This window comes from Micropterus salmoides, unplaced genomic scaffold (assembly GCF_014851395.1).
Source record: "Micropterus salmoides isolate LMB-PRFRI ecotype aquatic unplaced genomic scaffold, ASM1485139v1 Ms_hic_scaffold_14, whole genome shotgun sequence".
NCBI classification, from domain to species: domain Eukaryota; kingdom Metazoa; phylum Chordata; class Actinopteri; order Centrarchiformes; family Centrarchidae; genus Micropterus; species Micropterus salmoides.
Genome location: NW_024040485.1, coordinates 5,191,607 through 5,315,797, shown reverse-complemented (window position 1 = coordinate 5,315,797; position 124,191 = coordinate 5,191,607). Strand labels below are relative to the sequence as shown.

The following is a 124,191-nucleotide window of genomic DNA, read 5'->3' as shown; positions in this document are numbered from 1 at the left end:
CCAGCTGATTGCAATCAGTAAAACTGAAATATGCAAACAAAAGTTTCAATACAACAGCATAACTCAGATTCAGACTCAGACTCAGAGAATACATAACTCTTGCTTAGAGTAAAATTCTTATATATGATCACAGAGTGTGTGCAGTGCTGAATAACCCCAGGAATAATCACTTACATCTTATTTTACATTATTATGGTATTTGTGTAATCAGCAGTTTTGATTCCTGAATGAATGACTCCTCATAGAGATCACCAAGCCACTTTGGAAAAAAATAATGAACCACATTTTTAACCTTATAAAAGCAAAAAAAAAAAGAGAAATGAACATGTGAGTAGTACAAAGTCTAAAGGAAGTCCAGAGAGAGTTGCAGACAACATTATATTTGAACAAACCTGCTGAGCTCCCTGAGTACGGACAGGACTGTCTGTAAATGTTGCAGCACTGGTTTGAGAAGCCCTAAAACAACAGTGAAACAACTAACATGTTAACATGAACATCCACCTGTCAGATATGACATTCGTGTTTGGCAAAGCATCATATCTGAATCAGTAGCGACATCTTGTGGTGAACAGTGGACAGTTTGAGTGGGATTTAAACCTCTTGGCTAGGATTTCCAACCCTCATTTAACACAACCTTCTCACAAAGAGTAGATGAGATTTAGTGTATAACTGCTTCTTATTCAATTTAATCATAAACAGTTTAAGTACTTAAGTTCTTTGTGTGGATGGTTTTGGGACGAGACCTTGGCAACCCGTCATTGTAAATAAGAATCTGGTATTAATTCAATTGCCTGGTAAAATAAATAAAACTAAAAGACACAACAAACATGTTGGCTATCTGAGCCAGGAACCCTGAGGGACAACAGCCTAAAAAAATGGCTACAAAAGTCCTTGGACACATTATCTGCAGCCTCCTACACGCTACATGCTCTGAGACACGAACATTTACTGCAGACATTTTAATGTTGATGTTTTAATCTCGGAAGTCATACTACAAGAAATGCAGCAGTCAGATCATTATATCCTCACAGCTGCTTTGTGCGGAATTATCTCTTGAGCTGACCCATAACATCAGTTTGTTGGCAATGAAAATGGAAAGTTATGGAAGCTTGACCTCTGAGAAATTTTTATCTTCAACTTGCCTGAAAGGACTGTGAAATTAAACAAATTAGGCCAGTTAAGCTGCAACAGCCACAACGGACGCCAAATACCTCTTTGATGGTATTATCAGCATGTAATTGTGTTACGCGTTCATCCCAGCCTAATTTTGTGCTAAAGAGCTGTCTGGCCCCAGTCATATTTGGCTCCCTGCTGTCAGGCCTTTGTGCCCCCTGAGGGTCCCCCTTCTGCTGCTGGTACTCGACCATCTGGAGCCTCCATCCTCTAACTACAGGACAGGCCAAGGAGATAAAGGAGGAGGGAAGGAGGAGGAAGAAGGAGGATGAGGAAGATGCGGAAGAAACTGTAGGACAAACGACCAGAGAATAGAAGGAGAAATGGGAAACAACATGAAAAATGATATTGCTGATTTTTCTTTATTGTATTTCTGGATGGGTTTTCTTTTTCTTAAAGGTAGATAATGATACACTTAGAGGGACATTTGTCTCTACATATATCTAAAACTGCTATAAATTCGATCATTTTTAAATGTACAAAATACTGCAACCTGTGTATATTATACTCTTGCACTTTACATAAACACAGCACTCAAAAAACACCTCATTCAGTTCTGGTGCTTGCTGAATTAGGTGCTTTTTCGTCCCACTGTGGAAGATTAAAGGAGGGACTCGGCCATGCAGAGCAGTGCCCTTTGATAACAGCAGGGGCAGTGTTTGAACAGTACGACCTCTCCTGGCACGCAGGAGGACAGATGGTGGCTCCTGGGTCAGCAGGAGTCTGATATACAGAACAGAATCTACAGCACACCCACAGTACTGTACACACCTTTGTATCAGAATGAAATGGGACATAGAAAGCATTACATTAGAAAAACATTTGGAATATTTTGTTACATGTATGTAATGTAGTTTTAAAATCACAACATAGTCATCTTGGATCTCTTCTGGAACTTGAAATTGACTTCCTTTTTTTTATTCAGTGATGCTGATGAGGATGTCAGCTGGCATTTACCGGTTAAAGACTAGATGACACAAACCTTCCCTCAACAACTCTACTTTTGCAAGCTCTTTTAATATAGAAACTTTACTATATATTTTCTAAGGGTAAAAATCAAGGAATTTAGTATTGGTTTGTTACCCACAGAGACATTCTTTAAAACGCTGTAGTGTTCAAGGATATCAAGCATTCTTCAGGAGTAAATCCAGATCCAGGACTCTTTCATTGTCAAGTATTACAAATATGCATGTGGAAGTAGATAATACTTTATTTTCAGAATGGGGTGTGGTGTTAGTTAGCCTATGAACTTTGCACTCGTTGCTGCTGGTAATGTCATTGAGACTGATATATAGGCTTATTCTACTTACACACTTGTTCCTGTTTAAAATGCTTAAAACAAAATGTAACATTGCTCTGAACGTTAGGATAAATTGATGCTGTCTGCTATGTAGGTGTTATTGTTTGTTTCAGCCAGTAGATGGCATCATTACTCTGGTCTGTAAACATATGGCTGACCACAGTAAAACACTGAAACATGTCCAAAATTGCTAGTTTAATGACATAGTTGGATAATGTTTCACTGTTTAAACTGTTGAAATTAAGCTATAAAATGTCCCACCTTTAGTTTTATACACATGCTATACAACATTGTTGTTGTTGTTGTTGTTTTAACATTATTTAACGTAATATCGCTTAGGCTAATATTCATAGCTCTATTTTTCTGTCCCACAGAAATCTGAATTAAGTCATTTTTAGCGATAAGCATACATGTTGCTGAGTTTAACTTTATTTAGTTTAACGACTCCATGACTAGGGCTATAGGCTATTTAATCAATGTGGTTTGGTCCAAAACAGAGTAGCTACCAGGGCAGTAAGGCCTCCATTTCAAACCATTTCCATATACAGCAAACGTTTGTGCCGGAAAACATTGAGCAGGAAACGTCTGACTTATTGTCCATTTAAAATACTAAGAAGGAGACACTGGCCTCTGGTCGTGCATTCCTCGCATAGCGAACACGGAAGTAGGTATGAGTGAATCCTCTTGCTCCACCCAGAGACTCTTCGACGTTAAACTGACTCGTCGGTCGACATTTTCGGCACAGCATCATCAGCGCTGACGTGAAACTACGTGAGCGAAGGCACAGGCCGTCCACCCATTCTAAATTAGTGACGAGTCAGACTACGTAAAACTTCGGTAAGTCACTGCAAAGCTGTCACATTTTTGCTGAGCACCATGCGGGCTGAGTCGAAGGACAATGTGCAAACACGTCTGCGGTGCGAAACTTTCCATTAAAACTTTGCTTTGGTACAAGGCAAATAATTACCCGATCAACACCGAGGAAAAAAAAAAAATTCTCAGTCGGCTCTGCTGGCAGCAGTTCCTTTCTGCCGACAGAGGTTTGTGTTACAGCGGTGCGTCAAGTGTGAAGGAGTTAGATGGATATCGGAAGTTGAGCGAAAGATGTCTCTTCAAAATACAATATACCAAAACTTTCACTTGAATATGAAATGATGAAATATTTCAATGCTTCCACTTTTTATGCCAAGTTGCTCTGTATATTTTTTTCTTTATATCTGGGTTGTATCGATAAAAGGATACACTCTTCAAAAATGTTAATATATGCTACTGAGGCAGTTACAGTACAACTTATTTTCAATTTGTATTATTAAAAAAGGGAAGTCATATTTGCCCTCTTGAAATTATTTGAGTAGTTTGTTAAACTTGATCATTTAAAGCGCAGTAGTACGTTATGTTACTTGAAAGACGCCACTAATAAAAAAAAAAGAAGTGGAAACTGCATTTACAAGTTGGTGTTTTACATTTAGAGAAGTTGAAAATGATTGCACATTGCCTTCTGCTTTGACACCTTTGCAGAAATTCTTGTTAAAATTGGGACTGGGTGATTTCCAGGGCCTCCTTGAATTATGCTTCTATTTAGTTTTCTCTTTGATTTGATATTTGCATTAGGAGAACACTTTCTAAACAGAGGTTTCACTCGTTCAGTAGTAGATAGTAGACAACACTAACTTGAGATAATATACTTGGAACACATCTTTTGAAACAAGGGGCCCAGTGGTTGTACGTGCGGGTGGCTGATGTGAACATTTTTGAACTATTAGAACTACAATCTGCATTCTGGCTTATAACTGTGATCACAGGTCTTTGTTATTGTCAGCCTTCAACCTCAATGATATCTCTTGTTCGTCATTTCTGGTTGGTGCCAGTATCTGAAGACGTGTATATTAAATTTTTTGTCCAATCCAGATCTTTATGGCTTTTCTTTGTTGTTACTTTGCACCTTTCTTTGCTAAATAGAATGAAAATCCAATGAAATGATATTTGAGTTTCTTGCAGTCTCTATTCTTGAGTGTGAAAATGTGCCTGCAGTTCAGTCTGCCGTTTCCACCCGGTGGTTGCCACACACTGAGCGTAAGAAATGGATGTTATGCAATACAAATTTGTCATAAGCTGGATAAACAATCACCAGAGCTGTTCAGACAGATCATTTTGACTCAAAAGAAATCCGGCAGATAAATCAAAACATGGGGATTACAGTACAAATGGAGGATACTAAATTTAAAGTGTGTTCATTGTCAGTCTTAAAACATATTTTCATGGAGTTTTTCATTCACCTACATTAGTTTTGTCTTTTTCATTGTGTCACACTCAGAGTTTAAAAAGTGACAACTTTTCAGTACGCAACATTCAGTAAAAGTCCTAATTTAAAACATGCATCACTAAATACTTTGCAAAGTAAAGAAAGTTTATTGCAGGTATTAAAAGGTTTATCATGCAGCTATCAACGGTCTGGAAAATCCTCCTAATCAGAGGTGGGCAAGATCTATTCTGTTTAACAAAAGGCAAATACTGTGACTCATTAGTCCTGGGAAAGGTAAATTTGGTATCACATGAAAAGACAATTATTTGTTTGATCTCTGATAATGGTATCGGAGAAGAAAATATAAGGGAGGCCTTTGTCAGTATAATAATCTGCTTGTCTGTCTGTCTAGGCGACTGACTATGGATACCTCAGTCTCGCCTCAGCTGGACAGCAGTTTAAACGACTCAGTGACAGATGGAGAGGAGAACCACAGTGGAGCTAGTCTATCTCCTGCAGACCCTTCTCAGGTACTTTGTTATGAAGTGTTCAGTGATATATAAACTGACAGAGAATGTACAGCAGGGCATCAGTGTCAACACTTGGCTTGATTTGTACCTGCAGGTATCTGTGGCAGCAGACTCTCCTGGTGTGACTGTTGTCCAGCTGTCTGACGGTCAAACGGTGCAGGTCCAAGGGGTCATCCAGGCCCCTCAGACCTCTGTCATACAGTCACCGGTCCAGACTGTCCAGGTGAGAGCACGCCTCTGCCATGCTCTGTACTTATATTAAGCTTGAGCTTCTTTTTCTAAAACCGAGAACAGGTTGGTCTGTAAGTCCATGCCAAGTCCCCAACGTGTCAGAGCGAGCCATTGGAGTCAAGTCCAGGTCAAGTATCGAGTCTTCCAAGTCAATTCAAGTCAAATCTGTCAGAGCAAGTCTCAAGTTGAGTCTCAAGTCCTTAAGGTCAAGTTTAAGTCAAGTCACTAGACAACTCCAAGTCAAATCTGTTGTTGCAAGTTTCCAGGCAAGTCTCTAGGAATGAAATCAAGTTCAAGTCAAGTCTCTAGTCAGAGCAAGTCTCAAGCATAAGTCCACATGAAATGTCGAGTCCTCTATTTGGTATCTTAAGTCAAATTTAAGTCCAAGTCTCAAGTCAAGCTTTGATATCACTGTTGTCAACAAAAGAGGAACAGGAAAAAACTGTCCGCAGTGTGTGTTGTAGAATAATTTACATGTTACGATGTCGGATCCTTAAATATGCATCACGCAGTGCATGATGCATATTTAACGCAATGAGATGACTCCGTATCTGAGTGTCCGTAAACAGGACTTGCCCTCAATTTTATGCAAACAAGCCCGTCCAGCGCAACGTACCATGGCTCCTGAAACTCAGATGAAACTGTAAAAACTAGGCAGTGCTGATCAAATATGAATCAAGGTTCTGTAACTGCATTGCCTATATCCCACCTTAAATGTTTTCAGAAAGTGAAGTCCTGTACAGTACTGTTTTAGCTGTAATATGAGAACTTCGTCATACACCAGCCGGAGCGTTCATTGGTCCGGTGTACCCAGATGCGTCCTCGCTGGCTTCCGTGTCTCTGCACAAGTGTGTTAGTGAATAAGGATTTAGGTGCCATGTGTAGGAGGTACTCTGGAATGCTTGTGGTCTTATGCAGTGCATCTGTTAATAGGATTGATGTGCGCAGCAGGAGCTGAGGTTTAAGCTCATCAGTCTAACCTTCACATTCAGGAGATGTTGTTGCTGTCGTCGTGTCTGGGCAGGAGGACAACTCCACATACTGTAGACACATCAGACAACACTGACCTGTGGGCTGAAGCTGTGTGACGCTGGCCAAAAGTCCTAATGTGATTGTTTCACTGATTAACGTGGACACACCGATGTTTCAGTATTTTCAGCACAAAACAGTTTGTGGTTAAGAAATGAAAGAACACTCCTCTCAGATGTTGTCAGTTAATATCTTGCAGATGTTCATGAACATGTGCAGCGTACATTTGCAAAGCGCAGGTTACTCTGTAATTTCACGAACAGTATCTGTACAAGGAAACGGGTCAGGACAGAGATCAAATCTGTGAACTGCAGCAGATGTAAACCACAGGGTATTTTTCTTCGCTGATTTCAACGTACTCGACTTCATCGTGATATTGGCTTAACTTAACACAGTAATAATTACGCTGTCATAGAAATGAATATCCTGTGTCACTGACTGTGAAAGCACAAATCTGACTATGGCAGTTTATTAAACGTTATATATTTGCTTCTTCAAACATCTGGAGCCAGATACTTGACGAGCGGTGCAGATTCAAGCCTAAAAACTTGTGCCAGCAGCAATAACAAATGCAGTCATTGTGTTACTTTTATCAACCTCTGCTTCGAAAGCATAAACCTAAAAACCATAGGCCTAACTTCCACTTCCATAATTAACAATAAATAGGCATGGACACGCCTCTGTTTAACCTGCCATTAATCAGACTTGTCTGAATACCTTTGTCTGGGACAGACATTGTCCTCTAACAGTGCCAAAGCAGCCTTTCGTGCTACTAACACGCAACCAATACACACACCAGTGTGAGTCATAAAAGCTTACTGACTGATGTTAGTAACCAGGTCAAAATGTATGTTTGTTATTATTCCAACAGTGTGATTCGGGTGACAAAATGGGAACCTGTTGGTTCATGCTGCAGTAAAACTGTTGAAGGAAAGAGGGCGTTAACCCACATATTCACAACTAATTACACAATATAGTAGAACTCTGTGAAGGCTCTGTTGAGACCTGTGCTGGCTTGAAAGGAATAAATGCTCAAAATGAAGGTCTTCTCAAATTCCTTCTTTGACAGCATCCTTCTCTTTCTCCTTCATTTGCTGTATCAAACACATCCCAGTTTACTTTACCAAAGGCTGTGTACAGAATGCAAGACCCCCACAGTAAATAACATTTAACACCAACATTTGAATATCAATATTGCTGATTACTTACCGCTTTTAAATACTGCTTGTTTTCTACAGGTTGCCACTGAAGCAGAGCTGGAGGATGACGAGTCAGTCAATGACACCCAGAAAAGACGAGAGATTCTCTCCAGGCGTCCATCTTATCGGTGAGGAGACGTCAGCAGTAAACAACAGCATGATAAACCAAATATGGTGTTTAAAGAGGTCATATTATGCTTTTTGGCTTTTCCCCTCTCCTTTATGGAGTTATATATCTTTTTTGTGCATGTAACAGGTTTACAAAGTGAAAAAGCCCAAAGTCCAGCCCAAAGGGAGTTCCCATCTCCCACAGAAAACTCTGCTCTGAACTGCCTGAAAACAGCTCGTTTGTAGTCCAGTCTTTTCCTTTTGTTCTCTGTGACGACACAGCACAATGTGCGTCATACCGCTCGCCAAGCGGCTACTCCGACACGCCCTCAAAAACACCAGAGGAACTCACCACTCTGAAACTCTCGCTCCAGTCCATGTTCCTAAGCTGGTAAGGGGAACATGTACAGCTGAACCGAAGCCGTGTTTACCGGCTTCTCACGACCCGCCCTACTCTGCTTCTGATTGGCTGGTAGTCCTTAACTAGGAACTGCGCATGTGCAACTCCCAACAAAGATCTTGTAGAGGTAAGATGCAACCATGTAAAGCTGTTCTGGTACAACCCCTAAATAAGATTTTGAACTTGAAAATGAGCATAATATGACCTCTTTAAAGTGTAAAGTCTGAGAATGTTGAACTCTTTGTGTGGAATCGCTTCATGGAATTGTCTTCTCCTGTAGAAAAATATTCAATGAGCTTTCATCGGATTCGCCAGCAGTTCCTAAAATCGACGAAGAGAAGACGGAGGAGGAGGTGCCGGTCTCCACTGCAGCCTCAGCATCAGTGCCGACCTCCATCTACCAGACCAGCTCAGGACAATATAGTCAGTACACACATTGAACAGAGATATTAGCTGATCTTGAACCAGCCGCAACTCACATTACCCACTTACCTACTACCTTCTCAGTCTATTGCTCTAAAAGTGCTGTTTTATTTTTATTTTTACATCAGTTTATTGTGTCCACTTCAATATTGTGGGGTTGATGGTGCAGTGGATAACACATCCACCAATGTGTCCCTGAGCAAGACCCTTAACCCCATAGTAGCTCCAGAGGCGTGCGCCCTCTGACATATCTAGCAATTGTTTTTTTTTTTCATGTTTAATGTTTGATAGAACAACACAGCAGACTCCTGGGTAATCTAACAATACTAGAAACCCATTTGTTGTTGAATATTCAACTTTTTTCATATAAATCATGAGTCATCAGTTAAGTGTGATAAATGGCTTGAAATTCAACCGCACCCACTTGCTGCAATGCTCCTTGGGAGTCGTGGTTGACTTCTCACATTAAGCGTTTATGTACTGCTGACTTTTTGTAAAACAAACAAGTGATCCAACTATCAGTCACCTTCTATGTGGAAAAATGTTTACTTTACAAACGCCTACACTTGACATAACAAAACTCCATTTCGCTAATCCACTTAGATTGTAGCCTTGTTATGACTGAACTTTGACTCCGCACAGTTGCGATCTCTGATGGGAGAACCATCCAGTTGACCACCTCTGGAGCTGAAGCACTTCAGGGGGCCCAGACTCTGACGGTGACCAGCTCTCCCACCCCGCAGCCTGGAACCACATTCTTGCAGTGTGCAGCTCAGCCTGAAGACTCCCCACAGCAATTCTACATTCAGGGAGGACACGTGGTCATCCAAGGTAGGGTTCCAACTGGTTTTGTTGAAATGTAATGTGTATGTGTCTAGAAAATTTGGAATTGTGTGCCAAAAGAACGTGCCTTTAAAATGCCTTTAACCTGTTTTATTACAACATGTACTGAATCAGTTAGATTTAATTGATGCCGTTTGTAACACCATCACAGAAACAATTGGAGACACGGCATACAATCTATGCTCATTTCTCACCATCAACACCATCAGAGTGCATGTGAGGACTGCGAAACAGTTATGGACTAGTGGGCGGCCTGTTAGACTATATGATTACAGGGCAGCATTTCAAGGAAATTATGGATAGTATGAAGCCCAAAAACTAAACAAAATCACTTCATTAGCCAGTTTACATAATTTCCATCTTGCCACAGACCATGCGTAGTGTGAAGAGGAAAGGATAGGGTTTCAGTCTGTGCCTTTTTGGTTTGGGGATGCTTTCTCTAATAATTAACCCTTCTTGCTGAGAATTTATTGGTTCTTAATTATCCCTAAAAGTTTAAAATGCTTAACATAAACATAAAGACAATGTCAGAATGGATATCATTTGAGCTCCGTGAATACTGAAAAAGCAGAACAAAAATATACAAAATCCTGGAATTTAGGGGTCTCCCCGAATAGTCGAAGATTCGATGAATTGATAAGATTAGCCTAGAACTTTCCCCAATAAGTTCACATACAGCCTATTATGATATCAACGTATAATGCTATAAACAGAAGTGTGAAAATAAAGAAGCTTTTAATAAATCTTTTTAAAGTGTGTGAATAAATCCAAAATTGTAACCTTGACCTTTTAATGAAGGTCATCATTATCAGCATTGACCTCACAAAGAATATTATCTATATTATTTAATATTAGTACTTGGATTAGACCCGCAAGGAACCGCTACGTGCATGCAGTTCTCGGCGGGTATGCGAAACTCGGCACAAGACCGGTGAATGGCAGGTGAGCAGAGCAGAGACAAAAGGGTCAACAATAAGCCTCAGTTTAGCTGGAAATGTACAGTGTGAGTTACAGTGAGTAATGAATAGAGACTGCAGCTCTGCACTCATGATTCGACTATCTAAATCTGAAGTCGGGGACGGCCCTACTGGAATTATGATCACACAGGAAATGTGAATGCTTTGGCAATATTGTTGTTACACATTCATGCCAATAAAACTAATTTGAATGTGAACAAATTAGTGTGCAATATAAATACCATAAATCCAGAAGTACACCCTGAGCAGCTGACAATTTTCCTTGTCTCTTTATTGGATAACATTTCCCCATGCACTCGTTTCATTTAGTAAAGTAACAAAAAGAAATGCTTTGGAAAAACAGGAAAAGAAATGTCCCACTTGCAAATGGAACTTTGGGCTGGTCTTTCTACTCACACTTCCACATTGTTGCATGAAAGGGTATCGATAGTTTTGAAGAATGGTGCTCTGTGCTATAACCTTAATCTAATTGGGCACTTTAGTGTTTGGCAGCCTACATCTGGCATAGAGAGGCTGTGTGAATGTGGCCTGGACTCTGTGAGAGTCCTGGTTTTAGAGATGCAGCTGTGGATTTTTTCCTGATCCCCTTCATCCGAAAGGCTTTTAATACAGCTCATACAGTAGCTGGGGCCACAACAAATAGTCGCTGGATCCTTCAGCGAAGAATTTCTGTGTCCAAATGAATTCCTTGCTCTGCCATTTGTAATGAAAAGTGAATGTGAGATCACTTCACTCAACAAACGTTTTTTCTCATATGCAAATTGAACTAATTAGTGTACAATATGATGTTGGTGATCATCTGTGAATGGGCTTGTCTGCTCTTGCACTTTGCTCTTATGTTATATACACCCACCCTTTAACTGGCAGATCTCAGAAATGGGTGGGAACAAAGAAACGTTTGAGCAAAATGTAAGTTGGTCTACCTGAGAGACAAGAAAGACTAGGCAGTAAAGCTTTGATCATAGTAAGAAGCAGTGTGTGCTCAGCATCTGTTTACATTATGAACACAGCACTATGCCAACACTGAAGCTAATTAAATACATAAAACTGCTGAGATACAGTTTTAACTGTTCAAGTTGGCTAAGGAGGAGCAGCTAACAGCTTCTGAATTGAGGCCCTGGATATTGGAGTTTTCTTGAAGCATACTAAAATGCCAAATCACAGTGTCAATGCATATGTACATGCAAGCACTCGAGCAAGCTTCAGCACTGTGCAAGTTTTTGTTTCTTTCTTTCCTTTTGCATGGTGACAAAATGAACAAAATTAGTGGTTGCTTGAAATGTAGACAAAAGGCATTAAAACGTAAAGTAAAAAAAGTATGGAATGAAATAAAGGACAGCTGATAGCTATCTTAAGCATGCTTCAGTCTAAAGTGGATATAGTGTAAACCCAATTTTAAACATTGAATTTTCCCTGCGGACTCACCTGAGTTTTGCTCTCATTTAGAGCCAATTATTGTAATAAAGAAAAAAGTATGCACAAAAAAAGAAACCCTTCAACAGGTGCAGGATTGACAGGACATTCTGAGAGATGTATACAGTATTTAATGTAATGTTTGTTAGTTTTATTAGTGCCTGAAGAATATTTGATTGATTGAAATGTTACACAGTAAGAGTAAATAAATAAAAATATAGTGGGAGCAGAAAGTGTGGAATCGAATGAAGCCATGAATTTTAACAAAACAATATTTAAAATGCTTAATAGCCATCAGGTTTAATTATAGACATGCATTTGTAATCAGATGGGAATAAAAGATGGTGTATAGAATTGACAACAAGCTAACATCTAAACGCAGTTCAGTACAGTAATGCCTTATGAGACTTTTTTTAAGAAGCATTGTTTTAATGCTACAAATTTGAAACATTTTAAGCATCAACATTTCACTTTTACGTGTGACAATTGCTCTCAAAACCTCAGAAACCGTTTTCTGTGGAAGTGAAACAGAAATTTGATTTGTTTGCTTTCATGATAATAACATCAAAGTAACACTAAAATGTTATCTGTTCATCAAAGCATCTAATATTTTTATCACCTTTACTGTCTGTACCTCTGTGTGTATATTGTGTAGGCTGCCTTCCCCCCCCCCAAACCGTTCGAGGCAGATGGCCGCCCACCCTGAGCCATGGTTCTGCTCGAGGTTTCTGCCTCTTAAAAGGAAGTTTTTCCTTGCCTCTGTCACCTAGTGCTTGCTCTTGGTGGGAACTGTTAGGCTTCTGTAAATTAGAGTATGGTCTAGACCTGCTCTTTTATGAAAAGCGCTGTGAGATAACTGTTGTTGTGATTTGGCGCTATATAAATAAAATTGAATTGAATTGAATCAGATTTGACGTTGACTCATTGATGACTAATTAATAATGCAGAAGTTTTCATCTTAGATGTGGTTTTGCCTTTTATACTGTTTCTTTAGGTAGAATAAATTTTGTTTTCAGCTATTGCAGGTCTCACGCACCCCACTATTTAACCAGTCTTTTGCCTATTTATTCCAAAGAAACTGTGTTGTTACCACAAAAAAGCATCACTTCCTGTGTTGCAGAGCATTTTCTCAGCAAAGACATGTTTGAAACAGCAATGTAATCTTTTTTTCACTGGCTCTGGTAAAATAACTGTTATGCTGTAGAATTCAGCAACATGAGTGGAAGAGGACATGTTGTGATTACTTTAAACTAAGGATTTAAAACCTTAATTATCGTCCCTCCTCAAGCCTTTTAAGGCACAAACACACACACACACATAACAGCTCCATTCAGGGTGCTCAACAGTTTGCACGGCAGCCGCTTGGGACACAATATCCTCTTGTTTGTCGAGCGTCTCTCTAGTTGCGTCACAAGTGCTATAAATACAACCCCGCTACCACCCCCCTGCTTCAGCTTCCCCTCCCTCCCCTCCCTGCCTACCCAGCTCACATTGTGTTTCTCTACTTCAGTGTCTGATCCGCGGGGGGGTGGGAGGAGGGGGAGGAACTCTAATCCAGGGTGTTTTACTGACTTCAGCGGGCAGGAGTGATGTCATTGTGATGTCAATGCCTGTAATTGTAATCGGGCTGTAAAGTTGACGAGTGACCACTCTGATTCAGAGAGCGCTGAGAGGGAAAAGAGAGAAGGAGGAGGTTCTCAAGAAGGCGAACAGAATAAGGTAGAAGCGTTTTTTTTGTGCTGAGGTGTTTGCTACCGTGGTGCTGGATTATTGGAACCAAGCGATGGCTGTGACTGGGGATGAGACTGAGTCAGGTAGAGTTTCTCTATACATATTTGTTATGTGAAGTCTGCATCTTGCCTCTTGCTGGCTTTTAGTGTGATATGTTTGCATGTATTGCATATGTTATCAACAATGTTTTCCAATAAAGATTGAAAGTATTGCTAAAGTTACCTGCAAAGTAAAAAGAATTCGTTTTTTTGTGGTGTTTGGAGGTTCTTTTTCCAACTGCAAGAGCAAATCATTTATTTATTGATCTGTGAGAACATTATTTCTCTGACCGAGAAAATATATAGATATTTATGTTATTCTGACTGCATGTGTTGTGAAATTGAGGAGGAAACATGCCACAGATTGGACAGCTGTCTGTCCCATTTCAACACATGAAAAGCACAAAGCACTGTGAGAGTTCATGGTTGTGTAGGGAGAAACAGCAGGTCAACAAGTGTGTTTAGTTAGTTTGCTCAACTCTGTTCCTGTCTCTCTGTAACCTGCTGTTGCACACACTCACACACAGTGTGCTCCCTGAACCACTCCAGTGGTTGTCAGGCAGAAAGGCAGGGAGGGGGGTAAGACGTAAAGAGGCGGGTGGCAGAGGGGGAGGTGGGGTGAGGTGGGGGGTTAAGATAGTCGTCGGTTTGACGTCACTCCAGTTTCCTGGAACAGAGGCCAGGCAGGGAAGAGAGAATGCAAAACGGGCGAGGGAGACGCACACACTTACGTCAGCACAGCCCGACTCACTCTGTTATCACTGAGAGAGAAAGAGAGAGACTCTGTGTGTGTGTGTGTGTGTGTGTGTGTGTGTGTGTGTGTGTTTGTGTGTGTTTGTACACCTGCTGTGTGTGTGTGTGGACTGGAGAGAGGGGGAGAAGACAGAAACTAGAAACTTCTCAGGAACAAAGTGAAAAAGAAAAACTGAAATGGTGAGAGACAGCAGGCAGATCAGTTAACACTTGAGTCATCAAATTGATGACTCAACTCAAACAGCACATCAACCACATCCAGTAAGCAGCTTTTTGCTGCCTTCTCCAGAATCACTATCAGTTTGAACGCAAAAATACAATCTACCAGTTATCAGAAAAACACTGTCACATTGTTGTAAACACAACACCAACACACCAGCAAAATGACCTATTGAGACTGAATTGAGAATTGAATTTGTACACACAAAACGTTGATTGCTTCTTTTGAGTTAATAATAATATAATCGCATGAATTAACAGAACATAATGTCAACCGTTTAAGGAAAGTCAAAGATAACAAAATGTAGCTTAACAGGTTAAGTCCTGCATTAAACCCAAGCAGGGCTGCAACTAACGACTATTTTGATATTAATTAATCTATTGATAATTGAAACAAATAATCAACTATTCGGATTATGAATTGCAAAATTACACAATGCGTCTTATTTAGCTATCAGCTTTTAAATTAAACTTGAGGTTGTTTTAGGCGTGTACTAATTAACAGTCACGACAATAAAATAAATACTGCTTTGAAAAATGCATCTTTTAATGAACGTTTCTGTTGCAGCAACAGAAAGTTCCTCTGAAATCAAGTCCTGATCTGCTGTTTAGTGACTGAGCAGTTTACACGCCAGTACTGCAACACACCGGGACAAACTGACACCATATACAAAGAAAGGAATAACGTCATGCATTACATTTGCAGAATTTACAGGGGGGTCAATAAATATTATAATAATTATTACTTAACGATTTTGTAGTAGACAGCTTTTCGCAACTGTTATATATTTTTCCCTAATGCAACAACTCATATAACTCTGATTTTTAAAAATTTTTTGGCAACGAATTTAATAATCGATTAGTTGTTGCACCCCTAAACCCAAGCGGCTCATTTAGATTAGCTGATGACTAACTCTTTATTTTGCACTGTATTGGGCTTCACAGGTGTATTTGTACACATAACTGATAACTGAACACAGCTGCTAGTCTGCTGCTAACACTGGAGCTCTTCCCTAACTGACCAGAGCAGTTACAGCCACTTGACACTAATCCTACAGCATTAATTACTAATTTGTGTGCACAAATTAAGTCATTCAGGAGCAGAAATGACTCATTTGTGCACAGACAATACTCCTGACACATGCTCTGCTGCGTAAAGATTTTACCATGGCTTTGTATTTCAAAAGAGAAATTTTGGGTCTCTGGGTTTTTATTTGTTTCATTTTGTTTTTGAGCCAGCATCTAGTGGCCATTAGAGGAACTGCAGCAGAAGTCATTTAAGATTTAAAAAGTTTTGCTTCTTGCTTGCTTTTGTACGGAAGCGCATTGCATTCACCAAAGAAAAAACAATTGGAAGCCTTATCTCATAATTATGAGATCAGGATGTCGGAATTACGAGAAAAGATGTCATAATAACGAGATAATGATGAGATCAGGATCTCGTAATTATGAGAAAAGATCTCGAAATTAGAGATGACTGGAAAGGTGCCATTTATTACTGAGTTCAGTAAAGTTGGAAATAGATTCACAGATTTGAGCTTCTGGGATCAATAACTTGTAAGCAAAACATGTTTAAAACACAAACGACACCTCTTTATTAACGAGCTACAAGTACATTTTCACATAAATCCTTCCTAGGAGTAGAACAAATGACATTGGTCTCTACGTGCAGCAGGCTGTGAGACGAGTGCAACACCGAAAACACATTCTGCAGAGATATTCAATAACTTCACACTTACAGAATATAGTGCCCCCCAAATCACCTTACACATTAATGATATACTGCTGGTTATACTACAACACTTTGTTTAGGGTAAAAAAGACTTTTGCATACCTAATATTAGGTACGTCTCTTTTCGATATTCAATAACTTCACTGTTCAGGCTTCAGTGATCTCATGCTGATGACACTACAACACTTAGTTTGTAGAAATATTGTTTTGCATAATTTTGGAGGATTTCTATCTTCAATAACTTTACTGTTATAAGCTGTATTGTCTCCAAAATCACCCTATATGTCAGTGATCTAATGCTTGTGATACTACAACACTTAGGCTTGCATAATTTTGGGGTATTGTCTTCAAAATCACCCCAATCATCAATGGTCTCATGTTGAGAATAGGTGCCACCAATAAGGCAGACGGAAAACTTCCCCTGGACACCTCTGGAGCAACTAGGGGTTAAGTGTCTTGCTCAGGGACACAATGGTGTCTCAAAGTGGATTTGAACCCGGGTCTCTCACATCAAAGGCATTTGTCTTAGCCACTGCCCCATCACCACCCCTTAGCAATACCAGTAAAGTTATTGAATATTATTGAATATTAAAATTCCCCAAATTATGCAAAACTATATTTCTACAAACTAAGTGTTGTAGTATCATCAGCATAAGATCACTGATACCTGGTGTGATTTTGGAGACACTACAGCCTTTAACAGTGAAGTTATTGAATATTGAAAAGAGACGTACCTAATATTAGGTATGCAAAAGTCTTTTTTACCCTAAACAAAGTGTTGTAGTATAACCAGCAGTATATCATTAATGTGTAAGGTGATTTGGGGGGCACTATATTCTGTAAGTGTGAAGTTATTGAATATCTCTGCAGAATGTGTTTTCGGTCCCTGTGCACTCGTCTCACAGCCTGCTGCACGTAGAGACCAATGTCATTTGTTCTGCTCCTAGGAAGACTCATTTATGTGAAAATGTACTTGTAGCTCGTTGTCTACTTAACTACGATAATAAAGAGGTGTCGTTTGTGTTTTAAACATGTTTTGCTTACGAGTTATTGATATTATTGAAGCTCAAATCTGTAAATCTATTTCCAACTTTACTGAACTCAGTAATAAATGGCACCTTTCCAGTCATCTCTAATTACAAGATCTTTTCTCGTAATTACGAGATCCGGATCTCATAATTATGACATCTTATCTCGTTATTATGACATCTTTTCTCGTAATTACGACATCCTGATCTCGTAATTATAAGATAAGGCTTCCAATTTTTTTTTCTTTGGTGAATGCAATGCGCTTCCGTACTTTTGAATAAAGTAAAAAGAAACAAATTCAAATGAATCCCTGATCGGTGTACATTTCACAGACTCTGCCTTGCGCTTCTGAATTACAGAATTTTCTCCAAAGGTCTTAATTGCTCTCCTGCAACAAGCTGCATAAGGTACAAAATCAGGTCACAAACAAAAAGACGTGCTTTTTTTTTTCAACAAGTCGGGTCATTTAAGAACAAATACCTGTTCATAAGGACAGTCATGGTCAGAGGAAATTCATCTTTTAAAGCAGGAAGGATATCGAATAAGCGCTCTTGGCTGCAGTTGCTGTCTAACTTCCTCTGTCAAAATACTTACATGTTTACTGTATTTTTAAGGGGGAAATGTGAAGAAACAGGCCGTGTGACCTGAAAATCTGAAGATTTGCATGGATCACATTTTATTGTAAATGAACAACGTTGCAGGACATGGACCTAATCTTTTGTCCGTCTTCCCCCATAGCTGCCACAGGAGACATACCAGCCTACCAGCTGCGTTCACCCAACTCGGGATTGGCTCAGAGCATCGTAATGGCAGCATCCCCAGGCACCATGCAGAGCCCCTCATCACAGCACTCTGAAGAGATCACCCGCAAGAGGGAGGTCCGACTGATGAAAAACAGGTAGGATGGTGACAGGGCTGTAGGATCTGGAGGCTTCTAGACATCAATGTTGAGATTTCTGCCAGTACTGACTCTATACTTTCTTATACACGGTTACACACAGGCCAGTGGCCTTTCTACCCAGTCACTCTGCATGAGCATATTTCTCCAAATGGTGAATCTCACGTTGGGCTGAAAATCTTTTGTGCTGCTGCTAACTAGGGTTAAAAGATACTGCAAAATAACATTTACAGTCATGTTTAAAATGATTTCTAAATTCATGCACTGAAATGAAAAGACTCAACCAGGGAATTGGAAACTTTGATAGTCTGGAGGTTGATTTTCACACTTTTTTGGTTGCCAAGGCGACAAGTTACAAGTAGTCCAAAGGTCAAAGCTGCAGCACAGTGCTTTTATAGATGTGCAAATGTTCCTCTGCCACTTGATTGTTGATGATTGACAGGGCAAAGTGCAACAGGTAAATGAATGGTTGTCTGGGAAAATATGGACATAGGAAGCAGTTTACTAACGAAACCTGAGCTTGACAGCCTTAGAAACATCTGCTCTCTCGGATTGTGCATGGCTTGCATTTTGAGCACGGTACTCAAAAATTTCCCCCCTCTTTCCTCTCCAGGGAGGCAGCACGTGAGTGTCGCAGGAAAAAGAAAGAGTACGTCAAATGTCTGGAAAATCGTGTGGCAGTGTTGGAAAACCAAAACAAGACCCTGATTGAAGAGCTGAAAGCACTAAAAGACATCTACTGCCACAAAGCAGAGTAGCGGCCGCTGTTTGTGGTCAGGAGCTGAAGACAGTGCCGTTTACAAACTGCTACAGCAAAAAACTCTGGAACAAAAACTACTTTGAACGTCTTTGTTTCTCTGCTCACTCAGGCCTGGTTTACACTGAATTCAGAAGTGAACCTGGACATTCAAACAGCTTGAGCTTGCCAGTTTCGCTCCTGTTGTTATCTTTTATGTGCTCTTTGCATGTGAAGACTTAAGTGTCGTACACACTATGCTTGCTGTTGCTTTTGTGCACGGGCGAAGCCAGACAATGAGAGCCAGCTGAAGAAGAGGAAGAGGAAATACAGGTGCTTCCTGAAAATGTACCGCTCTAGTACAGAGATTACGAAAAAACCTTGGTGGGTCAGCCAGGTCTCGCTACCAGCAAGTTTCTCTGAGGTCAGACGAGGTGCACACAATGCTACTCAGATCCACCAGCAGCTGCAACAACGCGACTCAGCCATGTTTATCTGATATGTCATCTGTGTCATTTACGCTGCCGTTCTTGATTGTTTCCTGCATTCCTTTATTTGAAAACACAATTAAGGAGAAATATCTTAAAAAGCATTTTGTCAGTGAAGTGATCTCCTGTATTTCACCAACTTGTCTTCAGTTTGTATAGTTCTTGATTTGATCAAAAAGGTTTTTCAAGTAAGTGAACTAGAAGAAGTCAAGATGAAGATCCTCTTATGTTTGGCAGTTTATATACAGAGTTTCAAAATATATTTTAAGCCGATGTAGAGGGGCATTATCCAAGTCCAAGAGAATATTTATTTTTACTCACTGAAGTGAGTTGATTGTAGTAATTGAAATGACAGAGCTCAACTGCTTTTTAGTCAAAGCACAGAAAGTACCAAAGCGTCATCATGGATGTTATCAGAATTTATATTCTATTAAATTTATTAGAATAATTCACTCCACAAATTTATATATTCTACAAAGCAAATGTAATATATTAAGTAGTTGTTCAACATGTTAAAAATGTAATTGTTTACTCTGCCCGGAAAACCTAAATTTTCTATTTAAGATGACTCGTTGTTCAAAAAATAACTGTTGTGCTGTCATGTAAGCGTCAGTTTTGTTTTTCAAATTATGGATATCCATCGTGGTATAAAACTGTATTTGATTATGGCTAGATATTAAAATGCTCTGTTTAAAGGGTGATGCCAATTTCTTTTCTCTTTTATTTTTTTTTATGTAACGACATTTTATTTGAATTATAATAGCTTGTGTTAATGTTTATGGTGATTTTGAAAACTGCTTGCTTTTTCTGTTTATGTAGTTGTATGGAGAAAATAGAAAGAGCACTTCTTAATGTAACAGACCGTTTCTTATGGCTGCCAAAGCTCAATAACAGTGAGGTATTTAACTACTATTTAGAGCAATGACAATATTGTGAATCATCCTGTGGCAGTGTTTGTTGTGTACCAACCCAACGACCGTCGCGGTTTGTATTCTCAGAGGGATGCCCGTCCTGTTCAATTCTACAAAAAAGGCAGGTGATAATAAAATTCAGGTTTTTGTTTGATATCAACTGAGATGAAATTCCCTGCATGTTTTTTGCTGTTTCCAGTGACCAGGTTTTCTCTTCTCAGTGTTTGAATTGTAAAAACAAAACCGTTTTTGTTTGTCTAATAAAATATTCAATTGTGAAATGGACCGTTGCTTATTGCTCACCCAGCACTCACACGTCTTCCTCCTCTTCAGGGTTCAAGACAGCTTTTCATGTAGGTGCAGCTAAAGGTGCATAAAACACAGATGCACAGTGCTGACTCTGTTTGGTAGCGAGAGGTACCTAAATACTGTCACTAAATAAATCAACTGTGTTATTTTGATAGGACAGAATGTTCTCCTGCATCGAAGCCTCAGTAAGTGATTTAGGGTGAAAAACACTTTTTGCATTTTCATTCAAGGATTATTATTATTTATCATTATCTAATCGTAATTACAATACAATGCAATACAGCTTTATTGTCACATAAAGTGGAAATAAGTCTTTGATAACACCTTCACAGAGAAGCAACATTAAGACATGCACAGCAGAGATTTAATCAGGAACATATGCAGTGGGGAGATATTTGACTTCTCGTTTCATTTATTGTCACTTCATTCCGTCCATCACTTTCTCACTCAGTCAGTCAGAGTGAGTCTCACAACTCCCCTGACTGTCAATCTGTGGTGATTTTATACCAGAAATGCATTGATTAAAGGGTAACCTGATCATGTTCTGTCATGTTTTGGCATGACTACCAAACTATCACACAGTCTACATGAAGTTTCAAAAGTTCAGTGATAAATGACACTTCTTTGAACTATATTGTTTTTTGTTGGTGTTTGTGTCCATTGTGGCTCAAGGTGATGGAAGGGGTTGTTTGTCCGTAACTTGTTGAGTTATGTTTAATTTCCCTCTAGTTCCTAACGGTCCTAACGGACCCAACTAACTAGAGTCCAACTGAAAAGTGCCACAAACTTTGGTTTTTAATTTGGTACTCTGCCAATAATGGTTAGCTTCCCTTTGCTTTAAATATCTTTGGTTGCTTCATATCTCACTAAATGAAATATGAAAGGTCATGCTACCAAGGCAGATAGTATTCATATTACAAGTCCCTATGGTGTGTTTATAACACCAAAAACCTCAGTTCAAAATGTGTTTTGCCCAGCTTTCTTGATACAAAAAAAAATATATTGTTTTGTGTTAAAAAACAATAAAACAGCGTGGACTGAAAGAAAGTGAAAATAACTAAATTAGAAGGATGTAAAACTTTAGAAGCCATTTAATGAAGTTACTTTTATGTCGTTTCCATAGCAACCCCTGGTGACATAGTATTGACCTCCTTGATGGTGATGAAAGTGGAGTTAATTCTATTCCTTTCTTTATTAAAGTGGGATTGGTCTTTACGCCCCATGTGTTTCTCCCTCTCAAACAAAACTTATCATGCCGTCTCAGATACACACACACACACACACACACACACACACACACACACGAATAGATAGTTGAAAGGGTGAACAATGCTTCTGAGGGAAACCTTGAAACTGCTGTTTGTGAACAGAAAACCTTGCAGCTGGTTCTCTCGCAATGTTACATAAATTCCTCGATTCAGATGACATCTAAAATGATTGGATTACATATTGTGTGCATGGTTGAACTTGCATGAGTCAACTGGGATCTTTTGACTTTACTGGGATCATTACATTCACAGTTAATGTATTCAAGCGAATATGAAAATTCCAAATACATAATAAGGATTTCACTCTGTTTTTTGGATTTGTCAATATTAAGTCAATTGCTGTTCAAAACAGGCACAATTTTATATTCAAAAGAATTTATCCAACCTCTAAATATACTGCATTCACTAGATTTCCCCTCTGCTTACGCTAAAAACGAACCAGAGCTTAAAAGCTGCAGCGTGGGAGGCTCTTTAATATTTCATTTAGTTGTCTTTCAAACGTGGTTGTGGCCTTTGGTCCAGTGTGGCCAGAGTGGAAATTTCCACCTAGAGACTAATGCCTACCAAGTTTACTACCATGATGATGTAAACAGTGCTTCACTATTGCAGCAAGAAGGACCTCTGCTGTTCAACACACACTACTGCAAGAGAAAGTTCAACTTCTGTAAATAAACAAAACAATATCACACACACATATACACTCACCTAAAGGATTATTAGGAACACCATACTAATACTGTGTTTGACCCCCTTTCGCCTTCAGAACTGCCTTAATTCTACGTGGCATTGATTCAACAAGGTGCTGAAAGCATTCTTTAGAAATGTTGGCCCATATTGATGGATAGCATCTTGCAGTTGATGGAGATTTGTGGGATGCACATCCAGGGCACGAAGCTCCCGTTCCACCACATGCCAAAGATGCTCTATTGGGTTGAGATCTGGTGTCTGTGGGGCCATTTTAGTACAGTGAACTCATTGTCATGTTCAAGAAACCAACTTGAAATGATTGGAGCTTTGTGACATGGTGCATTATCCTGCTGGAAGTAGCCATCAGAGGATGGGTACATGGTGGCCATAAAGGGATGGACATGGTCAAAAACAATGCTAAGGTAGGCCGTTTCAACTGGCTATTCCGCCAGTGTATGAATGAGTGTGAATGCTAGTTTCTGTTTGAGCACTTAGACTCAGTGTATGAATGTGTATGACTGGTGAATGCAGATGTAGTGTAAAAGCGCTTTGAGTGGTCGAAAAGACTAGAAAGGCGCTATACAAGTACGGAGCATTTGAATCAGTCGGCCCATTCTCCTCTGACCTCTAGCATCAACGAGGCATTTTCGCCCACAGGACTGCCGCATACTGGATGTTTTTCCCTTTTCACACCATTCTTTGTAAACCCTGAAATGGTTGTGCGTAAAAATCCCAGTAACTGAGCAGATTGTGAAATACTCAGACCGGCCCGTCTGGCACCAACAACCATGCCACGCTCAAAATTGCTTAAATCACCTTTCTTTCCCATTCTGACATTCAGTTTGGAGTTCAGGAGATTGTCTTGACCAGGACCACACCCCTAAATGCATGAAGCAACTGCCATGTGATTGGTTGATTAGATAATTGCATTAATGAGAAATTGAACAGGTGTTCCTAATAATCCTTTAGGTGAGTGTATATATATAGTGAGGCAAGTCCACTGGCAGGACATAGTCATGACATAATCTAAGTAGCACAGCTGCAGCTGACACATGCAGGGAGACAGAAAATCCCCAACTGTGTGAATGCATAAATGAACAGGTGTTGTCGCAAACAGGTGTGGCGTTTCCACATTAAAAGACTCGGGGCACTGAAGAAGAGGTTGTCCCACCTCCCTTTTAAGAACATCTTGTCACTTCAAAAATGAGATTAATTTCCTTAACGCACTCAAAAGTGTTCCAAAGATTGTTGTAAATTAACTTAGCAATTCATAGCAATGAAACGAAAGATCCATTCATGCCACAAAATTTGTGGCCCAGGGCCCAGGTGTGAGGGCGTGTAAAAGTTAGACAGCTTTTGATCTTTACTCGCAAGCGCCGTTTTTCATTCCATTTAGCCTACAGCTGTCACATGCACTCTGTTCACCCAAGCACAAGTCCATAACTATCTCCAAGGACAGGCTGTCCAAGAGTGTCATGGTCCTTCTATGACCCGTTGCTTCGGGACTATGCAAACATGCAAAAGTCACACAATTTAAGAAGGCTGTGGACTTGCAGCCATGAGGAGGCTTTGACAGTTGTGACCATTTGAAATAAGTGTAGTCTACACACTTTTGCCTTTTAACATGATAAGATGACACATCATTTGTGGCACTACCTCATATAACCCGTGTAGTTTGAAGCATACTTAACCACTTCAGAGTGCTGATTTGCTTGCTCATAAGTGTGCGTTTGCATGCACGTACCGTGATCTGCCTCCTGGTGGATATATGATACAGTTGCAGAGCATGTGCAGCAGATTCATGTCTTTGCAATGTGTAGGTAAAAAAGAAATTTTATCACGAGGCTTACATGTATTGGGAACATGTCACACTGTTTTTGAGTTGCTTGTCCGTATGTTTTAAATGAGAGTAATAGAAATCAGTTGAAAAGTCAGTTTTTGTGATTTTTAACTTAATTACTTTTATCAAGACATGACATTTATACCCTCCATTACAGGGTCTTGCATTTAAAAAATCATTCAAATGCATTACAGGTGGCATCGTTTTAACTATATCAAGTGCTTTGAAGGATTTTTCACATTGCGTTGTTTTCAGCACAGATAATTCAGCATGACCTGGAAATGATATAAATAAGCAAAGCAGACAAAACAATAAGATTTTATTGGGCTTTAACCAAAATACAGTTAATTTTGGGATTATTTTGTGTAGACACTTAGTTTATTGATCGGCCCCAGAAGTTTGATCTCTTGTTTTTCAGATTTGGGTCACCACACAAGGCCTAAATCTAGATCTAGGTGAGCTAGGTGACAAGCTAAATAATCTAAAAATTGCTAAAAATTGTGAAATCCACAAAGTAAAGGAAAGAACTGCCATTTATATGTTTATTTACTTATTATTAAAATACTTGACCTCGAACTTGACCTCTTTGTTTACCCCACCCACTAAAAGTTGACTAATGAAATATAATCCCTACAGCAGCTCTTGAGGCACTTTTGAAAACGTTCTGACAAACATAAATAAGGACATAAATGAATTAACTCTATAAAACCCTGACAAACCCTAATCCTGAGTTTAATATAGGCTTTAATATGGACTGTGGGGCCATCTGACTCTCAAACTGAACACACACACACACACACACACACACACACACACACTATTATGACAAATACAAATTCGTTTGAATGTGATTCAAGTTTATTCACTTAGCATGGGGAAAACTGTATATAGCTACCGTTAACCCATCTACTGACAGAATAGACAGATATACGTGGACTACTCTATATTATCGGCATATAATAAATTAATGTAGCCTGCATCAGCTTTATCAGCAATAAAACATTAAATCAGCCCTGACACCCGTCCTCTCGTTTGTAACCACCCACTTGAACCGGAACCTTTAGTCAGGATTTGCAGCCCTCCCTCTCGGTCTATCGCCCTGACATCCAGCCACAACATCGATCCACACGCCGCTGCGCGCCCGTCGCCTGTCATCTCAGCCCGGGAGCTGGATGCGTCCTGTTTTACGATGCGCGGGAGAGCGGCGGCAGGATACATCGGCTACTACCGGTGGAAGTGACATATCCATCCTCTGTGACAGCCTCTCCGTGGACACCGACGACTGACAGGATCCATGGGCACTGCGATACGGATGCACCCTATGCGCTCCGGTGATCTGTGGTGACCGGCTCGCCTCGGTGGGGTTGGTGACCCATAGCTTCAAGCTTTCATTTCAGCGGAAAGGACAGTTAACACATCCCCTACTTCCGGGGTCGATAAAGGGGGACGATGGGGAGCACGACCTCTTGCTGCGTGTCTGCAAGCCCCAAGCTCCGCAGAAATGCCCACTCCAGGCTGGAGTCGTACCACCAGGAGTCGGAGCTGAGCAGGGAGGAGACGGGATGCAACCTGCAGCACATCAGCGACAGGGAGAACGTCGACGGTAAAAATCACGAGTGTTTAACGTTAGAATTCACCATGTTATGTGACGATAATAAGAAAGCAAACCCTGTGATAAAGTTATGTAGTAATCATGTAATTGACTTTGGGACGGCGTGCAGCGCTTATAGAAGGAAAAATATAGAACGATATTGTACTTTTTCTACAGCAGATGAAAAATCCAACTAGCTCAACAATATCATTAAACAGAATCACTATAATATAACCCAGCCATAGAGGCTACTGCAAGTCAAAATATTGCAGTATTTGAGACTAAAGGAAACACCACAGAAATATTATAGGGATTGATAGTGATGCTGAATTGTTTTCTAAATACCATATGTAGGGGAGAGCGGGGTGATTTGAGCCTGTGGGGAAGTTGAGAATTGGTCACTTGGTCATGTGAATACACATTTTTGAAGAGTCATCCATTTTCCTCACCCTGTGATGAAGAGAAGCCCATGGAATAAGTGATAAGCACATTTAAGATTAAAAAACTGTTGCCGTTTGTTATGTTCGAGGAGTCCTGATTCTTGTGTCTGAACAATTACAGAAAGGTTTGAAAAAATCTTACGTTTGTGTTAGTGCTTTAGGAAGTTACAATATGAGGCTATACTGCATGACGTTACCCTTAAACTGCTGGATGGCTCAATTTTGTTAAAATGGCAGGGATTGGGTAATTTGAGCCAAAAGACCTGGGGGAAGTTGAGCCAGCTATTTAACTGTAATTTTACGTTGCATTCTTATGCATCACCGAAATGATGTGACATTATGCCTTTTAGACCAGAAATGATCATGACATGCTTCTATGAATGGAAGACAGACAGGCTTCAAATCCTCTTGCGGATTTGGACAGAGTAGTGGGAGAGGTGCACAAATGGGAAGTCATTACATTAGGTGGCACGGGACATGACCATCAACAGGATGACTTTAAAGCGATACATTCATATGAAACAATTAGGAAACATAGCTGCAATGTTTGCAATTAAATGTTGGGAACTGGCATTTGAGTTTGCACGATGAAATGACGCGATGTCCCCGAGCCCCATGTGGCTCAATTTACCATATGGGGCAAGTCCAAGAGTCCACTTTTCTTTGGGAAAGGCATATTCTGAAAACAGTTTATTTTAGTCCTATGAGAATATTAAAGAACTATAGCCAGCATATTGGAACCTGGATTACACTGTATACTAGGGTCAGATAATATTATTCCTAATAGGGCCACAATGTACTTCAAAATAAAATATTACAGTCATATTTTAATCTTGGATGATCACTCTTGACCTCTTCTGTGATCCTAACAAAATAGCCGCTGCCTCATTTCACACTTGCCTCCCTGTAACATTGAGTGACGGCACATGGAAGAGTCATGTGTGTGCATTTTCACTCTCATGTGTCCTTGCGAAGCGATATGGAGCTGCAGACAACATCCTGTTCATGAGGGCAGACTGCTTTGTGCTGGTCTTTGTTTTCAGTCTGTGCATGAAAGAAACTGCAACTATGGAACGAAGCCCCCCCCCCCTCCACTGACACATGCTAATATGCATTACAATTGACCCATTCACGCTGGAAAGTGTCTACTAAATGGCATGCCTATTTTTCAGCCAGCAGCCAAACCATTACACATAAATGGGTTTTCTCAGAAACTGTATAAGACCCCCCCCCCCCAGCATGATTTGAAATGTTGCTTTGCATAATACACAATCAGAAAGTCTACCTATATATCAGGGCAATGCTTACTAGACACATACTGTATTTTGTAACTGTAATTTGTAATTTTGAAAACTTACACATGAACTGTATCAATATATCCCCTAATTTTGTCGTAGATCTTAGGTCCTGAGGGTGTATGCTGCCATAATACTAGAAAACATCTGTAGGCTTAAATATATGTTCATCCTGTCTGTAAGGAGTTGGATGTAAGGCTGCACTTTTTTAAGGTCTGCTAACCAGGTGACTAATACCTGCACTGTGGATAGTGAGATATGTAAAACATTGTCAGATCTATTTATTCTGCTGTAGTTGCTGTTAAGAAATCCCAGTATTACTACCTATCTTATGTGACAGCATGGTGGCATAGATAAACAGATAAAATAAGTCCCTTTAGTCAGATAGTCAGCAAATGATCAACTAGTCTACCATTCTGCACTAATCCTCGTTCAAACCGGGCATATTTGGTGTAGTTATTTACTCTTGAAATGAACTAGGCCGTACGACGTGTTCTCTGACTACATCTAAAGGCAAAAGTGTTAATACCTTTTCTAAAAGTCCGAATGGGTGGACCACTTCTGAACACTTTTTCCACTCAAACACTCATGGTTTTGCTCTTGCGAGACACAAGTAAAGCGACTCAGTGAATGTTTGAAAAATGAAAAAAAGAAAGCTTGAGAGAGAAGTTCAAACCCAGCCTACCTGCACACCTCCAAACAGCTGTCCAGTCACGTAAAGTGGATGTAACTGTCGTTGGGTGGAAAAACAAAGTCTGGCCCAGTCACAAACAGAAGGTTTCGTGATGACTTTTTGGAACAAAAACGCTAGACACTGTCTTGCTGTCCTTCTGTGCCAATTACACATGAATTAAAATAATTAGGACTCATGGTAGTTGGTGCACTTTGCTATAGGACGCCTTCCAGTCTTCACTGTGTATTGCCAAAATGAGTGAATCCCTTGAATTGCGCTGTCAGCATGGTGAAAGACCCGCTTTTTATTGATCTGTGATGTAATTTCCTCTTAAAATTGAGGAGTGTATGCCACTTACATACTGTATACCGTTTGTGATTGCTATTAACTGGAGTGCTTTGTATTATTATTATTGGTCATTTATATTGTTATTATGGCTATGGAAGCCCTGCTATGGCTGGTGACATCATTAGAAACATAGCATAGCAGAGTGGAAATTGCTCTCTAATAAATGTTTTGGATCGTTACCTTAATAGGTTGTGTATATTGCTGGAGCGTTGAGACCGATGCTTTCCTAACAGAGTAGAAAAAGTGCCATGAAGATGAAGACGGATGATTGACAGTCGACCAACGCTTTTTGATGGGGATAAAGACGACTCGTGCTGAGACGCCGTCTGTCCCAGTGGTGCTGTGATTGAAACCGGAGCGTGTCTAATGTGCTGGCTCTATTACGAGTTCAGACAGTATGGTGGAGATTAGTGGGCTTCATTACGATCAGCACCAGCAGAAAGAACTCTTCACCCCCCCCCCAAAGAAAAGCCCAGAGAGGCAGCTGTGAGACTGTCAGAGCCGATAGGAGAATCCACCAGGGACAGACCATTGCCAAGAATTAACGCCTCATTTTAGAGTGTGACACGCTGCTTTCTAAGCCATCATCTGTTCCTAATTGAATGGGCGGGCTATTGTGCATTAAAAAGTTAGTAATACTTAAGTTGGAGTGCACTGTGATGCAGTACACTTAGATTTTTTTTTGAATTTTGCGCATACCTGGAATGGGTGCTCTACATTTAACCCATTTAGTGGCAGCCGATTTTGTCCACAGAAGTCGAGTAGACCCCATGTGAACACAAAGGGAGGTATGTTTCAATTTGTTTGCTAATAACATTATAAAATCCCAGGCGACCTCTTCGGGTAGCTTGTCCTTTCTGAACAACATTACAAAACAGAAAACAGCAGCAAATACTCACACTTGCAAAGCTGGAAATCTTTGGTCTGTTTGCTCGATAAATACCTCAAAAATTTATTTGAGTTGCTAAAAAAACAAACTAACAAGAAAAGCAGAGAGAGAGGTGATTTAAGATGTCGAAGCAAGAAAGGGTATCTCTGCTGTAGTGCCAATACTAATAAAGCTGCTTAGTGAATTATTATTTCTTGTTTGCTGTCATTGTAGTTTTCCATGCCTGGAAATGTCATCAGAGAAAAGGTTTTTCAAAGGTTTTGGTACTTCATATTTAATAATTATAACAGACATATTAACCAAAGCTGACTGAAAAAAGTAAGCAAATTGTATATCGTGTGGCATTGGTATTTGTTGTTTATGGAAGGACACTATCACTGCAATATTACCCTCAAACAGTCAGTTCGACTAAAACATTCTGTACCTTGACAGTTGTGGCTATTATGTCATTTGAGGGATTTTAGTCTTGGAGTCCTAAAATGACCCAGCACCTTCTGTTTTTAAGAAGAGATAATCACTTCTATTCCCTACATAACACCATCATTTCACTGGCCCGGGTGCCTTGAAACCTATCCAGAGCTAAACCGCTGGATGGAGTTTCAGAAAAGAGCTTAGTTTGGGAGAATGAAGGTTTTTGCTGTTTTGCATGGCTCATATTTTCGTTGAGAGGTGAAGTTATTTTAGAGAGAGATTTTGTCAGCATGTGTAATCATCCTTTTATATTGGGAATTAAGAACCTTGGTCTCATAGAAATAAGCATTCTGTTTTACACGTCCCAAATGGTCACAGACTCTCTTGCTTTCCTTTGAGCGACTGCAACAAATATTGGGGCAGACGCTTAAAAAGTCTCTTAGTACAATGACTCACACCAGACAGCAACAAAACATGTTTTACTGCATCACATCAGCAAAATAACTTGAAAGGTTCTGTTTATATCAGAAGTATCACTAATCATCTGACAGTTACAGAATGTAACATGCTACAAATTCTGTGTAAAAGTAGAAATATCTAAAGAAGAACCTTCAAGCCAGGGAACTGACTCATTAAGGTCAGTTACACAGCAACACAGCCATCTAAAGTTTGCTAAAATTCAGTGTGAAAATTCATTCACATTTGCAAACGTTTGCTAACATTAGCCAAGATAAGCTACTAGTCATACCAGACTAAATACAGCTGTTGCAGCAAAACCCCTCTGTGTTGAGCAAGCGTGGCTTTTATTGTTTAGAAATTTTATTTTATTTTGTAAGATGATGAATGTGTTATTCCTTATTTCAGAGGTGCAAGAACACAGCAATGTATATGGTAGTGTTTTTACTTGTTATCTATACTTTCATTGACTAATTGTATAAACAAGTCCTTGTTGGACTTGGAGTCCTTGCCATGTTATTCATAATTATTATATGATGACGTATTGATCCAGGATAATTGCACATTGCACCATGGCTTCCTGTGGGTGAACACAGAGGGTGATACTGAGATAAAGCTGTTGGAAACTGGAAATTCAAATGTTGACAAGTTGACATACACAGTAGGCTGTGGACACCAACACAACTGGTGAGACAGAGAGAGACAGAGAGAGAGAGAGAGAGATCATATGAGCTGCCTTTCTATAACAAAGCCCCACTGTGTTTCTCTCTTAAGATGACTGGTGTTTCTGTGGGGCATCATGCATCAGCTGATGCTCTTATATTTGGGTGCAGTGTATGGTTGTGTTGTGATAGTTACTTAGTAATGTGGACTGGATTGAGAGCTGGTAAATGTCAAAGGCATTACTTCTTTTAAAACTAATACATGTGTGTGTGTTGGCTTGTTTTGCTCCCTAAATGGCCCATTTAATTTATCAGTAAATATGTCAAGCAACAGGTTCTCGGCTTTCAGAGGGGTATAGTTTTGTCTGCTAAAAGCTGTTGTTACTGACAGCCCTTTCCAATGCTAAACATTTGTTCTAACATTATTTTACCAGTGTGCTGGCGCATGTACTTTGATGTTTGAACTTAAGCCTCTGTTGATTCCTCTTTTCATAGGGTTGAGTGTACTGAAGTAATAGTGTGATATCTACAATCACAGAGTTTATGTTTGAACTTTGCATACTTGGTAAAGAGTGGTGGGGCTGTGCACCAAACACTGGAAATGTAAAAATGATAACCTGTAGTTATCCACCTCTGTGTTCTCACATTCTTGTTTTCTCACAACCTCTGGTTGGTTGCTCGTACTCTTTGCAATGCCTCAGTGTGAAATGATACTAATGTGAAAACAGTCCTCAGTAATCTGTCACTTGCATAACTGAAATCTCAGAATCTCAGATAGATCTTTTACCCACTGGCTAAAATCACTGGGCAACTGGGTTGAAGATACTTTCTTTTCTCCTCTCATCCAAGAGGCTTCTTCGGTTCAGAAGTACAGCGCTGCAATTAGTGTGTAGGGGAATTACGTTCAAATGAAGATGAAAATGATGAAACCATGAGAAGTAATTGGGTCAGGTGATGAGCTGAAGCCTGGATCTCAGGTGTGGGCACTTGTGGAACGAACAGAACTTAATGTCAGAGGACAGGAGTGATGGGGACGAAGCAGATGTTGTCACAACAGGCGAAACCCATGATCACTCTTAAAAAGTACATAAACACACATGCGTGAGATATTTTCAGTAGGTGTCTCATTAACACCCTACAGTACGCCACCCCTGCCTCCATTTTATTTATTTATTAATTTTTAATCAGCTGCTCCTCATCTGCACAACACGTTTTGTCCTGTGCGTTTATCTTTCCATCAAGATCACAACAAGAGGACCCAGAATACATTTGGATTAACATTTTATGTGCATGGCAGAAGACACCAGTGTGCCATCAGTAAACTGCCAATAGGAAGGAATGTGCAGTATTTTAGTGCTTTTAACAATACACTTTTGAAAGCAACAAAGTGCATAAAGAGATGAAAACAAGTCAATGACTTAGAGATTAGTTTCCCTGGTTTGGTTTTCTCCTTTTTCCTTTTCAAAAAACAAACACATATTTGTTCTTGAAAATTGACCTCAAATGAACTTAAAAAAAACAACTAATCACATTGCTGTTTCCAACAGTGTGGTTTCTTGGCCATGATAGCCATTTGAAAGTTTGGTCCACGGGGGAATAAAGTAATATAGCACAGTTTTGCTGAAGTAGCACTATACAGCCAATTCTTTCCACTGTAGAAGCCACATCAGGCCCCATTACTATTTTTACAGCAGCAGCCGCCATGTGTTTCACAAGGGGCAGATGACTTACTCAGCACACCCATGGGGGCGAAGAGGAAACAACTCTTTTAAAGATTAGAGTTGGAAATAGGGTGAAAAACACCCAAAAATCAAGGGCCAGAAAAAGAAAATAGAGACTTATTTCTTTCTTGTCTCTTTGTTGGTGGTTAATTATTCCTTTCAGGATCAGGGTATTCACATGAGAGGGTCCTTGTTTGATTTATTGACTAATAATGAGAGAGTAATTCACTCCCCAGACCACACCAGGACCACCTCATCTTACTAATTACCACTTCAGAAAGGCATGTTGCCTTGGAGCTGTCGAGGCAGAGAATACTTAAAAGACAATCTGATTTACATTAACAAGGACTAGATCTTACAGGAGACTGTCAGTTCTGATTACAGAAACCATCAAAACCAAAACCACTTTCAGACTGACACGGCTGAATATACATCATCTGACCTGGCCTTATGTAATCATAGGAAGGAAGTTTAAATTTGTAACAATGTGGTTGATTTTCATTAGGCTGAGGATACTACTCTCATGATGCATTTGCTCTTAAACATAATCGATCAGCGGTACACTTGGTATAATGTAGACTTTCCCAGCAGGGAGATAGAATACTTGCAATGTAGCTGATCAATTTGTTTGCTTCAGGATTAGAAAGGAGCTATTTCATGCTTTAGTCTTCGGGGTCTAGAGGGATAACAGCAATGTGAGATCACCATTATCATTATTAGCGATAACCCATACAATCATGGTTTGCAGTTTGATGTGTTCACCGTATGTTTTACGAAGTTGGAATTAAAAATTGTGGCCACACAAACATCCAAATTTTAGTCTTTGGCTTAAAATGTTGCTGTAAAAAGGTTTTTAAGGTTCACTATTCCTGCTTTTAAAAATGTTTTTAAAGGTTTCAGTGCTAAATGCAAATAATAGAATCTTTAAATAAAATGTAAAATAAAGCAGCTTTTTTATAAACATGATTTTTTATCAGCTCCACAATGTTTATTGTCAAATTTTTGTTTTGCAATACAATATATCGTTGTATACGCTATATTACATCGCTAATCATTACTCATTATTACTTCTTTCATTACAAGAAGTAATAATGAAGTAAAAGTAAAAGTAAATGTTGTTGCTTTGACGATGGTTACGGTTATAGTATTATACTGCATGTGTGGTGGTAAACAGCAGTGTTAACAGCAGTAGTCATAGTAGTGGCAATAATGGAAGTAATAGTGGTAATGGCAGCGGTAGGTAGTAAGTAGTTGTGTTAGCAGTAAAATAATAGTTGTAGCAACTATAGGATTACAAGCATGTTAGACTGACAACAGTTGTAGCGGTGTGATTGTGTATGTGATCAGTGCTCTCCCCAGAGAACTCTTCCTCTCTCCCAGGAATATGGGCCATGTGCATGTGTAAGCAGGCCCATTCTGTTTGATTAAAGAAGCTGTAAGGGACATTCACTGCAACTAAATGACTAACAATTAAATAGTAGAGCATCAGCATCTCAGACCACCAAAACAACCCTACACTAGGGCTCACCAGACTCCACTGAGAAAAACTCACAGATGACAACACACAGAGAGGTTGTTACGTCATTCCCTGCTCAGGACGCCATCACTCCACTGTATCTTTACATAGCAAATAGTTGTTTTCTGCCATATTCATTTTCAGAATCTCATATACAGAACCTTTAAGCTGGGTGTGTTATCAATCAAGGCCAGGTCATTGTGTGTGAGTCTGAGTGTGTGTGTGTGTGTGTGTGTGTGTTGAAACAGTATAAGGGGGATTAGGATATCATCCCATTCTTTTTTGACGGGTGACATGATAATGAAGATGGAACAAACGTGCAACACTAGAAGTAGGGCTGAACAATCAGCCAGATTTTTTTTTAAACTGCCGTTATTAATCTCTCACTGACCTAAATGTTTTTAAATGACAGTATTCAGTACATAAATTGTCTGAATCCAAACAAAACACTTGGTATTCATGTTGGCGGACAATGTAGATGTAACCCAAACTGTTTTCAGAGGCAGACCTGCTCTTGAGGTGAAATCAACCCAGAAGGTGAAGCCTAAGAATTACAATACAAAAGAGAAGCATAACTAGATTTTTTATTTAAAAATACATTGCACAGATTTTTATTTGTAATTATAATAGCAATTTTACTCATAAAGTTAGGCTTGCTTGTAGACAACTGGGATAGCTAACGCAGGGGTTGAACACAAGATGTTATGGCTAATATTCTAGCTAACAGTTACTTTCACATCTGGCACACATAGCACTTTGTGGTGTGTTTCAGTACACCATAAGGAATGCTTGGCCAGTATTTACTCTCCTTAGCTCTGTTTCCCGAGAAAAAATATCTTAGCTAATAGCTTTTATATTGGAGAACTGTGAAACTAAACAATACATTCAACATCATATACTCACTACACATAGACTGTATGTGTAGCTGGGGGACCAACAGAATGAGCTAAAAGAGGCATATTTAGTAGAAAAATCAAAGCATTGTTAAAGTTGTACTTGTTAGGAACTTGAAAAATGTATTTGGCCCTGGAAGCTTCTGCACCCCCCCTCCCCTACCCAAGAGAGCTACAGTGCCTGAGACAGGACATGACAGATGTCATCTATGAGATAGCCAGTCAAGAAATTAGGTTTCATTTAGATATATTAAGAAATTATATAAATTATGTAAAGCCAAATATTTTTTGGAATATTATTGTCATTAATAAACAACAGCCACATAAAGAAATGAAGTGCTACATGATGTCTCATACTCGTGTAATACATTATTTTACATCCTGGGAGGGTTGGCTCATCTGGACTAACATAGAAGAAAATGAAAATGAAGAAATTCTCAAGAACTATCACATCTAGTGCATCCAGTATGACCACTGACAGATACCAGGACAATGTAAGCCTCACTGTTTCTGCATTACAGCCCATTATAAACCACATAATACATGACGTTTACAAAGGCATTGGCTGGGGAGGATCAAGGCTCCTCTCACTTTGCTTAATTAGATAACCATGCAAATATTACCAAAATGTCTTTTTAATTTTTTGAAGTACAACAGACACACAAAGTAGTACTGACAGCCATAATTTCAGCGTGTGGTAAAACGGTGCAACGTTTTCATGGACATTTAGCATGTGAAATTACAAATTACATATTTGTGTGCACAGTGGGAAGCACTATCCAATAACATTTCTTTAATGCAAATTCGGAAAGTATTTATTATTGGTCACTTGATAGGCACACGGTCTTGTTATATATCACCATTAGCAGTAAAAAGAAATGCATGTTTTCCACCAGGGCAGTAAAATGTGAAGTTTAGCTGCTGATCTGAGCTTCTCTGCTGTTACCGTTTCATTACCAATAATATTCATCAGCTGTTTGTCTCAGGAAGGTAACGGCACATTTCTGCCCACGTAAAGCCATAACAGAGCGCTGGAGAAGAACTACATGAAATTACAATCCAACTACATATTTTTTCTACCAGCGCAGTAAAAGTTTAGCTGGCTGATCTGAGCTGCAATGCTGGAAGCTGCTGTTTTATTGCCAATTAGCGATCAGCTGATTCTCACAAAGGTAACATACAAAGCCAAAAACAGAGCGCTGGAGAGAGAGAGAGTCACTACATGAAATTAATCCAACTAACATAACACCACAAGCCAAAGCACAGCGCTGGAGAATAAACTAAAAATAAATGTTTTTCTACCAGTCGGTAAAAGTTTAGCTGGCTGATGCTTCATGTCAAGTCTCTCGTGATTATGGTCAGCTAATAGCTAAAGCTATCAACCAACAGTTTTCTTTTGCATTGCTAAAGTCTGACAAACAGTTAATAACCTGTCCAGCAGAAAACAAACAACTTCAGCTCCGCTTTGAAAACATCTGTCACACATTAACATTATAGCCTTCCATCTAGGAAAATCAACAAAATCCGTTATTTCTGGCTCAGCTGTCTGTCCCGACTCCGTCTGGCTGTCGGCTCTCGTGCTAAATAACACGTGTGCTCCTTCAGTTGTCCAAATGTCACTTCTTTCTTACTTCTAATAAACCAGAAGACTACTCAGAGACTGTATATTACTATTATTATTAGTCCCTCTTCTTCTTTGTACGTATTCAATGTAGTGACGGGCGTCTACACTACCGGAATTACACAAGCAGAAGAAGAACGCCATGATGACAAAACGCGCTCTGTAGCGCTGTTTGTTCGTTGACGGCTACGGTAGAAACATGACGACAAAATACAGCGAGCTCCACAGCAGGGGGTGCCCGTGGTTATGTAGATATAAATGTTTCATTCTAAGGTTATAAAAACATAACGGTTCATTATGTAAGGTCTTTATACACCACTGAAAACACAGATATGGATCTTATATTGCATTTCTGTCAATAGAGCCTCAGAAATATTACACACTGGACCTTTAAGGACAGAAACAAATAAATACAATATCAGAAACACTGTAGTGCAATTATGGATAGAGCCGATAAGAGCAGGATGCGCCTGTTGTTTATTCATTATGTAAGAGCAGTAAGGCAGACAGGTTGGCTTGTCAGCTGACAGGTTAGCTGAGCTTCTCCTGTTTCACTGTGCAGATGCTGACCGCGAGTCTTTGTTAAAGTTTACTTGAGGTGGTGAATATCACATATCAGCACTCGACACCAGCTGCTGTACACTCTGGGATTTCCATTTGGGAGGCCCAGTAGTTAAACTCCAATCAGATTTATTCAGAAATGCTTGCATCAGTCCAATTCATCAAAAATGGCTGATGATTAAAAACTCTGATAATAAGTGGTTTATTTTTTGCAAACTGTTTTTGCATTATCACATGGCTACTACTTACCAAATACCATCTTTTGAAAGGAAGAGATGTCTTAATATTTTCAGTTTTTTTACAAAGTTAAAGGTACTGTATGTAAGAATATGACGCAATATATATTAATATTTATATTGCCAATGTGTGAACAGATTGTAATGTAACTTAAAAAAATGTGACCTTCCCTCTGCTGTCCTATAACAGCATGTGGATTGATTTTTATGTGAAGGACTCAGGACAGTTTTTCTGGGAAAATCCAAAGAATGTGATGTTTATGCACGCTCCTGAGTGCCACGTCAAAGCTAATATTACTGCAAAGCAAGTGAAATATTGGAAAATTGTGTTTTTAGCTGGCAAATGTTAGCTAAAGTTAGCTGGCTTGCTAACGCAGACAAATTGATGGCTAGTTAATGTAGCAAAATACTATCTTGAGTGAGTTACATCAGCTAATTCATCCAGAATCTCTTGGCTGATCTCGCTGGTAGATTGGCTGGCTGGCTTGCTGAATTCAGTGTTCATTACAGCGTTCAGTTTGGTATATGTCATGTGTTTAGCCAATACTCGCTCAAGCCTACGGAGTGCGAGCGCAAGCAACAGGATGCTGACTGCAGATCAGTTAACAGGCGTCAAGCGTTTTCAGAAAGTTACTCATAAGACCTTTTATCTGTATAAAACATACATTCAGCATGTTCGTAACCATTGACACAGCTGTAGCTGTATAGTGTAAATATAAGTTGTAAAATATGTGACCACAGTGAAATAAAACAAATCCACTAAATAGCTGATTTTAGCAATCAGTATATTTAAGTTGCATTACGATTCGGTTAAAGAGTTCCATGATAACATGTGGAATAGTACATGTCATGTAAAATATTAGACCAGAGTGCTTTATCGGTCAGGCAATTTGAAATCCTTTATGTTTACAACATCCCAACAGGGCAAGTGATCTCACACACAAACAAAAAGAGAACACCAGCTCATTTACTTTTTAAGCTCAAATATGTGAATGTGTTGAAATCGGCCGGACGCAGTGATACTCCTGACTACTGTTGCATAAGGCGCTAAACCGACACAAGTCTAATCCAAGCTGAGTCCATTCAGCCTGGTGGGCTGCTGAGTCTTTGAGACAGGACTAATCAGACTGAAAATAGCAAGATGTGTAACTGTGTTCGGATTCTGTTGGGAGACTAAGGGGCATTTGGGTTCAAATGAGTTTAGCAAGTACACAGTGTAACGGTCACTCAGCTTGAGGATTGAGTTTATTTTATAATCTTTTGCCAATCAATCAATTTATCACCAGCAGGCTTGTCAACTAGCTACCTCTGGTACAGGTTTCTTCAGAGTTGGTTCACTCATAGTCTCACAGGGCCACTTCTTAATATTAAGTACACACACTCACTTTATATCTCCCATAATTCCAATCTACATACAAGCATATTATTCTACTCGTTCTTAACAAGTGTTGTCAAATGCTGTACCGGTGTGCACACACACACCCATTACATCCATCATTCCCACAGCCTGTGCCATGCAAGCACAGGATAAGATTAATATTTCCATTAACAACATGTCTGACAGCAGAATATCTCTCTGCAGAATATCTTTCTGCTAGAAAGAGAAGACTGTTTGAAAGAGTAAAATTTTGTGGATAGGAATGTTGCCACTCTTCTGTTAGCTAACAGCAGTGATGTTCTTATTTTAATTCCCCAACAGTCAGTCGTCCCACAGCAGCTGCTGTCACACAGACAGATGATCGGCCGCGCTACTCTCTCCTTAATCTTGGTGTGTGACAGTCGTATTATGGGAGTCCGTTTGGCATTGCAGATGGCATGCTGGGAATTTTTATATTCTGATACCACCAAAGCAACCCCTTTGAATGCATCTCATTTAATGGAGAGCACTACAGGATTTAATTTTCCAAACATTCAGGCTATGGGTGCAAAATACTAATGCTGCTCTCCTGTTGTTTTATAATTATGCAGCCTTTTCTGCAAGTTCTCAGAGGAAAAACTGTCTTCATGCTGTACATCAGATTTTTGAACACTAGCATGTTTTGTTTTGAGTGACAGGGTGTTGGTTGTGAAAAGAGCCGCTCAATAAGGAAAGAACGTAGCATTTTCACTTCAGATTAACCACCGTTTTCTGTTTTATTAAAGTAGCTACTGTTATCTAGAAGGATAAGGCAACAAAGAATTTTTGCATGGATGATGAGGGCACATATTTTGAGTGCTTCCCTGTTTTATAAGGTGCACACACAGACGGGTCGGTGGCTCATGCCCTCCGGCTATGATGCAGTCCAGATTAGTTTTGGATAGGAACATGAATCACGCCTGGATGTGTTTATGAGTGCAGAGGAACAATACATACTCATCCAGCCCTACAAAAGCAAACACATGGAACAAAAGTCTTTACAGAGATTGTTGTTGTTTGTGATGGCAAAAACATTGTAGGAGTGTGTTTGAAGTTAAAATGCATCATTTATGACTCATTATTAGCTTTCTTATTTTATTTTATTACATGTCATGTATAAGAGAAGAGTCTACAGCCACGCTAGCAGCTCTGCGAGGTTGAGCTAAATGCTAACATCAGCATGCTAACATGCTTGCTATGATAATGCTAACATGCTGTTGTTCAGCAGGTATGTCACCATCTTAGTTTAGCATGTCAGTGTTTGCTAATTAGCATTAAACACAAAGCTGAGGTGAATGGGAATGGCATTAGTTTTGTAGGTATTTGGTCATAAGTCAAAGGAAGTTGTTCATGCTCTGGGAGGTTTGTTATCCACCTTTTATGGTAATTCATCCAATATGTGTGGAAATATTCCATCCCCGACCAAAGAGGTGGACCGAGTGATTGACTGATCAACATTGCCAACCCCAGAGTCCTGCTGTTACTGTGGCAAGAAATGTTTTGTTTCACTTAATCATTTGTGTGTTTTTTTTTATTATATCTGATGAAACTGTTTTGTTGCAAATCACTAATGAGCCAGAAAGTATGTTTTGAAATCTTGAAGTTGAGGAAATTGTTGAGCCATTGGTATTGAATGACAATCCTTCCAACCATCTCCAGACTTAACATGGTCATTTGGCGTGATGATGAGGCAGGAAAATTTGTACATCACTGCCCTCTAATACAGAAAACAATGTATGTTGCTGTACTTGCATTGAAGGAACATGAAAGATGAATTCAATAGTGTGTCTCTGGTCATGGTTGCCATTTCACAAAGTAACATATGCTTTGTGTTTTCACAGAGTTGAATATGGAATACAATCCATCGGACCATCCGCGGGCCAGCACCATATTCCTCAGCAAATCTCAGAACGATGGTGAGTAGGTCCGTTTCATATAGAATTTGACTGATTTATCAGGTTTGAAATTGTCCTTTTAATGCATACTAGATTTAAACTCTTCAGCGTCACCATACAAGACCGTCTGAGTAAAACACATTAAAACACAATCAAGATAATGAGGCTCTGGAAAAAAAAAGGTCTGTGATTTCCCATGGAGAAATACCATACTGTATGTAGGAGCTCTGATCTCAGAGCAGTTTCTTTGTGGCTAGCCGCGGTCTGCTAATTTATGCAGTTGCCCAGAGGCATCTGACTGAAAGCTTCAGCATCCTGTGGGGGGGGTCGGTCAGACAGTGACAGAGGAAATATTAACATGTTTCTTAGAGCCATAAACACCACAGCATGAGATCATGAGGCCTGGGGAATAAACAGCCAGACAATGATGTTTTGTGAAGTAGATGAAAACTGAATCTGATAAATGCTCTTTCCTATTCCTGATATTGACTCTTTTTGTTCACGGGCAACTAAATAAAGAAGGAATGAAACGTTGTCTAACAGGGACAAATGAAAGAGCATTACATTTTCTATCAGATGAAAAGCAATGATTATCATTGCTTGTAATTTGCAATATTTAATCTTGTCTTGATAAAAGGTGTTGGTTGTCTGTATAGTCACATCTTGAGATGTCTTGTGCCATTGAGCTGCATTTATTGAAAAAAAAAAGTCTTGTCAATATGAATAAGAAGAGTCTGCAGGTTGTTTTTTGGTCTTTTCACTGTATTTATTGAAAACACCAGCCTTATCTTTTAATTCACTGGGTTTCCAACCTTTTTAGCTCGTGACCCGTTTTACTACCCCTCATCAAGGTAAAAGGTACAAGGTAAATTAATGTCATAGTACAACAGGGTTGTAAAATGAGATGCAGTTTGTAGTTCCCTTTATGCTACAACGCCAACAATATAAAATTATTTGTATTTGTATGGTAAAGTGCTGAGGATGATTTTAAAAGTCTCATAGCCTGTGGGAAGAAGCTGCTCTGCAGTCTGGTGGTGTGACAGCTGATACTTCTGTATCTCTAGCCAGACAGCAGCAGAGTGAACGTGCTATGGCTGTGGTGGGTACTGTCTTTTAGTATCATTTGACAGGTTGCATATCAATGACCTGTGTGCAGTTCAAACAAAGACTAATGTTCCCTTTTCAAGTTGAAAGGTATTCTGCTGATGTCACTTTATCAGTGACTGCTGCAAATGGAATAAGTTTTTTGGTTCCTCTTTTTTTCAGAGATGCCCTACAGGAATGGTGAGTAATCCCAAGTGAGACTTTGTCTCCCTCTAGTGGTGTAACAGCACCTTTTCTTCCCTTAATTGAAGCTCTAGTTTATCTCCTTATCTCATTGTTTAACTGTGACCTCTCAACACTTACAAACAGTTTTTGTTCTCTGTTAAAATGAACTTATTAAAGTGTATTAACTCTTTGTTGTGTTTTACTTCTTGTGGTAACAGCGTGTGTTGCTGGTTGATAACTGCTGGGTTTTGTATCTGTCGTCTTTCTTTCTGTAGCGCGAGAAAAACGAAAAAGCCTCTTTGTCAGTAATGTAAGTGTGCAATTGTTTTCAGTTTCTCTCAACAAATCTAAACTGTTATTTCACAATCTTGTCACTTCTTATTTAAATAGCCTATAAAACATCACATTTACCAGTGAACTCAGCTTGTCTTTGTGTTACTTAGAATGAACTAAATGCTAGATACAAAGGAAGCTGAAAATGTAAACCGTCACATTCTTAGGTTGCATGTCGGTGATTCTCATTCGCTCTGTGCATGACACCCTAGCATGCTTTATGTGGGTCAGACAAAAACATGTTCACTCTAATAACAGTCACTGTGTGTGTGTGTGTGCGTGTGTGTGTTTGTGTTTGTAGCATGGAACATCGAGGCGGAAATACAGCTCCTGCTCCACCATCTTCCTAGATGACAACACAGTCAGCCAGCCCAACCTCAAATATACCATAAAATGGTAAAAACACGATAGAAATGATCTATTACATAGGAAGAGATGTATTATTCGTTATCTACAAATATGTTATATTTCAGTATCTCACAAAAGTGAGTACACCCCTCACAGTTTTGTAAATATTTGATTATATCTTTTCATGGGACAACACTGAAGAAATGACACCTTGCTACAATGTAAAGCAGTGAGTGTACAGCTGTGTAAATTTGCTGTCCCCTCAAAATAACACATCACACAGCCATGTTGTCACATGAAAAGATATAACCAAATATTTGCAAACATGTGAGGGGTGCACTCTTTTTGAGATACTGTAAACCTAATAACATGTGTATTATTTTTCCCTATACAGTGTAGCACTGGCGATTTACTACCATATAAAAAACAGGTGGGGATCCTCACAGTCATTTTCAATACTTACAGTGCAAACGGTATTCTCTGTAAATTCCAAAACTAACTTAAGCCTTGTTTCATTGTTAAGATTTTAATAATTTCACTGAATCAACCATGTAACTGATTTTTCTCATGCCAGGGACACCGAAGGAGGAATGCTGTTAGATATATTTGATGAGAAGCTTCATCCTCTTTCAGTAAGCCTTCATCAGTTTGTATAAGTATCTTTGCTTTGCACATCCTGTTAAATTTGCCTCCATTCTTAAAAGTTAGTATTGGGTCAGATTTTGTTTTGTCTTGTGTCAGTGTATTAATTGTTCTTTTAAATCTCCTCCTTTATGTCGTTTCCTTGACCCTGCCTGTTTCCCTCCTTCCCTCTTTACACCCATATCTTCCCCTCCGCTCTTCACCTCTTTCTTCCATTGCTTCTTCCCTGCCCTCCGACCTTCTTTCAGAAATCAGAGGTGCCGCTGGACTATGACCAGCACGACCCGGAGCAGAAGCAGATCTACCGGTTCGTCCGGACGTTGTTCAGCGCCGCTCAGCTCACTTCTGAGTGTGCCATCGTCACACTGGTAAGATTTTATAACCTAACCCTAAAATGTTTATACCACACATACGCATACCCAAATGTGCATCCTGGGTGGCTTGTCTGATAGAACAAACAAACAGACAAGACAAATTTCTTCAAAAAGCTTTCCCACGAAGGTATGGTGCAACCCGCCTTAAACTGTGCCCACACAAACACACACAGTTTCTGTTTAGGCCCCAGGGGACATTGCACCCTGATGTGTTGAGACAAGCCAGGGATGTGTGTAAATTGGTGATGAGACGGTGCATCCAAAATCCCATGGCGTCGATGTGTGTCAGTGAGACCAGTGATGAATGTGAGATGCCATACAGGAAAGAATGAATGTATACCTCCTGACAGCATTGAGTTAGAACAGATCATCCACCATTTTGAGACCTCATTAGGTCATGATGGAAGTTCCAGGCTTGTAACTATTGTGTTTTTCACACCATTTGAAAAGGCTTTTGTTATTTTTTGTCAAATCATCAATTCGTTTAAATCATTTCCTTTTGCCTTACTTCCAGGCCCAGTTTTCAGTGATGTCTCCCTGTTCCCTGTTGTTGTGCAGGTGTACCTGGAGAGGCTGCTGACCTACGCAGAGATTGACATCTGTCCGGGAAACTGGAAGAGGATCGTTCTGGGTGCTATCCTGCTGGCCTCGAAGGTCTGGGATGACCAGGCCGTATGGAATGTCGACTACTGCCAGATCCTCAAGGATATCACCGTGGAGGACATGTGAGTGTATTTCGTGTTAAGAAAAGGGATTGTTTTTATGTTCGGGACATTGGTTCAGAATTAAGTTAAATATTAGGATTAGCTCAGAACTGGGACAAAAAGGACGAGGGAGATGAATCCCTCAAAATATGGTACAAGGGTCAAGAGCAGACTGCTCGCTCTGAGAAACTCCCTGACGTGTGCTGCTTTCTTAGCTTTTTGCCATTTTTTGGTAGGTAGTGAGTTAATTATTTGACTTTCCATTAAAACCTCGCAGTTAGTTACCAGGACTGTTGCCAGGACATGAACACACATTGTTTGTGGGGATAAAAGGCATGGACTTGTATTGATATTCTGTATATTTTACATGCAAGGAGGCAGATGTTTATTACAGAAAGCCGCAGTCATGTTAGGTGATGCAGAGAGTCTTTCATGAGTCAACGTCCAGCTCCTCCCTCTCAAATAGGAATGAGTTGGAGCGCCAGTTTCTGGAGCTGCTGCAGTTCAACATCAACGTGCCGTCCAGTGTCTACGCCAAGTATTACTTTGACCTGCGATCGCTTTCAGAGTCCAACAATCTCAGCTTCCCCCTGGAACCGCTCAGCAGAGAAAAGGCACAGAAACTAGAGGTGAGACGCTTTCATTCTGCTGTCCATTCACACGCTGTTCATTGTTTTCTGTCTTTTTGTCATTATGTTGCTTTTCATTTCATTTGCTTTCTATTTGTTCTTATTATTTCCTGTTATTCAGTCAATTGCCAATAAAATGTAAAACCACTGTGAAAAATTTGAAGATGTCTTACTTGGGCACCCCCAGTGGTAGTATTCTGTAGTAGAGAAGCAATGCACGCTGCTCTTTCCTACTACTACAGTCTTTGCAGATCAGTGGTGGAAATTGCAAAACAAAGGGACTACAGAGCTCTCTGATTTTCATCAGAATGGTCAAATTTTACTTAACACAAATGTGTCATCAGAAGATTTTTTAAAGTTGCTATATGTTCATAAGCATTCAACAAATAGTGGCTTTACTAATCTAATCTAAGATTATGCAAATAGACTGAAAGGGAAACATTTCTTTAAAAGACATGATTTCTTTCACCTCCTTCATTAAAACCCTTTGCATGTCCTCTCTTCAGGCTATTTCCAGGCTATGTGATGACAAGTACAAGGATGTACGGAGAGCAGCAAGGAAGCGCTCGGCCAGCATGGACAATCTATGTGGGATCAGATGGGTTCCTGCAATCCTCTCCTAACCACTATTAATCTCCCTGTACTTAAAGCTGGCACCAGGCTGGTTGAGAAAACTCTCAAGGCCCACATTAGTGGAGACAGACCAACATGGTTCTGTGTCCGAAAACTTCACTTTGGATACCCAGATAATACCAACATGTGGAATTTGGTGGAGTGATTGAAACCCGAAGTCACCCTCTGGACCTCACAGCTTCAAGCGGGAGGCAAGAAAGTGAAACCACATCTGGAGTAGTTTCTGGTGGTGAGGGGCTTGCCAGAGAGGTTTCAGACTTAACCTAATGCCTTCACAGTGCCTCAACTTCTGCCTCAACTTCTGTTCATGAAAGAGAGAAGGACGTTCCAGGTTGTTATGTCATCTGTGGAGAAAATTCAAGTATTGGACCAACCAACAGCGTCCTGCACAAGACAGATGTGAGCGCTAGGACATGGACCTGTGAAGCTGTCTTAAAGTATGGCACTCAATTCAGTTTTCTGACTAATCTGTGTCTGGCCTAATTTGTAAGATTTGACATAACCTGCCTTTGAGATGGTCCTGCAACTTCACAATGAAGCATATTATTTATTTTACCTGATTATGTGAACTAATGTGAATAGTTACAGCTGCCTGAACCCATAGTACCTGTAGAGTTTCAAAAACGGTAGTGTAGCACTGGAATTTCTACCGGTTATTTATTATAACAATAATACAAGTGTTAGCAAGTTTTCTCCTCGGGAAATCTTTATATTCAAGTTTTACAGTATTTCTAGTGTATTTCTCAATACTCAGGTAGTCTGTTTAATCTTTCGATTTATTGTGATGCAAATAGAAGGAGCCAGAATGAATAACAAGTTGTGACAACATTCCCACATATGTCACTGACGCATTCTGACATACTTATGGACATAATCAAACAATCATTAAGAGGTTCCAGTATTCATCAGATTTTGGTTACATCTCAACATGACTTGGTCAAGATGTTTTAGCAGCAGCCCCATGGAAGCTTTGAGTGGATTAAGCAGACCTCTCTGCTGACATCTAGTGGACATTTGTTGGAAATTCTTCATTGGGAATGACCCCTTGAGATGCACATGCCTGTTTTCAAGGGGATCCTCAATGACAAATCAAGTACAATATAAGAACAATTAGACAAAACATTAAACAAAACACAGAAATAACAACAAGATGATCAAACGATAATAAATTTAAATAAATATCTAATAAAAAGACCTACTAAATCAGCATTTGAGCATTGCGGAAAACGACCATTTCAGGGGATTTAAATGGTCAGTATATTTAGCACCAAAATATCCTGTTCTGTGAAACTCAACCTCAAATCAACAGAATAAAAGCCAACAGTTCAGTATAATGGTCTGAGAGGTGTAAGGAGGCACAGCACTGCTTTGTTCTTATTTCGGCACCATAGAGCTAGATAACAAAACATTCCATCTCCAGTACATTTGGAAAGGCATAAATAAAAAATCTCCAGTTTCATGAATCTCACGCTCAATAGCCCCTTACCCCAGTGTCTGCTTGTTTGATGCTGATCATTTAATTTAAATTGAAGGAATACAGTACATCGATGTATGCAGTCCTTTTTAAAACCCAGCAACTAAAAATGCATTTGCATGAACCTACAAACAAAGCTGTTTTTCTTCTTCCTCACGAGGTCACAGCTTTGAGTTATCAGGTAACAGACACTCTTACCTTGCTGAGGAAAAGGGAACGGAAAGTTAACTTTTCAACAGTAGTCTGGACCAAAGAAAACTATGAAATGTGGGTGTGATCATAATACATGACCTCATAACACCACAAAACCTAAAAGAATTGTATCTCTTCTTTCGAGCAGGTGGTTTATAGTTGGAAACACAGTTCTTTATAAAAACAACATTTGGATGTCACAAGTATGATCTTCCAGTAATCAGCTTTCTCCAGTGTGTCAACAATAACAATGTGTCCTGTTGATCCGTCCTTAAGAAATAGTGTCCATGGAAAAAAGCACCAGTCATGGTGTACGCCCCAAAATTCAGAATGGTCCAGATTACTAAAAGAATAGAAATAAGCCACTATGGGTGTATTCATTCACTGTAAAATTATTTTGTCATTGCCTGTAAAATCAGAATTATTATGTGGAACATGCAAAAATTGGACAAATGTGAAATAATTGCAGCACACTTGTACACTTTTCAAGATGACGTAACTTTTTAATCAAGATCAAGACTGTTGAGCCAAGTCCTTAGAAGTATTTAAAACTGTATTTCCATTTTCAACTGCTGCAGGCAAATAACTGATCAGGTTCTGATGGTTTTTTTCTCGTTTGTCTGAAAACTAAAGCACTAAAATGTAATTATTTTGCATATGAACTTTGTACAATGTATAAAGAGTTCAAACTGAGACAGGGCAATTGTGAGCTATTTAAGGATGGGTTGATTTGTGTTTTTAATAAAAGAAAATGCTCTTGTCTAATAATTCTGTTTTTAACAAGTGATTTGCAGATTTGATACATTTCTGACAATGAGCAGAGGGTTTTGTTTCACAGCATTAAATATTAATAGATTTTAAGTGTCTACTAAAATAAGAATCATTATTAACTGTCTTGTGATTATTACCTTAATGTGATTTAGAGAATGACTCAATGCCATTTAGCTGTCTGACTTTATTTTATGATTGTCTATTACAAGCCTGCCTACGTGTGATTGTCAGCTTCCAGTAACGTTGACTGGTACCTTGACATCCCAACAATGCTTTGATGGCAGCCTGTTAAGAATAGCTCTCGCCACAGGTCCTGACCTAAGAGTGTGAAGCAGAAAGAAAACATTAGAGGTGACTGTATTTAGTGGCAAGCTGTGAGGGTCAGCACTGTAGTTTTGGAACAGTATTAAAGGGGACAGCAACTCGGGAACTTCTCCCTGATTTAGATTTGTCCGTTTAAAAGAAGCTTTTCTTGAGCGGTTTGGGTTGTTTTCTGCGGGATCAGGGATAGTGCTGAACAACGAGGATGATAAGAGCAACAGATCTCTTCATCACTATCAGTCACAGTGTCTCCTTTATGGGTACGTTTTTTCTTTTGTAGTTAACAATACTGCCTATTAGCACCTAAGCTATGTTAGTATGTCAGTATTTATTTTTTAAAAGATGGCAATAACACATTCTTTAACCCAAATCAACAGTAGATGTAAATGTCTCTGAAGACTCTCATTTATCCAGATCATATTTACCCAAGGTGGGTTAAAATCAAGGGCAACAGGACTTTGAAGATACTCAAAAGGCCTGAACAGAAGAAGCCTCTTGTATGAGAGGCAAAACATCTCAGTTTCTTCAGCCAAGTCCAGTTGCCCTTGATTTTAACCCACCTTGAAATATAAAGTGCTCTCAGCTTAAACAAATTTCTTAATCCAAGTTGTGATTAAGGTTAAGACTTCCGGTAGGATTTCTGTGCTTGGTTATGATTTTCTTCTTTAGTTACTTCCTAGTATGGTGAATTGTGTCTCCTCTCTCAGTTACGAATTTTGTGTTTTTGCCTCTGTCATTTTATAATAATCTAGATGTTCTACATTTAATAAGATATATTTTAATTTGATGCTTTTCTTGTTTGCTTTTCTTTTGTTTCATCATCGTCATTGTGTCTTTAAATCCTATTTTTTCCCCTCGATGTAATCTGTAATTACCTCACTGGGATCATTTAAATTTCATCTTCATTTAATCTAGTAGTCTTTATTACTGGATCATCTCTTTTCCATTGCAGGCAAAATCTGGTGGATGTTGATGCTGGTTTTACGTCTGCTAGTCCTGCTGCTGGCTGGCTTCACCCTCTTTAGTGATGAGCAGGAAAGATTTATCTGCAACACCATCCAGCCAGGCTGCTCTAATGTGTGTTTTGACGTATTTGCTCCTGTATCCGTCTACCGTGTCTGGCTCTTCCATCTTATTCTTCTCTGTCTCCCCCATGTGCTGTTTGCAACCTACGTCATGCATAAAGTTGTGTCGTATCCCTCTCCTGGAGGTTTCTGCAGCGACAGGAGTCGAGGAGCTTTACCTTTCACCCTTGAGAACTCCATGTCCTTCCATAAAGCTCCACCTCACAACCCCCCACTAGAATGGCGAGTGCCACGCTTCTACTGCGCCTACGTCCTGGTGGTGATTCTACGGATCCTTATAGAAGTGGTTTTCGGTGCATGTCAGTTTTTTCTCTTTGGTTTGTCCATTCCTAAGAGATTCCTCTGTTACGAAGCTCCCTGCACATATGGGGTGGAATGCTACATCTCCAGACCAACTGAGAAGACTTTAATGCTCAACGTCATGCTGGGTGTCGCCTCCTTGTCTATTCTGCTAAGTTTGGTTGACCTGGGGAGCTCCATGAAGGCGATGGTGAGATGGAGGAGGAAAAGGGAAATGTTTATGGAGGAGATGAGTAAAGGAGAGCAAAGCAGTGTTTTTACAACGACAACAATCAGTGAAGACAATGATGTTCTTTTAACCAGAAGAATCAGCCTGAGTGGGAGCTCAAAGAATGGTCTCAAAGAGGAAAAACATGCTGCTGCTGTTGTGCCAAATGGTGAACGTCTTCCTACAAAGGTGGATGGTGGAACCGTAATTAAAACCAGTGAATCCACTAATCATAAGAGGCCAGAAAACAAAGATGCTAAGGCCGAGATGTCTTGGTCGCCCACTCCTGTGAGCGCTCCAGTACCAACTCACTTTGTCCTTCACAGCTATCTGAAACCTCCACTGTACCGTTGCCCCGACAAGGAGCCGCCACCAAACTCTACGGTGCTAACACCTATGGGTGTCAAAAAGCTGGGGCAGTACACTCCAGGTGGGGCAAACTCAGGCCAACAGTCTGATGGCAGTGAATCTGAAGACAAGAGGGCATGGGTGTAGTTGACTGGTGACTGCTGTACACCTTCCTTTAAAAGGCCCGGATATTTAGCTTGAACTATTGTTGTCAGCATGAATTCATATGAAAGAGAAGATCTGCTAGAAATTATAAAGCTGCACTAATGAATATTTTTATTAATGATGAATCAAATGACTATGATGTGAAAGGTGTCGTTTGTCCTGACAAACCCACAGAGATACTATTAGCAACTTTTAGTTTTACAAAATACTGCTCTCATCAATGCAGCTGTTTTCAAGAAGGTAAAATAAAACCATTGTACTCAACAACATCTAACAGTAGTAAGCTATATAGCTTAAGCAAGCTAATTAACAAAGTATGCTAGCAAGTATCTGACATTAGCAAGCTAAAGAGACATATTTCTTCTCAGGAGTTGGTTGAGATGTAAAAGAAAAATAAAGATTGGACTCACATTTATCTGGTGGCTAGAAAAATGACAAATCAATGATACTGTTGAACCATATCTGCTTGATATGTTATGGTTTGCTATTCACTATAGGCATAGCAACTTTATAATACGATTGTAAGTAAGTAAAGTGTTTCCAGCATGTTCCACTGCCCAGGAGTGACCAAAAAGTCAAGGAGTGTGGCTTTGAAAAAAACATAGTTTAGCTTAGCTAAAGGGCTCATAGGACACAAATGTTACATGGACACATACACATGCTCCACAACAGATCAAAAATCAGCCACCTTGTCTCAATCTTCTGTTTTGAGTTTTCACGTGGCAAAAAAACGACATGTTGTTTTTCTTGATGCATGCTTTCTGAATGTTGTTTTTTTGTAATAATAAAATTACTAAATTGGTCAGATATATATTGTTCAGTAAAATGCAATTGATTTACATTGTTTTAATTTGGCATGTTTGCTTAACACCCTGAACTGAGAAGATCATGTGAGAAAATGAGGCACACAGGCTGACCTTGACAAAGAAGTATTACAGTGCCCAGCTGTTGTCTGGATGACTGAGTGCTGGCAGCCATAACAGACACACTGACCTGAACTCTGACCTCCCACGTGGCCGCTAGACGACCCAGCCGTGACCTGACTTAAGCCAGCCCTGCTCAGATGACACAAACCTTAAACCCTCTCGCTACCATAATTTGATATTAACTCAGAATGCAAAACAAGTCACTACCATTTGACCTATAGTATACAGAAAGTGATTTATGACCACATTTCACTTTACAGTTGATACAATCCTGTATGTAGGATGTTTGTGAAGATTCTCAGTCAACTAGATCATACCTGGACTTGAACAAAAATACTTAAAGATCTCCACTCCTGTCTGATCAAAACAATGACAATGACAAAAAAATGACAGCTCCTAAAGCCCCAGCGTAGCCGTGAACCTAACACATGCCTCATGCGCTTCTCATTCTTCTTCTGCTGTGGTATTTGGGGCAGCAAAGACATGCAGAAACATTAGCTGGCTGGCCAGTGGTTGGTCGGGGTGCTCAGAGAGAGGATTGTACAGTCATTGGTGGAGGTCAAGAGGTCAGACAAGTAAACCTGGCGACTCTAGACATGCGTCAACCCGTATCTCCACAAAACAGTGTTCCTAAAGTGACAGTATGTGTCTGTTGTTGCTGAGCCTCCGACAACTTGTCAACCTAACACTCTCACGCGCAAAACACAGACAGAAACAATTTTGCAAGCTATGTGTCCTTGGCAAAATCCCCCCCCCTAAAACAAATAAAACTTCCCCATCCCACAAACAGTCTGGTGGGATGGGTTAATCATTTGATAACTTTTAAAATAATTGAAAAATAAGAATTGATAATATTTTCAAATTAAAAAGATAATATATAACATTTCATATACCTGTTTGAGACTAAGCCTTGTTGTTTATGTGATTCAGTTCAATATACAATATACATTATGAAACTTACATTTTCAATGCTTGTCAAGTTATTTCCAAAGGACTGAGCATTACCTGAAACTGAAATGATCCAGAGTTTTGAATTGTGAATTGTGTAAGTTCTGTCATGTGTCTGTGGCTTCTTCAGGTGCATACTCCCATCTCATGGGTGACAGACGGAGGAGATTGAGAAGTAGGAGAAAAACTCAACATTGACCACAACAGCACATCAAAGGAGATGTCAGAGGCATCAAAAATATCGATTACCCAGCATCCTCTTCACCTCTGCGGTTGTAGTTTAGATGAATTGGGGGGGGGGGGGGGGGGTGTCCCTGATGACTATGGCTTGGAAAACAAAAAATCCATTCTATTCTCCTTTGATGCTGACGATAGAGGGATCGTGGGGTGGAAAAGAAAAAGAGTGATCCAAGAGTGTTGGTTTTGTGCAAAGGACGGCTGGATGGCTTTGAGGTCTTGTCTTTGCTTTGACGTCTTTTCCACAGATTCGTTCTTTAAGGAGCGTGGCTGACATAAGACATGCTGATCTTGAATATACTTCTGCAAATAGGCTGCCGACCGCCATAAAAAGGATATGAAACTGAAAGGCTGCTTGGGCTGAGATCAGCCTTGACTTGCCTGTACCTTGGAGAAAGCTAAAGGTCTTGTGTGTGCCATTTAAAACACCAATTAAATTGATTTTACAACCTTGGTACGATTATCAACCCTCACAGAGCAGATTAAAACTCATAAGCTTTGTATTCGATCAAAGGGGCACTTCTGTGACTTATTATGGCATTTTCATAGATGGGGGATTACTGAGATAGGCCTACAGAAGAGGTGGCGATATCCACACTTGTAGTCTCTAGTATAAGCGACGCTCCAAAACCATTGGATCCTACACTTTCCATAATGCAACCCAATAGAATTTTGTCCTTAAATGCTCAAGTTTTCAAGCTCCATGCACCCAGTTAACACAAGTGTTCTAACTGTAAAATAATCCTGCCGACCCGGGGTCTTTTTCTCAGATATAAGAAAGCTCCATCAAGAGTCACAGAAGACACAACTGCTTTCACAACTCGACTCCTTGGGACAAGAAAACTGACCTTCGACCTTTGTGTGTAAAATTAGTGGAGTGAGAATTAAGTCAGCCAAAAGATTAAGTTCAAACTAATAACTGTCTTTGAGCAAGATTTCTGTTATGTGATATAAGTAGCAGAAAAAGATAAGATATTTACATGACCTTTAGCATGTCACTTCTACATCCCTCCCCCTGCATGACTTTTCACACAAGCATGTGAGCTGAAGGAATCTTAAATTCCAACTAAATTTATTTATAAACCTCGTATTTTACTGACTTTGACAATTTCCTGACATTTCATCAGGTCAAAACTGCCACACGTCCAACAGTCCCTATAACTGAAACCTTAACTAGCCTAATAGCCAACCCAACGGCATGCTAACTGTATGTTAAGCTAGCGTTGGTAAGCTAACATTCCTAAAGTTCATAATGTTTAGCCTGTAAAATAAAGCAGCTATAATCAGTATTTCTGTATTAACAATGGATCACATGACTACCAGTATGTGAAATGGTTTGCTCGTAGTGATGGACCCACAGAGAATAATCACCCAACTCTGCAGTTCCCTAAACTCAATATACAACTGTTTGATGCAGTCTATGGTGTGTAGGCCTCCACCTTCATTCCACTACCTTAAAAAGGCAAAAGAAAAATCTGTTATTGCACTACCTTGACAAAAACAGCACATCACTAAATATATTCTCTTACTTTGATTATTTTCTTTTCTTTGGCTTCTCTTTAGAGTCATGTGTAGTGGTTGATCCTAACAATCTTTGGGGCAGAAAGCAGTAAGGTCATCTGTCCATCACCAGACATGTCAGTTAGGCCTAGAAGAAATGTTTGTTTTACACTGCACTGTAAATCATCCACGACATGACAATAGCTGTTATTGAAAGCAAAAGGTAGCATTGTATACATCCTGAAACGATAGGCTCCCACTGCATGTGACCTTAAACAGCCCATAGGTCATTCAGACATTTTAACATGATTTATTCCCAACCATTCAGTCTGACAACTAATTAGATCACTAGACAAAGGTGCCATTCATAAACATCCTAATTGGAACCAGTGAAGAAGAGTTGGGTTATCTGAATTTCACCAATAGGGTCTCTCCATGATGATCTCTTCCTGGACCTGCAAGTCAGCGCCTTGTTTATGTTCAAACCCCTAAACCCATTTCCTCTGTTGATCTTTTGCTTTGGGCCCCCTGCCACAACACAAACGCACACATACACACCACTGGACAAGGAATCTAACCAGTCACATGGTTAACAAGCAGTGGCAGAGCAATTTGTCCTCATTAGAAAGAGCAAACAGGGCCTGATGTCTCTTAATTTGATGTATGTAATTATAGAGGGAGACAAATGTGGCCTATGTCAAAGTTGTCACAATTAGACCTCGGTATGGAAATAACTGATTGGTTTACTTCAGTATATTGTGTTCCATCACGATTAATTGGGTACGCACAGAAAAAATGGGCCATTTTAACTGGTCCTTTAGTGACAGAAATGCCCATTTGTTTTGTTGTCTTAACCCTGAAGCCAAGATAAATGTACAACATCACTGGCATCGAGTCTTTAATTTCTGGCTCCCTCATTTTTTCAAACATCCCAAATAGTATAGGCTTTATTTGTTTTTTTTATGCACAAGATATAGAATATGTTACTTCAATGCATCAGCGCAACCATAAAAAACCTGGAGTCTTGTATTTGAATAGTTCATGTGTAGCTCTGAATATAAAACTGAATATTTTTAGACTCAACGCTACATTAAATAAACTTTGTAGATTCAGTTGTTGAGTTCACGTGTGCTGCACTGGTGGTCCGTCAGTGTGTATTCATTTTACCACAAGGTGGCAGCATAATACAACTTCATCTGTCTCCTTTCACCCTTGTGGAGTTCAGTGGAGTCTTCTCCAGAGGTTGGAGCGCATCAGCTTTTGTTGTGCACATCACTCATGTCATTTGAGTTTGAATTGAACTTAGAAATACTATGCATAGTCTCAAAACATTTGAAGACATACAGTATTTTCCCACATTAGTGGCAAGAACAGACCCCATTTGCAGTCATTACGCACAAATGTTTAACATTTCCTGAACCCCAATTCCGTGATGATACTGACAGACAGACTGTCACGCTAAATGGACCACCCACTGCACGGCAATAATTACATCTACGCGCGACATAGAGTGTGTCAGCCTGCAGTTACACTGTCTGTCCCTCCTTACTGAGGTCTTAATGATAGGCCTGATCATCTCTACCTTGTAAAGCATCCATCTCAACCTCAACAGTCCACTTAAACGCCAACGAGCATTTATTGCCATGTATGGCGAAGCAGATATTTGCTCTAAAATTTTGGAAATTTGCCACTGTGGTCAGATGATTTGTTTTCACTTGTTCCGATGATTTTCTTGAACAAAATGTCGCTTCTGGTGGCCTTTTCAGCTTTGCTAAAAGTTAATAGACTTCTAAATGTGTTAAACAGGCTCATGTAAAACGTGACATATTTAGCCCGGATCAGGGGTTTAATAGAGGACAAAAGTTAATAACAAGACTAAAGCGCAGGGGGCATTAATCTGAGAAGACCACCTGTAGTGCCCCCATTGCCATGCCGATGTTGTGTCTCACAGCATGTGGATCCTCAACACCTGGGAGGTTTAATAAAGCTTACACATCCACGTGGGCCCGATGGCAAGTTCTAAAAGTTAACTTTTATAAAAGTTGTAACTTGCCGTTTAACTATTGTTAAATATAAATGGACTTCTGTCATAACTCAGCCATTGAGATCTATCAGCTTGTGCGCTCAGCCACACCAGGCAGAACGGCAGTCCACACCATTCAGATTGTGTTTTTAAAGCATGCATTACAACAACACATTGAAAAACATTTAGTGTCCAGTCTCACAACAAAGTTTTGGCAAGAATGACCAAGACGCACGAGGAAAAATTCAATAAAAATTGTTTTATTCTCAAAATAAAATCTTCTATCAAAGTGGAAATTATACATATTTACAATCTCGTAAATTTTTATATGTACAACATATGTACACCAATAATTATATAAATACACTTTATGCGCTAATGCAACCCGTATGAGACAGTATTAAGGCAATTGATTAAAGTAAATCCGTGTTGTGGAGAAAAACAGCCGAGGGATGGCCCAATTTTAAACAGAGCATTCTCATTATGAATCTTATGTTTAAGACACAGCGGTTCTTTACAGTAAAAAGAAGTGCCTCAGCTATACCATGTAACCTATCGACAAGGGGGATCTTGTCAGCTGTGCGCATTCAATTAAGCCCAGATAAGACTCTGCATTCTTCGGTGCCAGGTACATTGTTCTGCTGCTGACAGTCTCATTATTTAAAGAGAAGCCATTAGGCGCTCATTAATGTGCTAATTACTACACGCTGATGGACAATCCCAACACAATTAGTCACCCCCTCCCCTACCCAACTCCCTCTATTCAAACCCATGGATGTCATTTGGATAAGGCCAGGAAGAAACACTTTCCATAAGTATAAGTCCAAACTGATCTTCTAACTTTTATAAGCACAACGGAGCAAACATGACCACGATTCCAAAAACAAAAAGGTTCACATTAGGGTAGTGCTCATGGCCATAGTTTCATCTAAACTGGTTATTTGGTGACTCACCTCGAATAATTTACCAAACCAATTTAACCAAATAAAACATTTAAAATTAGTGCCACTTTCTCCCCAGAAAGAGCTGATTCGCGCTGGTTTGAAGTCTCTAGTGTCAAATGACATAACAACCCTGTTCAAACCCGGGACAGTGGCATCTGTTTGGGACAGGAGACGGAGCTGGCCGTCCCGGATCTCCAGGTCAGTCCCGTGCTCACGTCACTGTACATGGAGCCCGCTGAGGCTTTACTCCCCCAGCAGCACCGCGTGCAAAAAGTCCTCCAGGAGTCCAAGGTTTTCCCGGACCAGATCCAGGCCCCTGAAGTGATGCCCACCAGGAGGCACATAAAGTATTTCAACATGAACACAGCATAGTCCGGCTTTTGCCTGTTGGGGTCCGTCATGCAAGTACAGTTGTGCGTAATTTCCCACGTCTGTCTGTTATGCTGCTCGTAAAAGTAACACGCCACTATGACAGTGGCTGGGACGGTGTATAAAACCGTGAAAACCCCTATCCGGATCATCAGCCTCTCCAGCTTGTCAGTTTTGGTGCCACCTTGCTTGATAACACTCCTGATCCTGAACAGCGAGACGAACCCGGCCAGCAGAAACATGGTACCTATGAACAGGTAGATCACCAGCGGCGCCAAAACAAAACCTCGCAGGTTATCCAAATTCTGGTTGCCTACGTAGCAAATTCCAGCCACGGAGTCTCCGTCCACAGAGCTCAAAGCCAAAACTGCGATGGATTTCATGCTGGGGATGAGCCAGGCAGCCAAATGAAAGTATTGTGAGTAACTGGCGATGGCCTCATTCCCCCACTTCATACCTGCGGCGAGAAACCAAGTGAGGGACAATATCACCCACCAGATCGAGCTGGCCATGCCGAAGAAGTAAATAAGCAGGAAAACGATGGTGCACAGCGCAGGACCCGTGGTTTCATAGTGGATGTATTCGGCGCCGTTTTCTCTGTTGCAGGCCACTTCCTCATGCCCGGCAATCAGTCTAACAATGTATCCAATGGACACAAACATGTAGCAGGCTGAGAGGAATATAATGGGGCGCTCTGGGTATTTGAACCTCTCCATGTCGATTAAAAAAGTCGCCACAGTTGCGAAAGTGGAGATGAAACACAGGACGGACCACAAGCCAATCCAGAAGGCGGTGAAAGTTCTCTCTTCTTGGGTGAAGTAGGGATTGTGGCACGGCATGGCACAGTTCAGGATCTGTCCTGTCTTGACGCGGTTGTGCAGCGGGTGGCCGTCACTGGTCACTGGCACCATGGGCGCACGGCAGAAGCATCCCGGCTCACACGGTGACGCTGCTGGTTTGTGTTTCCCGGGGATGCCGCGACCGTAGCCGCTCTTCTTCCTGGGGTTGTACGGCTTCTGGGGCCGGTTGGTCGGCTTCGCCACCACTGGAGAAGCAGTGGTGGTCTGGCTCCGGTTGTAGTCCATGCACAGCGTGTCCTGGTTACCTTGCTCGGGCAGCAGGTCGCATCTCATCCGGTCTGGCCACGGGAAGCCGTACTGTCTCATCAGCGGAGCGCAGCCAGCTTTGGCCCGCTCACACACGCTCCTGCACGGCGGTAGAGGCTTCTTGTAGTCCTCCAGGCAGATCGGCGTGTACATGCTGCAGAGGAAGAAGCGCAAGTCCGGGGAGCACTTTATCTCCACCAGCGGCCAAAACTGGTGCACCTCCAGGCCGGCTTCGTCCTGCGTGTCGTGGTTGAACTGGTTGGGCATGTATGTGTAATTGTAGCCTATTCCTTTGCACAGAGGTACGGAAATCTCCTGGCACTGGAGCTCCTTGGCCGCCATGCACCTCGTACCGTGCAGGACGAGTGTTAACATCACGCACCATCCCAGGCTGGCCCTCTCCATCGTTTCTTTCTGTGCGCGATTCGTCCTCGATAAAGTGCCAGCGAACTTGCGCTTTGCAAGTAGGCTGCAAGTCCGATTAATCCAGGGATGCTGCTGAACTCATACTAGAGCGCAAGATAGTTTGATAGTCTGGAGTATCTGTGTTATCCCAAAACAAACGGTTTACTAACACACAGTCTGGGATTCTGCCAGTGTGTCTCTCCCTTTGTGTCGGTGTAGCAGCACCGCGTCTCTCTATGCATGCTTTACTACTGGTGCGTGCGTTGGGTTTTATACGGGAGGAGAGAGGACACTCCTCCTGCATGGGCGGGGAGGGAGAATAAGTCAATCAAGGGTTCCTTCTATAGGTGTTTGTTTAAAATGTGCACCCTGGAGGAAGGGCTATAATCACTTTGTCCCTGTTTGTCCCCCCAACGACACACACACATACCTACACATAGGCTCCATGCCTTTTCCAAAGAAAGAGAGGGGTAGTTATAATACAATAGAGACATTAGAAAGAAATGTAATTAGGGATGCAGACAGAGGGGAGTAAACTAACATAAACCAATCCAACTTACTATGCTGGCAGGATGCAGGATGCGCCTGAATATATCATAGTATTATCGATGCAAATATGTGCTTAAGGGAAAAATTGAAATGCTGTCCTAAAAGTATGGGTCCATGTCCACGGTGTCCATGTGTTTGTGTTCTTAAAATTTAAAATGGTTAATTCAAGAGTATGACAAGATGACAAGCCATAATGCCAGACAACACTGAATGTCTGCATACTCACTGCAAGTCATCTGGATATAAACGTTGATTAAGTTTCTTAATTTTGATTGTAAAATACTGAATTTTGTGTCTGCAGTTTACTTAAAATTAAAAATGTTATTATGAAAAAATACTCAAGTTTAAAAGTTCCCCATATCTTCTATTTCTCATTTTCAGTTGTACTTATTGTTCCTTTTTTTTTAAAATTATGTTTTAAGGAATGTAAATTCAACTCAGAGCAGTCGCATTATTCCAAATTTCAGCTCTGACATTTACAAAGAAAGATGCAGTAAATTACTTTCAGAATCACTGTTATAGTTTAAAGTCTATATTCTAATCTGATTATTAGATTTTATTTTCTCATTCCCAGTTCTTGTGAATTCTTACCAAATGTAGTGAGGAGAAAGAAATGGTTTTAACCACTGTAAAAAATACGAGTGGATAGATTTTTAATCCCTTCAGAAAAGTCTTTTGACTGAAACCCCGGTGTTTAATTTTGCTGCAAAGTTTATGAAAAGCCTATGTATCAACGTTTATTGGCAAATGCTTCTGAAAGCCACAAGGGAGCACTGAGACTGTCCGTCATTCACCCTCCAATGAAGTGAACGACTTCCTGTCTCCTCTGTGAATCTGACAATGTGCAAAAATGTGCATGTGGCCTCAGAGTTGGATGCATGTGTGAAATAATGAATGGAAATGTGTCCACGTGCTTATATGTGACAGCACGAGAATATGGCTAAACAGAGGGAGAATGTGTATGTGTGTGGTAAAGGAGGTTAATGTGGTCTTGTTAGCCCACAGCAGGGGGTTGTCTTGGTCTAAAGGGGGGGGGGGGGGGGGGGGGGGGGGCTGTTTGTCTTAAGGCTGGTGCCAATGTTGTGAAGCAGGACAGTGTGTGTGTGTGTATATAAACAGTTTCAGGGCTCAGCCTTAAGAAAATAAGCTAACACGGGCAGATGCAGCATTGTGATAACACTAATTAAAGTCATTCACACTTCTTGGAATGAATGATTGGATTCATCAGCTTCAATAGAAGCTGGGACAGTTTGGCTGACAAGCAAAGTGTTTCCAGTGCACAGGTTTTATCAGAACTGATTTGCCCCAAACTCCAATATTTACTAAAGGATGCTTGTTTTAGCTCAGTATGGGCTCCCAGCTGGGTGGAATGTATTGTGAAAAGATTATTTTAAGGGTGCTGAGTTAGCTGGCAATCACAAAAACAATTATAAATTGAGTTTCAAATACTTCCCTGTAACTTCTTTGCAACTTCCCAGCACCCCCTGTATTCTCCTATTGGCACCAATACACACCTGGCTGAAAAGTCTGACATAGAATTAAAAGCAATATACTATTTGTATTCACAAAGGTGTGAGATTGAGTTGCCCTATGTCAAAACAGTCAACATCTCCCATCTCCTCACAAGTACATTCACAAATATGCAGATACTGCAAGCAAATGCCACAAAAGATGGTTGCATATAATCACGGCAATGTTCATCTGTAACTTCTCTTGGCTCGAACACATAAACGTGTGGTTAGATTCAAGGGCGGATCTTTAAAAAATGTTTTATAAATAAAGTTGCTGAGAGTCTGAAAAAGGTAGGCAGTGGGCCAAACCACTATGAGGCATATTAGGGGGTACATAATCGTTCAATACTAAAAAAAAACATATTAGATTTGTAGTAGAAAACAAGAGTTGTTTGTGTACCAAATAAAATGAGTAGATACTGATGGACAATAGTGGTTTTATTTAATTTTTTTGATCAAAATTATTGCTAGGGGCAATCCAGTAATCACTGAACTTTGGTAGGGACGTGTTACTACTAAGTTCTACATCCTTGATTAGGTTCCCTTTGTCAAGTTTAGTTAGTTTTATCTCGAAAACCCCAAATCATACCTTTTCTCAGAGGGCTCTATTTCTTGTTCAAATGTTACCTCAATGGAATTTTTCAGTGAAGTTGAAATACTCATTTGTGATCTTTACATAAAAATCTTGCTGTGTGCAGCTTTTAGATTCTAGACAGCTCACAACGTCAACAATTTTCAGTACTTAGCTTTACTTTCAGACCAGCCATCATTTTGTCTGAACAGATGAACATCTTCTAATGGTGGAATGAGACTCTGCAGACATTCACATGTTCATGCAAGGACTTTCTGGGGCTGATCCAGATGCCTCACGCTGGGCCCGCCGTCTCCAGCCAAGCTGAGAACCGCAGGTGAAAGTCGTAGGAAACAGGTGCCTCCTCCTCCCACCAGGGCGAACAGAATAGCAGAGTGAGCATCAGTTACACCAATCGCTGTCTATCAGAGTGGAACCCGTATTGATTAACAAGGCTGATAGACTCTCAGGCCCCAGCCACCAACTGTCGGCTACGCCTCCCGCCTTCTGTGTGCAACGCCGATAGTGGGTATAGGGTTACGCGCTGGCTCCCTGCATACCAAATTTAAAGGGGTGGAAATGGAATTACTGCATCTGTTTAGAAGTCAATTTCTGCATTCTCCAAGCTGCCCACCCTTCCAATCCTCTGTCTAACTTCCCTTCTTACCTCTCTCTTTCCCCCCTGATTCTCCCAGGGCTCTCAAAGTTCATGACGCCAAAGAAAGAAGGCCAAGGGAGGGGGGTTTTCACAGAGTTACTGAGGCGTGCTGTGAAACTCTGAAATGTTTGTCTTTGTAACCTCCTCATGGGAAGTTTGGCCTTGTGATACTCTCAAACTCTACTGTCCTTCCTTTAACATAATGTGCTAAATTTGAGTTGATTGACACTGACATGTGCCATTGTGGGGACGCACAACACAAAATATATCCAGCCTGTAGGGCTGACAGCCAATCAGAGCAGTAAGTAAGTAAGTACATAAAGGTTTCTTTCAATAACACAACAAAGTAAACATGTTGAATTATGACATATATATATATATATATAAGAGATTGTTGGCATCTACATTTTAAACTTGCCAAATGTATTCCTGTACAAATGACATTGCTTTACAGTCATCTCCTCAAAACAGGTCTTGATTTGCCCAATTCATTCTGCAGCCGCCAATAACCAACCTGGCTCACTTTCATTGAGACCCACAAGTCCCCCCTGAATATCTTTCTGAAGCTATCATTTAAATAAATATTTAAACAGTGTCACATCTGTCCCCAGGGTAATTTAGTTGATTTAAAACTTAATGTGTGTATTGGAGAAGAGAGTGTAATTAGATCTGATGTATGACTTCAAGATAGGACATGGAGGCCCCTCTGACTTTTGAAGATGTTTACTTTCCTTTAGTTTGGACACACATTTAGACGCCACTCTTCATCTTGGAGGGAACGTTGCTGTCACTGAGTTCTCACTGGCTGAATAAATAATCAGAGTATAAATAATAACTATATTGAGAGTTTTAGAAAAATCTATGCATCCGTTTTTGGAATATGGAATGATTCCACTGCATAGATGGTCCAGACTTTGGAAACGTAATTTGGTCTATGAATAACTCACTTAACACAGCTTGTAACTACAACACAGAGAAACTTAATTTGACCAGGAGACGCTGAAGGAGAAACTCAGGTTTAATTTCTCAGCAGTTTGTTTTATGTGGGTTTTTTTTGTTTTACTTTTGAGTGTCTCATTATTGAGAGGAACTCATACTTTTATGGCAATGACCAGGGGGAATTTTAGTTCCCTGTCATGTGTGTCCATTTTGCTGCTCCTGGTCAGTGATGGATGGAGGATTCCTCCCTTCCTTCCTTCCACAGGTTAGATTCCTCTGCAGTTAGCTGTGTGTTTACTTAAAGACCAACTACTAATCAGCCTGAGGTAGGATGTGAGGCTTAAAGCAGTCACCCTTGACAGCATGCGCACACACACACACACACACACACACACACACACACACACACAGACTCTGACAGTGTTCCTCTGTTGACAGTGTGTGTATTGTATTGGCTCACCTTCCTTCCGCTCATTAACCAGAGCAAACAGTGACACAAAACCCTCCCATCCAATCAGTCTACCGCTGGGTAGGATCATGACAGCCAGGTCAGTTAACCAACCCCTGACACCAAACACACACACACACACACACACACACACACACATACACAAACAGACGCTCTAACCTGCTAGATAAGAGCTAAGAAGTCTAAAGTATAAAATAGGCTTATATGCACTGAAGATCCCCCAGGACTAACATGCCGTTACACAAACATGTGTTGAAGGATGGGCTAATCTCTCTGGTTAATTTTAACATATGACCATAGTGGGGGGGAAAACCTTTATTGGCCAAAATCCAGGAATAAAGGCAGGAGACAAGATGGAAGTAATATTATGTAGCCTGACACTTGTTAAGTCAAGTCAATTTTATTTATATAGCTCCAATATAAAAAATCACGATTTGCCTGAAGGGGCTTTACAATCTGTAAGGCAAACACCCAACCCCATCTATCCTTAGACCCTCTATTTGGATAAGGACAAAGTCCCCCAATAAGCATGAAAAATAAACACATTTAAAAGCCTACTAGAAAATTAAAGGGATGAAAACAAAATACTGCTGTTATACAAAACGTTTCTTTCTAACTAAAGTCTGCAAATGAAAGAATCAAACAAGTGTGATACCACTTCTTTTGACTTCACTTGGACAAACTAGGAAAAGACACACGTTTTAATTAATCAGAATTATCCTTTTAACAACCCTTTGTATAACTGTACAACTGGGAACGGGGCCTGAAAAGGAAAGTAAGGGCAAATTAATAAGTTATAAAACTGAAGTGTTTTCTTTTTTCAGGGGATGAAACCAGTTGCCAAAGTCTGACCATTTGTCTCCATTTGTCTCCTACACCCTCCATAATCCCTCCATACTATATAGTTTAAATGTGGAGGGTGCCAGCCCCGCGCTGAGGGTGTTACCATGAGCCCTTCTAAATTGCCACTTGTTCCCCCGGCGTCATTAAGACCCTAGAGCGACAGGAGGCCTGTTCTGAAATTGCTGCCACTGGAAACAGCAGTGGCATGTTTATAATTACACTCTTTCTTCAGCAGCGATGACGTCTTCTTCACGGTAAACACTCTCATTCAGCCGGCTCTGGTCCTGCACAGACCTGAGGATTCATTAAGAGCTGCGACGACAGCCTCGGAGCTCGGTTGACTCTCGTTGGCTGTGTTTTATGAGCGTCTTTCAGCTCAGAGGGGGCTTGTCATGGAGGCTGTTCTGAGGGTAGAAACAGTGACGAAGTGGGAAGCGTAGTCATGTTGAAAGCCATTAGTGTTTGGCCTTCAGAAAGTGAGCTGCGGCAAACAGAGGGGACACACAGCGCCTTTCTACATCAGACTGCTGTGCCATGTGTGTCGCAGGTTACAAATTAACTCTGTTCTTGATTGAGCAGTATGTAAATATACAAGTAGAAGTTGTTTTAGGACAATTTAATGAACAACCTACTTATTTTGCCACATCAGACACAGCACCATCAGAATAAGACTTGCATGGTCTATTTTCAGGAACATGAAATGAAATACTACTCTTTGTACATATGGCTTGTTAATCTTAACCAAAGTTCCACCTACTTGCTATTTCTGGAGCTTGTACTTTTCCTTGAATGATCAAACTACTATTTCAATTATCATTCATATTATCATCATTTTATATTCATCTATATTGTCTTTTAGCTCTGTTTTTGGTCTCTACCAACTCCTGAAGGAAATATCTGGTTCTCTAGCTGCTAAATGCTCCACTGTGACCAACTAGCTGGTCATTGTTGACGTTGTTGTTATTGTAAACTGATTTTACTCACATTTTATTTCCCAAGGAGGTTGCGCCGTCTGTTGCAAAAAAACACTTTCTATATTAGTAGGAGTATTTTTACAATTTCCCCATGGGGGTTTGGTATTCTTCACTTTTAGCAGATTTATTTTCAGCTTATCATTCAATCAAAGACAGATACATTTGCAACAATTAAGTTGAAAAGTAAAAACAGAAAATAATGAGCCCTCTTCCTGTAGAAAAATCTTGATAAGATTCTTGTAAAAGCTATGATTCTGTTCATGTGTTATGCTACAAGATGTACATTATCTGGGTACTAGCTAGTGCCTTTTGCTAGCAGTAACATAGCTGTATTCTCCACAGAAGATTTGGAGGCAGCTAATGAAATAATGAGCCAGAAGAGCTGAAATCACATGTAAGTGATAAATAACATGTCATTGGCACAAATGTGCTTGTATGTCTGACAATAAAGGTACTTAAAATTTTACACAACTCTGAATTAGAGCTGTTCCTTAAATATAGTTGAACTGAGGTTTATCTGAACAACCCTTTTTTAAATTCACTCTTCTTGCAAACATCCATCACCCACCACTTCATCAAGTGGAGTCTTGGACATTTGGAAAGAACTTCCCTGAAGTACTGAAGCCATGAGTGTAAATGTTTGAAAAATAGCCTTGCATTGCTGTAGTGCCTGGGCCTTGTCCTCTACTTCTCAGGGAATTGGGGATTTGGCAGGTTTCCCTCTCATCTTAGTGGAGCTTTTCTTCTTTTCTTTATACCGCTGGTAAACCTGTTGGCCCCTTTTACTGCTGTCCTTCTACCTCAGAATACTTGGAGCAGTGAAGCTGGAAAAGCCATTTAGGAAGGATATCAGATGATGTGTAATTTGGGCTTAAAATAACATGTACATGTGTGAGTCTGAAGGCTTGGTTTATTTCCTGGAGGGTTTAAGTGGCCTCGTTTTACTCATTTGGTAAAAATCCGACAAACGTACACATTTGCACAGACAGGTTAATAAACACTCAGCCACACACACACACACACACACACACACACACACTCAGGAAACACACACTCAGAAAGACATCCCACACACAAATACACACATCTGCACAGAGGGTAAACAGTCATGCACTCTCTCTCTCTCTTTCTCTCTCTCTTCTCACACACACACACACACACACACACACACAAGTGTTCCCTGCTAATATTTACCCATTTTAGCCCCTTAGGTAACAGCTTCTCCTGCATTTGTATTTGTGTGCAGATATACCATTACATGCAAATGTATGATAAATGGCAATTTCAAAGCTTGTATGCATTCTTATTTGTTTGTGGTCTCATAAATGATATGCATGTGTTTATGTGGAAAGAGCAAAAATATGCACAGCATTAAAATACACTGGTTACGTGAGATAAATTAATTGATTTATTTACTGAAAATGAAACTGAAATGAAATGACAGCATTTCTTTGTTGATATGTCTTTAGAAATTTAGCTTCTGAAGTTAGATTTTGAGAAGTGCTCCCACTCCACCTCCAAAATAAGGACAAAGTGGAGGGTGTTGGTTGCTTTCTGAGGACAGTGTATATACATGTATTTGTACCTGAAGGATCGACACATTCCACACAAAGGTGATGAGTCGACCTTGACCCAGACGAGACCTGGCTGCAGCGTCCACCCAACCTGTTGACCCACCCACGCCCATTGTCAACCCAAATCCTTCTGTCCACAAACACACACACACACACACACACACACACACACACACACACACACACATCAACAGGCTCACAGTAAACTGAGACAGCTCCCCCGCCTACCCCAAACAGACATGAGTGAATTATTAGGGTGAACGTGGGTCAATGCAGGAGTGAGGAAGGGGGAGGACGCTGTAAACAGGAAAAGGCGGGTGTGAGGAGGGAGAAGTAAGACAGACATAAACAGTTTAATTTACAAAGCTTTGGTGGCATCACATATAATTCAGTACACATTGTTGTCAGTAAAACCTGGAGCAATAATGAATTGCAAATATAAAGTGAACATGAAGTACAAACTGTTAAATTGTGTGTGTGTGTGTGTCTGTTCGTGCATGCGGGCGTGCACGTTGAGGTGAGTGAATGAGGGTATGAAGGTGTGTATATCTGTATCTGTTTATGTATATAGGCTTTTTTACACAAAAAAATAGAAACTTAGTAAGTGAAAATAAACAAGTAGTGTCCGTGTAGTGTATACATGTAGCAAAACTCCTCATTTTGTTGAATGGTGCATGTCAGTCGCCCCTAAATTCTCTTCATTTAAAGGTTTTAGAGCAGTTAAATGATGATGATGATGATGATGATGATGATGATGATGCTCCTCTGCAACCAGACAAAGTTCACTTTATACGACTAAAATGCATTGTGAGGGGAATTTCTTGTTCTACAAAGTATGGTTACTGCAACCATTGGATAAACAGTGGAGGAGAAAGGACATTTACCTCTCAAATGTAGAGGAGGAAAAGGAAAATACTCACGAAACAGTTCCTGAAGATTGTACTTTATTAGAGAATTTTGTAACTTTCCACCTCTACTGCTGATACTTTTACTCCTACTAAAATTATTAACTCCACCTGCTGCTATTACTGGATGTATTTATACCACAAAAAACTATATACCACTTATGCTCTCCCTACTACAGTGCCGCAAATACTGCTGGAAGTATTGATAATTTGAATCCTAACTGCAGCTACAAGTAGTACGCCTATACCATTCTATCTTCTTAACTTTTGTTTTGTAGCATCAACTCAACATGAAACAATAACATATAATACTTCATTTATAATGTATAATAGGCACTACAATGACTGTACTTGACTGTACTACTACAATCTGTATTTCAACTGGTGCTACTGGCTCACAGTAAGGCAATTCAGTTATCTCTTAAAGAGAACTACACCTACTGAATGGCATTCCTGAAGCCCTGGAAGTGCAGCCCCTGTACAAACTCCGGGTATGTCACTCAGCAATGAAAAAGCACACACCAGAGCGTAATTAACCTTATCTTACCTCAAATACGACTGACAACAGGTGCGTTTAGTGTGGCGGTCGACAAGGATTGCAGCTGCAAGAGCCCTCATTTGCAAGATAGGGCTGTCAAAGGCTAACCAACCCGAGGAGAGATGGCTGTGAATGTTCAGACGCCTATAAAAATGTCAATCTCTAAGGCTCGCTAATGGTATTTAGTCTGCAAATGGGGGCGGTAATTTTACCTAGCTACCGCCCAACACTGCCTATTTCAGGACTTTTGTAGTTTTAACTACAGCACTAAAATGATTATTTAATTTCCCTTGTTTTTAAAGTAACATAATTTGATTGTGCCACTGGTGATTGTCTAGTTGTCAATCACCAGTGGCTCAGCTGCAAATAGATGAGGGAGTTTGATGTGCTGGTCATCAGTGTTGGGCAAGCTACTCAGACATTGTAATAGTAAGTTTCTTACATTACTTTACTATTACTGGGTGATAAAAGTAACTAGTTACGTTACTCGTTACGTTACTACATAAGGTCTGGTGCCGTTGACCTGCCGCGCATTCACGTCATTTAAGCAATGTGAAGAAGAAGTTTGGCCATTTGAACTCAGCTCCAAAGGTCACAGATGTTGACACAGCGAGACACTCCTTTCCTTTCTGTCAAAGAGCCTTGAGCGCTTATGGCACAGACGCTCCAAATTTAGAGACACAACCCTAAATACATAAAGCTTTTTATGCCATACCGCGCGCAAACAACTTGTCCTGCCCAGACAACAACCCACTAATCTCAGCAAGCTGAAGGTAACTGTTTAGTTACCGTGGTAACGCCGTGTTGTGGTGCTCCTCAGTGAGGGATATATAAAGACTATGGGGATTTAAATCAGTGTTTACATTGCAGGAAATAGATAAATACTATTTGACATGGCCCGTTAAAATGATGTAGGCTCAGAGCTTTCTTGGTCGTTCATGGACGACAGAAACTGTAGAAGCCATCTGGAAGGTAAACTGACCATTGCACTGTATGTTCTTTTGGTATGCCATATAGGTAAGGCATAAGAGATAAATCTTTTTTACTTACTGAGAGCCAGCTTCAGCTTCTGTCTCTGAAAACACAATGGAAGGCTTAGCAGAAGGATAGCACCTCTATGTCTTTGAGCCTAGGCGATTGTGTGCATTTGCCAGAGATGCCGTGGGCTTTAATTCTCAAAGGTGTTTTACAAACACACAAATTTGTATCTGGGGATTTTACTTCTGCAGGAAAATGTTTAAATAAATGTTTTCTACTTTTTTGTTCCTGAATCTTTATTTCTTCACCTGCTCGATGAGTCACAATGCAGAAGCTTGAAGCCCTTGTGACGCGATCGAGTGGAAGAGAATATTTTTAAACCTCATGCCTCAAAAGTCTACAGGTGTTCAGTACAACTGACCAGACAAATTGGGACCCCTGTGTGAAGACGAGACTAACTTTTCTTGAAAATGCCCATTTAACTATTTTACAATTGAAGTGGATAGTTGACACATGCTTCAAATAAAACTTGCATGTTCACCTTTTTAACATATTAGAGACTTAACTTAAAAATAAAAAAAACTTGATACACATACAGATCAACAAAAAAATAAGTAACTTACTTGTTCTAAACATTGACCAATTAGAAATGAGAGTTCCTCAGAGCTGTTGGTCCAAGGTGCCAATGTTACAGTAATTGACTGGCAGTTGGGGCGCTTTCATTGATTGGATGGGCACAATACTCTCCCAGTTGAATGACGAGCAACTGGGTTCTTTGATATAAAAAAACTAAAAGGTACAGATAAAAAATGTAAAGAGGGAAGTCAGCTATGACAAAGGATTATGGTACAAATTATCGCTTAGCTTGAAATTCTGTAGCATGTGCTGCACAGCCCTGATTTGCATCTCTAAAGCTGATGATACCCGAAGCCACTTTTAGAGAAATGGTGCTGGGCAATGTTGCTGTCAATGGTAATGAGTAAAGATCACTACCGTAATCCTCTTCTCCCATCACTCCACCACCCTCCCCGCACCACCACTATCGGTCCGTCCGTCATAGTCGGACTTGCCACCAGCAACATTGCCCAGTCACATTGCTCAAAAAGTTGCCCCGTGTATCATCAGCTTAACTTCTTCTTCTCTGTATATCCAGCAGAGGCTCATCTGTGTCCATCCGCTACACCAAACTAACAGACAAGGCTGCTGAGCTAATTTAAGCTAAAGGTGAATGCCAATGACTCTTCAAAACATCAGGTCAGACTCTCTGCCTTCTTGGTTGACTGACTGACGCAGTGGTCTTGATAAGGATGCACTGTGGTCAATTTTTTAGGTAACCCGAGGTCTAGATTATCTTTATTTTGTTTTATTACAGACAGGCTGACTCTATACAGAAAGTGTTGCATGTGGCTTGAATGACACACGAAGTGACTTAATGTTGTGTGATAATGTTAATGGTCGGTAAGGGTGGCTTGATTTGAACCAATATCCAATAAAATCATATCACATACGTAGGGGGGTGAACAATAATCTTATTTGGACACTTAGTGAATCTCTGTAGGTCTGGGAAGGAGAAATACCCCCAGACAGGAAGTACCCTTCACTTTTGGTTTGGTACTGCACTGTGCTCACACGCTTCATCCTCTTACCAATCTCCCCAATGCTGTGTCCCGTAAGTCTTCACCAGTCTCCGAAACGTCTTCATCACACCTGGACCTGGCTCATTTTATTTCCATAACACCATGAAATTGTTGAATTGCACAAGTTGTAATTCTACAAAGGGTTACGTCACGGAGTATTTCTTGGCTGGGTGCAGTGACCTGCAGTGACGTATTCCTTTAAAAGAGCATAATTACTTACAAATTAACTTGCTAAAAACTTTCTCTCCACCTCTTCTGTCCCCACCTGAACCTGTGTCGTCCCCGGAGTCAGAGTGACCACAGTACTGTATTCCTTATTGTTAAACTGGCCTCCATTGGTCGCTGGGCTGTGTTCGGCCCGGGTCGATGTTCACTGGGAGGCGGTAAGTTACTTCTGTCTAAGGTTTTTTTCTGCGATGAAAAGTTTGTCAACTAAGACTCTTCTCATCAAGGTTTAGTCGACTGTTAAGGGGCGGCCCTAAATACTTATGAAACCAACTTAAGTCTATTTCATACAAAGTTTATTTAGCCTTTTTTGAAAAGACCATTCATACTTTCCAGTGAAATAAATGAGAACAAATGGTTGAGACACAAATCTGTAAGCACAGAATAACAGCTTGTGCTAATTGTCTCCGTACATATTAGGGGTCTTGTAAGCAAAGGTAAGATTGTAGGGCGGATTTTTCATTGTCTTCGCAGTAATCCCACTGGCTAGCTGCTGTGGCTCTGGCGTGGAGCTTGGAGCGCGGCGTTGGGTTTCGCCGACGGGTCTTTTGACCGGGCTCAAAGGGGATGAGTGGAGATCCTGAGTGCTGCAGAGGCACTTATGAAGGACGCACATTGTTGCCAGCCCTGGGGAGAAAACTGAGCAGTCTGGCAACACAGGCGGAATTTCCTACTGCGATGTTATCTCACACAAGACATTTAGCTTCAGCCAAATGAAGGGGGAGGGAGGAGGGGAGAGAAGGGAGTGCAGAAAAGATGGAGGAGAGAGAAAGGTGAACAACTGAGGGAGTGGAAGAGATACAGAAGAGAGAAGGGAATTAGAGTGTAAGAGAGAGAAAGAAAATCAGTGTAAATGAGTGAAATTCTGCAGAGCCACACAAGTTATCAGAGGAAAACACTTTTTAAGAATTCATACTCTCTACATATATCATCATGCTACCTTGCCTTTGCGACTGAGAGACCACCCTTGCATTTTGCCATAAGAGGTCTGTTATTCTGTTGGATTTCTAGCTAACTTGCTGTGAGCATGATAGGAATTTGCACAGGGAGTCCCCCATTTGAGCCTTAACCACACAGCCTCCCAGCTCCCATCAAAACAAATCAAAACAAACAACAGCAGAGTTGCTTTCCTCCTGTGTCATCACTTAGAAGATTAAATGTTTTTAGCGGTGGAAAGCACCTGGACAGTCCCGTTCGAACAAATACTCTTTGTCTCATTTAGAAGCTGAAACCCAAATTGTATACTAGGCCTGTCCCCGACTAAAGATTTAAATAGTCGAATCAGAATCGTCAAGTCCTGCTTATAGTCGACTGATAGCTGAATCATGTGTGTTTCTGTGCGATTGCGAGCCGAAGCTAAACTGGTGAATCTGTGGCTCCGTCTCTTCAGCAAGTGTTCCTCCTGCCACTACACACATTCCGCCATTTCGGAGCATCGAATCTTCAACTATTTGGGTTCAGCCCTATTGTATACAAACATATCAGCCATTTGACCCATGTGGCACATTCATTGTTCATAACCTGAAAAATGTCACCGTTTATCTTGCTTCACAGAGTAACATGTCCAAAGCTGGCCAGCAAAGAGCAAACAAGACTTCTGAATCAACGTCCACTGTAGCATCAAAAGTGTTTGGCAGAGAAGGACATGGGAGGACCTTTGAACCTGTATAAGTGCTATATTCTTATGACCTATGTACCATAAGATTTCATCAAGCAAGTCTATTGGCTCAACGCAGTATGAATCTTGTGACCGGAAAAAAAAACCTTTCAGTAACCTGTTTTCTGATTTTTTCAAATGAAATAAATTGTTGACAAAATCCAATATGGAGCCCCTTATCTTAAGGTAAACCAATTTTTCTTCCAGTAAATTATAGTCGACTGTCTTGAACTACAGCAGAGCACAAATTAAAATAACTCACAGCATCTCCCACATTTTTCTTTTTCCTGATCCAGATTAAAAGTTTTTAGCAACCAAAGCTGCAAGTTTGTACATTATCAACCCAAGGAGCTGTCAATGTAATGTTCTCTGACTGAAGATTAACACATAGCTGCAATGTGGCTTCAGTCAGAAGCAATAAAGTGTTAATTATCCGACTGAACCTGCACTGAGGCAACACCATGTGTCTGGAGTTTTAAACTACAATAAACCCACATGTATTTGTTTCCTGTGCTTTGCCAGTCAATTGTGAATAGGTCTTGTCTGCCAAGAACTCATTTATTATGAAATCATTATTGCTATTATTATGAAAACATTCCTTTTAGTTTTAAAACTTACTTCTTTCTTTATGCAAAGTGATCTGTGTTTATACTAATGGCTTACATGAGGTCAACCATGAAAGAGTTTGCATTATATAAAGATAATAAAAAAACACCTCATAAAAGAACTGGGAACGCAGCTTAATAAAAATTCCACAGGATTCAAATATTATCTGTCTTATCTCTTTGATTGAGCTACGGTGGGGGGGTGTAATAAATTGGCCGGATTGTTTGGATTGTAGGAAACACTGGGCAGACTGGTAAATGTTTGACACTCTCAGTGAAGCTAATAGCTGATCTGCAGACTGGGATTTAAAGAATTAAAATGCTGGATAATAATTACCAAAGGGCAATCTGTCCTAAACTATTTCATCCCTTGACTGTGGCTTTAAAGTAAAGAGATTGTTTTCTGAAAAGCAGGCCACATTTCCAGAAATGCAGTATTTAAGATTTCTGACATGTAGAGAATCCAATCAGAAATGTTACGATTTGTTCAGAAAACACTCGACTATGCTTTTATTTTATTTTTAATTTAGCAGGGACACTCCACAACACATGGATCAGACATTGGATCAGATGCAGCTAAAAGCTAATTTTCCTCTGTAGTCCCTGGACAGAGGACACTAGTGATGCCCAGGTTACAAAGATCAAACATTTGCTTTGCTCTTGAATCTTTTTGTTCTTTTTAAGGTCAGAAATGAAACTATTTCCCAAAGTGTTTACTATGCCGCCGCTGTGAGGAGACTTCTGGAGCCAAAGCAACGGAGAGTGACATGTGACAGTAACATTTTGTCACGTATAGGCCTACTGCACATGTCTGTTTAAAGGACATCACTTTCAGTCAAAGTGAAGATTGATCCTCAGACTGCCTCCAGGTCTTTTTCGCTGCTGTCAGATCAAATCAGATTGTAACCTCGCAAAGCTGAACAAGGAGAAATCATGAAACACACTCTTCTTTTTAAATTGGTAAGATCTGATTTACACAGGACCAATCAGTTTGCAGTGAGTAAAAAGATAAAATGTCATAGCAACTACAATTTCTATCAAAACTCATCACATTAATAAAATAATTCATCTAATAGCCTGGACCAAATGAGAGTCTCCTTGCCAAACCTACTCGAGAGTAGTGTTCTGGATAATGATTACTTGACCTGTAATCAATTATCACCCAGACTTTGTTAATGTTTTCTTATGGTGTGCTACACTACACTGGACTAACTGTATTAGGCAAGAATCAGAAAGACAGAAAGAGAAAACTCTGTGTTTTTCTGACAGTATAAAACTATTATATAGAAAACAATGACAATGAGCAAGTAGAAATGACTTAATTATTGTTCCTTAAGCAGTATTGATGTAACAGTCATTTCAATTAGATAATGATGTGTGACATTTTACAGAGAAAATCAGTGTTCTTATTTTATTTAACACAGTAGTATTTTAACATCAATTGGTAGTTCATGGAAACTTTTACGTTAATCTTTTATGATAAATAATCTTGATTTTCTTAATGGGAAAAGCAAAGTAAGTGTAATAACATTAACGCAATCAACTCAGGTGTGCCAGCAGCAGAGCCCTAAGTGCATGATGGCTCAGTGACATGGCTTGCTGGTAGTCAGTTTTGTTATTAGTCACACCTATTCTGTTCACCACGAGAAAAGAGTACAGTTAGAACAAGAGCACAGAAAATGCACAGAGAAGAGAACGCCACCTACAGAAACATCAAACTTCAATAACAGAATGTTTGGGTGGAAAACAAAGACACATTAGCACCCACGCTGTTTGAGTGACATGTAATCTGTAGTGCAGAAACACAAGTTGAGAGTGTGCTCAATTACAAAGATAAAGATATATAAGATGGAGGAATAAGGAGGACTAACTAACATTTGAACAATCCCACACGGCGTGAAACCTTTATTTGAATTGAGCTTCTGTTTTCAAACAATTTACTGTCCAAAGATGTGATGACTGTCTTTATGTGTGGACTGACCATTCCAGCTGCAGGTGTGAACTCAAGCCTGAGGGTTTAAAGTGGAAGCTGGTGTTGGAGGCTCACGGATTTGAATCAGAATATGTGAGTGGAGTAGCAGCAACCTTTAGCTTTCTCATGCTGCTCTAGGTTTACTATTTTCACTTTGTTTTCAGTTGTTCCTCATCCATTTTTATGTTTATATTATATGTTTCTTTCAGAAAGTGGTTCACAATTTGCCTGATGTACATTTACATTTGCTGCAGTGCATTTGTGAAGAGATGTGCAAGATAATTCACATAAACACAATGATGCATTTAGCAACAGTCAAGTAACTCAAATACATTTAAATCAAACACTCAACGAAAGGGAAAACTATACACTTATCATAATATAGGTAAATGTGATTTGTTACTTCCAGACTTGCTTTTGACATCTTTGTAGTGGCACTGAGCTGCTCCTAGATATGAATGAGAGATAAATGAGTGAAATCCGAGCAATGAAAAAAGCATGAGGGATTAGCTAACTTTTCCTGGATAAATAAAGGCAGGGTTGAAAAGCAACTCCAGGAAATATGTGCTGCTTTGTGAAACATCCACGTTTGACATATGACCTGTCAATCTAAGTCACAGTTGGACCTGATTAAGCTGATGTAACCAACAGAGAGCCACTTGAAACTGACAAAGACACATTCCACTTTGTACGTGTCAGACGGTATTGTTCCACCAGCAACAGGCTGACAGTTGTATGAAGATAGACGTGAAGGCAGCTCCAGAAATAAACTCTCAACAGGTCTTTGATACTCACTCGCTCAAATCTACCGATGAGGTGAGATAGGTTCACTTGTTTCCAGTACAAATGAACTTGAATCAAGAATCCCCTTGCATTATGTGGCATCATCTTGACACCTGAGATATTTCTGACAGATTAGTAGTGGGGCAAAATAGTTTTTAAACTAACATGATATATTTGACGCTTTGGAAAGAACTGTGTTGATCTGATTACACTGAGTAAATTCAGCATGTACACCCCATGCATAGTAACAGCGACATTCTCAACAGTATTGGTAGCAGATAGTACAAATAACTCAACACATATCACAAGAAAACAAATAGATCTCATTAGGACATTCATTTTTATATTTGTAGTAATATTTGTAACTTCTACATGATACAATGTCAGCCAGTCCATCTCCTAAATCAGCTGAAACTCTCTGGTAAAACTTGTGTTTTAATGTGGTCCAACTTTATGAGCTTGTTTTAGCACACCCAACACTCCCAATAATGACTGGGAATAACCATCTTTTTCACCATAAACCCATTGATCAGCAGTGATCAAATCAGCTAGCTTTGCCACCATGAAGCTTTACAAACTCACAGCTTACCAAATGCTCATGTTCATTGTTACCGTTTGCAAGACTTCACACCATTAGACATCTCTTTGCAAGACGGTGTCAAAAGGGATTGAATGAATATTTGTTCACTGCTACAGTGTTGGTAGGGTGGACGTGGCCACGATCAAAGTTGGATGAAATTAACTAGGGATCTTGAGTGATGCCCTTGTCTGCCCTGAGCATCTTTGTTTTCTTTGGAGACTCTTTCTGGATTGTTCAGTGGCAAACTGGATATATTAAAACTCTCAGAAAGATGCATATTCCTGTGATTTTAACCACTTGGACCATGACGTGATTGTAGTTAGTTGGAATATGGTAAAGAAACATCAGCTTAGCCTTTAACCTGCGCAGTTACTTGTACCAACAGGTACAGTCATTTACTCAGCATTAGGAGCTAATTGGTACAGTAAACAAACATCTCCATCTTTTGGAGACATTTGTTTGCTTCCAGTTGTTCATTTTGAACAATACACTCATTATTTCATCTTTGAGTGAGGCGATGCAGCCTTCACCTCTGGAAGCCTTTTTGTTAGCACATCATTTTGGTGATATAGTCATTTTAGCTTAAACCCAGCTGCAGCATTCACTGTAATGTGAATGGATACTTATTGCCATGTGTCTGGGTGAAGAGGCCCGGTCCTGGTCGACTTAGCTGTGTGACACGCGATAGGGTCCAAATCCAAAGTGGAATGGCTGCAGGATTCAACCTGCGCTTAAGAGGGTCACTGCCGAACAAAGGGGGTTCAGTCAGTAGCTGAGAGGCTGCACACACTGAAAGGAACGTGGGGCCAAGGCAGTGCGTGTGTGTGTTTGTGTGTGTGTGAGTGTGAGAGAGAGAGAGTTTAAGATCAACAAAGATTTCGAGGAGAGAAATGTGTCTCATTTGTTTTAAATGTCTTGCTTCCTTTGCTTAAGTATTTTCCTCACATCTTAGATCCTCCATCATAAGACATTAGCAAGAGATGTGAGGAAAGAGGAATCCAGGAAATATGTATTTAGTGAAATGAGCCGTCCTTCCCACTAAAGCGCCACCATGTGAATTTCTGAGTACGGCTACACTGCTGAGTTTAACTAGTGTCTTTTGCTGGCTTTGTATTTGTATTTGCACAGATGATGTCTGTAGCAGAGAGGCTGCACACACTAAAATTAACATGGGACCAATGTATATGGGTATTTGTGTGTGTGTGTGTGTGTGTGTGTTTGAGAATGAGAGAGAGACAGAGAGAGAGAGAGAGAGAGTGTATGTTGCAGGTTGGAGTTTTATTCCAACAAACCTTTCTAGGAGAGAAATCTGTATCTTATTTGTCTTAAATATCTTGCTTCATTTACTTAAGTGTGTTCCTCACATTGTAGATTCTGCATCTTCATTAGGAAGACGTGATGAAAGAGGAATGCAGGAAAAATGTATTTAATGAAATTAGCCGTCCTTCCCTCTTGAGCACCACCATGTGATTTTCTGAGTATGGCTGCACTGCTGAGTTTAACTGCTTAAGATTAAAATTGCAACTTTGATGATTGTTGTCTTCGCACATGACAGCATAACATCTAAAGGTCATTTTTCTTTCAGACCAACACTTAACATACAGTGTATCTTCAGCAGATCTTTAACAGAAGTTAAAACTAATCTAAAAAGTGTGAAGAAGAAGAACAGTTGGTTCTGTTAGGTTTGCCTGTCTACACTAGTAGTTTGACAGAACCGAGGTGGGGATGCAGTCTGATCAGCTGCAGCATCAAATTTCTAATAGATTCCCATTAAAGAGGTGTACAACAACCAGAAGCATCCTCCCTCCCTGTGGCATGGTCCTCTTTCGTGCTCTGAATTACGGGAAAGGGATGGCATTTTGTCACTCAGTCATAGGTGATTTTTAAGTTAATATGCATTCACACATTTTGGGAAAGAGCCCCGTGCTCGTTCCACATTTGGCACAAGGTGCGTGCAAGACAGCGAGAGAGAGTGCTCTCACAGGCCGCATTACTGATGGGTCTTGAAGCCTTAACGACCATCCTGAGCATGAGTGACACACGCCTCTACTTCTAACAGTGACACTACAGCTATTTCAGCTCAATCACTTAATGTCATTTGATAGTGAATTCTGCTGCCTGTAACAGTGCGCAACACGAATGAGAGGACGTTAGATTATTGCTTTTATTTAATTCCTGTTTGCTCACAAACAGGCCTTTATTTGCTCAAAGGGTTTCGCTGAACATTCATCACTTCACTAGAAATACACTGAGTGACTGTAGGTCAGATTATTAATATGACAATAAGGGATTTTTTAAAACCTCTTTGGCTGCGGAGGGAAAAAATGTTTTTATGAGAAGGGTCTGAGAAGCTCTATCTCCTCAGCTACTTAAAATTGGCTCTTGTGCAGTATTTCCTAGTTTACTAAACTGATTTTGTACACAAGAGATGATGATTAAGATAATTCATTTCTTTCAGTGATCTTGGAGGGCTTCTAATCGATCTCTCTCTGCATGTTTAACCTTGTGCTGCAGCTGCCAATGTGTATTTATCTTTAGTAGTGTGTGTGCGTGTGTGTGTGTGTGTGTGTGTGTTTCTGTGTGTCTGTGTACGTATGCAGGCCACACATGCACTGACATTGTTGTCTGCTGCTTACCAAGACCAAGACTGAGATTAAATTCTTGCTAAAAGACAAAGATTATCCTGTTAGATTTCTACAAACAGTTTGAGAATGGTATGCAGTGCTTTCTGTCCGCAAGTGCATCTTGAGAAAATCCAGACATCTTTAAAAGCTTTTTACTGTCGTTTTTTATTCTTTTATTTGCATTAGGTCACACCTGCCATCTCTGCTGCTGGCTGAGTATTCTACCGCACACTGAGTTCATCCAAAAATGCAGCATTTCTCAAGAGAACTGAGTGACATGTAGTCTTTTAATTGGTCAGTGAGACATGTCTCAGATATTCCTTGTCCGCGAACATCATACAGAAGCTCAGCTTTTGCACTTGAACTCCCTTTTCCATGAGAACATTTCAAAATCCCCAGACATGATTGCTCGAAATAATATCTGTAGTATTCTAGAGGAATAATACAGTAAAAGTTCCCATACAGTCAAGAGCTGTCTACAAATCGTGCCTTTGTCGTCTTTTATTGGAGCGCTTTATAAACCCAAACTCTTATAGTCCCTGTTCTATTGCTTCCCACACATTTTTTGGCAGTAGGGCTCCTTAAATCGAGGAATATTTCACCTCTTGAGCCAAACATGAAGTGCCAAACCTGCGAAACACAGCGACTGCCTCGGCTTTTCACTCAGCCTGGCACGCATCATTCAATGTCAGGCCATTTCCCACGACAAATAGGCTTAGAAAGCTAAAAAAAAAGAGAAGAAAAGAAGAAAGTCCTGTCAAGTTTTTCCACTTACTTTTGTTCTCTTTTTCTGCCTCAGTGTTTTTTCACCTCGGTATCTATTTGTCCCCTCTTCTTTTCTCCTTTTCCTCCCTCCTCCACCGCCCCCCCCCTTCCCCCTTCTCCTCCTTCTCCTCCTTCTCCTCCTCCTCCTCCGCACGTCTAACATGTCATTCTTCGTCTTTTGTACCTACAGGCCTTTTTCCCTATTGAACTCCCCGCCCTCTCCACTCCTTTGGCTCTCCCTTACCCTCTCAGGGGCCTAATTATGAGCCGGCATTTTATAAAAACATTTATATTTCTCCAAAAAAAGGCTTCTCTCTGAGCTTTCTCTGGACAATGAGGGCTTGTGATTCTGTCCTCCCTCCTGCTCCCTCTTTCTGTCTCTTTTTCCGATGAGTGGCCATTCACTGGGGGTCTTTGTCTCTCTTTGTGATTGGCTCGCGGTAGGACTCCTAGGGGGCAGTAATTGTGTCTCATTAAGTCTTACAGTAGTCGTGAGGGGAGTGTAGCGGGGTGGGAAGTGAGGGGGAGTTTGCCGCACAAGGCCTCGCAATTAGAAATCCCAGAGAGCTTGAATGGGAGCCCTAATCAGGCCACAATGGCTGGGGCTCCCTGCCTATTAGGCCAAAAAGGAAGTGTTGCCATTGTCCACACACACACACACACACTCACCAGGAATGCATGCAGCACAGCGGGGATGGATGTAGTTGTGTGGTGGCGTCATCCCAGAGGCCAATTTGGAAAGATTGAGGGACTTAAGAGAGCTTTTCACTGCCTCAGTCACCGTGCACACACACATTCATGCACTCACAAAGTCATGCATACACACACACACACACACACACACACACACACACACACACACACACACACACACTTTTCCGCCCATATTGAAGCTAAAAGGCTTCTCATTAGTGATGTTCAGGACAAGCTGGGAGTTTGCTTTCTGTTTGCTCATTTGTCACCCTGTGATTCCTCCTGAGTTTTTCAGTTTTTGTGTCTGCAAGAATCATTTTTCGGTGTCTCAGTGAAGCAGCAGCGGGGTAATAAAATCAGCATGCTGTGTCTGTGGCGCATACATAAATAACCCATGCATCTCTTCTCTGAGGAAATTCAGTACATTTCATTTTCTGTGAAATAAAAAAAAAACGTACAAATAATGATATTCCACCACCATCTGTCTCTAAAAGGGAAATGCAATGGAAAGTGAAAACTTTGCAAAGCCTTCCTCTTTTTTTTTTATCTCATAATAGGAGCAGAAAGTGGGTCTCTTTTTCTCCGTTTATCTGTGTAGCATTCCCAGGAGAAACAGTGGCTACCCCTCCTTATCTTTGTTACTGCCGAGTGCTGCAGTGGATTATGAAGTGGATTATGCAAATGTATCACAATATATTCATATTAACAAAGGTTGAGGTTCATGCGCCCGTGCCCGGAATTTATGAATACGCAAAAAAAAAAAAAAAAAATGAATTGGCTGGAATGTGTTATCATTTAATGAAAATTAACTTCACAGTATTGTGCAGTGTTTTGGCTCATTTGTTAATTTGTTGAATTAGCTGCATCTGTAAAATGGAGTGATATCCAATTTAGCCCATTGCTTTAATTATTTTTGTGTAGCTCAATAACTGATATGCCTGTAGGTATTATACTTTATAATAGAGTGGATTTTCTCCCCATGTTTTACTCTGTTGTGACATGGAAGAAGGGATTTTCTGTTGCATTGTTGGAGATTTTCGGATATTGATCCAAATCTTGAATCATCTACAGTTCATTGTTTTTAACTTTCCACCAACTCCTGGGATCAAAGTAAACATGGCCGTAAATTCATGCATTTCTGCCTTTGTTTGTGTTGGTGCTTTATTAGTGGTAGTATCTTATCTGTCAAGGAAAACCCTTTAAACATCTATGTTTTTGCTAAGAGCTGATCTGGATCTACTAAGCGCTAGTAGAAAAAAGCTTGTTCTGGGTGGTTCCTCGACTGCAGTAAAGAAAATGAAGGTCATACAACATGTAATCTATTTAACATTCAGCATATGCAAACTAAATTTGCAGCTTAACTTCTGGATGAACTGTCTGGAAATATTACCAACCCAGTAAGCTTTGATTTACTGTCTAGGTTAAAACTAAGTTTGTTTGAAAAGTTATGTTATTTAGATGTTTAGGTTACATACGTTAAAATGCTGTATTTCAACTTGTGGTAGGAGCTGCTTCACATTAAGATAAACAATAACTGTATGCAACTTTAATCTGGTCTTTTCACTTCAGTTTTTACTTGGAGTGAGGTTTTGGTAAAGTTTTCTGCATACAAAAGCATTGACTCTGCTGGTTGGTGATAAATGAAATATAATAATTGACTGATGATTTCGTCATAGAGGTGTTTCATTCAAAAACAATATGAACAACTGACTCACCCATAATGATGCAAGTAAGAAAATTACTGACTGAGTTATCAGAGTTATGATTCACCTGAGATCCACTGCTTCAAAACTAACAGTGAGGTTCTCTGGCAATGACGAGCGGTATGAGATAAAATAGTCTGAACATACAGTGAACATACTACAGTACAGTGAACATACTACATTCATAAGATACATAAGCTACTGAATATTGAGATTATAAAACAAAGACATCTGTGATTGGGAAGCAAAGCAATTAATAACAACTCTGACATCCATAAAGATAAAGGTTACAAATTAAAGTCACAAGTTAAAACCTGTATACTGGGTGGGAAAACCTGGGTGCGGAAAGTCAACAGGAAACACTTGTCTTCTCCTTCAGGAGTTGCTGGTACAGTGTCCCTCAGCAAGAGATTCCTCTGTCAGCCTAGTCAAACAGAAAAAGGTTTAGGCTGCATAACTTTACATGATGGCAGTAAGAGCAATTTTAAAGCTGCTCTAATCAATACTTTCATATTAACAAGGGGTCAAATGACTATACGTAATGTAAAAAAGGATGAAAAAGAATTACAGCAATTTTTTTTTCTTTTTTGGTTTTACTGGCTACAACTTTAGTGTTTCGGTTCACGCTCGGCGATCTTATCAGCCTCGTTTCCATCAGCAGCAGGCAGCTGTTTCCAGTGAAAATGTTCTGTTAGACCCACTTCAAAGCACCAAACAGAAGACAAAGTTAAAGTCCAGATGGTGGACATAGTGGAGTATTTCAATGTGTTCTCATCTCAGTGCGTCATTATCGACGTTTTCAGACAGCGTGACAAAGTGTGATTATTTAACACTAAAGGTGCCCTTCAGCGTCTGTATGAAACGCCACAGTTTGCTAGGTCGCAGCAAAACAACTGGCTAACCCGACCTGCTAGCATGTCATTCAGACGCTGAAGGGTATCTTTAGTGTCAAATAACTAAGCTTTGTCACTTTTTCTGAAAGCATTGGTATTGGACGCCCTGAGATGAACAGTCTGAGCATTTAGAGTCAGATCTTTCCCTCAGGAGGTGGAGACCAAAACAGTGGTAAAAGAAGAGTGGATCAGAAACACACCTTCAAATTAATGCTAATGTTGCTCGCTGTCTTCTGGATATATAAATGGTTATTAGGTAAACTGACTGTAATATGTCGGTCAAAACAGAAATTTATATCAAAAGTATGCTAATACTGGCCACCATAAATTTCTGGTCATACCAGAACAAGTGAAGGTGTAGTGGTAAAACTTGTGAGTGGATTGAGTGGATTCAACTACTCAAACTTAACTTAATTTGTAAACTGGCAGAATCTTTTATTTATTTTTTCAAAAGGTGATGTGTTCTCACTTTAAAGTCAACTTAGGGTGAAAAAACAGCTTCTACCCCTCTGCAGCTAGCCTGCTAACTGTATATCTTTGTACATGTAAATGTCATTTCATTTCACATCATTACACAAACCCAGCATATTTTACATATTTGTTGTTATTCTCCTATATTTTATATTTTGTCAATTTATATGTTTGTATCATCTGTTTATTCCATATTTATATATTTCTACATTTATTTATGTCAACTGTATGTTTGTCTATGTGTCGCACCTTATCACCAAAGCAAATTCCTCGTACCTGTAAAAAAACTACATGGCAATAAAGCTCTTTCTGATTCTGATTCTCATCCGGCTTCACGTTCTGGTACACTGTGGGCATTTTACTGGCACTCCCATTCGGCGCATGATGAATCAGGGAGAGTCTGCACACTCTTATCTGTTGCCAAGGTGTACAAGTTTATTAGGACCTAAACACAGGGAGTGCTCTGAGCGGACCGCTCCTCGTTCCTCATGTGGATTTAATCTGCACCTGTTGTTGTTAAGATCCACATATGTGTCCTTTTGTTCTTTTCTACTGTATTATCTGAGAAACAATTACTGACTAAGCAGCTAAAATGTTTGCTGTCAACGATATTTCAGCAGGTCATTTAGCTGCTTAAGAACACACACTGACCTTCCAAATGCTACTTCATTTGCACTCTTCAGTGGTCATCTGCATATTCAGTTGGTTTCACAGGCTCACTATCAGTGCCAGTCCCTCTGTATCATTTTCCACACTGAGAACATTTGCCCACAAATGTCATTACCTCATGGCAGATTACATTACAGCTCTGTGTGTTTCTGCGTGCTGGAGCTGAATGGCTGACTAGCTGAACCAGTAGGACTGGACACTCTGTGTATTGGAGGAAGCGTAATGAGTTTCATCTCCACAACAGGGGGAGCAGTCTTCGGGTGGCAGCGGGGGACGAATCTAGCCACTAATTGGTGTTGACAGCGTTTTAAACACAATTAATGACAATTCCTTCTCCTCTTCACCTGACCTAATTGTAGGTGATAATTATTGTTTGGGACCTAATTTACACAAATAATTAACAGATGTATACTGACAAATAGGCAGACTTGATTCTTTGCAAATCCCTGTCCCATTGTATTGTTAATTGGGCCGAATGTAAGCAGATACTCGGACGTGTTTTCCCTCCTCCTCACAGTTCCTCACTGAATACAATCCTAAGCTTCTAAATAAACAGCCTCGACTTCAGGAGGTGTGTTCCTCCTAAAGCCTGGATTGAGTTTCACATTATTAGTGCTGCTTAGGTGAAGTTAGCAAAAACACTTAATGGGCAATTTGTTTATTTGAGCCTTTAGCACAAAGCTATAACAATCCTACACTGACCATTTGAATAGAAACACACAAAGTCAAAGGAAATGTTAAGTAAATGAGAATGAATGCATATTGTACAACATTTAAGGATACTGAACTGACTATCTTATATGATTTCTATACATTTCAGTATTTTTCTCTCATCTGTGCCCTTATTTAATAATACCAATAGTTAGCTGTGCATGGTTGAACATTTAATTCTGATATTTGATTTGCTCTCTATGTTCATAATTTGCCTTCTTTTTCAACTTACCCTTTATTCTGAACCCTATTCTAAACATATTTTCCTTTCAAAGATCAATTAAAGCTAGGATTGTTTTAAGGGAAGTTAACTTAATTAAGTTTTTCTTACACTGAACAGTTGGATCAATTGGAATTTTTTTTTACACTGTATTGTTGATAACATTTCTCAGCACTTTCTTGATTTTGCATCCTGCTCAGTCTTTTTCCCTCACACAAAAAATCTCACCAATTCATTCCTCATTAGCAGATTATTTATTTGGTATAAGCAAATGTGTATATATCAGCTTTTTTTGTAGAAGGCGGTTGTTTAACATCTGCAGCACAAACCCCAGTTTGCTCTGCAATGCTGCTGGATGCTTCAACATCATCCTGAGCTAATTGTATAAAACACCCTTTTAGTACCCCTGACAACAACAACAATATGACATATTAGACCATGCCATGTTTCCACCGAGCAGATTCCCAAGTAATGATAAAGGCATGAATCATGCTAGTGATGGCTATTTGTAAGGGGTTTCCCACCCTGCCTCACAAAAGGGGCTTAGCTGAGAGGCAGCGTGTTCTCAGGCATTGTCTCTGGGCCAGGACCACCCGTTCCCACTCGCTGTCCCACTGTCAGTCAAACAATACAATGCTACAACTCCTGCCTTGCCCCCCAACCCCCATCCTATTTACTCAGCCAGCCCCTCCCTGCTCCCACCACCCACACTCTGGACACAGGGAGTGGTGACATGGTGTTTTTTTAGCGGTGAATGTAGACCATTAGTCAACAGCTGCGCCACGATTCATTCAGAGGGTAAGTCAATTCAAGTCAAGACACGGTGGCTTTGCACAAGCACGCCGCAACAGAGGGCAAAGGACATGAATATAGAACAACAGAGCAAGCAAGAAGTTTTTCAGAGTTTTAAGATAAGTGTACATTTTAATGACACACAAAGTACTCAAATATAATTTTTTTTGTCATTTTGTAAACCAGAAACAAGTTAGTTTGTGACTCCAGCATTCTCTCTGTCAGTAAAGACAAGGTTTTGCAAGGTTTGAATTTTGCGAATTACAGCTTTCAGCTTATATTTAACCTTTTATTTATGTATTTTTACTGAATATGTCACTCGGTGTAGATATATAACTTCAAACACAAGAGTCCATGTTGTATTTATGGTCAAATAAAAATATAAAATTTCTATTATTCTCAATTATTGATATCAGTCAGAACCTGTATTAATGAATAAATTAATGAAATTATTTATTAATTACACACAATGACCACACAAACGGGCAGCCAGAAAGGTTTGAGATGAAAGACTCTGCATAGCAATGATGTGCTGGTATATAAATATGCTATCATTCTCAAATCTTTCTTGAAAAGCCAGTCAACATTCCCTGGACATCTTCTCTTTTTGGAACTGAGCTTTAACATAGGATATTTTGAGCGTACACTGGTCCAGGCCTGCGAGAACAACACTTTAACAGCTGCCTTAACTTTACCCAGCCATCTGAAGCAAGTGCATTTTCTCTCAGCACAGGATGATTATTGACCCGCTGTGTACATAGTAATTGTCTGAAACAAACCTCGCCGATAGCTCTGTTGGTAGAGTGGAGTCTCTTTCACAGACTGTGCGTCAAACACATAAAAAAGCTGATGCACTTGTATTGGCAGGCATCCACCTCACAGAGCATTTCCAGACTCAACCAAGCATGTAAGCCAGCGTCAGGCTATAGATGTATTGGTTTCTCAGTGAATTTACCAAAAATGCAAAGAGAATTTCAGAGTTGAATTGGCTCTTTTATGAATGAAATGAAAGAGTTTTGTTTAGCTTTTTCAATGACATTTACTGTTCCAAATTTACTGTTATCTCATTACTATCCCTACCTTTACCCACACAACACATACTCTATCAGCACAGGATTATGATTGTATTGTAATCTCTGTAGAGAACTCTTCCAGGTCTTCGATGGCTCAGTTGGTAGAGCGGAGGACAATAGAGAAAGCACTGCCGAAATCCTTAAGTTGCTGGTTCGAGTCTGGCTTGAAGGAAGACTTTCAGTAGTACTTACAGAGGCTCTGCGCCATGTGGAGATGTTGGCAAGCCTCCACCTTGCACAGAATGCACATCATCAGTGTCAGTCAAGCATCACGACATTGAAGTGGGTGTTTACTGTATGTGCCTTCTGTTTTTCCATTTTGTAGCCTAATTTGTTTTGACCTAATGTATAATATTTATATGTGATAAATAAATATATTTTGTTTATTATATGTATAATTATATCTTAATTTTTCATGTTTATTTTGTGTATTACGTTTTAATTGTTTTATAACAGGATAAAACCAAACCGTCACCGTTACCTAGGGATGCAGCTGCAGATTTGAATCAATCAATGTGGAATCAGTATTCAGAAACAGCAGCAGATAGGGGCATTGAGAGCATGAGGAAGGTACTACAACATAGCCTTGTGGGTCCCTGGGGGCCTCGTCTCAGTTTTTGGCCCTGGTCTCGTCCAATCAGAAGTGATCCTGGCTTTGTAGACTGATGTCTCTGTGCAAGCTCAGGCATGAGTTGGTGTGAATAGTGCCTGCGGCCATGCTGACCACTAGTCAGACAGGAGTCAATATGGCTCCAGGCTAAAGCATCTGGGCAGACAGCTAGCTAGGTAGCCAAGCCTACATTTTGCATTACATGTGAAGAATTAAGCTGATGCTCTTTTTCCAGAGCAACTAAATAATGAGTGACACAGAGCCTAAATCCCAAGATTATTCACTGGACATGCAGCAAACGAGTGCAAGTACGCAGTCCAAGCACCAAGCAGTAAATGATCATGGATGACAGATAAGTGCCACAACAGGAAATAGGAGATGAGGTAGAAAGATTTGCATGAAGCTAACATTAATTTTGTGTGACTAGGTTTGGCTTCAGTTATTTACCAGACTCAACAAGGGAATAATTGCCCTGACAGTGATTTGGTTTGCAGAACAACCATGCACAGTATTTATTTTGCATATATTCTGATTGACAAGGCTGAAAATGTTTTGTCATATTATTATTTAACAGCGAGCACCTGTTGGCCGGCAGCGTGAGGAGGACATGAGGAGGATGTCTGTGTCTGGGAGTTTGTGCTGTAACCTCTTTCAGAACGGCAGGGTTGGATGTCTGTCTGCGCAGCAGGAAGAAGCTGACACTGTATTCTCATCACCTGAACTGTGATCCATCTTAGTAGGTGAATGAGTAGGGAAACGTCCACATCTCGGTCCATCATAAACGCATATCCTGACAGGATGTAAGCTTGTGTAAAATAGCAAATTGATGGCATGTGTCTCCATCACAGTTGCAATGGATACCTAAACTGCACAATAAATGTCCCAGGCTCTCCTCCCAGTGAGCATTTGCAGGCAGTGGCTGACTCCGGCTGTCTGAAGGGCAACGTGGAAAAAATTATTTCTCCATTAATGTTCAAAATAAACACTTGGAGTGTTTATTTTAAACATTGATGCACCAGGAGGGGTGATTGTCCCTGAGTCCAGCACTGTTTTCAGGTTGGAGAGTTACATTTTCAGCATAATAAAACATTAGAAACAGTAAGAAATGTAGAAAATAGGGTTGAATCCGACTGAAATAAGTATCCAGTACAGATAATGTACTTTATCATCAGAGGAAAATGTGTCATTATTCATTTTCTAATAAACAATAAATATGGCAACACACAAAAAAAAACTCAACTCAATTCTGTTCTGTAGTTTTCTAATTAATATAGTAATTTCTGATCAATCCATATCAATTTCAGGCTTAAATCAACCATTTCCAGTTAGTCCTACCCAAGTCCGGGTTAAGCCGCCAGATTTAGCCCTCTTTTAACCTAGGTGCATGGACATTTTATGACAAGTTAATTAGCCCGTTGGGCCTTTTGTTTGTAAAACCCACCAACTTGTCACTTAAGGACAACAAGAAGAAGAATTTGTTAAAAATATTTATTAGGTCCAATTTCACCAATACCCAAATGTCTGATTTATTATGAATTCTTGTGAACAAAACCAAATCATATTGTGCAGCCTACAAACACTGTTCCTAAATATTTTATGTGCACAGTTTATTTAGCCTTCTACTGATCAGGATACTGTCAAAGTCCGATGCTTTGTACGTCCACCCTGACCCCCTCACTTTAAGATTTTATAGTGCTATAACAACGTCAGGCTACTTTCTTCTACTTCTTGAGACAGAATTTAATTAGTTATTTATTATACTACAAGAGATCGTTTTTCAAGAGAACATAAACTGGATCTGAACCCAGATATGTATGGATCTTTTTTGTTTACAACTACGCGCATTTTTTAACACAAGACCTTTCAAGGAATAACTAATTTGGGCATAAGGAGATAGTTCAGATAATTAGAAAGATGGATTAAAAAGGGAACAATTCAATTTGCCCAAAGTTGAAAAATGAAACTGATAACCTTGTTAGAATCCAACACTTAATTTAAGTGTCAGGCATGGAGACATTGCGGCTGCTCCTCACTCACATCCTGGTAGTTTGGGGTGGTGGAATGCTAATGACGGTGAATCACAGGTCTCTCGTCGATGTGCTGAAGGGAGTGAGGAAGTCAGGAGACCACCCAGATCTCCTCCCCTGCCTCCCTCTGAAACGCTTAGCAGTGTAATTATATGGGAGTGACATGTTAAAAAAGGCTCTCTGTGCAAATACGGATTAAGTCCCAGACAGACACTTGTGTCTGCGTGCTAGGCAGCGTGCATTTCTAAAACACCACATCTTACTTTCCTTTAATCATAACTTGAAGTTATGTAAAAATATAGAGGGGAAAGTTTGTATGACAGTTATAATTGTGCCGACCTGAGACTAAGTCATTGGTTGTCTTTTATTTTTGAAGTCAGTCACGTTGTGAGCGAAGAACAGTTTTGAAATGAAATGAAACTAAATCTAGAAATAGATAGTAGATGTTGAATGGTTAATTGTCATATTTTTCTGACATCCTCAAACTCCCATCTTCCTCTGCATGATTAAACATATTACTTTCAGATAATTCTTGTCTAACTCTCAGTTTTCACTGCATTCTTTTCTTACAATGATCTTGCACATTCACAGGAATGCCGGTGATCTAATAAGGAGTCACCATGCTCCACCATGTTTATTGGTCTGTCAAAACCAGCAGATGCAATAATTTTCAAATAGAAGCAAACTGGTTTGCAATCAAAAAGGATTATAGTTTAAAAAAAAAAGTTTAGGGTAGTGATGGTGCAATGGATAAGACACATTCCTTTAGGGTGAGAGACCCAGGTTCAATTCCCCACTATGACCCATCTACCAACGTGTCCCTCTGCAAGACACTTAACCCCAGAGGCGTGCTGACATGTATAGCAATTGTAAGTCGCTTTGAAAACATTTGCTTTGTATTTACTGATTCATAAGAGAGACATGCACAAATGTTTTATTTATGGGCAAGACTGCATTTGAAACATCGATCTCCTGTCATTTTTATGCAAATTGGAAAAATAGCTCTCACCTATCTCTCCTGAGAACAACGGACCCTGGGAACATAGGGATAAGCCATATTTTGCAATGCAAAATGTATTTGTCTGGTGTAGCAAAAAAGCACATGGGGCAGGAAATAGCAACGGGTAGCAAGCGTAAACTATAACTAACATCAGCAGTCCAAAACATTATAAAGCTTCACTGTCATTAATCTCTGTCACTGCTCTTGCAGCGCACAATATTCAGGGCCGTATACATGAGCAGTCCCCTTCCTCTCTTGCTCCACGTCACTATAAATCTTATAAAACATTTTTACAAATAACTATGCCAAGAGCATGATTCTGTAGTGGTTATAAGGGTAGTCGGTAATGAACCGTTACCACTTTTAAACAAATACTAATCTGTGATATGTGCCTGAAGGGTGTTTTTCACCCTGGACCTGATTTTCCCATGTTTTGCCTGTCTAATGGGGACAACATTTTTTGAAATTGGTCCGGTACTGAGGGAGCGCCCCGCAGTCGGCAGAAGTGCTTCCATTAATGTGCTTGTTTTCGCCACTGACAGACTCAGATTGTTATCGAAAGTGTGTGACAACATTATGGAAAGGATCTCTACAGAGATAGACAGAGTTCACTCCCTCAGTCGATTCATTTTTAATTTTGATTTAGTTATGACACTATGACTTAGAAATAAAAAATGTTTTCAAACAAAAGCAAAATTTTCATTCCAGACTTTTTGAGAGCCCTCCACCTATGGAGGCCCAAGGTAGTCCATCCCACATCCCTCCTTCTCTGCTGCTTGTATCTTTTCACTCTGCAGTTATTTAATCATAGTTATAAACAATCAATATTCCCTGTATTAAGGTTGATTAATCGACCTCTCTCAAATTGTCTGGACACTGACAAGCCTCACAATTTCATAATGTCATAGTGCACTCAGTGCACAACCTGAAGCAAACACGTCTTAACAGATGAGCAAAACAGCAAAATCTAGTGTGACTGCACCTTCAGCCATTGTAACAAGCTACTTGTTTTTAAACATCTTGTTTTTAAAGAAAATGCCTTTTTAATCCATCCATCATCAACCGCTTATCCTGCGTACAGGGTCGCAGGGGGCTGGAGCCAATCTCAGCTGACATCGGGGCGAAAGGCAGGGTACACCCTGGACAGGTCGCCAATCCATCGCAGGGCCACACATAGTAATACCTTGTATAAATTCAAAGGCTCATGATCAGAAGTTATTATCAAGATAATTTATTCCAATAGATCACATGTCAATACAGACTGTCCTCCCAAGACGAGTTATTTTAGAAAAACATCTGACTTTAACACAGGACACCATGTTTTTCTTCCTTAGATCTTTTCCTAACCTTCACCACGTGTTTATTATTGTAACCATGGTCTGAGAAGCGAGACCACCGGGGAAGTCGCTTAAACCTGCATTCTATCGAACGGCCAGCAGGGGGTCTTCCGGTTGCAAAGAAGTCCGGCTCTCTTAGAAATAATGGTAAAATGACCCTACTTCTCAGCTGATTTATTACCTCAGTAAACATATTCCTAATGAGTTTAAGGTCTCATGCACTAACACGTTACTCAGTAACAACAATTATATTATTATTCCCAGTAACTACCAGTGTAATGGTTTACGTTCCCAAAACAGTTATTATTAATATTAGTAATATAGTAACCTAACGAGTAATGTAATTAGTTACTTTTATCACACAGTAATAAGTAAAGTAATATTGTTACTTTTGTAAGGAGTAATAAGTAACTAGTAACTTATTACTAGCCACAGCTGTCTCTATTGTCTGAGGAGGCTGAGGTCCTTCAACATCTGCAGGACAATGCTGAGGATGTTTTATGAGTCTGTGGTGGCCAGTGCTATCCTTTTTGGTGTTGCATGCTGGGGTAGCAGGTTGAGGGTGGCTATGCCTTTATGCAATGTGCAATGTGTGCAACTGTGACACAAGAATTTCTCCTTGGGGATCAATAAAGTATTTCTGTTCTGATTACAATTTCTGAGTAACTTGCCCAACACTGATGACGACAAAGGTCCCCTAACCTTAACAATATTCATAATTTAACCCAAATTGTGATCTTTCCTTGAACATAATTAAGTTGTTTTTGTGCCTGAACCTTACCAAACCATAACCCTATAGCCTTGTCACGTCATGAAAAATAACAAATGATGTCACCCTGTCAATTAGTAATAACCGCTTCCATGTGTCGTTCTAGAGGGTTGTTAGCTGTGACACATTAGAGAGTTTTTCCAATCAAATTTAGTATAGTTTAAGACTTTCTTGCAACAGAGGAACATTCACTTCTTGGTAAATGCTACATTTCCTGAGTTCAGAGTTTACCTACTTGTATCGACCTCTAAATCTCTGCAGGATGATGAGTGTAAGGTATTATGATGGCTCATAACTTTGATACTATCCATTTTTAATAAATATTTTTTTTGTATTGGATATTGGATGTTGTATACTAGAAAGAAACTTTACAAAAAGCTCACAGCTCATGAAAAACTGTGCTGTGCAGTTCACCTCACTGCTGGCGAACGTGTCTTCTTCCCTCTTCCTTCCATGAAACCTTATATCTGTGTTTAGTTGATCGGATAAACATCTGTATCTGCAGCAGCGGAGATCCCACAGCCCGCTGTGGCCGTTCCTTTTCTTCCTTGAGAAGCTCCAGTGTTTTTGGTTTAGAGAAAATGCAATCGAAAACAAACACGGCGTTCAGAGGTATAGACAATGCCGGGGTGGACATTCCTCTACATTTGAGCTAATATTCTGGGAGATTCTGTGCTTAATGTAATTACGGGGGAAATAACTGTCTCCCATGCACAGAAGGGAGTTGGTGACTGACTGCAGAGATGGACTCTAAAACTCCGAAATTCACTCACTCACTGAGGGAGTAATGCTAAATGCATTTCCCAGTATTCCAAGGCTCAGGCTTGACATAGGCCGAATTTCCAGAGACGTTTCACTTCTAAGGGATTCTGCTGCAGCAGGGCTGCTTTCCACTGAACAGAAAAAAGTCGATAGCTGCTACAAAGATATAAATTTATGGATTGTCCAGTGACAAACTATTAAAGAGGGAGCTCATTGGCTACAGCTGTGAGGTGAGCTCAGCTGTAAAACAGATGTGGGGAAAGCCATTTTTGCAGTAATGAACAAGTTTCCAATCTGCAATCAGCTTCTGAGGGAGTTGATGATACATGATATGGATCAGAAAAAATCTAAACTTTTGGAATGCAATGAATACAATCCCAGCAGGAGAATGTAACGGAACCCTATCATACAGTACACCTGGATCGAAGCATCTGCATTTGTTATGATTCTGAACTCATTTGTTTAGGTTTTTCCTTTGATGGTGTGTCAGGTGTGTCACCTGCAATCTGTTGCTCTGTGACGTGTTTAGGCTAGCCTAGCTAAAGACTTGAATTCCAACAGCTTCAAAATTGCATTTCTTACACTTTGTATCTTGTTTGGATAGGATTAGCATTTATTATTTCCCTTGGTAGAAATTTGTTATGGGCATTCAAGAGACCACAGCTATCAAGCTAGGCAAGCTAGGCAGTGCATTCAACAGTCACCTTTTTAAAAACATTTCTTCTGTAATTGTTCACATTTCACATTAAGAATTAAATTCTTGTAATGTATAAACACATTTTGTTTGATATTTCCCAATTGCATGTTACAATTACAGCACAAAGAACAGATCTTTGTTTCAGTCTACGTATTTTGCAAAAGGCAACACTTGAGGCTGTTCTGGAACTGGAAGTTCTGAGATTCATTTTTATCAGCCATCTGTCTTGACAAAGTGTCCTTCGCCAACACACACACACGAATCCTCCTCCCTGCTCAGCAGTTGTTCTGGATGACAACATCAGATAAAAACATTGCCATTAACTGTTAAGTTGAGTTTCCACTGCTTCAAATGTTTGCTCTCTTCACTGGTGAAGTCAATGGACATGAAATCCAGTGGGGACTTCCAGTGCAGCTTCAAATACAGCTCACAGCGAGGGTCTGTGCCTCTTTGCCATATGTGCACCACAGCTCCCAAAGCCTGTGGGTTTGCAGTGAAACAATCCTCTATAAAGATAGTCTCTTACTGTAATAATCCATATAGCTCCAAAATATATATTAAAGAAACATTTAGCATTACATACCTATTTTCAATGTTGTTGGTTTTGCTTCATAAATATAATAACTGAAGAATTTCCTTGCCAATCATTCAGCTGTTCAATTGTTCAGTGACATATATTGTTTTCTTAAATGTAAATGTTTAAATGGTAAATGTTTTTGGTGATTTTTATTTCTTCCAATTTTAGCTGATTTTTACTGTTGCAATAAGCCTGCATCACACAGAACCCTGGCTCTCTCCTCAGCTGAGGCAAAGTACTCGTCACTTACCCCCTTGGAATTGCTTTTTCACGTTTTTGGAAGTGTAGGGCTCGGCAGTCAAGTTAGCAGCAATAGTAGTTTCAATAGAAAACTAGTGGTTAATGTAAAATGGAACGTTGTGAAACGTCACAATTTGGTTAGGTGTAGGCACCAAAAATACTTGGTTAGATTTAGGAAAACATCATGGTTTGGCCTAAAATGACAACGTGCATAACAAATAAAAACTCTCAGTGTTGACTCTTTGTGTCACACAGCAAATGAACACCAGTCTCTAGCCCACCTGTCCACCCCAAGTCAGGGTTGTACTGTTATTTAGGGTGACAATACGTCCTGTTTTTCCAGGACATGTCCTCTTTTTCGGACCTAAAAAATGCGTCCAGCCGGGATATCTAAATTGCCCGAAATATTCGGGATCCAGCTTTTGCACTACAGTCAGCATTCATTCTGTGCATTTTTGCATAGCTTTGAATAGTACCGTTACACAAGGTGCAGCTACTCCTCTCTGCCCGTTCCACAGGCGGAGACAGAGGAGGGAGGGTGCTTTTTTTATCCAAGCGTGTGCATAAAATTCCTCGTTAATGTCACTTTTCATGCACTGACCAATCACAGGTTGGACATAAAAACGTTGAAGTGGTGCTACAGCAAACTTTTGAAATGTTGAACTCGTTCTGCATGAATGGTTTTGATTATTGACAAGATAGCACCCTCTTTAATAGTTTGTCTAATTAACAAATTAGAGACTAACCACCAGGTGTAATTGGAATTAAAATTACACCAGTGGTAAGCTATATATACACTATTGGCCCTAAAAATAACAAAACAGAAAACAGTTTTATTTGTGAATAAGTTGAATGGCTGAATAGTAAGCTGTATAATAAGCTGTTGAAATGTTAGGCCTTCTATAAACAATCTGTAGGCAGACATAAGCCAAATAAAGTGTAGCCTGTACTATATTAGTATTATACTAACATCCATCCATCCATCATCAACCGCTTATCCTGCGTACAGGGTCGCAGGGGGCAGGAGCCAATCCAGCTGACATCAGGTGAAAGGCGGGGTACACCCTGGAAAAGTCCCCAGTATTATACTAAAATTAAACTTTTTATTTATTGTTTTAATATTGTATTAATACACAAATGTATACTAGTTACTCCTCCAGATGGATAGAGCCTCTGCAGTGGACAGAGCCAGGATGCCACGAATAATTGCTTTTGTTCATTTCAGGTAAATCCACCCTTTGATACCTTTAAAAGAAGATAGCTGTCAGAAAAGGTGAAAACATTAGAATATGTACAGAACATTCCACATCTGTCTCTTTAAATGCTCCATATTTGTATAGCACCTTTCTAGTCTTTTTGACCACTCAAAGCACTTTTACACTACCTCTGCATTCACCATTCACACACATTCATACACTGGCGGAACAGCCACCAGGGGCAATTCGGGCTTCAGTATCTTCTCCAAGGATACTTCGACATGCAGCCTGGAGGAGCCGGGGATTGAAACGCTGACCTTCCACTTAACTGGCGCAACCTCCTGAGCCACAGCCACCCTTTAAGAGCATTAAAGGTTCAGTGTGCAATATTTAGGAGGGTCTATTGACAGAAATGCAAAATAATATCCATAACTATGGTGTATAAAGACTTTACATAATGAACTGTTATATATATATAATTTTTATTTTTTTTACATCAAAACGTCATGAGGTCAAGGAAAGATGCGAAGGAGAATTTATAAGGACTTAGGAAAAGAGGACCGCGGGTCTAAGAGAATCCGACTGCTCTCTTCTAAGCAATGTAATTATGTGACGGCGGATGTTCCTGCCGTGACATGCTGTGATGAAACTACAATGTTCAGAAGATGGACTACAAAAAGTGCATTTCTGAAACTGCACCCCGTGTTGTTTTAATGCAGGCCATCTAAAGGTGGACATCACGGTGGAATAACCAAGATAGCAAAAATGCCTATATGGGTCAGCTACCAGTCACCAAATAATGGAAAGGCTTGTCACATTGAGAATGCTTGCTCAAACTCACCCTCCTGCCCACCCATATTTATCAGCATGAATCCCAATTATTATATGTAAACAGTGTTTCCCACAGAATGACAGCGTAAATGTGGCGAGAGAGAGAAAGAGAGAGAGAGAGGGAGCAACCAAGTGAGAGGAGGCCTGAACGAATATATGCGCTGCGCACAGCTCTGTCATTAAATACAATTAGTAAAAAAAAAGTAATAATCGAAAATCAAGATGTGACGGTCAGCGTTGATAATGTGGCACGCCACCACAAATAAATCAATGTGTGGAAACACTGAAATAATACATTACATTTACTGTAGAGGTCATCGAGCTTGATCACTGCCTTTATTAAGACGAGGGTGTCAGCATCTGAGACTGAAGTAAAATAAATAATGATTATGCTGAAAGCTGGCGAAACATAACGTGAACCTACACACTGCAATATTAGCATAGCATATTTCAACAATCTGAAACATAAAATGGTGTTGAAACAGCATTAGATTACAGCAAAGCCAAAAGAAAGAAGGTAATTGTGAGTCTTATTCAAGTATCATAATGTGCGTCTGTATTGCAAGGATTTTGCTAAATGCAGTTGATAGATTTTATTTGAGGGACAGCATTATCTCCTTTCTCCTCTCGTAAAGGATGGTCCGGTGGACCCTATGCAAAAGGAGATATGAAAGGAAGCATTAAAGCACCTTTTCTTAGCTTTTAGAGAATTCAACCAGCTCTTATCATGGCTGCCACTGAAATACTTCTGGTTCACTTCACTCAGTTAGGAAGCTTCCTAAACAAAACAGACTTTTTGACCACAGCCGTGGGAAGAGAAGACTGAACGATGCATTCATGTGGTGTTGGAATAATCAGAATCTATTTTTTTCCTAAATCTTTATTGCAAAAAGAGAAATAAACTTTAATTTGTGCAAAATCATGTATTTTATTGTTTTTTTTATTATTTATTATTTGTCCTGTTTTTTTTGAAAACCAAAATATGGTCACCCTAATTATATATCCTACCTTCAATGTTCAAAAACAACGCTACAGGGATTTCTCCAGTGCGTGATGACATTAAGGGCCTCCCCAGCGCATTACAAAGTGATGCCAAGGGGTCTTGACCATGCGTCATATATGATGACTTGAGAGCGAAAACTGGTTGCAGTTAACTAAAAGATAATTCTCTTTACAGTGAAAGCTTCAAATTGAACTTTATGTAAGGCTGAAAACTAAAGTGTTCTACACTTTCAACCATAGCAAAGATGGCACATCTGTTGTTGTTGCCAATGTCATTGATCAGTTAAAGCCTCAGCTACTTTTAATGTATTGCTATTTAGCATATGTTTGCACGCTAAGCTGATAAATAATGATTGCAAACGTGGTATAAACATTATACCTTCTTTCCATCAGCATGTTAGCATTGTCACTGTGAGCACATGGAGAACAGCCTCACAGTGATATAATCAAATATTTACAAATATGTGAGGGGTGTACTCAGTTTTGTGAGATACTGTATTTATGAACTACCCTCCCCAAAACTGACAGTTGTCCCCTCTGAAAAGAGCTACATGTAAACTCTTACTACATGTAAACTATTATGTTTGGTTTAGGTTACGGTGACCTGCCAGAGGAGGCTAAATGGAGTTTCTTCACACTGAGACTGGATGATGAAAGGAGGAAGGAGACATTTGATCTGGAGTTTCCACATGTGTCTCTGCCTGCACATTCTGGGCACTGTGTAGTCTGGATGACATATTGTATTTACTGGGACTGTGCATGTGTTCATGTTTGCTCCAGAGCTATAGGTCTGGGACTTCAAATACTCAGCTATAAGTTGCAAAAATGAGTTCTGCTTTAACTTTAGACGTGAAAGCAAAGTCCCATGTATTTACTTGGAAAAATCACTGATTAAAGAGACTGATATTAATGTACATTGAAACTCCCTGTTTTGTTGCTGGACTGGGATCCAACTGTCTGGTAGAGTTTAATGGTTTGAGTCAGCATGATGCACCACCTAATCCCGCTTTTGTTCATTCTTGTCAACCTGGACATTTGTTATGAGAATATTACTGCATCTGCCTGCAGGCCCCTTCGATAGCTCAGTTGGTAGAGCGGAGGACTGTAGGGGAGCAGTGCTGAAATCCTTAGGTCGCTGGTTCGACTCCGGCTCGAAGGAGGAGGCTTTTGATGTTGTAGCTGACTGTGCTTGAACTGAGGGAACCTGGCGGCTGTGGCTCAGCAGGTAATGAAAGTAGTCTGCAATTTGTAGGGTGTTGATTCAATCACCTGCTCTTCCTGTCACAATTCATGTGTCCTTAAGCAAAACAGTACTGCTGATGCTAAAACATAAATGCACCTATGCAAACATCTTTTCTTAAAGAATGATGTCTGTACTGGCAGATACTACACCTTCTTTAATCCAGCCAGCAGGAGGTATCACTTTCATTATAAAAGGATTAAATCTTAATATTCACTCAATTTCTGCATTGAAAAAAATGCTAAAACACCGGTACTCAAACTGATTAAAAAACTGAGCAGTGCAGTGCAGTTTGCAATGTACTACAAAGACTCAGTAAGAAGTGCGTTATACTGTATGCTGTGCTTTTCTTTTTGATTATCAAGTGGTATGTTTTGGCACTCTTATTTGTCTTTTAGCCCATGGCAGCTATTGCATTTCTTTTTCTGTGTATTGCAAAATTTAAACTTTAAACTTGTCACTTCCAATTTGCCTATGGTTCTTTTCCAGGAAAGACTTGCCAGATACCGACAGTGTGGAACAGCAAGTTGACTGAAATTGCTATTCATTGGACATTTTCAGTCAGTGATAGAGATTAGGAAAATAAAATGCTGAAATGTTCATACTGTACACGAGGTCTTCATTGCCAAAAACTTTTGGACTCCTAGGTTCGGAAAACCTACTCGAACCCAACGTGCGTAGTTTATTTTCAAGAGAAGAGACCTGATTGGAGAGGGTAACAATGACAGTAAGACCTGGACCGAATTTGACCAGATTTAAAATGTGGTTGATGCTAACAGACCCAAAAAGAGAGAACGCCAATGCCAGCAGCATCATGATTAACGAGCAAATCAAAAAGAGTCTAGAAACTAATGCAATTTTCTCTGAACTTCACAGTTTACAATCTCCGTCATGCCAAAAAGCAACATTTACTCTTTATTTTTCAATTCCGTCTGCACTCCAGCTTATATAATTGCCTCATCTAATGAGGATTGCTGTCTTGCATGTACAGGTAACATTACGGCACCTCAGTGAAAAAAAAGCACACTCAAATCTGTGCAAAAATCAATTTGAGTGTGCGGATGCAGGTAATGTGAGCTGTAAAAAGTTTCGGCACCCGAATTAAAATAAAATAAATAAATAAATAAATAAGACAATGACAGTACTATGCATTAAAACAACCCTTTACTTCTCTCCTGACAGTTTTGTTGCTGGACTGAGGTCCAGTTGTCTGGTCCAGTTAAATGTTTTCTGCTGTTTGAGTCAGCCTGATGCACCACCTAATCCCGCTTTTGTTCATTCTTGTCAACCTGGACATTTGTTATGAGAATATTACTGCATCTGCCTGCAGGCCCCTTCGATAGCTCAGTTGGTAGAGCGGAGGACTGTAGGGGAGCAGTGCTGAAATCCTTAGGTCGCTGGTTCGACTCCGGCTTGAAGGAGGAGGCTTTTGATGTTGTAGCTGACTGTGCTTGAACTGAGGGAACCTGGCGGCTGTGGCTCAGCAGGTAATGAAAGTAGTCTGCAATTTGTAGGGTGTTGATTCAATCACCTGCTCTTCCTGTCACAATTCATGTGTCCTTAAGCAAAACAGTACTGCTGATGCTAAAACATAAATGCACCTATGCAAACATCTTTTCTTAAAGAATGATGTTTGTCTGTAGGCAGATACTACACCTTCTTTAATCCAGCCAGCAGGAGGTATCACTTTCATTATAAAAGGATTCATTCTTAATATTCATTCAATGTCTGCATTAAAAGAAATGCTAAAAGACAGATAATCAAACTGATAACAAAATTGACCGGTGTACTGTGTTTGCACTGTACTACAAAGAGATCACCTGTCAGTCAGACAGTGCCTTATACTGTATGCTGTGCTTTTCTTTTTGATTATCAAGTGGTATATTTTGGCACTCTTATTTGTCTTTTAGCCCATGACAGCTATTGTGTTTCTTTTTCTGAGGATTGCAAAATTTTTTTAAAACTGGTCACTTCCAATTTGCCTATGGTTTTTTTCCAGGAAAGACTTGCCAGATACCGACAGTGTGGAACAGCAAGTTGACTGAAATTGCTATTCATTGGACATTTTCAGTCAGTGATAGAGATTAGGAAAATAAAATGCTGAAACGTTCATACTGTACACAGAGGTCTTCATTGACAAAAACTTTTGGACTCCTAGGTTCGGAAAACCTACTCGAACCCAACGTGTGTAGTTTATTTTCAAGAGAAGAGACCTGATTGGAGAGGATAACAATGACAGCACCACCTAATCCCGCTTTTGAGCATATTTTCTAACCGGGATATGTACATTTTCCAAGAGAATGTTTGGCTGGAGTCACAGATGAGCCCTTCGATAGCTCAGTTGGTAGAGCGGAGGACTGTAGGAAAGCAGTGCTGAAATCCTTAGGTCGCTGGTTCAACTCCGGCTCGAAGGAGGCTTTTGATGTTTTAGTTTACTGTGACCACCACAGTTTTGGCATCCCAAACATCTTGGGATGAGCCAACTGTGGCACAAGACACAGCATGTGGATTATGTCGGGAGTTTAGTCAAAATTTGAAGGAAGATGTTGTACCCAAAATGTGATTGAAAATGAGATTATGTTTATGGTTGAGCAAATGCAGATTTGTATAAAAAATTAAGGGTTAACTTAGCAATGCGTTATAACAAAATTGTAGCACTGCAAACATATTCCTGGTAGATACTTGTAATGTGAACCGGGTATTTCTACTGTCAGCTGGATATCATCACGACAAATGATAAAATTGCTGCTGATGTGGTAACTTTCCAGAGTTGTAAAATTCTGTCTCAATATTAAATGAATAGTGAACAGTGGCCTACCACATTGGATATCACAGTTGATGTAAAGAAGTGTAATGTGTTTTGAAATTTTAAGCATTTCCTCCTGAACATTGAGACAATGGTGTTGAAATGAATGTGATTTGTTTCTGAATGCTGAGGCCTGGATTCTCTGTTCATGTTCATATTTGTCTAGCTGCCCTCAGCAGCAAACTCTCCCACAACCTTAAGGCAGATTATCATCCCACATATGAACATGATTTACATTTGGCAGCAGATTGAGATGTAGATAAGAAATGAAATAAAATGCATTTGTTTGAATTTTATCCCAGTGTATGGACACACACACCCAGGCACTTCATCATCACTACATAATTTTGTAGATTGTATGGTTACTGCACAAAATACCAACCCTTTCTTATTTTCTAGTATGAGAAAATTAGATTAAATGAAAAAAATACTTTTGTTTGTCCATGCCCCCTGAAACAACACACAGAAGCGTTTTCTGATTTGACTCCCTTATCGGCAGAATGACCCTGTTTCTCTGCGCCTTCCAACAATTACAAATCACACAGTCTGGTTTTAAGGAAAGATCATGTGCAATGAATACTCAATGTAGTAGAAAGAAATCAATGATTTATGAGTTATTTCACTGTAGAAACCAGAAACTGGTCCATGACAGGACTTGATTTCAGTGGAACTTTCGGTTACTGCAGCAGAAACGTTCGTTAAAAGATGAATTTTTGAATGCAGTTTTCATTTTTATTGTCTTTATTGTTAATTAGCACATGCCTTGAACAATCTCAAGCTAAATTCAAAAGCTGATAGCTAAATAAGAAGTATTATGTAATTTTGCTATTCATTATCCGAACAGCAGATTATTTGTTTCAATAACCGATAAATTACTTGACTATCAATACATAGAAATAGTGGTTAGTTGCAGCCCTAGTTACAATGACTACAGGTGCTGGTCATATAATTAGAATATCATCAAAAAGTTGATTTATTTCAGTAATTCCATTCAAAAAGTGAAACTTGGATATTATATTCATTCATTACACACAGACTGATATATTTCAAATGTTTATTTCATTTAATTGTGATTATTAAAACTGACAACTAATGAAAATCCCAAATTCAGTATCTTCAAAAATTAGAATATTACTTAAGACCAATACAAAAAAAAGGATTTTTAGAAATGTTGGCCAACTGTATGTATGTAAGTATGAACATGAAAAGTATGAGCATGTACAGCACACAATACTTATTTGGGGCTCCTTTTGCCTGAATTACTGCAGCAATGCGACGTGGCATGGAGTCCATCAGTCTGTGGCACTGCTCAGGTGTTATGAGAGCCCAGGTTGCTCTGATAGTGGCCTTCAGCTCTTCTGCATTGTTGGGTCTGGCGTATCGCATCTTCCTCTTCACAATACCCCATAGATTTTCTATAGGGTTAAGGTCAGGCAAGTTTGCTGGCCAATTAAGAACAGGGATACCATGGTCCTTAAACCAGGTACTGGTAGCTTTGGCACTGTGTGCAGGTGCCAAGTCCTGTTGGAAAATGAAATCTGCATCTCCATAAAGTTGGTCAGCAGCAGGAAGCATGAAGTGCTCTAAAACTTCCTGGTAGACGGCTGCGTTGACCTTGGACCTCAGAAAACACAGTGGACCAACACCAGCAGATGACATGGCACCCCAAACCATCAGTGACTGTGGAAACTTTACACTGGACTTCAAGCAATGTGGATTCTGTGCCTATCCTCTCTTCCTCCAGACTCTGGAACCTTGATTTCCAAAGGAAATGTAAAATTTACTTTCATCACAGAACATAACTTTGGACCACTCAGCAGCAGTCCAGTCCTTTTTGTCTTTAGCCCAGGCGAGACGCTTCTGACGCTGTGTGTTGTTCAAGAGTGGCTTGACACAAGGAATGCGACAGCTGAAACCCATGTCTTGCATACGTCTGTGCGTGGTGGTTCTTGAAGCACTGACTCCAGCTGCAGTCCACTCTTTGTGAATCTCCCCCACATTTTTGAATGGCTTTTGTTTCACAATCCTCTCCAGGGTGCCGTTATCCCTATTGCTTGTACACTTTTTTCTACCACATCTTTTCCTTCCCTTCGTCTCTCTATTAATGTGCTTGGACACAGAGCTCTGTGAACAGCAGCCTCTTTAGCAATGACCTTTTGTGTCTTGCCCTCCTTGTGCAAGGTGTCAGTGGTCGTCTTTTGGACAGCTGTCAAGTCAGCAGTCTTCCCCATGATTGTGTAGCCTACAGAACTAGACTGAGAGACCATTTAAAGGCCTTTGCAGGTGTTTTGAGTTAATTAGCTGATTAGAGTGTGGCACCAGGTGTCTTCAATATTGAACCTTTTCACAATATTCTAATTTTCTGAGATACTGATTTTGGGGTTTTCATTAGTTGTCAGTTCTAATCATCAAAATTAAAAGGAATGAACACTTGAAATATATCAGTCTGTGTGGAATGAATGTATACATTATACAAGTTTCACTTTTTGAATGGAATTACAGAAATAAATCAACTTTTTGATGATATTCTAATTATATGACCAGCACCTGTACCTCATTAATGAGGTTTTTTTGTCATGGTTACCCACTTCACTAAGGCTGTATTCACACCAAATCATGGGTGGTTCTTACTGAGAAGGAGCTGCTGTGAAACAATCACATAAAAACGTTTTATTTCTCTGATTCACCCGTCTTTCTCACTACCACTGCTCCCTCTCTTCATTCACTCTCTAGCTCGCTTGACCACCGCTGCTCTCTTTCCGTCTCTCAAACAAATGGATACAAACCAAAGGAAACTTCTTGGAATGGCTATATTGCAGCACAGACTGCAAGCCACACTCTAAAAACTATTACTGGGATAAACTTAATTTTATTGGTGAAACATTTTTACACTTAAATATTTGTAAATTTAATAGCTGTGTTACTTTACAAAAAGACAATATAAATTACAAATGACATATGTAACAATTACCACACTATAAAAACAGTGAGCTCAATTCTGCACATGAGTAAGCTGTCTCTAAAAAATGGGTAAAATGCACCAAGAACAATTGGCCTTTGAATTAACTGTGCAAAATATAGCAGAAATAGAATATGATATTCACAAGCATGAATCATTTGTGTATAATCCACCTATAATGAGCCTTTTTATACAGTACAGATGGCACGGGTCATCTTACTCAGAGTCCACCATGCTGCACAGTTATGTTTCCACAGTAGGGCAAAATGGACAAACCAAACACTGGCCCTAGGCAGAGCCAAGTGTGTAGGAGAAACTACAGGGCAATGAAACAATCTAGAGTTATTATTTGGTTTGTCCCTTCAGGGCTACTGTAGTAACATGGTGGACATGAAGACGACTCGTGCAGTCTGTAGAAAAACAATTTTAGGTACACCTCGAACAATCTACTGCTTTGCTATAATTCTACTTTTATGTTAATGGTTGTTAAATGTCACAGAGGTGTTCATTAAACAGTGTTTTATCACTGAGGTCATAGCTGGAGATTACATTCCGAGGTTTTTCTAATATTATGCTCACCTCATGGACGTAAATCCATTTACTCATTTGGCAGACACTTTTATCCAAATGGGAGGACAAAAAATAAAAGAGAAGAGAAACCTCTCACTAGAATGTAGAACAGTACAACACCACCTTTAACTAGCACCTCAAACATATGATTGGAGGCCTTTTTACACATTTCTGACAATTTCACAAAAACCTTAACATTGTAAACTTTGTAGAAGAAAAGTTTATGGCAGAGATGTTGCTGTGAATTGCATTAGACTGTTCAGGTGTGCACTGTAAAAATTCGTTCAGTGCTATTGTCCTTATAACTTAATTTTAAAAACTATATTTATTCCAATAAATTAACTTATTTTTCTTTGTTTGTTTTTTGAGTTTTCAAAAAGTAAAAAAGTGTGAATATTTTCGTAACTTAATATTTTCTATAATAAAATTAATTTAATTGGACTTCACCATAAATTGATTTTACAAAACTCATTTTAAAAGTTTATATCAGACGTATCCTTATGGACGTATCAGACGTAAAAAGACACGACCCGCCCACTACCTGCAGCAACAGAAGAACAAGCCCGGGCAAATCCTTCATCTCGTCTGTTCCAGAAGTTTATTCGAACGGGGTTTTCTACGGAGCCGGATAATACTTCACGTACCTCATGTAAGTAACTTTTGTGTTGTTAAAAGTGAGATTTTACCCTAATTAACGTCTTTGTGCTGCACAATCGCTCTGTCGAAGAGCGCCAATTTCGAATGTGCTCTAACGTTAACGTTACCTCAAACAGTTTGTTAACTTGAACACTAAATTACTGTATTAATCTAACGTTACGTGTGTGTGCGCGTTGTATAAGTAATGTTGACTTTGTGTGATAGTTTAATGTTTCAGAGGTGTTTGTAACTTCTTCAAAAACATTGAGTCCGCTGCCAACGCTGTCGAAGCTACGACAGACACACGTAGCCACAGCTAACGTTAGCTAAGTTAAGTGATTACTGATTATCGTCGGTTGGATATGAATGTTAATGTGCCAGTGCAGCAGTTACTTTGGCGAGTACACAATCCACACAATCTAACCAAAACCACATTGATGAGGGAGCAAACATTTGCAACTATGAGTGTGGGCACTGTTAGCTAATGTGGATTAGCACATAGCCTGAAATACACCCACACCGCCCGCGGTTAACACACCTCAACGGTGGTGCTCAAGGTGCAGGCCCATTTCTCCTCATCCAGCGTGCTTTACACGTGTTTGTCTTAACAGGAAAACTTTGTATTTGACTGTGGCACATTCACACATCTCACACCAACACACTTTGCAGTCATTCCAGTTGTTCCACTAATATTTTGGCAAGAGAGGTTACAAGTATTTTAGGCTATCTAACCTAACAATCTAACAATTAGTCAATTGTGATGGTTAGACATGAGGTTGACATGATGTTTCAGATTATTTTCTAAAATAAATTCTGTGATGAACTAAAGTTACCCATTCTTGTCTTGTCCAGCAGGATAATCTTCATTTGTATTTTAAGTGTATTTTTTTATGGATTTTGTCAGGCTTGTATTCAAAAGGCTAGATGTAACTAACTTTATTTATTTTTATTGACAGATGGGATGGCCCTGTAAATTGTGCAACACTGTGGTACCAGGAAAGAGTGACATTTTAAAGCATTATAGACTGCATCATGGGACTTTTGGACACAGCCATGCCTTGCCTTGTATTCATATAGATTGCCCATGTTCTTTTAAATCCTGGAGTTCCTTCCGCTCTCACCTCTCAAGATACCACCCAGAAGCTAAATCCTTCATCTCACCACAAGTAAGTCTTTCATTTACCTGCCCTTTGTGTCAAAACCCTGGATTTAACAACGAAAAGGATTTTTTTGAGCATATAGGTCACCATCTCAAGAATAACGAGACTGTTAAGTGTGTCTTCATAGAATGTGATCACCAAACAAATGTGTATGGGACGTTTGCAACACACAAACACAGAAAGCATACTCCATATACATCACAAGATTTCAAACCAGGGATTATTTGTGGGTTACCCGAGGAAGCACTTGATTTTGAAGCCTCTGAAGAGGATGAGGTCCACAATGATGCTAATCATGAAGGCAGTAGCACTAATGCACACTATGAAGAGGAAGATGGAAGCAGTGTAGTTGTAGAGTATATAGCATCCCTCTTGTTGAAATTAGAGAGTGTTCATAATGTTTCAGTTCGGTGCATTGATGAATTGGTTGATGATCTTCACTTCATAGCAAATTCTGCATGCATATCTTCAGTTAAAAGTATCATTGTTTCACATTTTAAGAAAAATAACCAAACCATTGATGACACTGTTGTTACATCTTTGGTGGAAGAATTGTGCAATTCCAATCCCCTAAGCTCAGCACTTAGTAGTGCTGGTCCTCTATCCTCATCGTTCAAGAGACGGAAGTATTATACAGAAAAATTTGAAGTTGTTGAGCCTGTTGAGTATGTCCTTGAACCAAATGAGAAGAGAAGTTTCCAGTATATTCCAATTCTTAAGTCTTTGATTAATATTTTGGGTAAAGAAGATCTTCGAGAAAAAGTTCTGAGTAAAGAAAAGGACAAGCCATCTACTAAATATGAATCATATCAAGACGGTACAATCTATAAAGATAATTCTTTTTATTCTGAAGAACTAAGAATTACACTTGTACTGTACATTGATGACTTCGAAATTTGCAATCCACTGGGAACTTCAAGAAAGAAGCACAAGATTACAGCTGTATACTGGGTGTTTGGCAACATTCCACACTCATCTCGGTCAACTCTGAGCTCTGTGTACTTGGCCCTTTTATGTAAAGCAGTGGACATCAAAAGATTTGGTTATGAGGAAGTGCTTGCCCCTTTGTTAAAAGACATTGCTATCTTGGAGCGTGACGGCATCTACATTTCCTCAGTAGGACAAAATGTGAAAGGAAGTGTGTTTTGCGTTGCAGCAGACAATCTTGGGGCACATTCAATTTGTGGATTAGTGGAAAACTTTTCTGGTCCATTCATTTGCAGATTTTGTCTTGGACAGCGATCAGAATATCAGATAAAGGAGGTGAGGTCTGGTGCCTTTCCGGCTCGCACCCAAGAAGCACATGCAACTCATGTATTGACTGTCAAAGAAAACCCTGCCTTGACACATTGTTTCGGTGTTAAAAAGGCTTGTCCATTGACTGAAAATCTGAGCTATTTCCACTGTGTCACTGGCTATCCACCTGACATATTACATGACGTTTTTGAAGGGATTGTTCCCTTAGAACTGGGTCTGTGCTTCAGTGTTTTTATTTCTAAGAAATATTTCACATTTAGTGAACTTAACAGTGCTATTTCACAGTTTCCATATAAGTGGTCTGACAAAACTAACTCTCCTCAGCCAGTGCCTGCTACCTTCTCCTCAAGAAACAAGATTGGAGGAAACGCGCATGAAAATTGGTCCCTCATACGACTGTTGCCATTCATTATTGGACACAAAATACCTTTGAGTGATCCAGCCTGGCTTCTGTTGATGTCTTTAAAAGACATTGTTGAGCTTGTTGTGGGTCCAGTCCATAATGAGGAAAGCATTGCATATCTTGACTCAAAAATTTCTGAACACCGACACAGATTCCAGGAAGTGTTCCCTAATGAAGAATTAATCCCGAAGCACCACTTTTTAGAGCACTATCCTGCTTTGATAAAAGCTTTTGGACCAGTTATAGCTTTCTGGACGATGCGGTTCGAAGCAAAACACAGCCAGTTTAAACGGATTGTAAGGCATACTGGCAACTTCAAGAACATTCTCCTGTCCCTGGCTACAAAGCACCAGCTTATGATAAGCCACAACCTGCATTCCACAACAGTTTTGCCTGCTCTTAGTGTTGTAAGAGTAACATCAGTTCCAGTGGATGTCCTACATGTAAATGTTCAGGAGTCAATCAGGCATATATCTCCTTCTCAGTCTCATGTTCAGCTGGCTGACACAGTCACCTATCAGGGATCGAGGTACTCAAAAGGCATGATTGTGGCCTTTGGTTCTACTGCAGGTCTTCCTGATTTTGCAGTGATTCTTCAAATTGCACTTATCGAGGAAAGAGTGTATTTTATTGTGAGAACACAGATATCCTGGTTTGATGAACATTATCGCGGATATTATCTGGAGAAGACAGACCACATAACTCTCGTTGAGCAACGATGCCTTACTGATGTATATCCTCTGTCTGCCTATATTGTTGCAGGAAAGCAAATGGTGATATTGAAGCGCCACATCTGTCTCCAACATAACTCTTCTTAGAAATGGAGCAAACTGTGAGATTCCGGGTCCTCATCGATCATGAAATCAAGAAACTCACTCTCAGCAGTGGCATGCCCTCAACTGTGAATGAGTTGGTTGCAGCTGTCAAAGAACATTTTTCCATCCCCACAGATATAAGTCTTCAATACAAAGATGAGGAATTTGATGACTTCTTCACCCTAACATCTACCAATGAGCTGAAAGATAAGTGCACACTTAAAGTTGTGTATACACCGCTGGAGTTGACGCTGACCGTTGTTCCCCAGGAAAGCACCCCAGATGCCTCTGATGTCAGCTCTCTCTGTGAGTGTACGAGTCTCAGTGGGAACTCAGTGGATACCGTCATTCCGAGTCCATCCCCCTCTGAAAGGCAGAGCCCATGGCCTGCTGTGTTTCCAATTCCAACCTTCTCACACAACACTGAACTGGCCTTAAGACAAGGAAACGAGATTTATTTAAGAGATGGCACCCCTATGACATCACCAAGTATCAAATCAGACATCCTGGAGCGCCTGGCAGAGGCCATGTTTTTCTACACAGCTTACCCCAATGATGCCCAGAGATGTGCAGTGGCAGAGGCACTAGTTGCAAAGCATCCCTGCTTAAAGGAGCCCGGATCTTTTAATGGAATTTATGGGTGGCAGGTAAGCCTAAAGTATAAGTGTGGAAACTACCGGACAAAACGGAAAGCACTTGGAAGCACTGAACTCCTGATAAACTCACTGAGAAACAAGTCAAGTGATGAGCGAAAAGCCGCTAAAAATGTCAAGAAACCAAAGAGGGCAGAGGTGAATTACTTGCCCTCACACCCACATGGTGAAACAGATGACACCCTTGAGAATCTGAGACTTGACCTAATTGCTGCCCATCAGACAAAGGACTCTGTCAGGAGCACAAATGATATGATGGCCAGAACATACAGCTGGAGAAGACAGGAAGTTATTACCAAGTCTCCTGGTGTGGCAGAATTCAAGGAAAGATGGCCTGCCCTCTTCGAACCATTCCAGGTAAGTGACTTATCATTCAGTTTTTGCTGACACTACTCACTTCTGAGAACTTTTTAGAAATTGTGACTTGGACATGAGATAGTAGATTAATCTTTAAACCCCCTTAAATAAGTCAAACATTTGCTGTCTTACAGGTAAACGAGGAGTTCCGAAGATGTACTGCAGTTTCCCTGGAAGCGACGTTTATGTCACAGCTGGACAAATACACCCCAAAGCTCCTAGAACTCTTTAGTGCCAAGGGAGGAGCAACTGGTCAACGCATCAAAAAGTTGTTGATGGATCTGATACAGGTAGGGAAAAATTGGTTACAAAGTTAAGGTACGATATTAATCAATTGAGTGGTTTTGTTTTTCAGTTTTTTCAGCATCTTGCTTATCTGGGTGGTTTTTCTTTTGTTTTGTTGTTTTTTTGTTAATTAGCCAGTTTTTTTCTAAATTGTCTCGTGTTATTACTATTAATATATTATATGAATAAAAAAGAAAAAATAATACAGACCTACAGTAATTACAGGGTTGGAGTGAATTTACCAACAAAAATAATTTATTCATTATTGTTCTATTAACTAGGACCCAAGTGCCACTACAGTGAAGAAGAGAGATGTCACTCTGAGATGCCTCTTTGAGTATATGGGAGAGAGTGGACAGGAGCTTATCTCGGATTACTGTGTAAGTATTGTCTCAAAGCAGGTTTGGGTCAGTCTGGTGAACATGTTTAAATTGTGCGGACTGTTAAAGGATAACTCTTGCCAAATTGCAACCTAGGCTATTTTTGCTAATCTACCAGAGTCATACTTTCTTGTAAAAGCATAATTAGAATGGAAATACCACTTTTAAGATTGACCGTATTTTCGTTTTCAGGTCAAAATGCCTTTTGAATGGGTGTGCTAGGGGCACTACAATGATTGCATCAAAATCGCTAGTTTTAAAACACTAAAGCGGCTCTACACATGAACTTGAGCATTGACAACATTGTTTGTGTACACACAGTTTACTAAAAAGAAATGTTTTGTGCGACTCACATTATCAGTTAGTGTTTACGGTGGCTAGAATTTTGACAGTCAAAAGTATTCGATCTCCGAATGTAATGAACTACATATGAGGAAATGTCATGAACTTGTAATTCCAATAAAAAGCATGATAACTTAGCTCATGGCAATTTATATGGAAACAAACTTTAGGAGCTTTCCATCTTTACTCTCCTCATGTTGCATTGCATTTGGAGATTGACAAAATTCCAGCTACCAGAAACACAAACATGTATGTATGTATGTATGTATGATCTACAGGGTATTGCACCAATGTTGTCTTAACCTAGAAGTGTGTCTATAACAGCTTTTCAGAGGATTAACTAGCGCTTAAATAATATGAATCACTGACTTGTCCAGGCGACACATAAAACTAAACATCAGTTGTCTTAAGAGTTCCTCACAGGTTGGCACTCTAGTAGACACAAACAAATGACTGGCCCTATGTCACCTAGGCACACGAAACAGCAGCCGCCACTGATAAAGTGAGTCGTACAAAACCTTTCTATAAGGCGCACTTAAAAGCCTTTAATTTTCTAATCCGGAGCGCCTTACATATGAATCAATTGGTTAATAACGCTCTGCGTTATTAAATTCGCCCGTGAACTCGCGCTCGTGTCCATCTTATGCCCGCTCTGTCACACGGCCAGTTCAACCTCGTATAAATCATGTTATGTGTGTAAGTCACGTGCCCGCTCACGACCGCTCACTCTTACTAACAGACACACAAACAGACACACTGTCCCCCGCGCTGCTCGCGCGTCACAGAATGTTCATAAAGCGCTCCCTGTTCACAGTAACCGGGTCGTCTCATTCAAACAGCCTGCTGTTGCTGTCAGCGAGCCGCCGCACATGAATACTCATGAGTCAGGCTGCGAATGCAAGTTACGTGCCCGCCCCAGCGCGCTCACGCTTACTAAAACGCCTCACCTCCGGTGCCGCGCATTCGCTACATTCCCTTTGGCACATCTAGTGGATGCATAACGCAAACCCAGTCAAACGTTTGACTGCAGTATCTTATGCGCCTTATAATCCGGTGCGCCCTATATATGAAAAATGTTCTAAAATAGGTCATTCATTGAAGGTGCGTCTTATAGTGCGGAAAATACGGTACACAATGTTGTCAATGCTCGAGTCCATGTGTAGAGCCCCTGGTGACACTTCAAGTACAGTTTCATGTTGTGTTGAGCCTTCTTAGTGTTTTAAAAATAGTGATTTTTATGCCATCATTGTAGTGCCCCTAGCACTCCCATTCAAAAGGCATTTCGACTTCATATGAAAAAAGTCTATCTTGAGAGTGGCATTTCCATTCTAATTATGCTTTTACAAGAAAGAATGACTCTGGTAGATTAACAAAAATAGCCTAGGTTAAATTTTGGCAAGCGTTTCCCTTTAATGTGAACTGAATGAACCAGCATTTGGCAGGTAGTGGATTATTTATGCATTTATTTATTTTTCTTAATAAATGAGATTGTTTGTCTTAAATACTTTATCTTGTATCTCAAAAGGGGGCCGCAGAGACCATTGTTCATGAGGACCTGAAAATTAAGAACATGAGCATCTATGTCTGCCGTGAGCCAGATGCAGTAGGAATCATCATTGAGGGAATACCAGTCCTTACCAATCTTGGAAACCTGGCCAAAGCATGCTGCTTCCTGCTTGGGTTGACATATGCACTTAATCTTGAGTATCCATCCAAGCTTTCCAAAACATTTGAGGTGTTTCAAAGACTTTTCGTGGGACTTGACACACTGCGCCCAAAACCAAGCCCCAAGTTCATGACCCTGAAAAACAAACTCCTTGCCTAGGCACTCAGACATGACTGTCACTGCACTTGTGAACAGCTGTTTTCTTTGTCTGTTCAACATCATTATACATTGGACATAATGGGTGTTATGTCCAATGTTATATTGGACATAATTGGACATTCAGGTTGTTGTAATGGTTTATCCTTGTCATGTTTTATACTGTACACAGGTCATACTTCCTGGTGTGAAAAAGTAATTATATTTTATACACACAAAATAGACCTGCTGTGAAGCTGCACTTTAAAAACTGGTCAGTAGGTGAGATCAGTGAGATGTTTGACTAAAGATGTTTCAAAATATTCACACACGCTGTGAAGGTATTATGCCAAGTTGAGGTCAGATGGTCATGCTTGTGACCTGTAATGTTAGTGTTATAATGTTTCAATATTATGTTCACACTGTACTGTTAAAAGGATAGTTCACTTCAAAATGAAAATTCTGTCATCATTTACTCACCCTCAAGTTGTTTTAAACCTGTATGAATTTCTTTCCTCTACAGGACACAAGGAAGATGTCTGAAGAATGTCAGTAACCGAACAGTTAACTGGACCCATTGACTTCCATATTAGAAAAAAATAAAAAGACTATGGAAGAACATTCTTCAAAATATCTTCCTTGTGTTCAGCAGAAGAAAGAAATTCATACAGGTTTAAAACAACTTGAGGGTGAGTAAATGATGACAGAATTTTCATTTTGAAGTGAACTATCGTTTTAAGGTGTTTTACTAACCTACTATTTACAAGCTGAGGTCATATTTTGTTTAATACATGAATACAGAAGTTCTTGATTGTTTATACTGTCCAGCTCATTCCCACTATTTGGATATGGCATGTGAATTGTTAAAAAAATAGCAAGTGCCAGTTAACTTGATATTAAAATGTTTTAATATTATGTATGTACACACAGTAAAATATACTGTGAAGGTGTTCTTCTAACCTGCACTTTATAAGTTGAGGTCATGCTTTTTTTAATGCATGAATAGATGTTATTGATTGTTAACACTATCCAGCTCATTTTGAATTTGGTTTGTAAATTGTTACTTAATTTTAAAATTTTGTAACATTATGTACACAGAACTACTGTGAAGGTGTTCCACTAACCTGCACTTTATTTGCTGAGGGCATGTTTTCTTGAATGCCTGAATACCAATGTTTATACTGTCCAGCTCATTGCTACTGTTTTGGATATGGCAATGACTTAATAAATGTTGGAAATTGACATAGTAGCAACTATTTATTTGAAGCTATTTACACTTTCAAAACAAAGAGGGTAAATTGATCAAAATTAATAAATCAGAACATTATCTACTTATTTTTTTCATTTAAGTTACCTATTTTAATTAAGTTTAATGTGTATAAAATGATGATATTTTGTACATTGATAGTACTCAATTTATTGGCTTTTTCTGAAAATGCTACTTAATATTTTTGCGTACATTGAAATTCACATTATTAAGTTGTCTTTACTCAAAATATCAGTTAGTTCACTAAACTTGAAAAAAATAGTTGGAAAATGTTGTCTTAATTTTATTGAGTTAGATCCAAGTAACAGTTTTAACAGTGTGTCTAATAAATTGTCCACGCTATTAGAGTAATTGGCTTAACTGAACTCTGCATATGGCAAATATGCACCAAGAACAGTGATTAACTATTACACAACAGAACTGAATACCAGTCCAAAATCCAAAGTTCTCTTATGTAAACATTAAGACAATCCACCTGGCCACATTACAAGAGCATCTTGCCAGACAGTAGTCAGCAACTTAGGTACACAGGTAATTTTTCAGTCACTGAATTTGTTTGAAAGGTTTCCAGGATCCAGCTACAGCAGTACTTTTTGGAAGACCTCAAGATCAGATTCAAGGCATAGGTTAGTTCCAACAACTAGCAGCAGTCTGAGGACAGTGATGCCTTTATTCACAGTCCCTACATCAGTCGGTCCTTTGACTGACCCATCTAGGTTCCGCAGCAGGTAAAGCTTCACCTCTCGTGCCCAAATCCTCTTGAACACCGACGGGTGTATTTGCAGCATTCTGCAGACATAGTAAAGATAAGAGGTTAGAGCTCACTTTTTTTGTAATAATATTAATGAATGCAAACAGAAGGATTAATAAAGGTATTCTGTACTTTACTTATAAATCACTCTCCATATAAATATTTATATACACACGTTTAATATCAGTCATTCACATTATAGAGACAACTACTAACTATATTTTTGGGTGCATTGAAAAACATTTTGTGGAGTCATGTATATAAAATCCCAAAAAATATTTTTTACTTATCTGTTAGGAAATGTGTTTAAAGGCAACACATAACACGTGGCTTCAAAAGGTTTAAAATGTTCACCAGTAAGGTCAAGTGTGCCTAAGAATGTCCAGAATTAAAATCATAAGTAGGGTCAAGCCAATAATGGGAATTAGGCACAAAGCAACTTACACTTGAGGAAAAACATACAAGCATCAACAGAGCATCAACTACAGATCTACAACTGACAATAAATACTAGTAAGAGCAGCAATAAGTACTAGTAAGAGCTCACAGTAAATATCACATCAATGGGGTAAATACCTATGGAAGGAAGTAAGAGTTAACAAAAAGTGCAATCAATACAAGATCATTGTAGGGGATAGAAGAAGAAGAGCACAGGAAGTGCATGTTAGAGGTTAGGAGTTAGAGGTGTTGTTAGAGGAAGTGTTCTCAGAAGAGATGAGTTTTCAAGAGCTTCTTGAAGTTAGAGAGAGACGCCCCTGCTCTGATGGCGTGTGGTAGCTCCACCATCGTGGTGTCACAAATGAGAACAGCCGGGACTGGGATTGCTTTGTGTGAAGGGATGGCAGAGCCAGGCGGTGTTCGTTGGAGGAGCGTAGCGGCCGAGAAGGAACGTACGTTTGTATTATGGAGTTTAGGTAGATGGGTGCAGACCCATTAGTCACTCTGTATGCAAGCATTAGTGACTATCGGGGAGCCAGTGGAGGTCACTGAGTAATGGAGTGACATGAGTCCTTTTGGGCTGATCAAAAACCAGACGCGCTGCTGCATTCTGAACCATTTGTAAGGGTTTCATCGCACAAGCTGGAAGACCTGCTAGGAGGGCATTGCCTTTTCCTTATGTTGTATAGAGCAAAGCGGCATGACCGAGAGACAGCAGCAACATGGTCTGAAAAGGACAGCTGGTCATCAATCATGACACCCAAGTTTCTCAACACCCTGGTTGGAGTGATGGTTGCGGAGTCAATTTGTAGTTTGATGTTATGGTGGATAGATTGATTAGGATAGAGGACACAGGCTATTCAGGCACGAGCTTAGTGTAGAGCACAGAGATTGTGTGGCATCAATGACCTCAAGTGAGGAAAATGTGTTGAGGGAGGGTAGAGCGGAAGCTCCCACTGAGGCATAGTGAGTGGGAGACAAGTTGCGGAGGTTGTGGCGGTGTGAAACCAATGGTGTTGGAAGAATGGGCTTTTCCTGTAAGCATACCGTGAACTGAATGAAATAGTGGTCAGACACATGTAGAGGTGTGACTGTTAGGCACTCTGTGGCACAGTTTTGGACAAGAACGAGGTCAAGCACCTTGCCAGCTTTGTGGGTCGGGGGGCTAAGAACCCGTGTTAGATCAAAGGACTGAATCAGAGACAGGAAGTCTGCTGAGTTTGAATTGTCTAAGTGAATGTTCATGTCACCGAGGACAAGTAGGGGACAGTCATGCTCTGGGATTGAAGACAGTAGTTTTAAGAATAGGAAAAGGAGTTGTTGGCCACCACAGTGATTTGGCCATTAATGTTTCTTTACACTCCCCATATTCTGACACAATCAATGTGCATTCCTCTGGGGAAAATGCAGAGCATGCGCCATTATGAAAAAAAACGCCTGCGTGGCCGAACACACTGCTTTTAAGCGAATGAGCACTTTCACTAGCTGGACACTTAACTTACCAGGGTTAGCAGGGAATATTCCAGGTGCTTCTTGTGGTGTGTCCCTCTTGCTGCCACTTGTTGGTTGTTGCCAAGGGCAGAGAGGCAGATTTCCCATGAGGCCGCACGATTAGCGTAATGTGTGGCGCGTAACTTACTCAATTTATTAAGTAGTAGTTAAAGTTTAAATAATATTAAGTTGGAGTAAGTAATAAATGTGGTTCTTGTAACTAATCATTAGAATTAATCCATTCTCAAATATTTTGATTGAAATTTACCAAAAATATTAAGGATATCTAAAATATGTAATTTGTCAGGCAAATACTAATTTCATTTTGTGAAATAAACTTAATGATAATTGTAAATTGAACAAAAAATTAACTGTTAAATCTCTAGGCATTTATTTTGGTATGTACAACTCAAACAATTACAAAAGCGATATTCGGAGATTTTATTAAGTTAGTAAAGCTATTTATTACTATGATATTTACTAAGCCTGTGAATGATTTTTTTGAGTAAAGACGCAGACGTCGAAGCTGGGTACACGAAATAAACCAGGTGAGAAGACAGCTGCAAGAGTGGATAATGCCCGGTTTCAGTCATGTTTTAGGCTAACTGTTGAGCAGTTTGACCAGTCTGATTGCCTGCTTATGCTATTGGCCCCCGCAGTGTGATATCGGGTTGCGTTTCTCCAAAAGTTGAAAGACTTTTTGCCACAGGGCCGCTGCGTTTTTTTCAGCGTCCCCTGCAGTCCACATTTCCACAGCCTAAATACACTACTCCCATTCAAATGAATGGGAGGACAGACATTTTCATTGCAACACCTGAGTTGATGTGAATACAGCCTAAGGCTATGATTTAAAAAAATAAATAAATTGACTGTCCTTTGGAAACAGAAAATGAACAGTGGTCTCCCATGTTAAATCCAATATTTTGTCGACTAATCCATCTACCCCAACTTCTTCGAATGCAACATTCACACACACACACACACACACACACACACACAACAAAACACACACACCCTTCAGGTTATGTTATGTAGCCAACAGTGCTGCCAGGAGAGAACGTGCCTGTCTGTCTGTCTGTCTGTGTTCCTGCTTGTCTTTCTGGCTGCTTGCCTGACTCTATCTGTCTGCCTGATAAATGAATGTTTGCAAGTCTAGAGTTGAAGCCTTACAGTCTCTCTCAGTACAAACCTGTCAGTGGTGGAAATGTTTTATATTACATTTGAGGCAGTTAGGTGACACTTATCCTGAGTGAACAGTAACATCTGTTTTTAATATGTAGATCATTGAAAATAAATAAACAGATAAACTACAGAGATCAGGTCCTTGTGTGACCATAGACAGATGTTTATGAGCAAGAAAGTGGAAGAAATAACACTTAAATAAGACTTAAGTACAGCATTTTCTTAAACTGCTGTGTATAAAATGTATAGGTAAACTGCCATTCAGGTCAATACACATGTGTCTTATAACTTATGGAAAATAAGTAATGCCAAATTGCATCGCTGTAAAAGACAATATATCTAATGTTCTTGTTTCAATGATTAGGTGTTCATTCTGGGATGTATATGTGTATGAGTGCGTGTCCCCTTGCAGAGGAGGAACTCAGTGGTTGTGTTAAGCCTGAGGTGAAGGAAAGTGTCTGTCAGCCAGCTGTCTACCGCTGTCCTGCTGCCAAAAATGACTCGCTGGCCCTGGCATTTACCTACCTTGCAAGACAAACTGAGCCAAAGCCCTGCTGTCAGGGTGAAAACTGTATACCTGCATCAACTCATACCAACTTCCATTACCATTTGAATGTCATAATTCATGATACATTTTGGAAGGTAGTTGATTTGAATTGCTATTATACAGTGTTATGTACATCATACTAGTTATAGAACATGTTTTTTTATCCCCCAACCAGACACACAGGTGTGCTGAAAAAACTATATAATTTACAAAAGTGTAGGTGTGTTGGTAAATAATTAAGCTGCAAATTACCTCTGAATCCTTTTAATCATACATTCCCAGACATGATGAAAAGTCACTCTGCAGGATTAGAGACAGACAGCATGAAGGAACCAGGGAATGTACTTAAATATGAGGGTGTGTGATGATGAAGGGGGTCTAAATAAACCAGACTCCTAAACCACAGACACACAAAAACCCACTACCATGTATTTACATGGATGTGAGTTTGGTCTAATGGGAGCTGTAGCTTTTTTGTGAATTTGCTGTCATTTTAGGGTTCAGCACCCCACTGAATATTCCTCTACAATATGACATCCATACCCCAAAAGTTAATTGCACAACTTCACACAGTGGCCTAGTGGATAGCACTGGGGCCTCGCAGCAAGAAGGTCCAAAAAGTAGTCCTCCGTCAAATTCTGGCCTGTAAAATGAAGAAACATAGCATGTTTGCCTGATATATTAAAGCTAATAAAGCAATCCTTTTATGACTTGTAATACTTTTATATAATGCCCAAGTTCATCCTCAAATCCCACACCAGGATCTCTGAAGGACCAGCTCAACATTTTGGGAAATGTTTATTTGCTTTCTTTCCGAGACTGACATGAGAAGATCCACATAGAAGTAATGTGTGTAACTGGACAGAAATCTCCAGGAATGAAAGAAAAAGTTTTCTGGTACTCAATTTATGTTCTGCAGTAAATGAAACATCACAGGAAAACTTGACCATTTTTTAGGTTTTGAACACTGCATGTTTTTCTGTGTTTATAAATGTCTCATGGGAATGCTTTTCTTCAGCCAAGTTTTTCAATCATTAAATTCAACGAAAGATCAATTTTGTTGACTGTGAAAAAAGCTTCCACTGCCTGGTGCTACTATTTTTATTTTCCTATCTTGTATTTTGTTTGAGGGAAATTGTGTGTTTGAACCAAAACACGTTTGCCAAATTGCCGCAGACCAGGATGACAAATTCTACGTGTGTGGCTTGCTCGAATAATTATATATCTTTTTGCTAACACTGTAAAAATAAACAGTGATGCAATTTCCCTACCTGGAGAGGTTTGGCTTCCAAAATCAGTCTTTTTGTAAATCATGGCTAAAAATGGGTTGTGACAGGCCTATATTGTGTATTTTGTTTGCAAAATTTGACTAAAACTCCAATGTACTGCACAATTTATCAGTGTGACAATGAAAATGAAGTACTCAAAAACTGCTACACATTTCAAGAGTTCAAGGCATCTCAGCAGCAGTGAAAGTTACAGAGAGCCAGTTTACTTTGGACACAGAGACAAACTTCTGTTTACAGAGCAGAGGAGAAACCAAAGGCCCACTGGCCACATTTCTGGCCCTCTTCGGCTGTGGTGTTGTGTGGTCCTCCTCTGAGGGGCCAGCTGGTCAATCAGCACCAGAGGTGGAAAATTAATTTTCAAATTACATTTTACACATTAGCTTGTACATTCCCTGTCCCAATTATGCTTGCAATGAGCTAAGCTAAGACAACCCTATCATTCAAAAATGTCCAGAATTAAATCAATGCCCATCTGTTTCACTTTATCACAAAAGGTGTCACTCACCCATGTCCTCCAAAACACACATATGTCAGATGCATCAATGCACGTATCAGACATTTAATTTGTCAGATACAACGAGTTGGACAGTTTCACAAATATAAAGACAGGCACCTAACCCCCAGTTTTCTCCAGTGTTACAGCGTAGTGTCCAAATCAGTAGTTCTCAAATTGTTGGGTTCCAGGGCGTCCCCAGCAAAAAGGGGAATCGTTTATTTTCACTATAATTCCATCCATAAGTAACACAATTACTATTTTGGTCATGGGTTTCATGCACTTTATGTAATAAAACATCTACCAATCTAAACCAATCAAACATGGCAATCAATCTTCCACCCATCCAGGACTCTGAGGCGAGCCAGAAAGACTGTGGCCGACCCCTCCCACCCCGGACACAAACAGTTTCAGAAACTTCCCTCGTACCCCCACCGCTTTATAGCACACACTGTAAATATTTTGCATATCAATGCACAAATATATTCTTCCATATTCTTTATGATTGCTTTATATTTTTATATCTTGTCAATTTCTTACTTTATATTTATATAATAAAGTCACCAAAGATAATTCTGTGTTAAACCAACTTGGCTGATTAGGATTCTAAAAGCAAAATTTCTATTAGATGGGGGCCCGGAGACAAAATCTTATCAAACGGGGGTCTATGGTCATATGTGTCAGTTTAGGGGTCAAAAAGTTTGAGAACCACTGGTCTAAATAATATAACACTGGCTGCACTAAGCAGAAATATGTGGAACTTTCTTTTGCAAAAAAACAACAAATCAATAAACTCTTGCCCAAGACTTAATCACTTAGAGCGCACATTTAAAAACATCATTCTGTAATCAAAAACAGATTTTTTTTCCTTTGCACAATCTCAGGGTGTTGTGTCATGAATATTTCCCCACTTTATAACTACGAGATGCTGCAGCCCTTATATGAAAGTAAACGAAGTGTAGGAAACAATAAAATCTATGACTATCTTAAGTTGATTCTGATCTGTAGTAACTGCTGTTTTTGAAATACTTCTGAATGCACAGGACTAATAGTGTCTTTAAAATTAAGATTAAATTTGTATATTACATTAAAAACAGACATTGCTGTGTGGAAAACCTTATTCATGCTTCCAGGCCAAAATTCACTTCATGACCACCCAGTTAGAGAAATTCAATTCACCACATGACAAAACCACAGCAGTCACAGACAGCCGTTTACATGTCAAGAATAAACCACATCTTCTCCTCTAACAGAATTAATAAATTAGCTGGTTTTACTGTGTGCAGATCCAATTCACTTACAATGCACTGTTCTGGCAGAGGAGAGATGGAAAAGAAAGGGGTGGAAGGAGAAATGGAGACTGAAATAAGAGGTGAAAACTGAAGAGAAAGAAGAAGGGATGAAATGAGAAGGCAAGCTGGGTTGTAGAGAGGTGAAATACACTAAAGATTTTAAAGGAAAAGGAGATATTAAAATTATAAAGCAGGAAAGAGGACAAGGAGATGGAAGCTAAAGCTAATGGAAAAATGCAGCTAGGGAAAAAGGTAGGAAGAGAAAAGAGGCAGATGGAAAAAGGAAGGAAAAAGAGTAGATGAAGTGTACAGAGAGAAGGAAAAGTGAAGAAATTAGGGTAGAGGAGAGGACATTAAAAGGATGACACAAGGGAAGGAGGGCAGTGCAGAGAAGAAGAGAGGAAAAGAAAAGAAGATGCAAGGCAAGAAAACTGGAGATGAGAAGGTAAATGCGTACAAGAAGTGATGGAATAGAAAGGTGCAGGAGCAGAAGAGGGGACGAAGGAGAGTGAAGGAGAAGTGGGCTGCTGAGAGGGCAACACCAAAGGTCAGGGAGAGCCAATCACGATCTCCAGCCTCACTCCATGTGTCTGATGGGAAATCCCACTGAGAAGCCACTGACCTTGAACAAAGAGGAGAGATGGCAGATAGTGAGAGGGGAGGAAAAAGAAAAGAGAGTTGGATGGGTGTATGGAGGGAAGAAGGTGAGTAAAAAACCAGAGGGTAAAGCAGTGAATAGACAGAGAAAGAGAGAGAGAAAGTGAAAAGAAAGAGCCATGGTGA

The 124,191-nt window shown here is 39.9% G+C and overlaps 5 protein-coding genes and 3 non-coding genes across 11 annotated transcripts; 7 read left to right on the top strand and 1 right to left on the bottom strand.

The window, feature by feature from the left end:
* The first annotated feature begins 3,166 nt into the window (after positions 1-3,166).
* crema (cAMP responsive element modulator a) lies at positions 3,167-20,684 on the top strand. 2 transcript variants are annotated; one of them, XM_038717303.1, is made up of 8 exons: positions 3,167-3,310; positions 5,128-5,245; positions 5,340-5,468; positions 7,744-7,832; positions 8,493-8,635; positions 9,278-9,466; positions 18,109-18,268; positions 18,882-20,684. In XM_038717303.1, the coding sequence occupies exons 2-8, from the start codon at positions 5,138-5,140 to the stop codon at positions 19,024-19,026; spliced, it is 963 nt and encodes a 320-aa protein (XP_038573231.1). In that variant the 5' UTR covers positions 3,167-3,310; positions 5,128-5,137; the 3' UTR covers positions 19,027-20,684. The 2 variants fall into 2 exon arrangements, with proteins under 2 accessions (XP_038573231.1, XP_038573232.1); XM_038717304.1 differs by lacking the exons at positions 3,167-3,310; positions 5,128-5,245; positions 5,340-5,468; ... (1 more) ...; positions 8,493-8,635; positions 9,278-9,466 and adding an exon at positions 13,358-13,682.
* A 4,995-nt stretch (positions 20,685-25,679) lies between these two features.
* LOC119901709 (cyclin-Y-like) lies at positions 25,680-48,477 on the top strand. Of its 2 annotated transcripts, XM_038717301.1 has the most exons (11): positions 25,680-26,110; positions 41,058-41,132; positions 42,378-42,395; positions 42,656-42,690; positions 43,015-43,109; positions 43,456-43,491; positions 43,636-43,693; positions 43,952-44,071; positions 44,636-44,802; positions 45,248-45,410; positions 45,917-48,477. In XM_038717301.1, the coding sequence occupies exons 1-11, from the start codon at positions 25,957-25,959 to the stop codon at positions 46,031-46,033; spliced, it is 1,038 nt and encodes a 345-aa protein (XP_038573229.1). In that variant the 5' UTR covers positions 25,680-25,956; the 3' UTR covers positions 46,034-48,477. The 2 variants fall into 2 exon arrangements, with proteins under 2 accessions (XP_038573229.1, XP_038573230.1); XM_038717302.1 differs by lacking the exon at positions 42,378-42,395.
* A 922-nt stretch (positions 48,478-49,399) lies between these two features.
* Positions 49,400-51,659, top strand: LOC119901708 (gap junction delta-4 protein-like). The gene has a single exon (XM_038717299.1). It carries the CDS (start codon positions 49,768-49,770, stop codon positions 50,887-50,889), a length of 1,122 nt encoding a protein of 373 aa, XP_038573227.1. The 5' UTR covers positions 49,400-49,767; the 3' UTR covers positions 50,890-51,659.
* Positions 51,660-56,785: 5,126 nt separating this feature from the next.
* LOC119901707 (frizzled-8-like) lies at positions 56,786-59,946 on the bottom strand. The gene has a single exon (XM_038717298.1). It carries the CDS (start codon positions 59,363-59,365, stop codon positions 57,620-57,622), a length of 1,746 nt encoding a protein of 581 aa, XP_038573226.1. The 5' UTR covers positions 59,366-59,946; the 3' UTR covers positions 56,786-57,619.
* A 40,120-nt stretch (positions 59,947-100,066) lies between these two features.
* trnay-gua lies at positions 100,067-100,154 on the top strand. The gene is given in 2 exon segments: positions 100,067-100,103; positions 100,119-100,154. It is a non-coding gene; the product is annotated as a tRNA-Tyr (tRNA).
* A 1,414-nt stretch (positions 100,155-101,568) lies between these two features.
* trnay-gua lies at positions 101,569-101,656 on the top strand. The gene is given in 2 exon segments: positions 101,569-101,605; positions 101,621-101,656. It is a non-coding gene; the product is annotated as a tRNA-Tyr (tRNA).
* Positions 101,657-102,561: 905 nt separating this feature from the next.
* trnay-gua lies at positions 102,562-102,649 on the top strand. The gene is given in 2 exon segments: positions 102,562-102,598; positions 102,614-102,649. It is a non-coding gene; the product is annotated as a tRNA-Tyr (tRNA).
* Positions 102,650-106,935: 4,286 nt separating this feature from the next.
* LOC119901706 lies at positions 106,936-116,009 on the top strand. Of its 2 annotated transcripts, none has more exons than XM_038717297.1 (6): positions 106,936-107,219; positions 108,163-108,372; positions 109,948-111,851; positions 111,986-112,141; positions 112,418-112,516; positions 114,384-116,009. In XM_038717297.1, the coding sequence occupies exons 3-6, from the start codon at positions 110,847-110,849 to the stop codon at positions 114,681-114,683; spliced, it is 1,560 nt and encodes a 519-aa protein (XP_038573225.1). In that variant the 5' UTR covers positions 106,936-107,219; positions 108,163-108,372; positions 109,948-110,846; the 3' UTR covers positions 114,684-116,009. The 2 variants fall into 2 exon arrangements, with proteins under 2 accessions (XP_038573225.1, XP_038573224.1); XM_038717296.1 differs by having other exon boundaries at positions 106,937-107,219; positions 110,789-111,851.
* Positions 116,010-124,191: the final 8,182 nt, after the last annotated feature.

Excerpts from the sequence above, each read along its gene's own strand:
- crema (XM_038717303.1), top strand. The coding sequence starts at position 5,138 with ATGGATACCTCAGTCTCGCCTCAGCTGGACAGCAGTTTAAACGACTCA. Across the intron at positions 5,246-5,339 it reads CTCCTGCAGACCCTTCTCAG|GTATCTGTGGCAGCAGACTC; the intron begins GTACTTTGTTAT and ends TTGTACCTGCAG. Across the intron at positions 8,636-9,277 it reads GACCAGCTCAGGACAATATA|TTGCGATCTCTGATGGGAGA; the intron begins GTCAGTACACAC and ends GACTCCGCACAG.
- LOC119901706 (XM_038717297.1), top strand. The coding sequence starts at position 110,847 with ATGGAGCAAACTGTGAGATTCCGGGTCCTCATCGATCATGAAATCAAG. Across the intron at positions 111,852-111,985 it reads CCCTCTTCGAACCATTCCAG|GTAAACGAGGAGTTCCGAAG; the intron begins GTAAGTGACTTA and ends GCTGTCTTACAG. Across the intron at positions 112,142-112,417 it reads TGTTGATGGATCTGATACAG|GACCCAAGTGCCACTACAGT; the intron begins GTAGGGAAAAAT and ends TCTATTAACTAG.
- LOC119901708 (XM_038717299.1), top strand. The coding sequence starts at position 49,768 with ATGTTGATGCTGGTTTTACGTCTGCTAGTCCTGCTGCTGGCTGGCTTC.
- LOC119901707 (XM_038717298.1), bottom strand. The coding sequence starts at position 59,365 with ATGGAGAGGGCCAGCCTGGGATGGTGCGTGATGTTAACACTCGTCCTG.
- LOC119901709 (XM_038717301.1), top strand. The coding sequence starts at position 25,957 with ATGGGGAGCACGACCTCTTGCTGCGTGTCTGCAAGCCCCAAGCTCCGC. Across the intron at positions 43,110-43,455 it reads CTCAAATATACCATAAAATG|TGTAGCACTGGCGATTTACT; the intron begins GTAAAAACACGA and ends TTCCCTATACAG. Across the intron at positions 43,694-43,951 it reads AGAAGCTTCATCCTCTTTCA|AAATCAGAGGTGCCGCTGGA; the intron begins GTAAGCCTTCAT and ends ACCTTCTTTCAG.